Here is a 113,367-nt window from a genome sequence, read left to right as displayed (position 1 = left end):
TTATCATACAGATCAGAAAAAAAGATAGAAATATCTTTTACTGATTGAAGTTGCAGATGGAAATATCTGGGTCGATGGTAACTGTTTAGGCAGAGCCTCGTTACCGCAAAACAGTTACCCGAGAGCCAGATATTTCCATCCGCACCTTCAACTAGTGATAGATTCTTTTTCTTACATGTCTTACTTTTCTTTTATTCTTTTAAGCACTATCATAGTAGCTTATTAATTAACGAATTCATTCATAAATTTCAACACGTGAGTCATCTTACACCACGGGGGTAAGATGAGTTTTTCCAGCACCGGCAAAAACACGTAAAATCCTATCTGGCATGCAAGAAACATTTATATTTGCTCGCGACTATGGATATATTTTGTAATATTTTCATTCAGACAAAATTCAAGTCTTATTTGGGGAACGAAATTTATTTTTACAGAGGTTACAGTTAAGCAAGATAAATATACACAGATACATATTAGTTATATTTATATGTATACACCTTTAAATTATTTATATAATTTTCGTCAGACAGTCACATGATATTCAGTATCAAATACCCCGATTCTTAACAGTCCATATCGTTTTTATTTTATTCTAACTTATGCATATTTATAACTTACCTTCACAATAATTTATCAAAATCAGGATCCAAACGAAATTCGAAAGCTCCGTAAATGTTTCCCTCGCTCTTGCCTTCATTGCCGTATTTCAGTTATAATGAAATTTTGATGATTGTTTGCAGTATTTATAAGCATGAATGTTATTTTTTCCAAAGCTTGACCGAGCAATTTGAAGTCAATTATATTATCAAGGTCAACGAAGGTTAAGTGGTTCCAAGTGTTTTACGTTTCATAACATGACGCACAAATATCTGATCATAAACGTAATTGTTTATAAAGCAAGGATTAAAGACTTCAATAAAAAAAAAACAATCAGGCTTAAAATACCATGCTTTTCGGTAGATTATTGGATTATAGCTGTTTGTTTTTCCACAGTATGAAATATCAATCATATTTTTCACTAATACGGAACTTCTCTTGAATGTGGATAAATAAGTGAGAATTCTAATTTGTAAAATATGGTCTGCTGCAATAAAGAAAATGACGTACAATAATTGCTGCTTGAAAATAAATTATACGCATCTTCGTAGAAAGCAAAGTTATAAATGTATGGCAAAATATATGTGTCTGTCACCTATAAGTTATTGAAACACCAAATACGTTTGATTGGATAGTCAACAACCATACGAGAATTGTTGATTTTGCGATCATTTATTTAAAATTTACGTTCGGAACTGTGTGACGTTATACAAAATGATTCTTAGCTCCCTTGACGGGATTTGAAATTCATCTACAGGCAGTCTTAGTATGAAATAGACAAAAATAATACACCTGCCCCTAAGACTTTTGTTAGCGGTATAAATTTGTTAACCGAAAGAACAGAACTCATCAATTTTGACATTCCAGTGCTTTAGATATCAAAGAATATGGAGTAATATATCTACAACTTGGTTCACCCATTAAGGGTTTAAAGTTGGATGTCACCAAAAAACAAACGTTTTTGGCTGACCTCAGTATCATATACACATTAGTTATATTTTTACAAAGCGATTAACCATCAAACACCTTCGTTTTTTTTTTTGTCATTATTGCAGAAATAATTCATTTAAACATTGTTTCGCTCTTGGGAAAACAACCGAAGTAGGCAACTTGTTTCAAAATACGAAAAAGTAAACACTGAGGTTTTAGGGAAAGAGAGGTTTAGATAACAAAACACGATATCACTACTTTATACTAATCAGTTACATAAAGATATGAATGACCTTAAAACATGGAATAATTCAGTTCAGAAATGTTTATCTTCTTATACCAATAGAGGCAAGGAAGACAATATGTTATTTTCTCTCATTATATGTAAGTACTTTAAATTATGATCTTAAAAATACACATTATTAATTAACAAATAATCAAGGTATTTGAGTGGTTTGTCGCCAGATTTATCTCAATTCAGAGTTCATATGCGCAGGCATTGAGCCACGAGGACGTTAGTCCGAGTTATTAATTATCTGAGCATCTGAACGACGAACCGTGGTAAATAAAACGTCAAACAAGAAAAAGAACATGACTGTTTTCATTCTTACATGATCCTCGAACTATCTGATAAAGATTGCCTGGCCTAATTTATCCAAGTAGTAATAAAGAGGACGCCAAGTGGATATCTGATGCCATGATTAACGTCAAAATGCTCTCTTACTGGTCTGCGCGTCAACCGTTGTTTATCGCAGAATATATCGATCTTGATTTTCGTAACTTGCAATCAAATCCAGTCATCTTAGAATTGTAAATAATATTATAATGAATTATGAGCTCCAGGAACTCTTGTCCTAGTTTTCCGATAACGCTCATTTCATATCGACGTTTCCGCCCGAATTCATGTGCAACTTCCGTAGCAGCCGTCGGGTAAAGCAATAAATACACCATAGGACTTGATAGCTCACCCGAACACATGTTTTGTGTGATGTATTGTGTCCACTCACCGTCTATTAAACGTCAGTACAGACTTATTCATACAGCATCTCCTTTAAAATCACTAAACCAGAGTTCAAAGTAATGGTCCATGTGTGCTCCCAATCGAACTGGACCATTCGAATCCTTCCCGTTCAGAATTCTGGTTGTCGTGACAAATTAAGACACATTTTCTGTAAGGACCAAAATAAATTGGAAACACAAAGTCACAGATTTCCCTCAAACGGACTTTTTCTTGAAGAGCATGCAAATTTAGGATAATCTTTTTTTTTTCATTCTTTCAATTTATATTCCAGTTACCATGGAAACGAGGAGACAATTTTCGAACTGCCTTAATCTAAACCAAATCAAGGGTGTGTCCTTTATTTTTGTACTTGTATTTTTTGTAGGCAAATGAACAAGGTTTCATACCATACTAGTATGATCTAGAGTTTCAAATGCAAGGAAAATTATATTTATGGAGCAAAGCACAAGTCTTAGTAGTAAATTCTATTTATTTGTATAAAGGGAAGATGGTATATTAAAAAATAATTATAAAAACTTAGTGGGACATTCAGACACATTTTTGTAGTTGATGATTTGGGATGTTTTTCCAAATTTTACTACCTCCCCTTGATGTTTTTCCTTTAGAAAAACTCAAAAAGCTTAACTAAATTTACTTCCTGGATTTTCCTGAAATCGATTTCCTACTCGGATTTTGCAAGATTTTAGTATATGCTATCAGAAATGGCCATTTTTCACAATAAGTAGAATATTCCCGTTACCGTGGTAACCAAAGCTGATTCATATATTTTCACCCCTAAATTCTTCATATATTCATATATGGCTTGAATGCTAAAAAGGTTGCAAATATGAAGTAATTCTGAGATTATGAGTTTACGGCCCCTTCTTTTTTTTACTTACAGAGTATTGATCTTGATTGCATTCCGATATTCATCAGAAAGTGGAAGTTGACAACACACAATTTAACTGGATCTTCCTATGAAATGGGGTGTACAATTTTGTAATTGATATTCATTAACCAATACATAATGCAATGTCCGAGAGTCTGAATTTCACCTGGTGTTCGAATATCTTCGCACTTCTACATTGCTTGGTCTTTTCATTCAAGCATGTCAATTTTCCATATCAACAGAAAACAGTTCATAAATAATTGTTCACTTTTCAGCAACTTTACTTTGCGGAAGCATCGTGCCAGCGCGGGGATGCAAGGATATTGACACGGCGGCCTGTATACAGATGTCTAAACAAAGACCGGACCTCTGCTCAGACCAAACAATCGCCAAAAATGCATGTCCTGCGTTCTGTAAACTATGCCGTACGTATTTGTATTGAATAAATACTCATTTTAACCTATAGTCAAAAACCAGTACGTCGCAACTTATAGGAAGGAAGACTTAAACATTTGTTTGAAGGTTTTTGCTCCGGAGAGGTTTATTAAATAAAAAAAACTAGCTGAAATGGAATAATTAGTGTTTGTCACATCGTTAATGCTGTGTATAATCATAATTTTCCAGCCAGTAAGGCCTACCGTGCACCTACCCCGCCTCCCCCCCTTCCTACACACACACACACACACACACACACACACCCACAACTAGAAATGTAACTTCCAAATTGTATTGCAGTGTATATGCCAAAAGATATGTTAAGTTAGAAATGTTTAGTTTATACATTTTTATCACTTTCAGCGCCGGTATGCTATCACTGCAATACGACAGTACAGGACTATCATCTATGTACTAACACTATGACCTGTCCAAACGGATCAGTATGTCTTCGTTATTTCACTTTTTTTTTTTCAAAATACACATGCTTTGAATGAAGGTAAAGGACCCATAATGAAGTCGGCAATTTCCGTGCGTTTACGTATTCTCACCGAATTCTATTTCGGCATCATTCGGCCCGGATGATACATAAGCGGAGAATGCCGAAATCGTATACGGAGAATATGAATACGTGAACGTTAAGGCTGAGCCGAAAAAATTAACCTGTTTGTGACTCTGACCTTTGGCACGAACTCAAAGGTTAAAATCTTTTCCCTCCAGTTGTGTGGCCGACTTTTGATCCGAAATAAGACACAACCTTGATTATTCTACTTTATTTTGCCACGTTGCATGAAAATTCCATACGGAGATAGTGGAAGAAGGAATGACCTCAATATCTGAAATGACATTAATATTTAATTCCGTGGTGACCGTCCGACAGAAGAGTCGGTGACTATATTAAAACGAATTTTGTCCCTCGAAGAACGTCGTGATTGTAATATTAATTAAGATTAAGGTACACACGCTGTATGAAGAATTACATCACAAAATGATAGTAACTTAATGTGGAATAGCCCCATTCTTATCTTATATTTTTATCTTAATGTTCTAAACAGTTTCATATATTTTAAACTTTGAATTAATTTTGTCAAGTTTGTCACACGAAAAAGGTAATACCGCGTTTTCCCGAGCGTGTTTTTTTTTTCAAGTATGTATTAACCATTAATAGGTATTCATTTGCTTGTTTTTAAAGGTATGTATGAGAAAGGAGCTGAAATCTATATATGATGGACACCACGAGTATGAATTGACTTGTGCACAAAAACAGGTAACACATTTATTTCAAGGTGTGCACAGTCTGACAGTACTTATTTTAGACATACCAATATTCGTAGCATACCCACTCTTACCGTGTATAACCGGTTACGCTAATTAGCGGTTGAAACTCCGATTCATTGCAAATGTTACGTTTATATGTGGTTACTTAAAAGGCAGATTACAAACCAAGGTTGAAGATAAATATTTAGATATCAGCTCAAATTTGTAGATCTGAAACAAAACCCGTAAGGTAATGCTACCGTGAAAGTGTTACGACCAATGACCGATTTGGCACAGTGACACATACCTTTAATGAAATACAAAATAAATTATTTTGTTAAGTCATGCATGTATCATAAATTGTTCAAGCTAGTAGACAACTGTGTTTTTCTTAATAGTTTCCAAAGCGTTAATTTTAATATTGATATTCGCATTGTTGTTTAAGGAATGTGATAATCCGTGGAATGGTTCGGGACCTTTTGGCAAAAGGGACATAATGTCACGTGACCTTTCTGTGACATGCTGTATAGAAGATCTTTGCAATTACCATATGCCGTCACTAACAACTCCAAAATCAAGTACAGTCTTAATTCCACTCCACTAAATTGCTTAATTTAGAAAATTACGTTTTGGGAAGAAAACATTTTACCCATTAAATAAAACTTGCTTCAATATCAATATAACCATAAATCAAACTGCGTTATTGATATTTTTCATTTAATTAAAAATAACATGATTTTGGCATAAATTTGGAGGCCAGAATTCACCAAAAATCTTTATTTTCCCTGATAATCAATTTTAAAGGGACATTTTTGTTTTTTCCAAACACAGTTTGAAGTAAAGAGAAAACGATGAGTTTAAATGCAGGTTAGTTTATACATAATTTATTTTAGGTCGATTGTGAAGGAAGTTCTACAACTTATATTAATCACTCTCGACACCTCATTCCTGATGGAATCCATCGCCACGAGGGTATGAGAGAAGAGGCCAGTTTCTGCCCTTTTAATGCTGAGCGCCAAGCAAGGGAGACACTGGTACCATTTTTTACGTCTTTGGTATGACGCGGCCGGGGATCGAACCCACGACCTCCCGCACTCGAAGCGGACGCTCTACCACTAGGCTATCGAGGCGGTAAATGCAGGTTGTATAACCATCTTCTTTATATCATGTGATCTTTAGTACCGATTTCACCGCACCTATAATTATGTTCAATTTTGTTTTGCAGATTGTGTGAAAGATTTGATTTAAGTCGTTGACGAAACGGACAGGATTCAACCGTATGAAAATACATTGATTTCGTTTTTAAATAATGTCGTTTCGGGTCTGCCAGTGAACGAAGCGGAGATCCACGTGGCCCTTGGCTTGTTTTCTAATAACTTCAGACCTATATTCGACCTAAATGAACTCCACTCAAAGTCCGAAATACTAAATGCTCTAACTAGCCAGACGCTTTCAGGTGAACATCGTGGGGATTCAGAATGGGCTTTAAGCTACATTCTTGAACATGCACTCACACCAGCTTCCGGTGACAGACCGGAAGCCCCAAATGTTGTGCTCATGGTAACAACTCATAGTGCGGCTAGAGCGACGCACATGCTATTGAAAGAAAACCAAGTGCATATTAAGGCAGAGGTCATCTTAGTGCAATTTGGACATGCAGACTTTCAGCAACTGGCCTCCGGCACCAGCCACGACTTCCATCTGTCGTCAGGAAACCAGCTGCCCCATATAGTACAAAATGTGACAAGTTTAATTTGTTGATATTTTCAATTTGATGTAGAATAAAATAAATCTCATCATTAATATTACATTTTCGTCTGTGTGCTTAAGCACCAAGCCGGTTACTCACTTGTCAGCAAGTTTGTTTTTTAGTACTTAACAAAACCCCTTCGTCACGGTAAACTTAATGGCAAGTAGACGTTGAAATATGATTATTTCTACAAAAATCTTACAATATAAAAGTATTTATCATCAATTTGTAAGAATATGCTGAAATTTGGTATGACATAAAGCCTGTCAAAAAGCGTTTGGATTTGATTACCTTATTATGTTATGCCCTTAGTATGATAAGCAAAGTTTGTAAATGTATGACGAAAGATGTGTCTGTCAACTCTAAACTGGCGTTTTAGTTAATTGTCAATGACCATACAAAAATTGTTGATTTTGCGATCATTTTATTTATAATTTGAAATTTACGTTTGGAACTGTTTGGTTTTATACAAACTGATTCGGTTTGTCAAGTATTAGTTCCATGATTGGGATTGGAAATTCATCAACAGGCAGTTTAAGCATGAAATAGGAAAAATAGCGCTACTGTCGCTTAGAGAGTGTTGTTGGCGGATGGTCCATGCTGCTTAATTATATGAATTAAACGATACACCGTCTCTTGACATTACACTCTTTCTGTTAAGTCTATATTATGAAAATACAACCAATTTAAACAAAAAGGAGAATCGTTTAAAGTAGAAAATTAGTAAGGAACGAGCACATCTATCAAGGGTTTAAAGTTGGACGTTCATTTTTATTTAGATCATCAAGAAAAAATGAACATTTTTAGATCTACTGACCTCTTTGTCATATACACGTGAGATATATTTTTATAAAGCGTTGGTAAACACCTTCGTTTTTTGTCATTATTGTAGAAATAATTCATTTAAACAGTATAACAATTTACTTTATTTTGTTCTGAGAAAATGATCGAGGTGGGCAACTAATTTCGAAATAGAGTCCAAAACCGTTTTCTCGACTTCAGTAATTTCGATATTTCGATATCTCCCGATTTTCTTCCTTCTTATTTCATATAAATCAACTACGAATATCTCGATTTGGTTATTTCGATTTTTTTTTCGATATTTCGACTAAATTTCAATCTTCCCAACTTTGAACTTTACTCTATTTCGACTGTGGACATAAATCGTCTGCCAAACGAAAAGCTGCACGCGCTTGTATTCGCTCCATTGTCGTCTGCCGCTGTGTATGGAAAAGTAAACGCAGCTGTATTTAAAGACCTACCACGACCTAGTGACCTATTTTTTCCTCCTACATGAACATCGTAAAAATCCTTCTAATAATACTGGTTTAATACAGCTATATTACAAAATTTCAGGTGGACAATTTAGGCCCTCCCTGAATTAATTTAACCCTTTCGCTGCCGAGGAACCAATAACGTCATGTACACTTATTTGCCAAGGCACTTTCCTGGAAATCACCTTTGTTTTGACAGAATAGTTTAGAGGCTTTATTGTTCACAGAATGTATACAAAACCTATTATTTTTAGAAAGAAAAATAATAAATGCGTACAAATGAACAAATTTATTCTACAAAAAGTCTTGTTTTACTTTGAAATATGCTGACGTAAATGTGGGACGGGTATACCCGTCCTACATGTAGACAGCGAAGGGGCTAGATGGGGAAGAATATCACCGTAAACAGCTATAAATTTTTGAAGAATCTGCTTAGTTTGTAAACCAATATTTAGAAAACAAAGCAATATGAAGTACCTAATTTCCTTATCGAATCTTCGACCTTTAGATGAAATATTGGAGTTGTTTTCTCTACTTTACCCAGCAGTTGAATCGCCGTCCGCCATTTTGAAATGTGGAAATACAAGTCACTTAGGTCATTATGGGCTTTCCTATGTACAGTATTCTAAAACTACAATAGCAAACACAGACGGGAAACCTTCTTTTGATATGATTGGTTGCTCTGGGATAAATTCATTTGACGTCATTTGCATCGTCTTGTAGGCAAATAGGCTGACATAGTAGTGGGACGGGTATACCCGTCTTGTAGGCAGCGAAAGGGTTGTGTTTTTACAACTTCATCTGCAAAGTTATTCAGTCAATCTCCTTACAGTATAGTTTAAAAAACATAGATAAATAACAATCTTACCTTGTAGAAACAAAGTTTGGTCTAAACTCAACTTAATACAGCAGATACTATGCATACTGTCGTATTCATTCAATACAACGATTAGACATTAAACACCATGATTGTCTTGGCCTAATAAATGTCACTCTCAATTTGCAACGAGATACTTGTACTTTTGAATTTATTCATGCAAATCGTGTATAATGGAAATACAAAAAAAAAAAATAGTAGTTCTGTGGCCCGTCTTTAATTGAGATTTTAGGGAAAGAGAGTTTTAGATAACAAGACACGATATCGTCTCTTCAGTTACATAAAGACACGGATGACCTTGAAGAAAATTAAATAGTTTAATTCAGAAAATTTCAAATGTTTATCTACTTGTACTAATAAAGGCATGGAAGACAGTATGTTATTTTCTCTCATTATAAGTAAGTACTTTATGTTATGATCTTAGAAATACACATTGTTAATTAACAAATAATCAAGGTATTTGAGTGGTTTGTCGCCAGATTTATCTCAATTTAGAGTTCAGATGCGCAGGCATTGAACAACGGGAACGTTAGTCCGATTGGTAATTATCTGAGCATCTTAACGACGAACCGCGGTAAATAAGACGTCAAACCAGAAAAAGACCATGACTGTTTTCATTCTTACATGATCATTGAATTTTCTGATAAAAATTGCTTGGCTTCATTTATACAAGTAGTAGCCTAATAAAGCGGACGCCATGTGGAAATCTGACGTCATGATTGGCGTCATAATGCTCTCTTACTGGTCTGCACGTCAACCGTTGTCTATGGCAGAATAATATAGATCTTGATTTGCTTCTTTGTTTAACTTCCAATCAAATCCAGCCGTCTTAGAATAGTAAATAATATCATAATGAATTACATGGAACTCTTGTTCTGTTTTTCGATATCGACTTTTTTCCCGAATCCACGTGCAACTTCCATGGCAGCCGTTAGGTAAAGCAATGAATTACCTTACCTACTTTACCTTACTTGATAGTTCACCCGAGCATCAAGTGCTTTGTGTGATGTATTGTGTCCACTCACCGTCTGTTAAACGTCAGCACAGAATTATTCATACAGCATCTCCTTTTAAATCACTAAACCAGAGTTCACAGGAATGGTCCATGTGTGTTCCCATTCGAACTGGACCATTCGAATCCATCCCGTTCAGAATTCTGGTTGTCGTGGTACATTAAGGCCAATTCTTTGTAAGGACCAAAATAAATTGGAAACTCAAAGTCACAGATATCCCTCAAACTGATTTTTTCTTGAAGATCATGCAAATTTAGGATAATCCTGTTTTTCATTCTTACGATTAATACTCCGGTTACCATGGAAACGAGGGGCTGCCTAAATCTAAAAAAATCAGGGGTGTATCCTTTATTTTTGTACTTGCATTTTTTAAAGGCAAATAAACACGGTTTCATACCAAACTAGTATGATCTAGATGCAAGAAAAAATATATTTATGGAGCAAAGCGCACGTTTATATTGTGCTAACATCTTGAAAAGTTCACAGATCTCAATAGTTGTATAAAGGGAAGATGCATGATATTTTAAAACGAAATATAAAGCGTAGTGGGACATTGAGACACATTTTTGTAGATTTAGGCCAAAATTTCACAAAATGTAGAATATTCCCTTTACCATGGTAACCAGAGCTGATTCATATATTTTCACCCCTAAATTCTTCATATATGGCTTGAATACTAAAAAGGGTACAAAATATGAAGTAATTCTGAGACTATGAGTTTCCTGCCCCTTCTTTATTATTTTTTTTGGTACTTACAGAGACTGAACCTTAATTGCGTTCCGATACCAATCAGAATGTGGAAGACCGAGGCAGTCAGTTGACTACACACAATCTTCCTTTGAAATGGGGTGTATACTTTTGTTAATACTCATTAACAAATACATATTGCAATGACCGAGCCTGGTATTCGAATATCTTCGCACTTCTACATTGATTTGTTATTTCATTCAAGCATGTCGGTGAAAACAGTTTATAAACAATTGTTCACTTTTCAGCAACTTTACTTTGCGGAGGTATCGTGCCAGCGCAGGGATGCAAGGCTATTGACACGGCGGCATGTGTACAGATGTCTAAACAAAGACCGAACCTCTGCTCAGACCAAACAATCGCGAAAAATACATGTCCTGCGTTCTGTAAACTATGCCGTACGTATTCGTATTGAATAAATATTCCTTTCAACCTATAATTTTTGAAAAGCCAGTACGTCGCAACTTATACAGAATATATAATGTCATTTGTAAGACTAAAACTTTTTGTTTGAAGGGTTTTGCTTTGGAGCGGTGTATTAAGTACAAAACTAGCCTGAAATGGAATAATTAGTCTTTGTCACACCGTTAATGCAGTGTATAAACATAATTTTCCAGCCAGTAAGGTCTAACGTACACCTACACCCCCCCCCCCCACACACACACAACTAGAAATGTATCTACCAAATTGTTTTGCAGAACCTACTGTGTGGAAATTAAAAAAAACTGTTCCCCTCAAAAAATCTTTTGAATTATAATATTATAATATTATATGATTTCTATGGCAACCGTATCTAAGCTCCTTAGTCGTCATCATCGGAGTATCATCCACATATAGTTGTCATTTCTAAAAATCAACGGTTGCCATGGAAACAACGAAATCATATATGTTTAAAAATATGCATTTCATGGGATTCGTTCTATTATCACACAGTTAAAAATGCCAAACAATTTGGAACTTATGGAAAATTGTCTCTTGTGTATGTGTGTGTTTGGGATGGTAGGTAGACCTTACATCCCGACCTACATATGAGCCGCGCCATGGGAAAATCAACATAGTGGCTTTGCGACCAGCATTGATCCAGACCAGCCTGCGCATCCGCGCAGTCTGGTCAGGATCCATGCTGTTCGCTAACGGTTTCTCTAATTGTTATAGGCTTTGAAAGCGAACAGCATGGATCCTGACCAGACTGCGCGGATGCGCAGGCTGGTCTGGATCCATGCTGGTCGCAAACCCACTATGTTGGTTTTCTCATGGCGCGGCTCAATTATATTTATCATAACGTTCCATTCGTACACTTGGTAATCCGGTCCGTGACAACTCAAATGTTTACAACACTTGTTGTTCGCTGTGTATATGCCAAAAGATATATTAAGAACTATCATAGTATAAGAAATGTATAGTTTATATATTTTTCATTATCACTTTTAGCGCCGACATGCTATCACTGTAACACGACAGTACAGGACTATCATCTATGTACTAACACTATGACCTGTCCAGGCGGATCAGTATGTCATCGTTATATTCCTTTTTTTAAAAAAAAAATACACACATTTTCATAAGCTTTTCCGTACGTTTAAGGACGGATTACACCAAACCGGAAGTGACTACTCAGTGTTACATGTGAAGTAGTCCAAAATGTAGTTCCATGCTATGGATGAAATCTGGTATAATGAGTGACATGAGGAGGTGACAGTTAAATTTTTGGCTTCTGTTTATTGCTTATAGTATTGAGAATAGATCTAGACCATTTTCATTGTAAATTTCTTGGAATAAGTTTTATTCTTTGCGAAAAATGTCTACCTACGCGTAACTGCTAAACGGCTGTTTTAGAGGGTGATGTTTCTCAGAACAGATTATTTTTCTTATATTCAACATAACATGTCAATATTTTTCTATTTTTGATAAGAACACATGTTATACTAAATGATCATATATGGTTTTCATATCATTGAAATGCTCTAAAGTGCTGAAAATGAGGTCTGAATATTTTGTTATTAATATGAAATAAATAAGGAATTGAACTGGTAGAATGTAACCTTTACGTATTCACCGAATTCGATTTCGGCATCCTTCGGCCATAGCAGAAACTTATTTTTCAGAACAAGCGGAGAATTCCGAAATCGTCTACGGAGAAAACGTAAACATACGGAAATTGCCGAGTGTTGTTACGGGTTTACTACCAAGGTCACAAAAGTCACGTATGTGACCTGTCAATAAATGCGTTATATTAATTTATATGGATATTATGTAGTAAATTGATTACTGAAGTAAAACACGTAAATAATTGTTGTTTTAGTTCTTTTACACAGTATTTTTAAGAATGTTAAAATAAATGCCAACTTGGCCGCCACCGAAACACAAGAAAATTCCTCGGTGTTTTTGTATATTCCGTCAAAATTTCATAAAAGTGCCGCAGTTTACAGAGATATGGGCCGGATTTAAACTTCAAGGCTCAAATAATTTACCTTTTTTGTAACTCTGACCTTTGGCTCGAACTCAGAGGCTAAAATCTTTTGCCTCCAGTTGTGAGATTGACTTTTGATAGGAAATAAGACATTTATTTTGTACACCACCTTGGTTATTTTACTTTATTTTACAAGTTGCATGAAATACATTCCATACAGGGATAGTGGTATAAGGGATGACCTCAAAATATGAGCTTGCATTTATATTTTTTCCCGTTGTGATCGTCCGACAGAAGAGTAGGTGACTATCAACTAGACCAATAGAGATATCAATATTTTGTCAATATCAATTAATGTACACATGCTGTATGAAGAATAACATCACACAGTGACGGTAACTTAATGTGGAATAGCCCCATTCTTATCTTATATTTTTATCTTAATATTCTAAACATTTTCATATATCTAAAACTTTGAATTAAGTTTGTCAAGTTTGTCACACGGAAAAGGTAATACCGCGTTTTCCAGACTGATTTTTTCCAGTATGTATTAACCATTAACAGGTATTCATTTGCTTGTTTTTAAAGGTATGTATGAGAAAGGAGCTGAAATCTATATATGATGGACACCACGAATATGAATTGACTTGTGCACAAAAACAGGTAACACATTTAGTTCATGGTTTGCATAGTCTGACAATACTTAATTTAGACATACCAATATTCGTACCATTCCCACTCGTACCGTGTATAACCGGTTACATTAATTAGCGGTTGAAACTCCAAGTAACCTTTATATGTGGTTACTTTAACGGCAAGTTCACAACCAAGGATGAAGATAAATATTCAGATATCAACTCAAACTTATAGATCTGAAACAAAAATCTTATGGTAATGCGGCCTAGAAGGTGTTACGACCAATGACAGGCTAGACACTGTGACACAGATTGCTATAACGAAATAGAAAATAAATGATTTTGTTAAAGGCTCATAATGCTTTGTTTTCATATTGAGTATAAAGTATATTGATTTTTTGTTAAATCCTATTTCTGATAACTATTTCCTCTAATATTTTTAAAGATTCAACCATTGTTGATCATGGAAGGAACTTTGAAGCTATTTGTTTTTGATTAACTTCTTCTATGGCTCTTACTGTAAAAGTTCATGTGTAGTATTAAAAGTAGTGCTTTTCTAACAATGTAATCATGCATAACATCTATTTGGGTAGCTGTTTCATCTGAATTTAACATAGAATTTAAAGCCTTTTGGGACTTTAAGTTGTATATGTATCATAAACTGTTCAAGCTAGCAATCAGCTATGTTTTTTCTGAATAGTTTCCACATCGTTTTATTCTTTATATTATTATTCGCTTTTTTGTTCAAGGAATGTGATAATCCGTGGAATGGTTCGGGCCCTTTTGGCAAAAGGGACATAATGCCACGTGACCTTTCTGTGACATGCTGTATGGAAGACCTGTGCAATTACTATATACCAACTCAAAAACCAAGTAAGGCTTTAATTCCTCTCTTTAAAATGTTATGCTTTGGGTAGAAAATACTTTGCCCCTTTAAAGAAACCTGCATCCATATTAAAATATTAATCAAACTGCATTATTATCTTTTTTAAAAATGAAATCAACATAATTTGGGCATAAATTTGGGGACAAGAATTCACGAGGAGCCTCCGTTGCCAAGTGGTTAAGGTCACTGACTTCAAATTTCTTGCCCCCCCCCCCCCCCCCCCCCACCCCCACCGATGTGGGTTCGAGCCTCATTCGAAGCGTTAAATGACCTATAATTTTGTACTTTTGTCGGTGCGACGTTAAACCAAACAAAACCAGAATTCATGAAAAATCTTTATTTTTCTTGATAATCAATGTTGAAGGGACATTTTCGGTTTGTTCAAGCACAATGAAAAGTTTTCCATAATTACCAGCCATGTAAAATGAAATTTAATCTAATTATTTTAAGTTAAAAGTAAGTTTAAATGCAGGTTATATAACCGTGTTCATCAGTCGCGTGTGACTTTTATAGTACCGATTTCACCGCACCCTATAATTATGTTCAATTTTGTTTTGCAGATTGTGTGAAAGATTTGATTTTAGTCGTTGACGAAACGGACAGGATTCAACCATATGAAAATACTTTGATTTCGTTTTTAAACAATGTCGTTTCGAGTCTGCCAGTGAATGAAGCGGAAATCCACGTGGCATTAGGCCTGTTTTCTAATAGCTTCAGACCTATATTCGACCTTAATGAACTCCACTCTAAGTCCGAAACACTAAATGCTCTAAATAGCCAGACGCTTTCAGGTGCAGATCGTGGAGATACACAAGAAGCCTTAAACTACATTCTTGAACATGCGCTCACACCAGCTTCCGGTGACAGACCGGCAGTCTAAAATGTTGTACTCATAGTAACAACTCACGGTGCGGCAAGATCGGCAAAGGTGTTAATTAAAGAAAACCAAGTACATATTAGGGCAGAGGTCATATTAGTGCAATTTGGACATGCAGACTTCCAGAACCTGGCATCCGGCACCAGCCACGACTTCCATCTGTCGTCAGGAAACCAGCTGCACCAAATAGTACAAAATGTGACAAGTTTAATATGCTGACATTTTCAATTTGATGTAGAATAAACTTAATCGCATCATAAATATCGTATTTTCGTTAATGTGCTTCAACGCTAAGAGTTACTCACTTAGATTGAATAAACCTAGTCTTTAATGGAACACCGAACTGAGGGTTTACCGACATTGCCATAACTTTTAGCCATATATCGCTATTATCTTTGAGCAAGACTGGAAGCAATTTTCTCGGCGAAGCCTAAATTGCTCATCATATATTCTCCAAGCGAAGTCTTGTCTACGAAAGGCTGAGATATATGACAGAAGTTCAGAGCACGCTTGAGGGTATCAAACTAAATAGATATCCATGAATATAAGAAAGGCATCTGTCCATTGCTCAATATTTTTAATTTGTCAAAACTGCCCTTTTCTCGAGTTTCTAAAAAGCCTTCTGATGACAAAACTGTGCGCTTTTCATTCTGAGCAGCCAGATCAGAAGCAAACTTTAACAACATAGCAATATTGATATACTTTCCCGCCCAAATCTTTTTCTTTTAAATGTAATGGAATTTGGGCGCCCTAGCTATCATTTACGGTAGACAGAACTGAAACATTTACTTCTGATGCAAGGTACGGAAAGTTCTGTCTTAAATTTTGTTGGCTGCTGAAAACATTGCTCTGAATTTTGAATTCCGTTATTATGAAAGTTTCTGTTACTGTCTGGATTCAGACTAAATGCATGCACAAGTGACTCACCATGGTTAGGCAAGAAGTCTTGGTCTTGATGATCTGCATTTTTTTGTCTGCATACCGGACGAGACAAGCTGGGGCTGGGAGTCAGCTGGTGCTTGACGTGGCAAATTGCTTTCTTCCTCACGATTCCGTTGTTGCTGAAGAGCGTTCTACACTTCCACCCTACGTGCGGCTCCCCTCACTGGCACTCTATTCCTATCACTCATACCGGCCGCAAGGTCGACTCTTCTATACCTCCTTCTCGCGCGTGGTTACCTCGGCATGTTAAATTGCTATGAGAAAACTTAAGTGGTAGCAAATGAACTGCTGAAAAGAAACTTAAGAAATAAAATTAAAAAAGCTAATATTCAACAGATCAATTACCTGAACGCAAATTATACCACGCGGCTATTATTTAGAACGAATTCTTTAAAATTCAAAACGATATTCTTTCAACTGATGTATAACAGAAAAGTATCGATCCCATGAAAAGCACGGGGAATTTTCGTTGAGTTATATACAATGAAAATCATTAAAATGCGTACTATCCCGGTTAGTTACATTTTGGACAAAAATTCTAGTATCCGGTCACCATAAATGAATAAAACTGGTCACAAAAAATAACTGACATTTATTTCTATGAGAACATAAATAAATTTGTAGTGAATATCTAATTACAGAGAGCGAAGCAACGGTTAAACAATAACTGTTGTACAACACTTTTGCCACTCAACCACTCCCCTAATGATGGGTTGTCCCAGTTTTCAGTACCGTGATCATTATGACATTGACCTACATACCCATAAAACCAATCATGCTATCAAGTTTGAAAATTCTGGGTCAAGTGGTTCTCAAATTATTGAGCGGAGACCATTTTAAAGGGTAAGGCCCCCGCGACTTTGACCTTTGAACTATTGAATTCCAAAACAATAACGGTTATCTACGTTTTAAGCCTAAATATGATAGCAAGTTTGAATGTTCTGTGTCAAGTGCTTCTTGTGTAACCATTCGTTCTGCCGACAAATGGACGGACCGACTCGACCCACTAGTGCAAAGCAATATAACGCTGCTTCTTCGAAGTAGAGTGGGGACATAATTAAGGTACTGAGGCTTCAATTAAAAGGAAACATTGCATAAACACATTAATATTCATTCTAATGCACACTGGTAAAATAGTTATTTTCAGTCTCGTGAAATGGCTTATCCGGTTGAATAAAATTGCTATGTTCTGTATGGACTAATTGATATTTGAACTACAGGCTATGGAATGCCAGAGCTGTCTTATGTTATATGTATACGAGGTATCTTCTCAAGATCTTGTTATGTCTTGTTAATTACTGTATTATCATGTTGACTTGCAATGCTATCATGTCTAACATACGTACTATTTTGTCAGACTTACGTACAATTTTGTTAAGCGACCATCTCATTTTCTTAAAGCAACACGCTATCATGTCCAGTGAACATACTATCTTGTCAGAGTGACATACTATTTTGATAAACGATCATCCAATTTTCTAAAAGTAACTTGCTGTCATTTTCAGTGTGTATACTCTCTTTTCAAAGTGACGTACTATTTTGTTAAACGACCATTCTATTTCCTAAAAGTAACATGGACATAATAGCATGTTATTTTGAGAAAACAGGATGGTTGTTTAACAAAAATAGTACATGTACGTCACTCGGACAAGATAATATATATCCTGGCCATGATAGCATAGGATGGTCGTTTAACAACATAGTACGAAAATTGTCCTTCTTCCAAGTGAGATACTATAAACTAATACAAAAAACAAACATGTTATATTGAACAATCTTCACCATGTTAAAAATGAAGAGGAATGGCGTTTTAAGTTAAATAGAATTTTAACTCTCCGATACGTTCTGGGTTCAATGTTCAAATAAAACAAATCCTAAATATGCGCTATTGTTTTACATTTTCTAGAACAGACATCTCCATCTTTGTTCCGCACAGAAATAAATATTTTACCCACACCTTTACTTCATAGAATCAATAGAAAGTAGAAGCATGTGTGATGATTCACAGATAAGTTTAAAACAAGCTTGCCTTGGTTATACTAATTTTATGTAGTATAGCAATTTTAACACGTTGACACTGTATAAAATGTTATCTTAAGCATGTCAATGCCGTCATAATGCCCCCATTAATTCCGTATTTTGTTGCATGGTGTTTGAAACAGAAATTAAAACTTGGTGTACACTGCTTTGTCAAATATATAAACTGCAAATCGCCAAATTTTATTTTATGATACATGAAGCCTGACCGTTGCAACTTGTGCAAGTAGAACTGGTTTTGAAATTAAGTCACACAAAATATCTAGCATGTGTTTACAAAAAGCAATTGTTATCAAATTTTGAAGTGGATTTCAAACTCATGACCCAGTATTACTATTTTTGAAAGGTATACAGTCACACGGATACAATTTAGGCCACATGTCGTCCTTTCCAAACTTTTTGTGTTAGCAGAAGACCTAAGCTGCCCTTCCTGGCATTATTTCAGGGGAGGAGCACCTGGGTAGAATCAATGACCTTCTGTAAGCCGTCCGGTTTGCATTCTCACATGGAGAGTTATGCGCACCAAGAGAGGTTTCGAACGGAAGCGTGTTACTCCTGCATAAGACCAGACCAATCACCATTAAGCATTCCGACACGCTGAAGTCACCGAAAGTATAAAAGGCAGACAGCGATATAGGAAACCTAACAGTCTTCTGGAGGAGTCGCCCATATGGGTTACCTGTGGCGACTATAATAAGCTTATAATTATACAAACAAACAGGAAACCTAATGTGATATCAACAGGTCAACGTTTTTATTTCGCCAACTTAACATAAGTAAGCATTCTGCAACGTAAAAAACAGCTCAGATTTTTATAATTGAACATCTTGACCTATTATCATTTAACGGTGTCATGAATATTTACAGAAATTCAATATTCCTTACAAACGATTGAATATCGATATAAACCGTCGGAAAAAATAACTAAACTAAACAAGAGTTTTAGGGCGGTAGTCACGCTTCAAGTAGCACAGAAAATTTACCATGTATATTATTAATTATATCTGTCATGTGTTTACGAATCGGACAGAAACACAGTGCATATCCATATCGGCGAAATCTGCTATATCGGCGGTTTCTTTGCGTCGGCACCGGCTATTATTTGCTATAAACAATGTCCAGATCGGTAGAGGAGGCAAAAAATTCGAATTGCCATCAATGATAATAGGTATGGTGCTCAAAAATAACTAGAGCATGGAACATTAGAATGTCTTTATTATGCATTGTAGTGTTTACTTTTTAATTTTCACCGAGTTTGCTTGCAAACTCGATGAAATTAGTTGATGATGTACTGACATGGAACACTAGCCCGACCTTTTCCACAGTCTTTAACGAGTTTTTGCTTTGATACTATACATAAGCGCACTATTTGTAATCATTGTTCAATATTCTTCCAAAGAATTCTGTCAAATAGGCCGAAATTTAAATTGAATTATTCAAAACCACTTACTTTTGGTTTTGTCAGGGCACCGGCGGTCTCTCTGCACACCAGTTCTTTTATGCACAGACAGCCTATCTGCATTACGCACACGCAGGTTCTATTCTACTGACTATTTGGACACGTTATAGCTTAATAAATTTGGTGAGTGGATCTGACTTCTCATAACTGTCAACCTTCACACCTTATTTCAAAACGTCAAAAACCAAACTGAAAATGAGTTTACTATCGACCCACAAATTACTATATTAAAATATGTAAAAGATTTATGTTAAAGTGACAGTTTTTCTATTTAGATGTCAGATTTTGTTTATTTAACTAGGAATCCTGAAGACGTCTGAAAAGTCACAGGGCATATTTAAATTTCGGATGTTCAAGCCTTTACACGCACGCTTTTTCCGCAATATCTACTAAATATTTGTTTGTGTAGTGCTATGAACTGCCAATTTACACCAAGAAAAGCTATTTTAAAAAGTTGTTTCTTTCACAAATGTCTGTTTCAATTGTTCTACGACTGTAAAATTAAAGCTGATTTCTTTTTTGTTTAGTAATTTTTATCTTTCTTGTGTGTGTTTTTTTTTTAGATTAAAGAGACTGTGCAGGTTTTTGAAAATGATACAGTATGTTGTTTTATTGTTAATAGGGTTGATATCAATATTTTCTTACTTGTACGAACTTCAAGATTTTATACGTTTAGACTTATCAATATAAAATCGTGATTCGTACAAGTAAGAAAATATTTATATCGACCATATTAACAATAAAACAACTTACCATTTTCAAAAACATGCACCGTCTGAAAAACACAAGAAAGATGAAAATAACTAAACAAAACAGCAGCTTTAATTTTACACTCGTAGAACAATTGAAACCGACACGTGTGAAAGAAATTTAAGAGGAGAAACAACTTTTCAAAATAGCTTTTACAAATCGGCAGTTCATAGCACTACACAGATATTTAGTATATATTGTGAAAAAGCGTGTACATCCAAATTTAAATCTGCCCTGTGACTTTTCAGACGTCTTTAGGATTCCTGGTTAAATAGAAAATATTCTTGCATCTAAATAGAAAAAAATGACACTTTAACGTAAATCTTTTACTTATTTCAGTATAGTAATATTATGTGGGTCGATAGTAAACTAACTTTCAGCTTGGTTTATGGGGGTGAAGGTTGACAGTTAGAAAAAGTCACATACCAAATTAATTAAGCTATAATGTGTCAAAAAGCCTGCCTGTGCATCAAAAACTGGTGTGCAGAGAGACCGCCGGTGCCCCGACAAAACCGAAAGTAAGGGATTTTGAATAATTTCATTTACATTTCGCGTATTTGTCAGTTTTTTATGCAAGAATATTGAAAAATGAATACAAATAGTGCGCTTGATATGTATGGTATCAAAGCAAAAACTCGTTAAAAACTTTGGAAAAGGTCGGGCTAGTGTTCCATGTCAGTACACCATCAACTAATTTCATCGAGTTTGCGAGCAAACTCGGCGATAATTAAAAAGTAAACACTACAATGCATAGTAAAGACATTCTAATGTTCCGTGCTCTACTTAATTTTGAGCAGCATACCTATAATCATGGATGGCAGTTCGATTTTTCGCCTCCTCTACCGAACTGGACATTGTTTATATAGCAAAGAATAGCCGGTGCCAACGTAAAGAAACCGCCAATATAGCAGAATTCGTAAAGAGTCCGCCGATACGGATATGCACCGTGAGAAATATCCGTCCTGAGGGCACCTGCGCATTGGGCTCTAACGAGACTTGTAAGGGGCAGTTGATTCGAAGTCAGCGACCTTATCCACTCGGTCACAGAGTCCCCTTTTGTACCGCTCTGCGTACGCCATATGATGAAATAGGAAACAAATGTATCCGAATTACGTGGTTGGATTTTGGAAGCTTTAATCAATAAAGTAGCGTCTTCTCAGAACTTAGATCATTTTGATAATATTGGAAAAACGCTTGATTGTCATCCTCGGAAGTTTCACAAGGACAATTTCTGAATAACTTGGAACTGTAGTATGACCCTGTTACCGTGAAGTGTAACTGTATTTGATACTTTTAACTGTGAAATCATATGAAATGCTTTCACATTGTATTGCAATAACTCTCTTAAACAAGTACATATTTATTCTTCATAACGAATTTTATTGTTACAGTTTCATGTTTTTTTCCAATTAAAAGACTTATAATTTTACAGATGGTACCTGGATTTGTAATAGCTATGATAGTCAATAACATAATTGTAAAATGTAGCTTTTGAATACATGTTGTGAAAGTATCAAGTACCAAAAGAAAAAAATATTTCGTAATAATAAAAATTCATTATCGTTTATTTAATTTATGTACAAAAATAAGAGTAGACGTGTTTCGAAAAGAGTGAAACAGGGTCAGCGATAACAAAGCGGTCAAACATTGATGTCAGTAGATCCTATTTTTAACTTAATTCTATCTGCTAAAATGGGACATGTCGCAGTATTTATTTTATGTAAGTAACTAAAATTATTAGCATCTGTTGAAACAATTTGCGCTTCAACATTGAAATGGAATTGATTTTCCGAACAATGCAATATATTCTTGTTCACTTCATGTGAAATAATTTCAATTTAAATATTGAAATTGAAATGATTGCCTGAACAATTAAATACCATATTCTTGTTATCTGCATGTGCAATGTTCTTGAAAATTAAAATAGAATTGATTGCCCGAACAATTATATACCATATTCTTGTAATCTGTATGTGCAATGTTCTTGAAAATTAAAACAGAATTGATTGCTCGAACAATTAAATACCATGTTCTTGTTACGCGATTATATTTGCGTATGATCCATTTTCTCTTCAGTCAATGTTAAATGACATTGAAAATTACAGTAATGCATGGGGATTACGTTTAAATGTAAACAAAACAAAAGTTATGATTTTCGAAAACGGGCGTCATACCTCCCATGATTTTTATCTTTATGATTCACGTATAGAAGTTGTTACAACGTTTAAATATCTAGGCATTCATCTATTTAAAAACGGAAATTGGAATCGCACGCAAAAATTAGTTGCGCAACATGCTTCGTTTTCCATGCATAACTTGTTTATTGTGAATAATCAGTTAGAACTGCCAGTGTCACAGAAATTAGGTTTATTTGACACACTTGTAGCTCCTATATTAAATTATGCCGCAGAAATTTGGGGCTATCATAAGAGCCCGGATGTCGAATCTGTGCACTCTAAATTCTGTCGAAAACTACTGTGTGTGAGAAATTCCACCAATCTGGATGCTGTTTACGGGGAATTAGGAAGATTCCCGATGTATATTTATAGGAAACTAATAATTATAAAATACTGGCATAAAGTTTTACAACAGAAAGATACTTCTTTATTGTTTAAAACGTATTGTATGTTAAAGACTGATGTTGATAATGGCGTTACGTATAACCAAACCAATTGGGCGTATCAAGTAAAATGTATATTAGATCAAGCAGGGTTAGCGTATTTGTGGCAAAATCAATTTACTGTGTTGTTAAATTATAATATCATTAGACAAAGAATTATAGACATATATCATCAAACCTGGTATGCGGCAATTAATAATTCACCTCGTTTAGAAACATATTTTTTATTCAAACATTCATTTGCTTTTGAGTCGTACTTAGACAAAATACAAGAGAAAAAATACAGAATAGCCTTAACTAAATTTCGAACTTCTTCCCATAATCTTTTTATAGAAACAGGTAGACATGTTAATGTTCCAAGAAATAATAGAATATGTGTTCAATGTATATCAAATATGGTTGAAAATGAATTTCATCATCTTTTAATATGTACTAAATACAAAGATCTCAGACAAAAATACCTAAAAAAATATTATTATACATGGCCTACGCTTCAAAAACTATCTAACCTTTTGTCAATAAAATCTAGAAATGTGTTAATAAATTTGTCCAAATTTTTATACCATGCAAGTAAAATCAGAAACTAAGTACATGTAAGATCTTCAGAAAAGCTATGTTCGTGTTGGAGTTGTCAGTTTGCTATAGACATTGTAAAATGTTTAATGCAATAAATTTATTGTTGTTGTGTTGTTGTTGTTGTTGTTATCTGCATGTGCAATGTTCTTGAAAATTAAAATAGAATTGATTGCTCGAACAATTAAATACCATATTCTTGTAATATGTATGTGCAATGTTCTTGAAAATTAAAATAGAATTGATTGCTCGAACAATTAAGTACCATGTTCTTGTTATCTGCATGTGCAATGTTCTTGAAAATCAAAATAGAATTGATTGCTCGAACAATTAAATACCATATTCTTGTTTATCTGCATGTGCAATGTTGAAATCACTACCATTTGAACATTAAAATAGAATTGATTGCCCGAACAATTAAATACCATATTCTTGTTATCTGCATGTGCAATGTTCTTGAAAATTAAAATAGAATTGATTGCTCGAACAATTAAATACTATATTCTTGTTATCTGCATGTGCAATGTTCTTGAAAATTAAAATAGAATTGATTGCTCGAACAATTAAATACTACATTCTTATTATCTGCATGTGCAATGTTGAAATCACTACCACTTGAACATAAATCAAGAATTGATTGCCCGAACAAATAAATACTATTTTCTTGTTCTCTGCATTTGCAATGTTGAAATAATTTCCTCTTCATCTTGAAATAGAATTGATTGCCTAAACAATTAAATACTATTTTCTTGTTCTCCGCATTTGCAATGTTGAAATAACCTCCACTTTATAATTGAAATAGAAATGATTGCCCGCGAACAATTTTTTGTCATATTCTTGCTCTATGCAAGTGCAATTTACATTATCGGCTCTTTGCAAAACACTTTCATATCGTTTCAAATACCCCTTGTTAGTACCAGATCATTGTTGCCAGAATGATTGAACTATACACGGAATGCACCTTTCAGAGTGGAATATACATAGATTTACACGTCAAAAAGAAATGGACCTGCTTAATTTCTTAAAAGTTTCTAAACTATAGAAATTAATTTATTCAATGTGCCAAATGAATAATTCCTAAACGAAATAAATATTATACTGGAAAACATCATCTCAACAATAAACTTAATATATCCTCTCCTCTTGTGAATCTATTCTACTTCCGCACCGGTTCCTACCCTATCCAAACCGTTTTCTTAGAAAGTACCAAAAAAAAAACCCATTTTAAAAGGAGAAAACTGAAATGAGCTTCTCCGCTGAAAGTATGGCCATACACTCATAGACTTTTATAATCGGTCACTTTATAAAGCGGTAACTTGGATAATATTTAAATTACACGACTGAAATTTTCTCGATTACCTTTGTTCCCATATGCTATTTTTTCGTGAGGGTAATTTTCCATTAAAATGGCTTAATGGTATACTTTATTGTTTTATTTTCAGCTTAGTCTTAACGAAATATATGAAAATCATAGGTGACCGATTATAAATGTCTGGGGGCCTCCGTGGCCGAGTGGTTAGAGTCGTTGACTTCAAACCATTTGCCCTTCATCGATGTGGGTTCGAAACCTCATTTGGGGCGTAGAATTCTTCACGTGAGGAAGCCATCCAGCTGGCTTACGGAAGGTCGGTGGTTCTACCCAGGTGCCCGCTCGTGATGAAATTGTGCACGGAGGGGCACCTGGGGTCTTCCTCCACCATTAAAGCTGGAAAGTCGCCATATGACCTAAAATTGTGTCGGTGCGACAATAAACCCAATAAAATAAATAAATATAAATGTCTGAATGTACAAAAATGGATTTACCCTTCCGAAAGGCAGCGCCTAATTCCATATTATAAGATATGTTAATGTCAAGTTTTCACTAACTGGTTGAATATATTTCAGTTGTAACTGTCACCACAGTGACGTCACAAACATCACCGCAGTGTGACGACATTGACACGTCCGCATGCAAACTATTGCAGGCTCAAAGACCGAACCTATGTTCTGACCAAACTTTGGCAAAAACTACATGCCCCAGGTTCTGTAAATTATGTCGTGAGTATGTCTTTTACTAGGAAATATCTTTATATATTCACTGAAATATTGTATATTTATTTTATACTGTAGATAAGTGTATATCATATAAATATATCATTGTTTAGTTCACGAAATTCATACCTGTGAACTTCTGTTTTTACGCAAAAAAAAACATATTCTCTATAATATTATTTGCTATTCAAAACTTTAATTTCTTCTTTTTAGATTCTATGACTAGAACTATTTTATATAAAAAATATGTATAACATTTTAACACTGCCAGCAAATGTTGGCGTACATAGGTTAAAACGTTACCGATTTTTGAATGTGACTAATACTAGTATCAAACTGATATTAATCTGATTTCGTCAATATATAGACTTATCCGAAGCTTTCGAATATGCTCATTTACACTTAATTATGTTCACTGAGTGCTTAGTATGTGTTACATTTTCACTTGAGGCAGATTTAAAATATGGTTTCCGAACTCTGTGTTATAAACATGTTTATACTCAAATAAGTTTCTAAAAGAAGATATGGAAAGTGAATAATGATATGAAATTTCGACAAAATTTCGATAAAATTTCGATTAGGTAGGACTGACCACCTTTGATGAACGTACTCCTGTTATTGAACCGTTAGATGTTAAGATATGTTATCGTTTTCCTATTATTTTAGCGGTCGAATGCTACCATTGTAATGCTACAGTACTGGACTATCATCTCTGTAATACTACAAAGCTCTGTGGAAAAAACGAGGTAACATAATACCTTATCTAGTAACGGCACAGCTGATATAAAAGCGGATTTTAAACCGAATCTGTCTGCAAGATACATATGGTTTGTTAAAGAAACATGATTTCAGTTACTCCACTAAACATATCAAGTATGTATTAGTTCTTAAACGCAAATATTCTACTAAATATGTCAAATATATGATTGTTACTATACTAAACATGTCAAATACATATCATTTCCTTAACCGACATACTTTACTAAACATGTCAAATATATATTAGTGCTTAAACCCAGATACAATACTATATATGTCAAATACATATTAGTTCTAAAACTCCGACATTGTACTAAACATTCCAGATACTTAATGTTTTTAAGTTCTCTTTCTTTCCATACACCGTTACCCAGTGGAATCTACTGCCACCCCTGATCGTTAATTAGCCTGATCCAGAACATTTCAGACATGCTGTTAACGCATCCCACTACTATTAAGTGACTACACCCTGTTTTTATCTTGATTTTACTCTTGTTAATACAGTTTTATCTTGCACTATCTTCCTTTTGACATCTTACTGTCATTCTTTTAACTTTTATTCTGGCACAGACGCGCACCTGCTAGTTATACCCGAAAGGGGCGTCAAGCAGTATACATACATACATACATACATACATACATACATACATACATAGTTACTCTACTAAACACGTCAAAACATATATTAGTTCTTAAACCCAGATGTCAAATATATATTAGTTCTTAAACCCAGATACACTTGCACATATCAAATATATGTTAGTTCTTAAACCCAAATACACTGCCCCACATGTCAATTATTTATTAGTGACTCTACTGAACATGTCAAATATATATTTGTTCACTACTACACATGTCAAATACATATCAGTTACTTCTTGCTCGTAATAGTAGATATTGCATTACATTATAGGTGTGTATGAGAAAAGAACTAAAGTCATTTGTTGATGGACATCATGAATATGAAATGACGTGTGCAGGAAGAGAGGTAAAACTACACTAACGTTTAACTTTGTGAGAATAGCTCGTTAATTGTATAGACAAGAGTCTGATTGGTGTTCCAAACGAACAATTACATTGTAATATATTAATGTATAATGCTGAATAAAATCTATAAGAAGATTTATTAGAAGCATAGAAACAAGCAAAAACATAGCAGACTCGGTTTTACTGAGCAAGTTTATGAGAGTTAATGAAATGCGCAACACTCCTCATGCACACAACTTTAAAAATTAAGTAAGCAATCGTTTCAAGGGTTAAAAAAATTTCCATAACACGTAATATATAAAGATAACACGTTTCTTTTATATAATGCAGATGTGTGACGGTGGCAACGACTTAGTAATTCCATTTGGTAAACGTGCCGTTGAATCGCGTGATATATCTGTAACATGTTGTGCGGATGATCTTTGTAACTATCCGGGAGGCACCCAAACTACGTCACATGGTACGTAGCAGACAGTCAGTCATTTTCATTTTGTGCATTTTGATTACCAAAACTATACATTATTGAAAAATATACATTTGTTTAAACATTAGGTAGACACATATAAGATTAGTGTTTTATAATGACATTCACTCAGGATTAACATACCATTGCATTTTTGTTTGTACATATTTAATGCTCATATCGGGATCAAAATGATTCCGTGTACTGCACAACCTCTTAAGAATAACTGCTACTGGGAAGATTAGAATATGGTTGCTGTACAGATCTAGGTTGTTGCTATGGAGGCATTTAATGATCAAGATAATATAGGCCTTGTTGTGAGACGGTTGGTTTTCAGAGATGCCGTTCACGGAGGGAATACAATATTTAATATCTTATCTATCAGTAATCATAACATATATGGTAGATTGAAAAGTAAATAATTTTGCTTAAGAAAAAATACTGATATTACTGCTTGTATGTACCGTCAGGTTGTGCTAAAGACATCGTATTTCTTGTCGATGAAACGTCCAATGTGGCAAGAACCCAACAAGCTGCAGTGATTAAAACCATCATGGATGTCGTCAAAAGATTGAACATCGGCGAGACTGACAACTTGGTTGCCCTCTACGGTTACGCTGATGATCTTGAAGAAAAGTTCAGTCTTCATCAGAACACTGACCAAACAAGTCTTCTGGCGGCGCTTCAGTCGCACAATCTTAACACACATGACCGCCACTCCGATCCTCATGATGCCATTAAAGCTCTCACTCGCCATGTACTGCAACCAGGAGCCGGCGACCGCACTACCTATCCTGACGCCGTTGTTCTTATCTCGGACTCCTTCCTCGCCCATAATGTTCAGCTTGGACTCCATGATAGCGCAGATCTGCAGAGAGCCAGCCAGGATGTGATTCTGGTTAGTGTTGGCACCCAGCTTAATTTTCTTGGTCTCAACAACCTTGACGGACTTGCGACAGATAAAAACCACATTTTGCACGTTAGCGATATGTACACTCCGACAGATCTCGTGGATTCAATTGTTGCCTTATTGCAAAAATGTTAAAGCTGATAAAAAACTAAATAAAGCAGCATAAAATATGTTTTACCTTGATGATTATACGTTTTTATTACCTCCCTACTTTCTTTAACCATGATTTAGTCTTACTGTATGTTTCATTTCCGATGGATTACTTCGTTCCATATTCGTACTTGTGAATTCTTAAACCTCTGGAAGAAAAAAATCTTTCACTGAATTTGGTTTTTGTAGTAGCGAACGTTCTTACATAAAATTTGAAATGATCGTTTGGAAACATAAAACCCAGTCAAGCAAATGAATGGCAGACTCTGTTTGACCAAGTCTACTCATGAGGGGTGGTCTGTTGTGCCTTTGCATTGAACAGACTCTATGAGTCCAAGAGACCAGAAAAATCATGACGCCGAGTCCAAGTACGGGGAGACCAGAACGCAATCTTCATAGTAATGAGCAAGATTCTTAATTGTAATCAGAAAAGAAAATCGACTACTGTATAAGGGGTTATCGAAAACGCAGCTGACCTGTAAAAGACCTATAGCTGGTCATTTTAACTTTTGGGGTTGAACTAATTCCAATATAAACTTTTTAGTGTGGACTAAGTAGTATGTACAGAAATGAAACACAGAAAAGAATCCTCAAAACTATCTTGGCACATTTTTGAGATATTGCATTTGGAATTCTGTAGTAATGTCTAATACGTATTGTTGCCGTTTCTGTGGACATATGTTGTATTGTTCAACTGTTGGTATACTATAGCACAAATGTTTGCTTTGAATATCAGAAAAAAAAGATATTTTATAATTTCTAGCAAGTACTTGTAGGCTTCGTTTAGTATTTTACCATCTTTGTAAAAATGTCTAGAGGTATCAAAATTCAGAACATAGATGTCAAACTTCAAAACATAGAATTGTGTTTGTTTGTTTTGGGTTTAACGTCATTTTTCAACAGTAGTTCAGTTATGTAACGACGGGCAGTTAACATAACATATGTTCCTGGATTCTGTACCAGTAGAAACCTGTTCTCCGCAAGTAACTGCCAACTTCCCCACAAGAATCAGAGGTGGAGGACGAATGATATCAGACACGATGTCATTTTTAAAATCGTCACGGAGAACATACGCCCCGCCCGGAGATCGAACTCGCGATCCATCCCGAGATCCGTATATATGTACTCTCCCTATTGGGCTAAGTGGGCGGGCGAACATGGAATTTCTAAACTACCCAAATCTATACATACATAGTTCTAAAACAAACTCGTCGGCATTTGAGTTAAAGGGGGATGAACATTAGATATTCTATGATCTATTTAGACCTTTTGGTAAATTATTAGAATAAGCAACAATATATACAGCGAGATAATATGAAACAATCTTTTAGATATATATGGAATATATCGTGGTTAGTGAAAGTTCATTATGCTCTATCTATACATGCAAGTATTATTCGAACGATTATTATAAATAGGTTAATGTCAAACGTCCTTATCTTGATAACCAAATGTACAAATGTATATAAAATTCACTTATTTAGAGATGCGGCCGATTGTAACATATTTTGTCTTATGTAAGTAGCTTTTATAATTGAGGAGCCGCCCTTTGCTTTTGAAAGCACCGGTTGTGCACTCTGTTAAAGTTTATTTAAGAGCTTATTTTAAAGAACAGATTTCTTTTACAAACATGACTGCTGGAAAGTTCAGAAAATGAGTATGAAGTATAGTCAAAACTGAGTCGACAACGTACATAATTTCTTTTTTAAAAGCATTTATGATCAATTAACGAGGCGCCACAATATTTTTCAAAGTTAAAACTAAAGATGAAAAGTGCAATGAAACTATATTTATGATAAACGAAAGTCTAAGTAACATTAAAACAGCTGCCGTAATAACATTTGCAATCAGACTGCATAGCTACATAGTTAGCTATATATTGAGATATTTGGTTGTTACGAACAATTGTAAAAATAAGCGAACTTCTTATATAAACTCAACTTACTTACCAGGTATAACCGTTGCGGTTACATTGGCACAGACGGTACCGCCAGCGTGTGATGACATAGATACATCAGCATGTCAACTAATGGTTGCTCAGAAACCGGATCTTTGTTCTGACCCATCCTTGGCAAAACCAGTCTGCCCAAGATACTGTAAACTATGTCGTAAGTATCAAGACTTGACATTTGACATTTCAAGCTAGAGAGGTCTTGCCCATGCAACATGCTCAACAATTTGTTTTAATTAATATGAAGTTGCGCATGCGCATCATTTCATTTTGTTGATATCAATATCAATTGGGGCTCATTTACATCACCTTAGATTAATAGCAATTAACGACATATGGGAGAAATATTACTGTTCGTAATACATGCATTATGGACTAACTGTTATATCACTATCAAAAAGATGGTTAAGACATCTGCAATATTTGCATGTGTTCAGGTTGTTTGTAGTTAACCTTTTAAATGACTTTAATGAAAGTCTTTTGTAACTTTATTTATAAAAATAAATTGCTAAGGTCAGCTTATACAACAGAATTCATTAGACATGCCCACACATTTCCATCACATATATACAGTACTGCATAAGTTGTTAAATGCAGCTTAATACCTCAGCATACAGGGTGAATCTGGAATTATATCATGCAGTTCGGTCCGAGAAAATCATATACACATCCATACAACATGTTAATAAATCATTATAATGTTCTTGAAGTAACTCGGGAGTGACCTGAAAGGCTAAATACAATATTTTTTACGTTGGCGTATATATTTCAGCGGTTGAGTGTTACCACTGTAATGCGACAGTGTTGGACTACCATCTCTGCAACACGACAATGCTTTGTGCGGAAGGAGAGGTCAGTTTTGATATTCTTTCAATCTTTTAAGTTGTCCAGCAATGAACCGCTCTTTGTTCGGTAATGACGTTCTGCTGTTTCCTTGATTTACCACATAGACTTTCGTGCCGACAAGGCGCTAGCTTGTCGTCATATGATAAATGATTACATTATGATACAGAAATACAATGACTGAAACACTCACAGAGCATGTGTATAATGGTTGTCGTTATGTTGTAGGTGTGTATGAGAAAGGAGCTCAAGTCTTTTGTTGATGGTCACCACGAATATCAAATGACATGTGAAGCTAGACAGGTAAAATGAACAAAGATATTTTCTTGCTGAATAACCAGTTAAAAAATTTATATAATTCAGATAAAACAACATTCAGCTTTTGGAATATATATATATATATATAAGTAATCACAGCTTAAATAACGGGCGATTCAAAATAGGAAAGGTCAATATATCCATCAGTATGCTTCAGAATAGTTTACGAAATTTTAGTTTCATTGAAGAACTTTTCATATATGTGCTAGTAACAGATTGTTTTGTCACATTTTAAGGCATATTGTCTATGGTCGACTAAATCAGTAGGGCACCTTAGAAAGATCAGCAAATAAAAACATTAGGGTGTTTAAACCAGTTTATGGCTCATAAACTATTGATCCCCTCCATTTCCCTAAGTTAGACGACAAGTTAGTCGTGTCTAATTAATACCTAACACACGCAATTGTTATAGTAGACATGGTATGTAAATTGTAAATTGATATAAAAAGCAAATATAAAGAACGGTAAACGCATGTACACAATACATTTTATTTACAAAGAAAGATCATCAAGAGAACTATCATTAAGTGCCCGAAGAATTAGTAGTCACATTAGACTTCATACTGAAGTTTTACTTAAAAAATCATACTGATTTCTTCAGCCATTCTAAACAAGAAGAAAATACATGAACCAACGAATGTATCTTTTTTTTTCTTCAGATTTGTGATGGAGGTAGTGATCTTTCTATTCCGTTCGGGAAGCGTGATATCGAGCAACGCGACATCTCTATAACATGTTGTGCCGATGACCTTTGCAATTATCCCGGGGGCCAGGTTCCATCACCAACATCTTCAGGTAGGTCAAAGATTAAAGAAAAATTAGAAAGAAGTCAGTTAAAATGGTGTACATGTATAACGCTTTTCTACATTTTGTTCACTAAATCTTCAAATATTTGTATATTTTAACATACCTATAAAGAACATACACCTGTATAGTTTTGAAAGTTCTTTTATTAAATAAAATTCACCGTATGGCTTATTACCGAAAATATATAGTGCACTTAAGGGAACAAAAAAGAAACTTTTGAACATTTTATGAAGCCAAATTTCATAAAAGGTAATGCACAAAGTCAAGACGGAGTCATTATGCCGCCGATTAAGAAATTTTAAATGTGTGTAAACTTCATCCCTTCGGAAAGAATTGTGTATTTATTAAGAGTTACAAAGGAGGTATTCATCATTAGTTGTATGTTAAAGTTACAATGGGGTTATCTATCATTCATTGTATGTATATACGTGTTCATGGTATCTTTTTTCATATTTCATACAGGTTGTCCAAAGGATATTTATTTTCTTGTGGACGGAGCATCCCATGTTGTGAAAACTGAACACTTGGCTGTACTCAACACCTTGATGGCAGTAGCAAAAAGTCTCGATATCGGCATGACTGACAATCTCATCGCCCTCTACACATATGACCAGAGTTTGCACGAGAAAATCGAGCTTCAGCAAAACACTGACGTGGCCAGTTTGGTAGCATCATTGCAGTACCAGAATCTACATGGACAAAATCGCAATTCCGATACAGAAGAGGCAATTCAAAACTTGGTGCAGCATGTAATGACACCAAGAGCTGGTGATCGAAGTGGATACCCGGATGCTGTCGTTCTTGTAACCGATACAATAACAGCGCAAAGAGTTCATCTTGGAATCCGTGATAAAGTTCAACTCAAAGGAGCAAGTCATGACGTCATTCTCCTGAGCGTGGGTCTTGATTATTCCAGTCTGTTCGGTATTTCTGGTGATGGTGGGAACACTATTGCAACAGATAAAACACACATTCTGCATGTTAGTAATTTGAATGCACTTATGAATGTAGTCGATTCGCTTGTTGCTTTACTGAATAAATGTTGAATGTGTTCAGTGATGAAATGTATGGTTTATTTTTAAAATTCAATAGTAATTTAAAGACACTTCTGCGAGAAGGTATTTCTAAACCCGTTTTTTATGGGGATGTGGTTTACAAACTTCGTAAGATCTTGGGTCATGGTAATTTTCCAAATGTATTTGAAAAGATTATCAAACGTTTTATTAAAAGAGGTTACGACCCAACTGTTTTGAGACATACCGCATGTTTAGTGTTCAACCCGTTTACAGTTGGACACTACGCTTCCCTCTTTGATTGCGTCTGACGGAAGAGGGGGAGGACTCTATGATGAGCAGTTTTTAAATCCTACCAGGACTAAACTGTTTTGATATTTGTCTTCTGGCCTGTTTCGTCGGGCCCTTAAGGGTGTTTCTCTTGTTGCTCTGTATTCTGAAAAGGCATTGAGTACATACGTTTTTGGTTCTTAAGGTTTGCTTTTTATATATTTATACACGAGCATTTTTCTGTTTTACATGCCATGGCTTTTTGTTTCCATTACGTGTGTTAGAGATTCACCTGGAGGGGATTACTTTTATTTACACTGTCCCATGTCTTTGGAACATGGTGGGGGTAAGAGTGAGGTTGGGTGCGCACCATAAACCGGTTTAAGCTCCCCAGCGGTGTTTTTGCCACTGACCGTTCCAAGGCGGTTCCCCACTGTGTTCCTTTGTTTGTTCGTTTTGTCCTTGTGTGTTGACTTTGTGTGCGCGCGTGTGTGTATGCTTATTGTTCGTCTTGTCCTTATGTGTTGGCTTTGAGTGTGTGTGTGTGTGTGTTGTTCGTTTTGTCCTGATGTGTAGGCTTTGAGTGTGTGTGTGGTGCACGCGTTTGCGTGCTGGGGGGTTCGTTTTGAGGAGGCTGCACTTTTGGTGCGTGGCACTCCCTGTTTGATATTTTTCTTTGTTTTTATTGTTTGAAAAAAATACCATATATTTACCTTTGAAAACCTGGCAGCCATTTCGGAGTCAAGGTTGTAGATACCTAACAAGAGGCAGTTTACAAAACATGCAAGAAATAGGAAAGGTGTAAGGACACATGTCCCAGTCCTTCACATTTGTGAATATTAAATGCAGTAAACCGAATTCACAGCATTGTGAGAAATTCTTTTCTAATCTGTAGCAGATTTTATTTGAGAATGGCCCTTAAATGGCGACAACAGGAGATAATCTGTGCTATGAGAACATCATCAATAATAACATCTGTTTAAATGACGTCAAATCAACCTTAGGTTGCATCAATGAAATCCTTTTCATAAAATATCTTAATGAAAACCAGCTGGTCATCTTTCAAATGAAATTTGAGCATGCTGCCTGGGGCTAGTTATCCATTATTAGACACACATTATGTAGCAAGAGGTGGACAAACTGGAAATTTCTCAAACAGCAAAATGAGTAGGAAGGTGAGCGGCAGTAAATAGCAAAATAGGATTATAAGAACGCTTGTTTGTTTTGGGTTTAACGGCGTTTTTCAACAGTATTTCAGTCATGTAACGGCGGACAGTTAACCTAACCAGTGTTCCTGGATTCTGTACCAGTACAAACCTGTTCTCCGCAAGTAACTGCCAACTTCCCCACATGAATCAGAGGCGGAGGACTAATGATTTCAGACACAATGTCGTTTATCAAATAGTCACGGAGAACATACGCCCCGCCCGAGGATCGAACTCGCGACCACGCGATCCGTAGACCGATGCTCTATTACTGAGCGTGGCTATTACCTTTTCATCTGTATTCTTGCTTTAGAAAAAAAAACGGTTCGCAAAACAGCAGCGATCTTAAGACACATTTTTATCAGGTTTAATATTGATTTTTCCAGTACAACAGGACAAGAGAACAAGACAAGGCGTGTTTGGTGAAAATACATTGTATTTAGTATCAAAACTGTATGCTAGTAACAGTTTTAAAATATACATGTTAAGAATTTGGTTGTAAGTTTGATAGAGACAATTTAAAACATGTTTATGGATCTCTTAACGTACTAGAAAAAGATGTACACTTTATAATTAATTGACATTTTCCCTTTCGGTGACAGTGACCAAACAAATATATAGGTCAAATTAAACCATTAGTATGTGCATAGTGCGCTGTAAAAAATTTATTAGAATTACATATAACACTTGGATTTGTAAAAACGGAATAATTGTACAACAAACAAATCTGCCTAATATAAATAACAAAAAAGATAAATACAAAAGTGCTTCGTAAGGTGCATCACCAGTAAAAAAACAATAAATAATGCATTTATCAGGCTGACACCAGTGCGCCGTGTAAACTTCAGTATTACAAGGTCACTAGAGGATTATTCAGTTATTCAGCTGAACACTTGTTAGTAAACTGGGTCAAGAGTTCGGAGGACGTAACGATCATTCAGCAATTGTACTATACTATTGCAACAATCGCGGTAAAAATTCAAAATTATTCAGCTCTATTCAATCCTACATTATACGAAACTGTATGGTGACGTTTTCTTTAAAACATGTAAGCGGCTCGACACTGAGATTAGGTTTTGAAGTGTTTTTAACATCTTTTAGCCAGTCGTTTATCGTAATTGTTGGGTCAAAGCCATTCATAGTGGAAGGAATTTCAATGAATTCACATCGTACGACGTGGAAGTACGATTGTGAGAGTGCGGAGGGCTTTTGAATTTATCTCAAGCGCGGTTTTGTGCTTTATTATATCCTAGTCACAACCATTTTAATTGTTTCGTTTATGAGTGCCAGCTTAGCATCTATGATAACAGGCAAACTATTAGGTAAGTAATATTTTTGTTGAATTATGTTATAGAGTGATATAGGACTTTACAAATTAGTAAAAATCTGAATTGATTATTTTTGTAATTAAAAGCATTTCTTAAACAAAAAAAAAATGTTTTTGACAAATTTTACTGACTGCAGGATAAACAGAATATTACGTTACCTTCTCTCTTAGCTCAAGTCTATCCGACTTGTCTCCGAAAAGTTTATCCCCCTCGGGAAAGCTTCGGGGTGTGTAAACTTTTCTGTAACTTACCGGATAAACTTAAGTTCAGAAAGAGAGTAACCTAATATTCTTTGTGTATTGCATGGAAGAGAACAATTAAGAACAAATAACATTTGGCAAGAATACAAAATAAAAAATAACACCCGACAACAGGAAGCTAATTCAAACACAAAGGCTAATCAATCTATGATACACACATCTTATAATAACACAAAAACATGGACTATAAGAAAAAACAGCAATCCGGCTATCAAAATACTTTAAAACAAAACATATAAACAAACAAACCAACAAGTCACTACTGCTACGAAACGACTACAAGAATGTCCTTGTCCTATTTATTCGGGCATTTTCTGTAACATGAATAAATCTATTTGGTTAAGAAATTAGAACAAATGTATAACCTACACTGTATTCTAGTTAATATGAAAGAGAGGACTAGGTATACTCATCTGAAGTCTTCAAAGAAAAGTATAATTTTAGTTACAAATATTGGTCGATCATTCAAGGTAAACTTAAAAAGCTATATATTTTGACTCTTTTTCTCTGATTTTTTTTTACAAACATGACTTATCAGCGTTCAACTATAGAACCCACTCATACTGATAAGGACTGCTGCATATATTCTCATTTTTTTTTCAATCATCAGTCCTATAATAGAACGGTATCAAGTTTTACATCAGTCTTACGTAATGGTATGGTATTTTAGTCAAGATTCATACCTTGAATATGACATAAAAATGATATTAAAAATATAAATTTATAAAATTACTAATTTCTGATAAAAGGAAAAAATGTGATATGTGTAAAATGAAACTGTAGGTTCCGGCCCTGACTAAAACTATGAAAAAATATTAGAACTGAAGAGTAAAATCCATGATGCCTTATACAAAATAAATAAAATACAAACTATCTTAGACATGATCTAGAAAAACGAAATGACCCTGCACATTGTCTTCGAAATCAAAATACAAAAACACGAAGTCAATATGGAAACGAATTTTTCGTACATTCAAATACCCTCTCACTTGCTTTTAATTTATTTTTAAAAATGAACAAACACGCATACAACACACAAACAACAGAATCAACCATTTAGTTGTACTTAGGCTTACTTCACATACATACACTCAAAGTTGCATTTAGGCTAGCATCATATATAATTTGATCAGAAATAGTCATAGGCATTCTTGCTTTGCCGCTTGGATGTCCGCCGAGCTTCTTCCAATTCTTGGCTGTGAAGAAACGACGGATTTTCCTGTCCAGTCTCAGATGTTTCTTTAGTTGTCTGAGTTAGTGGTTTCTTTGGTTCTTCCATCTATAATAAACAAATTGCAAACACATTGCTTTTTCAGATGTATTAGCTACTTTTATTCTAGTAACACGTACGTTTCACCAAGAATATTTTTTTTTTAAAAGCGTTATCTAAATACTTAGAAAAACTTTCAAAATGTAAGTAAAACACCGATGACAATTACAAATGATTAAAAAAAACACACACACAGTTTTCAACTGAAATATATTATGCGGCTTTAAGGCACGTCAAAAACGATTGAGGTCATATAACATTATTATTTCTTGCTTGAAGAATTGGGGACCAGCCAGATATGACTTCTGATAAGCCCTTAGATGTTTGGGACAAATAAATAAAGAGTTAGATTCATCATTTGAAACAATCTACAGACCTTACTCTAAGTAATCTTTATTTCAAAAGACCTATCGTCATAAAAACATAGTTTGGTCAATACCAATCAGAAGAGTGGAAACTAAAAGACATAGCCTAATATATAATAGAATTCTACAGGAATATATCATTAAATACTTATAATAGTAAACAAATAACATAGATAAATACGAAAGGCAAAATGCGTAGTGTTAATATTGAACGTTTCATGTAGATGACAAACACGAATAACGTGCCAAAACAGTAAGATGCCGCTTCCTCTACGTCTATACATATATAGGCGTAATGTGAAATTGTAACCATGTTAACAACTAGAAATGAACAAAGAGCAAAAATAGATTTCTAATGCTTTTTGAATATATTGCTTCTCTCAAACTTGGTAAGCGAGATGTATTTCATTTTTGACACACGATTTAGTATCTTTACTTGAACTGATTCCTTCTTTTTACAACATATTGCTACGTATGTCTTTTAGACGTATGGCATAATGCAGGGAATATTTTTGCTTATGTAGGCCCGAGTGCGAGGTTTGTCTTTAAGTATGATGTAGCATGACGTATGCTCTTTACGTAGGTTTTAGTACAATGTATGCCTTATTGACGTAACGTTTAGTACAGTACATATCTTATTTGGTGCAGGTTTCAGTATGCTTTATGACTTAACTGACGTACCTTTTTACGACTGACTGTTTATGCTGTTTGCCAATATGACGTAGAACGTAGTGTTAAGGCAGTCTTATTTCATGAAAGATTTACTCCAAAGTAGGTTGTATTTAGTAGGACTTTAGAAGAAGAATTTCTGATTAGATGTCAAATACAACACATTTCATGTCTTATTAGACTTATTTGATGAAGGTCTTCAACTGGTACCAATCATCTCTTCAAATCGTTCAACACGACATTTATTGTGTGTTAGTGTACTGTTTAATTTTTCAGCTTGAACATTTCGGCCTGGGTGGTTCAAATACTCCCGCTTTAAGAGCTTTTGGTATTGTTTAATCACCTCTAGGATATGGTGCGTGCTATTTAATTTTGTCTTTTGGCAGTTTCTGTGATATACAGGCTCCATAACCACAGATCCCATCTCTAAATTCCAGTTTGTTTAGTTCTACCCATTGTTTTCTCGTAAAGGGCACAGCCATTATTTCAATTGGGGACCATACGCCGCTTTTTATGGAATTGCACAATGTGCATCACTGAATGTTCCATGTACACCGCCGTATGACTACATTTGCAGATGTCTCTTAATTACATTCTGGTACTAATAACATGTGTAAATGTTGAGTTCTGCTCAACCCGGGACCAGAGGGCGTATAAGGTAGCTTGCACTTTCACTACCGTCCACGAACAGGCTCAATCAAACCGAGCATGCAACATTTTCGTTTATGTCGTGTTGGGCGACCTGTGGTTTTCCACTTTCTTTTTTAATTTTATCTGACATAGAATCTAGCGTGATTTATGTCTTATTTGACGTAGGATTATGTGAAATGTACCAGTATATTTTAATGGACATAGAACATATAACACACGTTAGAAAAGGTTGAAATCTAAACAACACAGCAATAAAAAGCTAAAAGGCGTAATGTTAATACGATTCTAAAGAAGCTATAAAAAACACATGCATATAATTGTCTGCTAAACATGCGTGCATGTGAAGTACATAATACCGTCATAATGTGTTCACCTCATCCTTAGAAAAATGTCCCATTATCATCTAGGAATGCATAGTGATACTGGAATGTGACAGATAAATGTATAAATACGAGATGATAAATACTAGTTGGTAAACATCAGTTTAACTAAAATAGAATGATTTAGTAGCATTTGAATCATAAGAAATATTTCGAAGAAAAACTAGAGCTTTCACTAAAGGTGATGAATGTACCCCCCCCCCCCACACACACACACACACACCACACGCCCCCCTCCACGCACACACTGACACAGTACATTGCAATTTGACGCACACAAGATTGCATAATTATGTGGATTGTATGTATATAGACTGTATGTATATAGTATTGTAACAAAACCAAAGTCCCATAACTCTGCAGAACCCTTATCTAAAAGAACGTAACATGCACCATGCAGAACTAGGGTTGGTACTGATCACTTGTGTGAAGTTCAGGTGATTATGCGCGCACAAGACACTGTCTCGTATGCAGACTCTGTGTATATAGTATAGTAACAAAAAACAAAGTTCCGTAACTCTGCAATTCTTTTCTGAAAGAACCTAGCATACCCCATGCACGACTGCTGTTGAAACTGATCACTTGTGTGAAGTTTCATTAAATTGTGTCAAGGGGATGAGAAGAAATGGTGTGCACAAGATTGTGTCTATATATGTAGTAGAGTAACAAAAACTCTGCAAAATAATTCTGAAAGTACCTAACATGCTGCATGCACAACTGCTGTTGTTATTGATTACTTGTGTGAAGTTTCATTAAATTGTGTCAACGGGATGAGGAGAGATGTTGCGCACAAGATTGTGTCTGTGTAATAAGTAAAGTAACAAAAATAAAGACCCATAACTCTGAAATGCTTTTTTCTGAAAGAATCATACATGCCCAGTGCACAACTACTGTTGTTGTTACTGATCACTTGTGTGAAGTTTCATTAAATTGTGTCAAGGGGATGAAGAGAGATGGTACGCACAAGATTGTATCTACAGACAGACAGACGGACAGACAGACAACCTGAAACCAGACTTCATTGTTCGGGAAGGGGGTACAAAAACAGTATTTGGGGTCGGAAAACTAGACAATAAATGGATCTCAGAGCCTATTATCAAGTTGTGTATTCCAACACAAAAGGGTAATTGTGACAATTCAAATCAACCGGGAAACTGTTAGTCTTGTACATGTTTAGCAAAAGGATGAAAATAATAACGAGTTTATGAAAACAAAGATGGAAATTGGTTTTAGAAGATTAATAAAAGTTTAAGAGATTGTCTTTTCAATTCATATCATATCCACTAACAATCTTGAGTATGTCTGCTTCCACAATTGGAGCCAGAATTAATACTGAATATGTTATTTTTTTAAGTACCTTTCCAGCTTCACTGCCATCAAATCCCTCATTCGAAGCACCGTCATTTTCTTTCATTTCATATCCGTTCCGGTTAACTTTAGGCCGAGGTACACTATATTGTGTATCGGTGTCGTCATCTATTGGAAAGTCTTTTGTTCTGATATTAGAGCTTGCCAAACCAAAGGAACTGTCGTTATCCAGAGATGATAGCGGTCTTCTGTTGTATCTACTGTATCTGTTTCTGTGCCTCCTGGGTGACAGACGACAGAATAAATTGTTGAACAATTACAAATTTGACATATGTCTAGTTTATCTAAGGATATACTATGTTCACCTTTAACTGAACTACTTTTTCACTTAAATCAATTAATATTCTTCAAATATATCTAATGTGGCAAAATATATTAACGAAGTTCAAATTGTATTGCGATTTTCCGATAATAAATGCATTAAACTTGTTTCCCAGTCAGTACACAAAGTTTAAAGAAATTCTGCCCGTAGGAAATGAATTGCCTATACATATAGGCAACTGTGGCATTTCCCCTTAACTTGTTTGCTTCAAATTATGTTTAGAAATGAAATCAAACAAATTTCAATCGCATTTTAGTTATATAATGGTGTTCAAACTGGCTTTATCTCTGAAAGTAACTGACAACATCCCTGACATGATTTCGAGGTGAAGGACGAATGACGCCATAATCATTGTCCTCAAAATGTCACGGCGAGCATACTCCTCAGAAATCGACCTCCTGATTAATAGTCTTGTGGCCTACCTACTTAGCTAACAGGACGAACCAGTGATTGATTTCATTCTGCTGTATATTTAAAGCCCGAATGATACATAAATAAATGTGTATTCGTATACTCAAAAGTTTACACGAAAACTGGCGGTCTCCGTGATCCAGTATCGATACTGATTCTAATAATACTTTCAACTTTTATTAGTGACTAATAAAACGAGCACTGTTAAGATTTTCTATTCATACGCATTATATCGCTAGAAGAGGAGAAAAACTTCACTGTGTTATAAGATGGACGACTTAATACCAGATTTATTTTAGTGTAGATAAGGAAGAGAAACAAAACCATGTAAATCACAAATAGTACATCTGGTGAGGTCCTGAAGAATATCTCTTTTTTTATATAATAATACATATATGGTCATTGTTCAATATGTTCCGGATACTTGAACAGTTAAAGCTGAGGCGATAGCACTAAAAGAAAGAATAAAGAATTCGTGTAAATATTTTTAATTATATATACAATGCGTTTTTAAAGAGTGCGTTTGAAAACAGACTGGTTACCTGTACATTCCAAACAGCGCAAATAAAAGGATTAGACAGATGCCACCAATACTGGCTCCTACAGCTATTGCAATAGTCTTTAACTCTGGAACAAACATAAATATCTCATGAATATTTTGATATGGACAAAATCCCACAGATAGAATCTCCTGGGGAAAAAAATCCTTAGTTTTACCAGGGCGGACAAAATCCAACTGTTTTTTGTTCAATAAGATCCAAACACTTCACTTTATTCCACTTAAGAATTAAAAAGTATCATCCTAAATTTGTATTTTTCTAAGTTTTCTTTTTTTTTTTCGTTTTTAATCTTATAGTTTTTATTTAACAAAATCGTGGGGGAGGCACTTTGTCCGCCTTGGTAAAATTCAGCAGATGGAATTTTTGTCCGGTGGGATTTTGTCCTACATACTTTCATTTCATATTATGTTTTGTTTATGTAGTATTAAGGGAAGTCCAAACAGTAACCACCAGAAAGTAATAATTTCATCGATATGTAAAACTAAAACGTGTAATCATTGAAAACGAAGTAGCGACAAAGGCATCATTATTTATGCAATATTTAAGTCATACTTTCTGCTTCTGCATTTTTGTCTTCGCACTTTGGTCCTGTCCACTTGTCGTCACATCTGGAACGAGACAAGAAAACATGCGCAGCTAGAGTTTATATAAATAAATCTTTACTCCCAAAGTTGCATAATACCCAAAATAAAACGTTTCTCTAATATCGAATAATTTCTATCTTTTCAAATGTTAGAGAAAAAATTTCGAAGTACAGCACAGAGTACAGAATGACTTACTTGCACAAGAACTGTCCCTGCAGCTCCCCGTGTATACAAAGACCATCGTTTTGACAAGGATTAGGTGAACACATATCTACACATATACAGAAATATACAACGTACTGTTTAGTATCAAATTGTGTATTTTGGAAATAATAAAAATATGAATAGTTATATCATCAATTTGTAACATGTTCCTATAAATATAACGATAAAAAAATTAACTCGGTTACTTGTTAGTACTCATTGTATTTACAAGCACTTTTAATTGTATATTTATCAAAAGATGTATTAAGCTTATCCCAATTATATATGCATACCTGTGCAAGCGGCTTTACCGTCGTATATGTACCCAGCTGAGCAGCTGCATATATAGCTACCAGGCGTATTGGTACAATTCCCACCTTGGCAAATTTCGTCTTTTTTTAGGCATTCGTCCACATCTGCGTGAAATATTTTGTATTATATACGCGTTAGAACTAACTTGAAATTTTGATCTCTGGATGGAATTTTTTAATATGACGTTAAAATGTCAAAACAACGTTATAAAAGACGGCATTTTAGGTGACTACGAAACATACACGAAACAATAAAAGCATTTCATATAGACATTAAGTGCTCTAAAGCTTGTGACCGTCACACATATGCAATAGTACTTAGGTCGGTACTATTTATTTCTTCTAGGTCAAGCAACTTATCTACACACTAGAAGGTGGAAAAAGCTCAAAAGCGCAATTACAAATAGTAAAATACACATAACTCAACGCTTCATATACTTAGCAGAAATATCAAGAACGCAAAAAGGTTTCACTTTCACCTTTACAGCTTGTGTGAGGATTGACCCATCCGTCGAAAAATGGCCGCTTGCAACGGCAAACTGCTGTCCCGTTTTCAGAGTGGCAAGTTGTTGATATAGGATCACATTTTGTTTTTCCTTCAATGTTGCATACCCCTCCTTCCTCATCTTCGATAAAGAATACAACATGATTATAACGAATTGTATTATTAAGGGAAACGAGACATACACGACAGGCTATGTCCTATTATAATTGTGTTTATGTTTTTTAATAAGAAGTGGATGATAAGTGTGTTAACACCTGTATGATCAAAGGCCATTTTGCATGCACATCGTACCGAAAACGAGTCCAAACTATAGACGTTTTCATCGTTACAGGTGTACCAGTATACTGGTAGAATATGGTAATAGAAATACATGTGAGACCACCTTAATCCAGGCTGTGATAATACGTTAATGCTTGAATATTTAATCAAGTAAAGTCGGCGTCGCCTTTGATAATGGCATCCAAACTTAAACACAGACAAATAAAAAAAACTGCAAATTTGTTAAGGAACTATCTAAAGATCTTAAACATTTTATTCTATTTTCGCATTTGGTAAGAAAAATCGTCGAATTTGTCAAGAAAGGTTACCCTTTTCACCTTTTTTTCAGACCGAATTCGATAACCCAACCAGGAATGCAATTTTTCCATGTTTTTGTTTCAGATAAGTCACCATTTCAGGCGTATTCGTGAAAACTCTCGATTGGTTTTCATTCTAATTTTGTAATGTCTTTAACGCTGTTGAAACCGTTTTTGTCGTTTCGGAATCGGCTATTATTTTGAAGTAAATAATCCGAATTTCAGGGTGAAAATGTGTAGTATTGGAAAAAGACATCATAGGAATTATACAGGCAATGACCTTTTATGGGTGATAATGTTGATACTGGTATGTTTAGACATTAATCGTACACGCCGACGTTGCCATCGAAGTAGTGAGTGCATGCAGATTTTAGAGAATACCACAACATTTTTGTGTATCTCTGTGATTCTCCTGAACGAATTTGGCATTTTACATGAATAAATGCAATTGCAACAAACTTGTTAAAAACTAAACCATTTCAAGTGCAAATTCGTCCAAACTATTAAAATACGGATAGAGAACGTACACTGAATATAGCCCTAAAAGAGAAAGTTAAAATCGCAAACTTGCCATTTTTTACATCCCAATAGTAAGATTTTGCTGAATCAACCCTTACTTACGACATCCAAAAATGAAACTATTGTTTTAATTTGTAACTGAATGCTAATTTTTTATATGGCGTGTTTTTATGCTATATGATATACGCTTATATAATTAAGGATCATTTCTCTTTTACACAAATAATTACTGGCTCAGTCCAAACCGAAGCAGTTGCGCCTTAATTCGGCTACATCTCTGACTACATACACAGCACAGCTCCACCCCTAGTCACAAAGACAACCATCCTACTGATCTTTAATACCCATTTAAAAACAAACATGGTAGCTGTTGTAGTACGTAAAAGAAGAAATAGCCATGGTAGCTTTAAGTAGGGAATGAATTTTTCTTGGTTCAGCATTGTTTTGCAATACTTAAGATTCAATAAATATAAGGTTTTTTCTACCATACAGTTTTCCCAGTATTTTTTAAATAATCTGTATTGATATTTTACTTTAATCTTATTCTGTAATTTATATACACCTGAGTATCTTTCTAATTTTAGTGTGTACGTTTTATCAACAATATATAAGAAAGAGTCCAGTATAGTACAGTGAATATCCATGAATAAGGCTGAGTTTATTATTTTCAAATTCAATACCGAGGGATTTATTTCGATTTCAATAATAGGCGGGCTGTATCAAATCAAGATGTCAACACTCAACAAACAATAAAAAAACGAGACAAAAAAAAACAACAACTGACAGGCACAAAAATAAAGATTCAGAATAAAACTCAGTTTCTCAGATTGTTTACTAGCTGTTTGTTTTCTCAGAGGAGCACTGTAGCTAATTTCTACTAACATTTTCCTAGCATTTTCAAAATGAAAAATGCAAATGAAATGTTCATACACTATAACTACAATATGTGGCTTGAATTTTAAGCCAATGATTCAGTCTGTAGTTTTCTTGCCGAAAAATATTTTCTTGAATCAAACATGATTCCATTTTTTTCAAAATCAGCATTGACATAAATTACAGTGCAAAAATTCATTTGTAGGCAATGTTATCAAATCAATTCTGTGTGTCCGATTATAACAGAGATACTGCTCCAGTAGAACGGAAGAAAACATACAAACGAAAAGAAGCATGTACAACGCTAGAAGAAATCCATCAGGATAATTGTCCGTATAAAATGGGTAAATATTACCACAGTCTCACTGTTTTGAATACATCGTTACTATCCCCAGTACACATTTTAGCTATTCCCTGTGCAGTAAGCTACTTGAAGTGCGTCATCCGTACACCTTTAGATCAAGTATGGATATCTCCGACAAAACAAAATAAATCGTATTCATACCTTACGCAAGTATCAAGGGTTTTATTATTTTCAAACAAAGATACAAAAATGACCTTTAGATGGCAATAACATCGTGAAAATAATCCAAGTAGGACATGCTAACGACATGCGCAACTATGTTTCATGCCAATCGCTCATTCGAAATTTCACTGGCATGCAGTATATCCTAAATATTTTAAGTTTTGTGTCGTTTTGATTTTTGTGTAAATGTGAAACTGCCTTAAAACTGCCTTGAAAACTAGCACTGGAACCTCTGTCTACATCTCCGAAATACCATATACAAGAGGATAAGAAACTACATACCTGTATATACACCTGAATCCCCTATAGACAGCAGTATTGGGAAAGGCCCATCTATCGCACCATATCCATCGTTGTTTGAAGTTATTTTTTTTAATTTGGTAGTTAGAACTTCGCGAACGTTTTCTGTTGAATTCTGATATTGTGTGTGAAGAACAAAATGTGCGTTCCATTTTTGTCCGCTGGTTACCTCTCTTCTTTTCCTGAAGTAAAAAATTAACTGTGTCGACAGAGTCAGTAGATTATCTTAGCTGCTGTTTTTTCTAGATAGTACAAGTGAAAGCTTGCTACTTATTCAAAATTTACTTTCCTTGCTAAATCGATATATCGATTCATTTTTTAAGCTTTGTAATCCGTTAACAAACTCTCAATGGAGATAAAACACCAACAAATGTGAATCTTACTGAATTTTTTTGAAACTTAAAGATATGCTCTTGACCATGAAGAAAATACTACAAGAAGACTATTTTATAATTAAGCATACATGTACTTCCGTCAACAGCTCTTTTTCAATCAAATTCAAAGCAATGTGCTGATTATACTTCTGCTATATATAAATAATAAACGCTCTGCCTCAAGTGAACAATATTTATTTAATTCTGGTGCAAGAAGCCACCGCTCTGAACCTACATCTACATGAACTTGAGTTAATGTCTGGTACATATCTGGTTATTGTAATTATAAATAATTGCAATGAAATAGTTATTGTGATGATATGATAATTTTGATGGTATAGACGTTGTGATGATATAGTCAATGTGATGGTATAGTAGTTGTAATTACATAGCCAATGTGATGATATAGTAATTGTGATTACATATTCAGTGTAATGATATGATAATTGTAATGACAAAGTAATTGTGATGATATAGTCAATGTGATGATATAGTCAATGTGATGATATACTAATTGTGACATCCGATGATATAGATGATATAGTAGTTGTGATGATATAGTCAATGTGATGATATAATGAAAGTGATGATGTAGTCAATGTGATGATATAGTAAAAGTGATGATGTAGTCAATGTGATGATATAGTAAAATAAATGATAAAGTCAATGTGATGATATAGTAATTGTGATTACATAGTGAATGTGACGATATGATAATTATAATCATATATTAATTGTGATGATATAGTCATTGTGATACCTAAATAAAGTTAATACAAAACTATATCTTTTACAAACTTACTCGAATTCAAAAATTTCATTATTTCTTTTAAGCGAGTATTTTACAAGAGCATAATTTAACTATATGCCTTGGAAAGTGCGATAATTAAATTATATAGACACCAATTTTTCACTTTTCAGGCGATACGTTACATATTCAAAGCGTGGACAACTAAGTACTTTTGATCTTACTTAAGTAGGACTGTTGAACTTCCAGAAATCTGTAACATGTGCAATTGACGATAGGACAATAAAGACAGAACCTTTAACAAAAAAGATACGAAGAGGTTGACACATACCTTGTTGCATCACTTATTTCTTCTAGTGTTATTTCTATATCCACGATGTCTATTCCGCCATCTTTGTATGTCTTCATTAACTAAAACGAAAAACAGAATAACTGTTAGTTAAGCCATATATTGCACATTAGACATTCAATTGTCATTCAACGAGTTATGTAATTGTTAGAATTCTTACACATATATGGCGATAAATAAAAGGACTTCCCCGACCAAGGCAATGTTTTCAGTGACGACTTAAGGGAGGAAGCTTAGTCTGAAGCCATTTGTTCTCCACTGTTCGTTCATGTATGTTGACTTTACTGGTGAAGAAAAAGCCAGTACAGTGCATGATCAATGTTTGAAGCTGTCTGAAACTTGGACTTGCACGCTTAAATTAAATGCTAAATTTCCATTTTGCTCTGGCATTGTCAAACATGTATAAACTGCATGTAAACTTTGCAAGAATTTTCATTCTGCTGCTAATGATGATTCAGCAAAATTTCAGCAGTAAGAATTTGTTATAGACAAAATGAATACTTGTCTATTTAAATCTTGTTTTCAGACTTTAAACGTTAACATCGATGAATACGGGTCTGGGAGAATTGGCACGCAGTGTTCAAAAACAGTAAAACCCTTTCAGAATCAAAACATGAAGACCACGAACAGCACGAACATGTTTATATTCACTTACAAACATTTTAATCTCTGCCTTTAACTTTTCTTCATTCTGAACGATAGTTTTAAATACCAAAATTCCACCATAAGATGCCTTTCCTGAAGAAGAACATACTGTTCAAGAACCATCTGCTAATAAATGATACAATATAAACAAGAAGAAGATTCTTACAATGTAGCCGGCTATCAAATCAAAATTTCTATTTTTTTTCTGTGCCAAGCATTGTTCCTTTAATTGTGTATTTCGCTAAAAGAAATCAATTTTTTTTTTATTTAAATAGCATTTAACATTAATTACATTCGTAGAAGATCATTCTCATCCATCAGATGTTCGTCAAAATCCCGAGACGAATCCGGGGAACCACGGTAGACCTCTGGTATGCGAGAATGTAGAAGATAGGTAACTGTTTAGATTATTTTAAACAAAATGTGTTATTCGCTCAACGCTTCACAATATATATATATAGTGTTTAACAAATTAAACAACTGGAACAATACTACAGCACAGACTTGGCAGATTTTAAGACGTATATTTAACTAGTAAATGAGAACCTATTGAAATAATTTATGTTTTCCAAAAACGTGAAATGCTTACCTTCTACACACCCCTTTCCTGTACCTTTCAAATAACCTGGATTGCATTTGCAGTCATAACCTCCAATTGTATTCTCACAATACATATTGCTCTCGCAGGTAAAATCCTGGAGTTCACATTCATTTATATCTGAAACATAAGGCCGACGTTTTAGGAGTTGGAACCTGTTGGCAACACAGTTCTGACAACTGATATTTTCATAGCGTTTTAAACATTGAATAACAAGGATGGAGTGGATATTTTATTATAAGCAAACAATGGTGACATACGTAAAATAATAGTGCATTCATATTGAAAAATAATATTTGCACCAGCTATGTTAATCCTGTACTGATGTTCAAAATTAATTTACTACCATTGCAAGAGTAACCATCCGCATCAAGCTCATATCCCTGGTTGCATTTACATATGTACGATCCGTCCGTGTTCTCACATATCTGGCCACACTGTGAAATTCCAAGGTAACATTCGTTTTTGTCTGTATAAATAAACAGAAAATATATTACAGAGTTTTGAAATATAGTTTTAAAACCAAATGTTCTAATTCAATATTCCCGCTTAATTTATTTTACGATTTAACATATTCGTCGAATTCATAACCCAGTGGTAGAAAAGTGTCGATAATGTTTCGAGTCTCTAATATAGAAGTTGAGAAATATTTCAGTTCATTGTAATTCTCACCAAAATGCCGCGACCAATCGCCTTCAAAACCATAGTTCGCATGGGTTATTAAGTGCTGTTCATGGATCGTTTACATGACAGAGGTAAACTAATACTTCAGTGTAATGAACTCACCGAAACACCGTAATCCATCCCCTTCAAGACCTGCCGGACATGGTCCACATGGATTATTGGGTGCAGATACATTACTGTTGCAAGTAACGTTTGTATAACACGAGGTACCAGCACATCTGTCCACCTTCTGTTCACAGTAACCACCTTCGGTATCTTCAGAGCAGTTGCATCTTGCACGGAAGAACTTCCCTTCTGTAAAAGAAGACAGATTTATCAAAAGAAACCTTTCGGCGGCTTGCCACTTGGTACATGAATGACACATTTTCCAGCTGAACACTAGGAGTACGGACGTTAATTCTATAAGTGTAAAACTACTCTACAGACATAATTTGAAGAACCAAAATAATTACACGCATAAGCAAAGTACAATATATTATATGTAAAACCAAAAAAGCGATGTTATGTTACCACACTCAAATTATTTTTAATATTAAACTGGATGGTCAATGGTATTTTGGAAAATGTGGAAAGCGTGACATTGTATAATGTAGACATATTATAATATATATATCCAGTCAATCCTGTGTTACAGAATACACACAAAAAGTGGAAGGTATCTCACATATATATCACATCCTGCTTATAGCTAACAACATTTAACAAAGGTACTCTGATTCAACAAGACAGGAGTATATTTCAAACAATGCACAATACACAGTATATTTCATGTTTGGTACCTCATTTAATATATTTACTACGCCTTACCTGAGCCTCCAACAGGCCCATCTTGAACTATGAGTGAATAGTCACATTGAGATTCTTTCATGCATCCACAATAATAGATATCCGGCCGGTATTCCGAAGTGGCATTCATGTTGTCTTTTGCTGTTATATTTAGATACGCTGGTAACTTTCTCAATACACCAGAAACATTCAATGAAAACGAAGTACAATCTGCAAGACAGACAGCAAATGTTTCATCTGCAAGCTGCAAATTGTGTCATTTAGGTTTTGACTAATACAAAAATGAAAATATTTAAGATTTAAAGTCTGTATTTAATGTATTTTTTGTTTTCTTCTTATCATAATAACGGAGCATGTGATTTGTCTTAAAAAAGCTAAAAACAAGAGCTGTCTCCACAGGATGACACATGCCCCGATGGCACTTTGAATGAATAGTTATGGCCGATGTTAGAGTTTAGGACCTTTGACCTACGGACCTGGGTCTTGCGCGCGACTCGTCGTCTTACTGTGGCACACATTCATGCGTAGTTATTTTAAAATCCACGCACGAATGACAAAGATATGGACCGGACACGAATGCACTATCATGAAAAATGACCTTTTACGTCTAAGTGTGACCTTGACCTTTGAGTTACGGACCTGGGTCTTGCGCGCGGCACGTCGTCTTACTGTGGTACACATTCATGCCAAGTTATTTGAAAATCCATCCATCGATGACAAAGATATGGACCGGACACGAAAATTGCGGACAGACTGACAGACCGACAGACGGTTCAAAAACTATATGCCTCCCTTCGGGGGCATAAAAATCATTCATACTTATATGAACTCTATCGGTTTGAATTCCATGTGTTTCTCTGCTAAAAATACTGAGAAACAAAATGAAATTGCACGATAATAAAATTTAACTTATAACATTTCCTGCCATGTTCACTGGGAGTAAGAAAGCAATCACTTTTACATTTTTGGTAGTTAAAAACATTACGTATGAAAAAGCCAGAGTACATAGATAATTACAGTACTGAAATGTAACAATAGATCCTAATACAGTACTAGACAGTACTAGTAACAACATATTCTCTGCAAGACCTAAATACATTCGCCATATGAATCAGAGTTGAGAACGATGACTTCAAACGTAATTTTGTCTGTCAATAGGACCATTATCTAGCCCGTAGATCAAGCTCTTGGACTCCTGTAGCTTCTAATATAACCGATATTGTCTAACAGAAACTTTAGAATATAACCGAAATTGTCTAACAGACACACTAGAATATAACCGGATTTGTCCGACAGAAACACTAGAATATATGTGGATTTGTCTGACAAATATACTTATATTATATAACCGAAAAAAAAACACACACAAGAATCTAATCGGAATTGTCGAACAGAAATGGTAAAATAAAAGCAGATTTGTCTAATAAAACACTAGAATAACGTTTGTCGGAACAAAAGACTCACACTTTATTTACTTACTTTCACAAGTGTAGTCCGGTACTGAGATATTTGTTTGAACGTCTACAGGAAATTCAAATGTAAAGTTCATTATATGATTCTGAGTGTATTTGATGTATAGCGGATCTGGTTGGGTAATATTTGGCGGCTTGTGATCTAAAATAGAAGAAATGTGTATCTACTTAAACAATGAGCAGAATAAACATTTTTTTTTCACGAAAAGCATACTGTTACAACACTAAAAATATGTACAAACTAGAATGTGTCTGTAGGACACAGGGTGTGGCCCCTCCCCATTGGTACATTTGTCACAAATAAGGGGCAATAATTCAAAAGTTTGCAGTGTTAATGGGGTTTAGCCTAAACAAACATTTTATGGAAAGGATTCATTATTCTAGGCCATATATTTTTGAGCTATGAGCATCACAAACTAAAAATCCACTATTTTGGCTATTTCAAGGGCCATAACTCTGTAATAAGCGCAAAGATTCTCAAGAAGAATGCCAAGTGTGAAAGGTCACATCATGATAAAGACTCAAGCAGGGTTTCGTGAATTAACATTAAATGCTTTTTGGGCTAAGCACATAATTAGGTGAAAATGTGCATTGTTTTACTATTTCAGGGACCATAACTTTAAACATAGGGGGTGGAGCCAGCCAAAAAATAAGAGGTGTGCAAGTTTATATCATCAACCATTTATATTAAATACTTTTTGAGCTGGGTGCGTCAAAGGGTGAAAATGTGCATTTTTGACTATTTTAGGGGCCATAATTCTGAAAATAGGGGGCGAAGTCAGACAAAAAATAGGAGGTGCGCAGGTTCATATCATGACAAAGACTCATACAAGGTTTAATCAATTTGTATGAAATACTTTTTGAGCTAGGTACGTCACAAAGTGAAAATGTGCATTTTTGACTATTTCAGGGGCCATAACTCTAAAACTAGGGGTGGAGCCAGACGAAAAATAGGAGGTGCGCAAGTTCATATCATGATAAAGACTCATGCAAGGTTTCATCAATTTATATCAAATACTTTTTGAGCTAGGCGCGTAACGAACTTCGGACGGACGGACGGACAAGACCAAATCTACATGCCCCCACCACTCATGGGGGCACAAAAAATTAAGATCATTTTGCAATTATAATTACACCCAGGGACACGAGATTTGCTGTAAAAGTTGGACCATAACTTTAAAGTTTACGTCTGGATATTCAACGTTATCATACCCGCCAAAATTCTTCTGTTCTGAAGTAAGATACATAGTGCAAGTGTTGTCAATTTGACTGCTATACAATGTCCCAGAACAATATATATTTGATCTATCTAAACCGAGCTAAAAATATATAGTCTGTTTTTGGGTACGTTTAATTGTTTGACAAAATGGGTCATAAACTCCTGAAACAAAGCTTTTCGTTTATCCACAATGTGTCATATATTATCTGGTTTCACAGTTCAACTTTTGTTACTCGTCAAACCCATAGATACATTTATACTAACGAGTGTATTCGAATGGTATCTTCTTCAACCTTTTGGAATTTGTTGATATTTAACCAAAGATCTGCTGTAAGGCCAAAGAACATATATTTTGGAAAGGGGCTGGGGTTTATACGATTGGGAAAAATGTGCGGTACAGCAACAAAAATTAGGATTACTTTTCTGTATCAAAGGCTAGTGAAATAAATAAACTATTACTGCCAATTTGTAGCTAGTTTCATAACAACAAATTCACTAATTCTATTCACTCTCAGACTTGCATTTTCAAGTTTTTTGTCATTCTTTAACTTTGAATTTAAAATTTTAAATTTGGAAAAACAAATTTGTTATTAAGATTTAGGCCCATTTGTGGTCCCAAATTGACATAAATACACCACTGGTGTCTATTTTATGTCTGACCGCGTCCAATGCTTTTACAAACTAACAGTGACACTACTTGCATAAGGTAGGATATTCCTACTAATCATTTACCAGTTGTAAATGACCTTCGTATCAATTGTGACCTTAGACCAAAGCATTCTCTAGTTATTTGGCAAAAAATGTTCTACTGTTCCGGGTCAATGTGACCTTGACTTTTGACCTACTGACCCTCAAAACCAATAGCGGTCATTCCCATGTCAAGTTTGAAGATCCTGGGCCAAAACATTCTTTTGTCCGTTTTATTTTTCAAGTCATCGTCCATAAAAGGTTTAACTGTGACTTTGACCTTTGACCTACTGATCCCAATAGAGGTCATTTGCTGGTCGTGATCGACATCCCTTTAAGTTCCGTGATCCTATGCCCAAGCATTCTCGAGTTATCATTCGGAAACCGATTGGTCTACGGGCCGACCGACCGACCGACCGACCAACCTACATCAGCAAAACAAAATATCCTCTTCACCAACCTCCCTATTAAGTTTCGTGATCCTAGGTCCAAGTGTTCTCGAGTTATCGTCCAGAAACAGATTAACTGTTCCAGGTCACTGTGACCTTTACCTTTGACCTAATGATCTCAAAATCAATAGGGGTCATTTGCTGGTCATGACCAACCTCCTCAAGTTTCAGGATCCTAGACTCGAGCATTCTCGAGTTTTCATCCAGAAACCGATTTGTCTATGGACCGACCGACCGACCGACCGACAAACGGACAGACAGACCGACCGACCGACCGACCGACTGACATCAGCCAAACAATATACCCTTCATCCTTCGAAGGGAGGGGGGGGTGGGGGCGTGGGGGCGGGCATAATGAATTTGAACATGCAATTTCATTACTATCACGAACTTTTTCTTGCAGGATTCGAAATAGTACAAAGTCCTTCTGTGTCACTTCGCTTACAGATCCTTTACTGAGGATTGTCAGGAATCATCTTTTCGTATGATCGACATCACGAAGCGTTAGATAAAACTGATCACAAAATCAACTCAAATGCAATAATTACCACCTGTTTCAAACTAAGATACGGTAAACGAGTGTGTGAAGATTCAAGCATTCCTATTAGTGGATACTGCAATACCAGTTTACATACAAAACTATACAAAAATTGCAAAGTCGAAAAGGAGCATTCGTTTGTAAGATATGAAGCCTATGAAACGAATGACAGATCGTTATAGTAAACAAAATTGTGAAGATTCAATCCATTCCTGCGAATGGTGTCTGAGGTATCAGATTACATAATCGGTGAAAATCATCTAAGAATGGTCATGCAGAAAGTTCTGTCTTTTTGGTAGGTTTTCTGAAGTTCTGCGTTTTATTAAAAGAATATTGCGAAGTAGTCTGCCTTTAGCAAAACATATTTTATATTTGATTTTACCCTGTTTTTTTGCGAACCCATAATATTTTCTTATTTACAATATCATGACAAAATGAAATGTACCTTACTAATGTACTATGAACTTTCACCATATATGAATTTATTTCGAATTTAAGATACCTACCCAATGTTTTCTTCTCTTTATTCACGGTATCTTCGGTGGCTTTAGAATGAAGACCAAAGGCTTCGTTACATGTGGCTGCAGCATCAACCATACATGCCAAATTGTCTCCACAATGTGTTATATTTATATTTCCAAAGCCACATGTTTTGTTTATGTAACTTCCAATTGTATTTCGATTAATCTCATCGCTGATAAATGCATTTGGCCTTATACTCTCATCGTTGTATGATAAATAGCTTCCTCCCGAGATGTTGTAACTGAACAGAGACTCCTCTTTGCTTACTCGCCCTTCCGATATAAAAACAAAATTCAGTAATAGTGGTAACCTCACTTAAAACAAAACAATGCATTAGTGAAACTAAACATCGTTTCATCATATTTGAAACCTAAACTAGAGCTATCACTGAATGTGGTGAATGTACCCCCTCACGCACTGACACTACATTGCAATTTGACGCACACAAGATTGCATAATTATGTTGACTGTATGTGTATAGACTCTATGTATATAGTACAGTAACAAAAATCAAAGTCCCCTAACTCTGCAGAATATTTTTGTGAAAGAACTAACATACACCATGCAGAATTAAGGTTGATACTGATCACTTGTGTGAAGTTTCATTCAGTTGTGTGCAATGGTTTGGGAGATTAGGCGCGCGCAAGATTGCATAAGCAGACTCTATGTATATAGTATAGTAACAAAAAACAAAAAACATAGTCCCATAACTCTGCAGAATATGTATCTAAATGATCGTAAAATGCACAACTATGGTTGGTACTGATCACTTGTTTGAAGTTTCATTCAATTTTGTACAAGGGTTCAGGAGAATAGGCGCGCACAATATTGCATATGCAGACTGTATGTATATAGTATATTAACAAAAACCAAAGTCCCATAACTGTGCAGAATGTTTTTCTGAAAGAACCTAAAATACACCATGCACAACTAGGGTTACTACAGATCACTTGTGTGAAGTTTTATTAAATTGTGTGCATGGGTTCAGGAGATTTAGCGCGCACAAGATTGCATATGCAGACTCTATGTATATAGTATAGGTATATAGTATAGTAACAAAAACAAAGTCCCGTAACCCTGCATTTTTTTCTGAAAGAACCTAACACGCACCATGCACAACTACTGTTGTTACTGACCACTTGTATGAAGATTCATTAAATTGTGTCAAGGGGATGAGGAGAGATGGTGCGCACAAGATTGTGTCTACGGACAGACAGACGGACAGACGGACAGACAACCTGAAACCAGTATACCCCCCCCCCCCCCCCCCCCCTTACAACTTCGTTGTTCAGGGGGTACAAGTATGGTAGTCAAACGAAAAAATGAAATATTCGACGTGGTCGTTTGTGTTGTATATCGTAAGAAATTCAAAACAGAATATTACCTGAACATAACCATAATCAATTAGATTTAGAAATACAAACGGCTTACAAGTTATTCCAAATTTGTAGAGATCTTCTTCACTTGAATTCTTGCTCAGTGGATTGCTCGAATCATTCCTAGGCCTGAAATCATCTGTATCATTATCATTATTGTTACCTAACAGCCCCGTTGTTTTTCCATGGAATGGTGCGTCTCGTGGAACAGAAGCCACGATATTAAGTATATCAGAAAAATGGATCTGAAAGAAATTACATTCGTATGTTACTACCATCTTCTATCTATTTCTCATAATAAATGAAGTAAAAGGCTTTTGGCATAGTGATTTTAGATGACTTTTTGCCGCTGCGCAAAATATGAATATCATGGTGTATGCAGTGCATAGCTCGTAAAATTTCTAATTTTTTGTCAGTTTTATTCTATTACCCAACATTTCAATTTACCTATTTTCCAACATTTCAATTTACCTGTATGGATATTCTAGCACTAAATGTTATTATGATAGTTTTATTAGCATCGTCATTCGGATCAGAAAATATCTCCAGTCCACCGAGATTGATATGATTCAACTTCTTTGTCGGCAAAGCGGTTTCTTTAAAGACACCATTAGCATAAATTCTGCACGACTGGGAAGTCCTGTTCAATATAAGCTCCACCTTGTCTCCATTTTCTGTTTCTCCAACCTGAAAGGAAAATGTTAATGTGAAATAAGCTGCAAAACAACAGCATTGTTTTCTAATGTTTTTATATTGAAAAGTCTTTACGTATTTTTCTATTAAACTTACTTTCATGGATCAATAGAATGCTTAAATCATCAACATTTTCATAATTCAGTACTTGATTCCGTAAAATTTGATGGAAAATAAACATGATTTGTTTCGTTCTTTTAATAGAGCATTACTGAATTAACAAAGAGAGTTTTACATTTTGCAAATGTTACAGAGGAAACTAACCTGTGCTGCTAAGCCGACAAAAACAGTAGCGTCTTTGTTAGTTGTACTCGCTAGTTCAGTCCTGACTTGAACATTTGCCATTCTAGAAAACAGAATATGAAGAGAAAATATACAAGATCATTTTAGTTAACTTTTACTTTCCTTTGATTTTATATAACACTACCTCTATCTTTTAAATCCTTAACAATTTAATCATTCCACAGAATTAAACAAAAGAGATAATACATAAGAGATAAAATGTCTTTGATGAACATTTTGGTCAGTCAGCATTGTATTGGTGACACAATATGTATCCCTTACTTCTTTATTTCTTATGTTTGACCGAATAGTTTTTGTAACGGAAACTCACGCGTCCTTTTCTTCGATCTTTAGCAATGTGAATTCTCCTCTACCATTGAATGTGTATCTCGCACCATCAAGCGTTGTTATGTGAGGATCTCCCCAAGAAGACGCTAAAAATAGAAAATACCTGAAGTTTAAAGTGTCCATTGTGGCATTTTAGATACAGTCAAACTTCGTTCGCCCCAACTCGGATAATTCGTACACCGCCCTTCGCTTGGAGTCGCCTCAGATGCTGACAAAGTCCCTGTTTGATGTATTTTTTTCGATTGCTCGAAATACCGATAACTCGAGCCATTTTTTTTTTCTGGTCTTGACGAGTTTAAGCAAGCAAAGTTAGACTGTAAAAAAATCAATAGTTCGGGATGCGAGCCCATAGGTTTTGATTATACCGAATTGTGGTTACAATAATATACATTATATGTAAGTAATTTCTTTTCGATAGCAACTAGAAAGAATTGGCATACTGTTAATGAACTACAACAATGCTATTCAACACCACAATAATAACCAAACCAATTGTTAATGCCCATCTTAATCCCGTTATTTATATAGCATTTCATAATTATGTTCTTGTAAATGATATACTTACACAAAGATGGTGGATTGTAACCAGCGCATGTATCAGATGGATTGATATGGTAGAATAAGTCGCATCTGGATGAATTAATACAGCATTTCTTGTGTACTTCCTTTATTTGACCTGTTTCTAAATACCCACCACCAGGATATCCTCGTAGTAAGCTTCCAGTAACGCTGTCAATTTGAAACGGACGGGTTACCTTACATGCTATTTAAAACATATACAAAAGGTACCATGATTTATATCACCTTTACCAAAACTATTACTTAAATAGATCAATTTTTTTTTCATAATCTGAAAAAAAAAATCAAACAAAATTAAGAAAAGAAACATTATTTTTATCGATCGTTACTGCTTTTGATCATATATTATCATTGTTAAACTTGTGCAATTGAACAGGAAGCATGTAATAAAGAAATTATAATAATTCTTCAGAAAACATTGTTTCAAAAAAAGATTTACCTGTAGTGACATCTCTGTCTGACACTGTCTGTGCCGCGTGAAAACCTCGATACGTATTCATTGGATACATCACGTTTAAATCGTCTGTCCCTCTTTATTTGTTCAATACTGCACGGACAAGGATCGGCAAGTGACCGTGCACTCTCAATTATCGCTGCTGTGCTATCGTTGGAAACAGCAGAAAGGCAAAGTGATTCTGTTCCCCAGTTAGATGTTGACGAAGTAACATTAAAGACCCAGCTGCCGTTCACACCTACAATAAAAAGGAAAATGATACCTTAACTTTTCTTTTTTTTAGTATATGTATACAACAGAAATAATATCATTGAAAAAAAATGGTATGACTCGGGATAATTACAGATATATACCTTTCACCTGTGAACAAAGGTAAAAATCTTTAAGTTTTGATTCATTTAGTTATACAAATACAAACGTTGATATATAGTGTATCTGCAAAATACCATCTGATCCCTGCATATTTGTTTGTGTGAAAGTGTCCTCTTCAAATTTAATGGTCCCGTCATGTTTGTTGTTAGAGTACCCGACTGAAACTAATTTATCGCCTGTACTCTTCCATGTGAAGAATTCTTGATCATAGTTAAACATCAAAATTGTGTCGACTCCAACTTTGCTAATGATTACTTGGAAGTCAGCTGCCTGAAAAAGATAAATTGTGTCAATACAACTTAACAAACTTAACAAGGTTATATAGACCTACATTTACTTAACGAAGTGCTTTTGATCAGTACATCTATTTTTAATGCTTTGTCGTATCATTGTTTATGTTCGTTTAATTTAGTTTCTACGTATGTTTAAATTATTCTTGAATGCAAAATAAACTTAAATATATATTTAATGTTCTTTTTTGTTGTGTTCTAAGAAAAACTGACACATTTTAGATCATATGATGATTTTCAAGTTTTCATACTCTGTGATCTTACTCAGCCCTTCTGATATTTTGATCATAACAGCACCACAGAATACCTTGGTAGAACAACCACCCTTTTCCATAACCTAGCTTTATAGCTATATTTCATGAAAAAACTTCTCTATCTCGTGTTTCAAACGTGTACGTAATTTAAAGCCTGTGATATTTCAAACTTGTCAAATTGTAAAATATCTTACCTCATGTTCATTATTCTGATCAAATGGGTAAGGCACTGCCGTTTTCCATGTTGCAGTTATACTAAAGCTGAAATTTGCCAAGCATTAAGACGCTTATTAGTTTTGTACTGAACTGAAATTTCTGTAAAATGTACACAAGTCAGTGCTGCACGCATATTTGATACGACCATTAATGCTGAAAAATTTAATTTAGTAAAGGCATTCCATTATTGTACATTAAAATGAAAGTATGCCGACACATAATTCTAAATACGACAAAAAATGTTAAACAAACTTCGCTTTTTAATATATATGTCGCTCTCAATGCAGAGTATGTATGTATATTATCCCTCTATTCAGAGATCTCCTATTCATTTCTTTTAAAAATGAACTCTTTGGTCCCAACTTAAAACATTGAAAAATATACTTTTCTTAAAAGTGTTCATAGACTTGTCATTTTTATCTGTTAACCTAGGTCTAGGCGTATTCATTGCATGTCCTATCTGTTCAAGTGTCGTGCTATCTCTAGCCACATCAAAACTAACTCCCGAGTTCTGTCCTTCTGTAACAATGTCAGACCACAAAGGAGCAATGATTGGAAAGTCATAAATGCTCCAAGCAGATGTATCCTCTGGAGGGTATCTTTGGTCCAAATACTGTCCGAGTGTTACATAGCCATTCATGCTCACCTGGACAAAAATAAATTTAAGATTATATATATATGATAAGAAGTGGATTGGAAACACTCACAAATGGGAAAAGGGTTCAGTTGTTATTTAACTGCCTTAAATATGAGGTTGAAACAAGTAGTTTTACTTAAATAGACGCATTAATTTATTTGAGGTAAGAAATTTGGTATCAGATATCAAGAAAGGAAAAAAGTCTTTTAAACACAACTTACATAGAAAGTATTGTAGGGTTTTCCAAAATAGTACATGACCTCTGGAAGTGTCACAGGACCAAATACGTTGTCATCTCCGCTATGCCATGTATTAGACGACATGGGTATCAAAGTTTTCCCTTTAATGACATAAAATAGATACGCAAATAAATTGCATTAGCTGAAACAACAAAAATGTGTGTGTCAGTTTAGAAATAGCAGTTTTTGTATAGTACGACTTTAATTACTTCGACTATGGAGAATTGCCTTAAGACAGCTTTTTTCCAACAGTTTTCATACAAATGAATAAAATTAGTTGTACTTACGGAAACATTTTTTGTGTCCATCTCCTCGATAGCCTTCGTTACAGATACAATTATAACCGTCGTTAGTATTGTTGCAAAAAGCGTTATCAGCACATTTTGATGTATTGCATTCATCAATATCTAAAAATATTAGCAGTGGTCATTGGTTTAATAGAATAAAACAGTTATTATTATCATAATAAAATCCATCACGTGACCTAAGTCTCTAGCAGAAAAGTATAATTTTCATGCGTATTTATCAAGCATGTTTTTTGTACATGAATTTTGCATAACGTTAATACATATGATTTATATGTCATTCATACAGATTATAAAACATCCGAATGTGTCAAAAGGAGTTGGAATACGTCAAAGATATTTGTGAGGAAGTAGATATTTACGTCAAATTAGAGTGCAAATCGTGTAACATACTAAAATATTTTAACCTATTCGCCTTAAATGCATAGAAATATAGAATATTTTGAATATGGCAGTTATATGATTTGCATCACAATTATTTTATCATACGTATAGAAATGCGTTAGTATTTGAATGCTTTTACTTGGTCTCTTTTACTTTACCAGTAAAGCAATTGGCTTATAATAGTATCACTATTTTAGCACAAACAAGAGCGCCGCCAAGCGGGGCAATATACGCCCGAAGGCTTACATCATAGGATGGGAGCAAAATTTTAAGAACTTGACTGTTGTAGCCACAAAGGACTGGAACAACAAAACGAAAACTTCAAAAAACAAATCTAAGTCCACAAAAAATATTCGAAGTCTACAAAAAAATCCTTATCAGGTACAGGTATGTAAAAATACACCTTAAAATTGGAGGTACCATCCATGTTGTACCACAGAAAAGTAGTCTCGGTTTTTCCCTACGGCCAATAATAAAAAAGTTTCAAAATAAGCTATTTATAGTAACATAAAAGGGAAGTAATTAAAAAAAAATATTGTAAGTACAAAAAAGAGACCTGCCAAATAAAAACAAGAGCACTGCAATGCAGAGCAATATACACAAAGCAAAGTCATATATGACCTTTGACCCTTAAGTGTGACCTTGACCTTGAAGCGAGTCATCCGGAACATGCGCTCTGCACATTGTTATAATGTGGTGAACATTTCTGCCAAGTTTCTTTAAAATCCTTCCAGCAGTTCAAGAGTTACAGAGCGGACACGAATCAAACTGATATGACTTTTGACCCCTAAGTGTGACCTTGACCTTGAAGCAAGTCATCCGGAACATGCGCTCTGCACGTCGTCTTGGTGTGGTGAACATTTGTGTCAAATTTCTTTGAAATCCTTCAAGGGGTTCAAGAGTTACAGAGCGGACACGAAACAAAATGATATGACCTTTGACTCCTAAGTGTGACCTTGACCTTGAAGCGAGACATCCGGAACATGCGCTCTGCACGTCGTCTTGGTGTGGTGAACATTTGTGTAAACTTTCCTTGCAATCCTTCAAGGTGTTCAAGAGTTACAGAGCGGACACAAAATTGCTAACGGACAGACGGACGGACAGACGGACAGACAGACACCAGCGTCATAACATAATACGTCCCTTCGGGCGTATAAAAATGCGATCTAAATAGTTTGAGAAATGAATGAGTTTGCAGTGAATTCCAGCAGCTGGAAGCTAAACTTCGAAGAGAATATTTCTATGGCGTTTACCTGTTTGACACTGAATCCCAGTCCAGTACTCTGTGCAATAACATACGAAACTTCCCGGTGTATTAAAGCATGTCGCTCCATTTTGACACAGTGTTGTGTTGGAACATTCATTGATATCTAAAATGAATAAAATATATACTATCAATTATATTCAGGTATCAATAATGCATACGGTTGTAAGTTTACTTTTTAGTGCTGCATGTTGCTTCTGAACAATCAAAATGAGATAACATATTTTACTCGCCATTTTCCACATTCCCAATAGACACAAATTGTGTCCCTTACCTTTTAGTAACATCTGTTTATTTCCCTAGTACATACATAATAGTTGCTTCAGTTTTGTGCAATTGTCTTAATTAGCAATTAGATTTGATGTGTTTGGCTTAGATGAAAATGCTATTTCTACCTTGGAATCTCTCTTAGAACTAAATTAGGAAAATTTGACCAAAACCAGAGTCTTACTGCTTCATTATTTGCTCCATACAATTTGCCTTATGTTATATATAAACGTAGGTGACTAAAACAGTCCTGTCGTATCCTTGATTGTGAATATGTATACAAAGTTGAATGTAACTGTTGATGTTTTATAGCAATTACGGTTGAAACTCGATATCTAATCTCAAAATTACGACTATCATGAAGACATTTTCAACTCCCGTACCGAAAACACGAGCACAAAATATCATCTTAACTTAAATTTCGGTTATCTCGAAGTAAACACTCGATTCCTTGGAATTCGAGATACCAAGTTTCAACTTGAAGTGTACACTAATAGCTGAATTTAAGTTTTTACTAAGAGAAAGATAAAATACGTATACTACCTTGACAACTAAATCCGTCGCCTGTAAATCCAGACTTGCATGTACAATTGTAACTGCCCTCTGTGTTCGTGCAGTTTGCATTCTTATCACACTTGTGAGTTTTTCTGCTACATTCATCCACATCTATAATATAAATTTCACTGCCTCTCATAGAAAAAAGAATTTAAAATATTTAACTGTGACATATAGTGGTCAGTGTCTAAATGTTTGACATTATGGTCAAGAAACCGCACGAAGTGCATAAAGTTGTTAAATAAATGCCTATGTTTGAGGGGTAAAAGGTAAGATTTAGACATCTTATCAAGTGATGTTAATGCTTAGGTTCTATAGTCAACACTGTTATCGTGGTGCCATAAACTGAACTGCTGGATACTGAGGTCATGCCTGCAAGCATGCAATCCTGTGCAGATACCATGCCAACGTGTATGGTTTAATGCGTATGTTGGTAAGCATAAACGAAATCCAAATTAAACACCAAGACATGAAAACATTTTATTCAAAATACCTATTTTACAATGCGTGCCTTCCCATTCCGCTGCACAGTTACATGTGTAGCTATTGATACCGTCCTCACAAGTACCGCCGTTATTGCAGACCACACCAACACAATCGTCGATATCTGTTCGTCAAAACAGAATTTTAATATAAGCGAACATGTCTTAAACTGAAATAGCCATTTGCCTTTCGGGCTATATAGAATGGGGTGGTCCAGTGGTAACACTATCCGGACTACGAAACCAGGGATCATGAGTTTGATCCCCCGCTCCTCCAACTGAAAATACTAACATTAGGATAGGATCATCTTCCGTATCTTGCACTATCACCTAACTATCATTAATAACAGTTTTCTAGAGGAGTCGCCCATATGTGTTACCGGTAGAGACTATAAATAAATTTTTATACAAACAAATAGGGTTATAGAAATTGAAAGAAAACGTTTGTGAATTGGTTCAGAAGATATTGAGATTGATTACATGTATCTTAAAAAAAATGTATCTTTTGTAGATTGGAAAGAAGTAGTCGCAAGTAATACCAGATACTGGAACAGATAACTGAGAGAATAAACGAATTAAAATTGAACTGAAATACAGCAGAGAGTATGCCCGAAATAACTGCTTAAATACAACTTACTACTGTTTATGTGGTGTTTACACTACCAAAATACATCATAAGATTCTGTTTGTTTTGTTTTGGGTTTAACGCCGTTTTTTCAACAGTATTTCAGTTATGTAACGGCGGACAAATACATCATAGAATAATGATATTACATGTACTTACCATGATCACAGTTTGTACCATTAAAGCCGGTAACACACGTGCACGTATACATATTGTCACCATCCGTACAATTTCCTCCATTCTGGCACGGGTTGCTCTGGCATTCGTCTATATCTGTAATCAAAATTCCACTAGATTTAAATATGTACTCGTATTGTTTAAATTTAAAAATGCTGTAATGGTAAAGTTAGTGTAGAATAATTGTAAGATTGTTAAAAATAAAAAATAATAGCATGGCGCTGACCGAAATGTAGCCGCCATGTGCTTCGGATTCAAACAAGAAGCAGAAGTTGTCACTAGAGAGTATTTCATATTTAATTCAGTATTCAAAAGTTCTATAATGTAAGATTTTCAAATAATTTTGACGTCTGCCTTGCAATGGAATTGTCGAGAGAAAAAAGAAAGCTCCAGAAACCGATTTTCTTATGTAGTTAATGAATTGTCTCCCTTGAAAACTTTCTTATACAAAAAAGTAATCTAAGGAGGCCCTAATAAGATATTTGGTTCCGGTGATATGTCAAACAAATTATAAATAGAGTATTGTCCAATAAACATTCTATTTAAAGTGAACTATAGACACAGCGACAGCACGAGATTGAAAAACATCAGACTGATGCCGCCTTCACAAATGCCAAGGTGATTGCAGACAACACCAATACAATCGTCAATATATGTTTATCAAAACAAGAAGTATCAACAAGAGGGCCATGATGGCCCTATATCGCTCACCTGTTATCATTGCACTTGAGGACAAGAAGGTCCTCAAAAAAATTATCTTAGTCCAAAGGACAGGAACAACAAAGCGAAGAAATTTAACCAAAAAGAAAAAAAAATTCTTACAAGGTATAGATATGTCAAAATACACCTAAAAATTGGAGGTACCATCCATGTTGTACCACAGAAAAGTGGTCTCGGTTTTTCCCTACGGCCAATAATAAAAAAGTTACTAAAAATAAGCTATTTATAGTAACGTAAAAGGGAAGTAATTAAAAAAAATTGTAAGTGAACAAAAGAAAGATCTGCCAAATAAATCTGTTGACATAAATGAAATTTCAGATCAGTATCTTCATTAGTTATGGAGATATACCCATTTTAATTTGAAATAAAGGGAGGTAATTTGACATAAAATCAGTTCATAGTTATCTACCCTGATTGTCTCAGTCCAACTAATAACAACAAGTGAATGAAGTATTGCCATGCAATACAAAGTCCCCTACTGGAGGGCACCTAATTTTCTCTACTGCAGTATAACATAATGAACTGATATCTGTCAATGATGTATAAACAATATTGTACTATATATACAATATGTTATAACAAAACACTTGGATTAAAATTTATATATATAAAAACCTATAGTTGTTTTCATATTGAATTTTTTTGGCTGATTATAAAAATGTTATCATGTAAGTTATTTATAGTAACAACAAACGGAAATTAATCTTTGAAAAAAAAAAAAAAAAAAAAAAAAAAAATCTATATAATATAAGTCCACAAGAAACTCTTTACCAGGTAGAGATAGGTCAAAATACACCTAAAAATTGGATGTAACATGCATGCTGTACCACAGAAAAGTGGTCACGATTTTTCTCTACCGCCAGTAATAAAAAAGTTACAATAAAATCTATTTATAGTAACAACAAAGGGACGTAATTCTAAAAACAAGGGTGCCTCATGATGGTGAACGTTTGGTCCAAGTTACATCAAAATCCCTCCATGCATGAAGAAGAAATGTTCCGTACAAAGTCATTCTTGAATTTGACCTTTGACCTCTAAATATGACCTTGACCTTAGACCTAGGGACCTGGTTCTTGCGCATGACATGTTGTCTCATCCAGGGGAATATTTGTGCCAACTGATATCTAAATCCTGCTTTGCATGACAAAGTTATAGACCGGACAGGAAAAAAATCCTCTTGACCTTTGATTTCAAAGTGTGACCTTGACCTTTAAGCTAGGGTACTGGGTGTTGCGCATGACACGTCGTCTCATCATGGGAAACATTTATGCCAAGTAATATTGTAATCCCTTGATGGATGACAGAGTTCTGGATCGGACAGGGAAAAAACCTTATTGACCTTTGACCCCCAATTGTGACCTTGACCTTTGAGCTAGGGGTCTGGGATTTGCGCACAACACGTCGTCTCATCATGGGGAACACTTGTGCTAAGTGATATTAAAATTCCTTAATGAATGTCAGAGTTATGGACCGGACACGAAACAGACCCTGTTCATGCTATGTTAACATTTGACTGCTAAGTGTGACCTTGACCTTTGAGCTAGGGGTTTGAAAGTTGTGCATGACACATCGTCTTATTATGAGGTACATTTGTGCCAAGTAATATTAAAATCCCTTCATGGATGGGAGAGTTATGGACCGGACAGGAAAAAAGCCCTGTTGACCTTTGACCTCCAACTGTGACCTTGACCTTTGAGCTAGGGGTCCGGGTTTTGCGCATGACACGTCGTCTCATCATGGGGAACATTTATGCCAAGTAATATTAAAATCCCTTCATGGATGGGAGAGTTATGGACCGGACAGGAAAAAAGCCCTGTTGACCTTTGACCTCCAATTGTGACCTTGACCTTTGAGCTAGGGGTCCGGGTTTTGCGCATGACACGTCGTCTCATCATGGGGAACATTTGTGCCAAGTAATATTAAAATCCCTTCATGGATGACAGAGTTATGGACCGGACACGAAATTGCGGACGGACGGACGGACGGACAGACGGACGGACGGACAGACGGACGGACGGAATGACGGAAAAGCGCATTCCTATAGTCCCCGAAACTGGTTTTCAACCAGTAGGGGACTAATAATGAAATTTCAAATAAGTCCTATAAGTACTTACTGATATAAATCCATTTTGATTACAATCAGGGGAGGTAATCAGATATAAAATAACTCTGGAACCTACGATTGGATCTGATTTGTCATAGAATCCAAGATTTATTGTTGTTGAAGATATTTTGGAAGTTTGTATCAAATAAAACCATAAATGAAGTATCTATATGGCTGCAAAAGCCAAAATAGCCAATTTTGGACCTTTAAGGGGCCATAACTCTGGAACCCATGATGGAATCTGGCCAGTTGAAGAAAGGAAGCAAGATCTTGTGGTGATACAAGTTGTGTGCAACTTTGGTTAAAATCAAATCATAAATGAAGCTGCTATTGTGCAGACAAGGTCAAAATAGCAAATTTTGGCCCTTTCAGGGGCCATAACTCTGGAACCCATTATGGGATCTGGCCGGTTCAAGAAAGAAACCGAGATCTTATGGTGACACAAGTTTTGTGCACGTTTGATTAAATTAAATCCAAATCATAAATGAAGCTTCTATTGTGCAGATAAGGTCAAAATAGCTACTAGTAATTCTGGCCTTTTCAGGGGCCATCACTCTGGAACCCATAATGGAATCTCGCCAGTTCAAGAAAGGAACCAAGATCTTATGGTGATACAAGTTGTGTGCAAGTTTGGTTAAAATAAAATCATAAATGAAGCTGCTATTGTGCAGACAATGTCAAAATAGCTAATTCTGGCCTTTTCAGGAGTAATAACTCTGGAACCCATAATGGAATCTGGCCAGTTCAAGAAAAGAACCAAGATCTTATGGTGATACAAGTTGTGTGCCAGTTTGGTAAAAATCAAATCATAAATAAAGCTGCTATTGTGCAGACAAGGTCAAAATAGCTAATGTTGGCCCTTTCAGGGGCCATAACTCTGGAACCCATAATGGGATCTGGCCAGTTCAAGAAAGGAACCGTGACCTTATGGTGATACAAGTTGTGTGCAAGTTTGGTTAAAATAAAATCATAAATGAAACCACTATCGTGCAGACAAGAAATTGTTGACGCACGCACGCACGCACGCACGAACGCACGGACTGACGACGGACGAAGGGTGATCGCAAAAGCTCACCTTGTCACTATGTGACAGGTGAGCTAAAATATAAGCGAATATATCTTAAAATGAAATAGTTACAAAAAATATTGACAGGAAACTTTTGTGAATTTATGCAGACATGGTACTGAAATTGATTAGCTTAAACAAACATTTTTTATAAACTGGAGTGAAGTAGCAGTAAGTAATACTAGATACTGATACTTCATAAGTAAATGCTCGAAATAACTGCTTAAATACGACAGTCTGTTGTTGTTTACAGTGGTGTTCATGTAAACCCAGAGCATCAAAGAATAATGATATTACATGTACTTACTATTACCACAGTTTGTACCATTAAAGCCTGCAGCACACGAGCACGTATACATATTAACACCATCCTTACAAGTTCCTCCATTCTGGCACGGGTTACTCTGGCATTCGTTTATATCTGAAATTTAAATTCCGCTCTAAATTTAAATATGCATTGTATAAATTTAAAGCTAGTAATATGGTAAATGTAGTATAGAAAAATTGCCTAATAACCATTCAAACTAATATTGGCCATTTAAAATGAATTGAAGACGAGGCTACACCATGAGACTGATAAATATTAAATATTGATTGCCGTTTTTAACCATCAAAATTTGAACAGAGATAATTATTCTTTAGATTCCTGTTAATGTTTTTTTTAAATATTTGAAGTTTTAAGTTATATCTTATCAGCAGAAAACATTATATAAACTATACTTTTACATTAGATGTGCTGTTGTTTTTAACGAATATATTGGTGGACAAGAACCGTCTTATAAACGGACTTTCAATGGAGACAATATGCAACATATATGATGTATATGATGTATATTACAAAAATGAACCAAATATGACATCATTCTGAAATGAATTGTTTCACATAAACTCAAGACGTATATGTACAGTCTTTCTAAATAATCATCTATCTTTCACTAGCAGCCCCATGTGGTTCTGGGACGATCTATGTATAAAAAAGAATTGGAACCACTGCCTTACCCTTGTATCATCGTAAAAGGCGACTTATAGGGTCTTAAAACTTGGTTTTGCAGTAACTCTGTGATTCCAGCAGGTATGCAAATTTTGATTCCATACCTCATGTTTTTATTTCGATGTAAATGAGATGTGAAACCAAAATTTGTAGTCCTGTTTGGCGCCATATAACCTATACTGTGTTGGTACGCCGTAAACCCCAAATAAATAAATAAATAAATCTTTAACTAGCAAACGTTCTACAGATATGAAACATAAATATTTGAGCCGCACCATGAGAAAACCAACATAGTGGGTTTGCGACCAGCATGGATCCAGACCAGCCTGCGCATCCGCGCAGTCTGGTCAGGATCCATGCTGTTCGCTTTAAAAGCCTACTGGAATTGGAGAAACTGTTAGCGAACAGCATGGATCCTGACCAGACTGCGCGGATGGGTCGTAAACCCATTATGTTGGTTTTCTCATGGCACGGCAATTTCGACCATCGTAGCCTGCAGCACAATGACATGTATAGTTGTTGACACCATCAATACAATTCCCATTTTGACATGGATTGAGTTTGCAATCATCTATGTCTGAATTACAATTTATCAAATTTTCTTTAATGTGCTTGTTTCCAAGACAAGATTAATTAAAGAAGAATATTTCTAAAATAATTAAGACGATCCCAAAATAATGCTTTAGAGTTATTCGTCTAAATGTTGAAACCTGCTACTTTATTACAAATAAATGTAAACAGTAAATAAAATGGGGAGGTTAGGAGACATAAAGCCATGCCACTAGAAAAATCAGAGATGCAATGTTGAACAACATGTTCCTGTATCTAGAGAGGTAAGTGTCTGACATGTTCTTGTACTTTAATGGCGAAAGAACAACACGTAAAAGCAAGCAGTAACACAATTTAAGCAAACTACCTTAGAATTAATTCGATTTCTACTTGACATGATAGAAAAAAGGGACGTAATCGTTATTTAAGGAAGTTGTATTTTTGCAAATGTATGTATGAAATTTCATTCAAAACTTCCTGACTTACTATTGGAACAATTTCGACCATCGTAGCCTGCAGCACATTGACATGTAAAGGTGTTGACACCATCTGTACAATTCCCGCCATTTTGACATGGATTGGGTTTGCAGTCATCTATGTCTGAATTACAATTTATCACATTTGTTCATAATTTTCTTTAATGTGCTTGTTTTCCAAGACCAGATTAATTTGAGAAGTAGAATTTCTAAAAGAATTCCAAGATAATGCTTTAGGGTTATTCGTCTAAATGTTGAAACCTGCTACTTAAAAACAAATAAATGTAAATAATGTAAATAAAATGGGGAGGTTAGGAGACATAAAGCCATGCCACTAGAAAAATCAGAGATGCAATGTTGAACAACATGTTCCTGTGTGTCTGACATGTTCTTGTACTTTAATGGCGAAAGAACAACACGTAAAAGCAAGCAGTAACACAATTTAAGCAAACTACCTTAGAATTAATTCGATTTCTACTTGTCATGATAGAAAAAGGGACGTAATCGTTATTTAAGGAAGTTGTATTTTTGCAAATGTATGTATGAAATTTCATTCAAAACTTCCTGACTTACTGTTGGAACAATTTCTACCATCGTAGCCTGCAGCACAATGACATGTATAGGTGTTCACACCATCTGTACAATTCCCGCCATATAGACATGGATTGGGTGTGCAGTCATCTATGTCTGAATTATCAATTTAGCGTTTCATTATGCAACTACCAACATTGAACATTTCCACTATATTTGTTCATGTTTTAAAAAGAATTCGTTTTTACTGAAAAGATCCAATGCCAATATTAGTATCATCAATATGACTTTCGTGATTCCAAAAGTAAAAATTAGTAAAAGCACAGTTTAGTTATATTTTAATCATTTGTGTTTTCACAACTTCGATAAGCATTTCCCTTTTTCTTTTAAGGGTCAAGGGTTAAACAAATCGTTCATACCAAAAGTACTAGATTAAAAAGAAAATCAAGTACAGTTTTTGATAAATGTGACCAACGCATTGATACGAAAAATATGAAGCATCTGATGGGTACCAGTACAAATACAGAATTAATTACGGATAGATCTAGCCAAATGTTTTCACAAATTGATAAGAATTTTAAAAATCAACGTGCAGCTGATGCGATTAAATAAATAATGAATAAAATACATTTATTCGGATCTAAAATTAAGAAAAAAGTCAAATAAAAATCTTCTGCGAACACCCTTTTGCGAACACTGATTTTACTCTTGATTCATATGTTAAACACACCTAATCTATCGATATTTAGACACAAAGTGGAAGGATGTACTATCTTTAAATGCCTAAAACAATATCAACTAACAATGTTATGATATCCTATTTTGATTTTAAAAAGTCCATAACAGCGTATGAAAGATTGAAACCACGTACTTTGATTACAATTCCTGCCTTCAAAGCCTGCTGGACACGTGCACGTGTAGTTGTTGATACCATCTACGCACGTGGCGCCATTCTTACAAGGATTGCTATCACATTCATTTATATCTATATACAATATATTATCATAAAACAACTGCATATGTTTGGACATGCATGACAATGTAGACGAACAGAAAAAATGCAAATGTACAGCAATAGATAAGAAAAAAAAATGTACATTACGCCTTACAAATTAAATAAGTGGGGTACAAAAAGGCGTAAGCGAAGAATACACAATGCTACATATCTATATAAGAAATAATTGCAGAAGAGTATTTACAGTAAGCTACTGGTTATATAAACTTGGCCAGCAGCTGGTGTTAACTTTTGCAGATTTATTAATGTTCAAAGCAAAGTAGATTAGATAATGACACATTCATTGAAAACACACATTTTATTATCAGAAACATTTGTCCTCCAAATACGATTTGGGGTAATATTTAACAGTAAAGTGATTTTAGACAGTAAAATAACTAGCTTCGACGCTAAATAGGAATTGGTACATTTTTATCATAAATTCAACTCGAAATACTTAAAACTCATTATATGCTCTATATAAACTACCCAAAGAAAGCTTAAATGAATATGTTAATGACAAAATTATACGTACTAGTATCACAGTTAAGTCCGGTGTATCCAGGTTTGCAAAGACAAGCTGCACTTCCGTTTGAAACACTGCATGTTCCATTGCCACATGGGAAGGATTCACAAGGGTCTTAAAAGTATAAGCAAATAATTTATCTAAAATTCTTTGCATATGACAATTACTTATATGACTCATTACTGGTAAATCTCGTATTAAAAAGTTCCAAATTCTAAACGTCTGACTGAAACTCTATATTATTTGTCAATAAAGAACTTATAGATTAAACATCTAGGGAATGATAACTACATACATTGCAAACTTATTCTGATAATTAAAAGCACTTTTGACTAAAGGTTTTCTGCTGATGTACGTCAATAACATTCAAAGTACATGTATACGGTATTCTGAAAAATCCACATGTGAAAATATTGTTTTACTTAATTTTCAAAATATGTTAATTACTTTTGAGCCTTATGTTACCCTATTTTAATTCACATTTTACGATTCGATAGAGTAACAGCCAATTCTTTTAAAAATACACATAATAATTGAACGAAGGGAGCATATGTTGCTACGCTGCTGTCGATGAGATGTTGTAACATGTTATCGTCGAGATTTTACTTAGGTTCTAACGTATCCTCATAATTATATTTAATTCCCATTGTTATGCTTTGTTATGAGCATCAATCATATGTGTCCAAACGTCACTGAAATTAGTCGATATTTGGCAGAGATACAACAATGAAAAACAAACCAATTATAATACTCCAACAGAACGCTTCAAAGACCGTAGTAGACTGTTGATACAAGAGTATCAACTCTTCTTCACACACATAAGATTATGACTGGAAACTAGCATGTTTTCAAAATGTGACAAAAATAAAAGATACACAAAAAATGTCATTTTACGACAAAACATACATGTTTATTTACAATCTGCAGTATCACTTATTGTTTTCAAAAGATATGCTACAAGGTGACTGTGTGTTCTTAAACGGGAGGATTCAATAAACTTTGAGCCAAAATACGGGAGAAAAACCACTTCATCTCATTATGACGAATGAGTTTTCGATTTGCCCAAAAGAATTTTGGTGTTTTGCAAATTATTTTGCTTTTAATAAAATATTTTAGAAATACTCGTTCTCCATGTTAACAATAAAAATGTATAATAAGGATGGGATGTGCTCGTTGACAAAATATGGCATTAAAGTTGCTTTTATTTATCGTAAGAAATAATCATCAACTGTTAAGCTTTGAAACTAAGTCTATTATACCTGGTGTTGTTTGCTGGGTTGGCTGTGTGCTCGCTCCTCCCGCAGTTGGTGTGCTTTCTGGTGTTATTGTGGTGGAACTGGGAGCTGTGCTGGTGGTAGACGAGGGCAAAGATGTGGTAGCATTTAAGTCAGATGTGCCATTTGTTGTTGAAGCAGATGTGGATAAATTCATGGTAACGGGTATTGAGGATGTAAGCGGATTACCTGGTGTTGTGTTTGTTGTACTTTTCTCAGAAGTTGTAGTGCTACTAGTTGCTGGAGGCATCGTTGTTGTTGGTGCGGTTTGATTTGTTGAAGCTGTGCTTGTACTATCTGAAGAAGTATTTGTTTCCTTAGTAAAAACAAAAATTACTTGTTTCTTATTGTTTTCTTTTTTTTTTGTTTGGCGTTTGTTTTGTTTTTTCTGTCTAGAAATTGAATTTTCCTACTGTAATAAAAAATATACGAAAAAAAGAGTGTGTAGGGGTTGGTGGGGGTGGGGGGGGAGGGGAGGGGGTGCAAGCGTGCGTGCGAGCATGTGTTTTCCCGAAGGATACCTAGTAAATTAATTAATTACAAAGATCTCATTACACAGTAACATGAAAGTAAAGTTCTTCACTCGTGCTTACATGAATATTTTCATAATCCACTAAAAGAACTGCTAATGTCTTAACATTGTAACGTTTTTTCAACATGTTTATGACCAGAAAGAAATTTTCAATAAAGGACTTCGGACACTTTCTATATGAATTTGCCTACTCCAAGAGTGAAAAATAAACCACTAAGAAATAAGTATTTAATTACATACACCATCAAAATACATATTTGAGATTATTTCTTAAAGTCAAATTTTCAATATTTGTTTCAAAAAACGGTGATCTTTGCTCTAAATAGAATTACGTACCCTGTTATTATACATATAAAAGCTATTTTGCTTTATACAACATTGTTCCCACCCGTGCATCAAAACCATATTTGGCCAGCACATGAAGATATTAATTATACACATTTTCCGTGACTATTGTTTTGATGCAAGGGGTAGAACAGTACTTTTAAACAAAAAATATAACTACAGGGTGTTCCTAGATGTAAAGTAACCAATACTTTTTACATTCATGTTTAATAATTAGATTGTCACATATTTTTACATCTGTTTGTAACTCAAATACTATGTAAATGTTTGAAAGGGTACACATAGGCATTTTATACATGTATAGTAGTGAGAGAAGCAACTACTGTGAATATTATTCGTTGGGTTAAATTTTCATTGGCTTATCCTGGTTGTTTGTTGCAGTAGATTGGCAAATGTGTGCTGTAAAACACTAGCAACGCACCAGCTAATCGTCTGCATGCCCTCCTCGCGACGCGCACGCCAGCCATTTGCGGTGAGGATATTATTTGTTTTCCATTTTGTTTTTATTATTTTTTGTATTTTTATATATTTTTCATTTCTTATTTTTTTTTCATCTTCTTCTGTGCGTTTATATTTATTTCCTTTAGACACGAACTAAATGTCACACGGATTCATTACTTCATGTTCTTCCTTCTGTGAAAACTGAATTGAGTATTGTTCTTTGCGACGGACTAAACACCACAAAAAAGAGTCAATATGTGCACAACAGATAATCTGATCCTGACTATAGTCCATCAAACAGAAATAACGCTTGTTATTGATATGCCTGTGATGCATAGGTCCAGAACAGTCGAGTTTCAGGTGGAATTTTTATGCATCGACCTGCTTCTACTTTAGCCCTACAAATGATACATTTCGAATGTGTTTTGCTCACAACTTCTGCCCTGATTAGACAACATTATCTTTAAATGGGCTGTTGTCAGACTTATCCCGATTTAACTTTTTCCAATACAGCTTCCTTAGGCAATCCCCACAAAGAACTGTCATTTCGGATACATTTTTATTAAATGTTTAAGCCAAATGAGCAGTGCCATGAGAAAACCAACATAGTGTTTTGCGATCAGCATGGATCCAGACCAGCCTGCGCATCTGCGCACTCTGGTCAGGATCCATGCTTTTCGGTTTCAAAGCCTATTGGAATTAGAGAAACCGTTAGCGGACAGCATAGATCCGTGACTAGACTGCACAGATGCACAGGCTGGTCTGGATCCATGCTGGTCGCAATTGCACTATGTTGGTTTTCTCATGGCGCGGCTAAAATATTATCTGTGCCACTGGTACTTATTCCAAGCAAGAACCAACCCTAAGGCTTGATAAGATGACTGCCTTTTCGTAGTATTAATGTTATACAGCACACAAATACCTGCCTTCACTTATAACACAGCTATACAGACATGTACATGTATTTAAATAACTACCTGAACCACTGTAATAAAACTGACTGGTCACTTACATGTATATCTATTCATACATGTAATGCATCAATAACTTTACATTACGAACAGTGTATAGATAAATCAAGTACAGGTTGTTTGCAAAAATATCGCTCGCTTTTTATTTATTTTTAGGATTTTAATTTTAAAATGTTATTTTTTCCTAAAATAAACAGATTTGTCACTTTTTTCGACTGGAATTCATATAAGTAAAACTTCCGTAAAGTGATGACATTATATTTTTACGGAAATTTAACATTTTATTTTTTCAAAAAAATATATCCTGGCTAAGATAAAATAAGAAAAACATCTTGATAGGAACAGATAAAAAACAGTTTTTTGCTGTAATAAGTTAACTAACACATTGGTTTATCATTGACTCGGAACGATTTGGGTATTGTTTAAATACTTATGGAGAATTTTGCATTCAAAATGTAGGCTAGAAGCATATGATAGTGTCCGAAGTCCTTTTATTTGACATGTACGCTCAAATTCACAAACCTCAGTTTAATCAGCTGCTTGCCAACCATACTGAACAAAACAGCTTGCCCTCCATTTGCTATTTAACCATTATCTTAAAAATTACTTAAAGCAGTACTTTGAAATTTATGAAACTGATATATATCGACATGTTGTAAATTACCTATCTAAATTTCAAAAATATGGCATTTCGCAAGGATATTTCTACACTTCCCATTCTTTAAAATTTAAAAATGAAATACGCATAAAAGAAGCCTTTTTAGAAAACGAATGATTACACTAACGCAGAATAAACAAGTGCAGACTTTTGATCTTTTCACACGAATATCAAATGTTCTTTTTCGTTAGTGCACGACAACGACGTATTTATCCTTTTTATTGCATTTTCTTCCCTCATATAGTTTAACGCTAGTTTTTGAGTTATATATACTTATTCAATTCAAACTTCTAACGCCCCTCCCCAACCCCCTCTCCACCAGATATTTGTGCACCATCTTTCTAATTCTGAAAGTACAGTTATTAGATTTCTTACACATTTAGCTAATACGTTGTTGATAACATGTGAGATATCAGCAAAATCGAGTATTGCAAAGACATCATTTCATTTATTTCATGACCTATTTTTGAAAAGTCACAAAAATGCACATACATCATTTATCAGGGTACAGTAGTGTAGATATGCTAACTTTTCACTGATATATGAGCCGCGCCATGAGAAAACCAACATAGTGCCTTTGCGACCAGCATGGATCCAGACAAGCCTGCGCATCTGCGTAGTCTGGTCAGGACCAATGCTGTTCGCGTTCAAAGCCTATTGCAATTAGAGAAACTGTTAGCGAACAGTATGGATCCTGAACAGACTGCGCAGATGCGCAGGCTGGTCTGGATCCATGCTGGTCGCAAATGCACTATGTTGGTTTTCCCATGGTGCGGCTCATATATAGTTAAATATCAAACCAACTTAAATTTGTTTCCTGGATGTGACAAGATAAGGAAGACATTTATTTTTTGTCATGATTTTTCTGCCTTACAACGAAATTCGCGCGTTAAATTCTAGATATTTATGTGTTTTTGTGTGACTTTTTAAAATTGGGTTGAGTCAGTAGAAGAAATTAAACGATACCAGAGCATCGTTCGACATTGTTGGACATTTACATATATCATTTATTATATTTTTTCTAAATGTGTGAACAATTTTTTTTTTAAAAATGTACCATTAGAAATATGGTAGATATTGTCAAATATATCAAGTGGGCGTTAAAAGTCTTGTTAAGTGTACATTTAAGCCACTTTTTCAAAAATGGGCTAAAGACGTAGTAATATAGGTAAATTTAACATCATTGATTTATTTTCTTGAATTCTTTAAATCTTATCGTCAACATATGCTAAATTTCAAGAACTTCTTAAGATATTAGTAAAATAGCAAATGGCGGGTTAGCTGTTTTGATCAGTATACATTTGTATAAATGTTACCGGCATGGTAGCATATCTTGAGTCATCTAATTATTTGTAGTCAGTAAGGATTTTGCCCTTTATAAGTACCAGACAGGTATCAAAAACGTAAGTATGTTCTGTTTCAGTCAGCAGATCATGATAATGACTTACATAGATAACTATTTCACTAGACAGTCTAAAACGTTCCACTTTGCAAAGTTTCAATGACATCAATATTTTATTACTGCATATAAACAGATAAGATATTTTATGATCTTTTTTTATAAAATACTTGCATAATACTTACGGTAGTGTTAATATGTGAATAATACAGGCCAGTAACGGATATATGACGAATATTGTCAACCTAAAAAAAGTTTATCAAATCTGTTTAAGTCCTTATGAAATATAAAAGGTAAGGGTCGACTTCCCGGAAGCACAGAGCATCCAAAACACAGCCATAGAGCCATGTATCCCAAAGTCGGCCCGCAACAAAACGAAACTGTAACGGGAAAATATTGTAGACGGGTTGCTTCAAAAGTCCAACAGCAAGTACTTCTTAATTATATGCAAAATACAAAAAGTGGGTGATGGGGGAGGGTTTTGGGTTGGGGTAAGGGGTAGACAAAAGAGTGTGGTGTTGGGGGGAAAGGGTTTTGGCGAGATTCATGTTTTTAGTATTTATAAGCGTCTATTCAAATCACTGGAACATTTATCAGTAAGGTGTTTGGGGTCACGAAATTTATACACAAGAGTAATTTTCAGAATAAATCCCTGTTGGTTAATGAGCATTTTTAATTGAGCGTTTTACTTGAAGTATAACAATTAGAACTATTTTCTAAGAACCGATGTCATACTACCTTCTGTGGATGTACTTTGGTTAATTGTTGTAGTTGTTGTTGTGATTGTTTTCAAACTTGTTCCTGACACTGTTGGTGGAGGTGATGATGTCGAATTTGATGTAGTATTGTCTGACACAGCAGTACTTGCTTCTGTAGTCGGAGGTGCATTTGTTGTAGCTGGTGTTGACGATGTAGTTGTTAGCGCCGAAGTTGAAGTAGGAGGTTTAGTTATTGTTGTTGTTGTTTGGTTTGGAGTTGTAGTATTAGTAGTTGTAGAAGAATTATTTTTATTAGTAAGCGTTGTTGTTACTGTTGGTGTTGTTGATGATGACGCTATTATTGACGAAGATGCTGATGCTTCTGTTGTTGATTTTGGTTCTGTCGCATCGGTTGCAGATGATTCATTGTTGGCTTTTGATGTCCCACTTGAAGCAGTCGAAGAATGAGTTGTAGTTCCATGCGTGACACTTACACTAATGACTAAATATATCAACACCATATACACTAGGGAAACAATATTTCTTCCTTTCATTTTACCGGAGTTCCTTGCAAACTATTAATGTGATTAGTTTTATAAGCACAAGCTCAAAAATAAAAGTATCTGTTTTTATAGTAGCGGCACAGTTATAACGTTTAATTGACAAATTATACCCGAGTTATGGTAGGTTTCAGTAAATTCTTTCGGTGTTCATACGTTTTCCTTAATTAATTTCCGTCCGATCTATTGTTTACCTTTAATATCATGCATAAATCCGCTTGTGTAAACAATGTGTGATGTCTTATCGCTATAAAGTATAACTAATTAAATCAACTGCATATTCCGGTACCACACCCTTTTTTGTGAGTTAGCCATTTATTATCTCGTATTGCACAATGCAAGATTTTGTCAATTTTATGACTTATTTGAGGTCCTTCAAAGTATCACGGGTTCAACGTACAGTATTTGCGTGTTCCAAAAAAATACCTAGGGGTTTGAATTACGGAAGTTATTTCATTAACACAGGAAATATGATGAACAAAATTACGTAATGTCAAATAAAATATTTCTATTTCTTCCCAAAATCACGTATCAATGCGAATTTATATCTCGATATCAAAACAAAGCAAAAAACACACACGCAATTTAACCTGACAAAAATATTTTATTTAAATTTCCCCCTTACTGATTAAAATGGTGCGTTCCTGATAAGGGCAATAGCTCTTCGCTAGATTTAATAGCTGCTGATATCTATAAATCGATCCTTGACTTGCGTTATCAGTTGTGGTGTTATAGTACGTTCGAAATTAGCCGAGCCGGTTTCTGAACGGCAAAAAAAACGGTCATTATCAAGACAAATGATTTTTTTTTTTTCATAAAAAATCACCCCCTGATCTTCCTTACGCGCGACACAATATTTGTTATACCAAGAAAGACTTCAGTATGAGGGAAACTGACGTGACAAGATTAGTCATAAAACACATTTATATGACTTTCCCGGACAATTCTCTTTACTTACGCGTGACAAAATAGTTCTCACATCGACTGCCGTTACAGTATATAAAAAATCTGGCTAGCCTGTTTACACCTGTCCACGAATGTGCATCCACAAGTATCAGTCTTGAAAAAAAACAACATCCGCTTAGTCTTCTTATGTATTCCTACGCACGACAAATTACTTATGACGCATGGATAGTTTTTTTTTTCATTGAAATACTTTTCATAAATATGATAAGCATAATACTTGCTTGAATATCATCATTTCAGCACCAGACATTTCTGCGTCACTGAAAGACAACGGAAATTAAAAAAAGCAAATGAGAGAAAACTAAAGTGTATGAAAAGAAAAGAACGATTTCTGCAGCTTATAATTTTTGAAATGTAAATTTAAACATATCATTTTAATATATATGCACAGTTCAATAAAATGTCTGTATTTTTTGTTAGAAAAAAACGTGCCATTAAATTCCAGAGATTGCACAATGAATGTATATTATTCCTTATTACTTGTCATATAACCCTTACCATTCTGTGCCTTTGCGACCAGTGTAGATCATGATCAGCCTGCACATCCTTGCAGTCTAACCATAACTGCAGTGTTCGCTATTCAGCCAGTATCTTTTTGGTAAGCACCACTTTTAACAGTTAATGGTACTGTCCAAATTGAAAGGTGGACAAGTTAATTATAGAAATTTAGCAAGGTAAGGGTTAAAGCAGTTATCTTAACAAGATGCATCATAAATGCGTTAAGAATTGTGTTCAGTTCTGACTGATAACAAAAGGTAAAACTTCAAATATACAATGAACAAACATTATATTACGTGCAACATTTCATGCAGAAATAAAATCACAACAAAATGTCGGATGAAACTGTTACAATATTTATTAAATGAACAATAGCCTATCTAATCTCGGCACCACGTGGTGGTCTGGAATGGGGTGTGTCAGTCTAACAGATAAATTCACAAATAAGGTCGATTTAGGCAGGATCATATAAATTCTCAATTGACCCATTCATAACCTAATACTGGCTATTTTACAGCATTATGGCGATTCATTGAATAAACATTTAAACCCTTATCTCATCTAATTGATACTTCATTTGTTTGAGGTTTCATGTACATAAAAGTGTACAATTGTTCAAATAAACGGAAAAGTCGTAATATAAGTTGGTTTCATTTAGGTTGAAATAAATTGAAAGAAAATAACTTGTAACTATCAAGGATTGCTACATTTGCATCCCATGCCCGACATAAGTAGAATATACCGGATGGATCTGTCATCTAAATATAAATTTTCATGTGAAAAAAAGAATTTGACAGATTCGCATCCCATGCCCGACATAAGTATTATTCATGAAAGCTCCTACATCTTGGGGTATACACTTATGAGATTTGTTTGATGGTCTCTTCTTAGTGGCCATTTATTCATGAATTTATGTAATAATGTTGACTACAACATTTGCTAAATATTCTATAACAATTTAAAGGTAATATAACTTGTGACTAGATTTGAAACATATCTACAACTATTCTAACATATTATACATCATCAAAGGTGGGGATCTAATCATCATTATCTGCATGGTTGTTATCACACTATAAGTACTGATGAAATATCTTATAAAGTCACTTATCTATGTAAGTTAAATAGTTATAGTGATACTAAAACTTAATAATTATACGAATAATACTCGAATCATGAAGTAAAATAATAATACTTCCATAGTCAAAAATTAAATAACTGCTGGTAAGAGTTAATTTTCCGCATTTAGCAGGACATTCGATGGTAAAGAAACACTTCCTACATGACACATGCGATACTTGAAAATCCCGTTCACATGACAACATGGCCGATATTTTTAATATGATTTGGTAATGGAAGGGGTTGGGGCGTTGAAAATGTTGTATTACAAGGATACATAACGTGAGAAAATAAAAGTCAGCAGTATATATTCCCAGTTACTTTGATCGTCGCGTTTATTTTCATTTTCATGATGCTTAATAAACCCATTTTTTTCTAATTCAGAATATCTTTGTTTTACATTTTTACATTTTTCTTTTGTACAAGAAAAGTTTATAATGAAACTTTTATATTGCGAAATAACGTCTGATTGTTTTTGTTTTATCAAACGGATCTGGTTTAATATTCTCGTAAAAATATTGTTATCAAAAAACTTGAAAAAAAAAAACAGCTATGAATGGTCACGAACCACTCCACATGAGTGTACCATATGTCATTGTATTTTCAAACGAACTGATAACGGTGGCATTTTTCTCTGGTCTTATATAGCGTTCTTAAAATAGAGGAGCCAATCACAGTACGGATTTGATTTATTTATTGTACTTTACAATCCCACTGGGCTCTGTATCTTAAATTGGTTTTCGTTATCATAAAATATTTCACCGAAAGCGAGTAATATATATTTCATACGTGTCATACAGAGGATCGGTCATAAAGATCTTACGCAGATATCAAATTACTCATAAAAATGTTATTTTGTTTTGTTTCTGTTTCATCGGCAGTTATCAAAGATACCACGTAAACTTTTGAAATTTAACGATGACCGAGACCCCAGGGGACCCTCAAGGTACTATTCAAGGTAATGTTGGGTACATGGAATGGCCCATCCATCTTCCACAAACCTGTTTGCCAGTGTTGCTTTTAGGTAAGAGTGGATACATTGGAGGACCCTTTGAACTTTCGCAATCCAGCAGGCTCATTCTTCTGCTTAAGCGTGTGCTAAAGGCGAGCGAGAGAGATGTTCTTTATTCTATTACCAGCAGGTTCTATGTTTCCATAGGCTCTATTAGATCTGATTGACATTTACAACAGCAGAATGTATTAATTGTGTGGTGGTCGTAAAATGTCGCTCCGTACTTGAACTTGGTGTTATTGTCCGTAAAAAAAATTCCGCTTAAACCTTTGGACGTAAGAGCTGGTGAATATTTCATTACCTCTCATGAACAGACTCAATCCAGCCGAGTTGCGTTCTCTGATTCCAAAAGGATTTTCTTACGGATTTGATTCGTCACATGAAACAAAAGCTTGGGCTCTCTTAGCCATGGTTGTGAACTAACAACGGTATGGAGAAGTGATTCGAGACTATGGATTTCCATTCCCCAACTCCAGTCGTCATTCTGAATGAATGCGCGTTTGAAATACGCAATATTACCAACAAATCCCGCCCGCTTAGCTCAGTAGGTAAGATCGTTGATCTACGGATTGCGGGGTCGTGAGTTCGATCCTCGGGCGGGACGTATGTTCTCCGTGACTATTTGATAAACGACATTGTGTCTGAAATCATTGGTCCTCCACCTCTGACTCATGTGGGGAAGTTGGCAGTTACTTCAGAGAACAGGTTTGTACTGGTACAGAATCCAGGAAGACTGGTTAGGTTAACTGCCCGCCGTTACATGACTGAAATACTGTTGAAAAACGGCGTTAAACCCAAAACAAACAAACAAACAATATTACCAACAAAGTATTTGTTTGTAAAATTGTATAAACCTCTTTCAAAAAGGTTATACTTCAACTGAAGAAATACTTTTAAGTTTTTAAATGTTTGAAATACATTGTTCATGTAATATTCAAAATAATAACGTATCATTCAAAACAGGCACCTGGTTCATCTGCAAGTAAAATATCCCTATGCGTCCTCATGTTTGTTTTGTTTGTTTATTTTCTTTGCTTTGAGTTTAAACTGACACACACAATTCATATCATATGGTGACTGTTTCATCCTATGATATACTTGGCCTTTCGGACATTATTTCCGGCACGGGCGGGGCAGTTGAGTAGAAACGTCGGCTTTATGTAAGCTAGCTTGATGGCTTCCTAACACTGAAGTTTTATATGCACCAGGGGAGGTTTCGAACAGACACTTGTGAGTGGCAAGTTATTCGAAACCATAGGCCACGGATTCCTTTGTGTCCTCATGTAAGTCATGAAAACAGGACTGCAGATGACCGTTTCGTGTGCGATATAGTGTGCAAAGCATTGTTGAAAAGACGCGCTTTGCCCTTCCACCATAAAAGAATGCGGCTTTTGAAATCACAATTTCAGACTGCACTCTAGTTAAAAGCGTCTCACTTCGTTAGTATTACAATACTTTTCTTTTTAACAATATGACATGTATTTATTTTATAGGTATATCTTTTGGTGCAAAACTTGTGTGGCATTCATTTCACACCAATATTTCTGATGTTCTCCACAGTTTGATATAGAAGAAAACCTTTTCATTGATATATCAAATGATGAAGACCTGCTTTCTTTCTTGAATTCAGTCCGCCAACCTTTCAGTACTGAGCCCGCCAACCTTTCAGTACTGATGCACTGAGTTCAGTAGCCCACCCGCTTAGTTCAATAGGAAGAGCGCAGACCCTACGGACCGCCGGGGGAAATGAGTTCGAGCTCTGCACGATAGGGTATGTTCTCCGTGACGATTTGATAAAAGACATTGTGTCTGAAATTCATGTGGGGAAGTTAGCAGTTACTTTCGGAGAACAGGTTTATAGTGGTACAGAATCCAGGAACACTGGTTTAGTTAACTGCCCGCCGTTACATAACTGAAATACTGTAAACCCAAAACAAACAAAATCTGTGTTCAGTACTTCAGTACTTTGATTATTTAAGTAAAGATTAAGTGTATTATGAGTACTAAGCTAGAGATAAGCGGCTGCCTGTAGCGAACATGATTTATATACAGGCTAGGAAGCGTTTTGAATTCGTGACACAGAAATTGCTTTAGCATGCTTAAAATACACGTCACAGTAATCGTGACAGATTTATACGACCACAAGTATCTTAGCTGGATTACTTAAATTTTGTGTCAATATTTTGTACCACTGACAATCTGCAACGCGGATATCATAAACCAATGTGATGTCAAATTAGAAAGACGGATTCCCCACTTAATTCCCCATTATAATTTACCCCCCCCCCCCCCCCCCCCCCCCCCCCCCCCCCCCCATTACACTTACCTGTCTGATTCAGTAAAATTAACAAAAAAAAAATGATATTTTGATATTACATCTGTGCACATTTTCTTTTTATTTCATATGTTTTTGATGGCTTTAACAAGATACATGTAGAGGATATTTGTTTAGTGTAAAATCAAAATACATTTATTTCACCGGTTGATAACCAGACTTCCACAATGGCACAGCAACGAGTGGAAATGTAAAATATGGTGTTCACGAGTGGAAAATAGTTCTCTCTTATATGTAGAAAATCATGCATTTTCAAGGGTTTTAGTCAAATCAATCTATCTTTTATCCACGCATCGCCACGTGCATTGGGTCATACTTGGGTCAAAAATATCTATGTTGAGAAAAAAGTAAAATAGTTCTTTGAGATTTCTAGGTTTCTTTTACAGTTATAAACGGTGAAGCGTGTATCTTTATACTGGTGCAGGTATTAAGATAAGTCATTAGATACCCACGCGTTTCTAGGTTCTGCGAGACGTTTTAATTACTTTCCCGTATTTTAACACTGTTAAAACATGCTTACGCGTTGACGTCGACGTATTGTAATTGGCTTCTAACATGTGGCATAAAATAGTGCTTCCATATTTCATCTTCTTATTAACATAATAGACAAATTTGAATGCAGAACCATTTTTAAAATGTCTTAACAACACGAATTGCTTTTTCGCCTCGTTTATAATTCACTCGGGCTAACGGCCCTCGTGAAATTGTTCCGCAGGTGTATAACCTCTTCGTACTTTTTCCGTATACTAAAATCTGGTTCTGCTGTATATTATTTCTTAATTCTATTCTTGCTTATTCCCCTTTATGGTATTTAAGACGTATCTATGGCAGCGTCCCGGTGTCAGCAGAGAGATTTAAATTTGTCTTACGTACGGCTCACTATCTCCTACGTAGGAGTTAGTATCTCCTACGTAGGACCTAGTATCTCCTTCGTAGGACATACTATTTCCTACGTAGGACGTAGGACTTATATCTCCTACGTAGGACATAGTGATACTAAGTCTTACGAAGGAGATACTAAGTCCTACGTAGGAGATACTATGTTCTACGTAGGAGATACTAACTCCTGCGTAGGAGATACTAAGTCCTGCGTAGGAGATACTAAGTCGTACGTAAGAAAAAAAATCTCTCTGCTGGCACCAGGACGCTGCGATACGTATCCATATTGTAGAGTTATTTGTGTCTTTATTTTATTTCAAAGAACTGAGAGCAAACATCTTTTATTTAGTATTGCTGCCATTCAAACTCCTATCCTCTGCTGTAAAAAGTCATCATATTGCCTTCAAGTGTTTTCATTTTGTATAGTTTATTGCTCATTTGAAATACACCGAGGAGACGTGAGAGATTGAGAATTTGTTTAACCTTTACCCTGCTAAATTTCTAAAATTGACTGGTCCATCATTTAATTTAGGCAGTACCACTTGTTTATCAATGGGGTGTTCACTAAATAATTACTGACTAAATTGCGAACAGGACAGACCCTGATCTTGTCTGCACTGGTCGCAAAGGCAGAATCACTTGCTGCCCTGCAGTTTTTGTTTAAGTAAAGATTATGCATATTACAGGCAACTTGTTGTGATGAACAATGTTGAGTTTTGTCACTTGAACATGTTTTAAATTTGTGATAATAAAATACTTGAGAATATCTTCATGACAGATTTACAAGTAAGGCAAGAAACTTCACTTGTTTGTAAATTTTATAATCTTTAAGATCCTAAAGCGGATATGTGGCAGTCTATTTTGCCATGTAATTCTCTTCCTTAACGTAGGTTTTTTGTACAATGTTGTTGTCTGATATTTTAAAATTAATACACAGAAAAACATCTGTTATTTTGTCCCTGAAATACCTTTTATGTTATATCGGTGCTGAGATACCATTAATGGATTAATGGACATCACAGTTTATATAAAATTGATTATGGAAGTGATAAAATAAAACAACCTGTAAATGTAATTGTTTTATTGTGGCATAGAAAATCTCGAAAAAAGTTGAAATGTATTAGGATTACTTTCGTGTGCAAGTTCTATAGAGATCTAATAAAAAAGAATGTCAATTTTAAAAAAAAAGTTGCGTAACTCCTAAATAATACATTTGGATCTTTTCTTCAGTTTTTATTGGTAGTAACCGAACTGTTTAAACGAGTTCCTGTTGCTGGCTCGCCTCAGCAAGCCAGTATTACGATAGGATTTTACTATGAAAACTACCTAAAACGTCGAACATCTCCAGTTCCTGGCTCCAAGCTTTTTCCTTCAATTACAAACATCTTAGATTTCTGGCTCCCAGCATTTTCCTTCTATTACTTTATATTACAACATTACAGTACGCACAATCAATAGTACTAGAAAGGTAATCAAGCAGCACTTCCGTGATAATGGCGGGGGAAAAATCCCCATTTTTTCCGTGTTAAAGTGGCATTTTCATGTTTTATGTAAGCCAGTTCCTGATTTTTTATTTCATTGTGGACCTAAACTTGACATTTTGGTAGCATCTTTAAGGAGATTTTTTGCCATTTATAGAATGTAAAGAAACCTTATTATTCATGTGTTCATACCCAAACTTTAGCTGCCAGTTTGGAAGATATTCCATAGTGTTGACATGTCAGACAAAAAAAAACTCTATTAGAAGATACATGACCCCTACTTTTCAGGGTGTTTTTTTGCGGTTCATAGGTTATGTAAGAACATAAGGCTAGTAATTCATTTTGAAAAATGGGCCTGGCTATGTGTTACAACTTTCACAAGATTGTTAATTTTATATAGAACATATAGAAAATTTATTTACTACTGTACAGCTTATCAAAGCTAAAACAAAATGGCGGTTCGTTTATGAAAAGTGAGCAATCGAAAGCTATCCCTAAGACCTCGGCCATCTTTCATGAACAAAAATAGCTCAATGACACGCAAAGGACCAATCTATCGCAAGTAGAATATTGCATAAACAATCGTTTCTACCAAACTGCAGAAATGAGCTTACAGTTAGAGAAACCTTGGGTAAATGAGACACCTGAGCATTTAGAATATTGCGTATTTGAAACAAATGCCATTAGAATCTCACCACAGAAAATATTTCGGGACTAGATTCAAGTTTATATTCAGTTTTAGACAGAAAGATTCAGATTGCTTCTTTGGTAGTAATAATGAGTGATGACAAAATTTGCAACTGGACTATTGAAATGAAATTTCAGACTGCACTCTAGTTAAAAGCGTCTCACTTCGTTAATATTACAGCACCTTTCTTTTAAACAATATGACATGTATTTATTTTATAGGCATATCTATTGGTGTAAAACGTTTGTGGCTTTCATTTCACACCAATATTCATCATGCTCTCCACAGTTTGATATAGAAAAAAATCTTTTCAATGATATTTCACATGCTGCAGATCTGCTTTTTTTTCTTGAATTGAGCCCGCCAACCTTTCAGTACTTAAGCACTGAGTTAAGTACTTCAGTACTTTGATTGTTTAAGCAAAGATTGAGAGTAGTATGAGTAATAAGCTAGAGATAAGCAGCTGCCTGTAGCGAACACATTTTATATACACAATTAATATCTTATAACTAGGAAGTGTTTTTAAATTCGTTCCATATAAATGCTTTAAAATGCTTTAAAATACCCGACAGATTTATACGGGCGCTACAAGTATCTTAGATTGTTTACTTAAAGTTTGTGTCAATATTTTATACCACTGCCAATACTGCAAAGCGGACATTATATACCAATGTCATATCTTATACCATTATCAATTGGAAAGACGGATTCCCCACCTCTTTCCCCATTACAAGTACGTTCCTGCAGTTTCATTTCAGATAAAATATCTGATTCAGCAAACTTAACATAACTGAAAACGGGGATATTTTGATATCACATCTTTACATATCTTTTTATTTACGGTTTGTTTCAATGGTTTTACAAAAATACATTTAGAGGATATTTGTTTAGTGTAAATCGCCGTTATGTATTATTTCTGTCATTCAAACTCCTATCTTCTGCTGTAAAAAGTCACCATATGGCTTTCAAATGTTTTCTTTTTGTTTAGTTTATTGCCCATTTGAAACACATCGACCAACAGTGATGAGGAGAAGTGAGAGATGGAGAAGAAAGCGCAACGGCAATAGATCCCCATTCACCGCAAAACTCTTTGATTATTATAGCCCGACAGTTTTTGTTTAACCTTTACCCTGCTAAATTTCTAAAATGGACTGGTCCATCATTCAGTTTAGGCAGGACCACTTGTTTATCAAAGAGATGTTCGCTAAAATTTACTGACTGAATTGCGAACAGCGCAGACCATGATCAGCCTACGTGGACGTGCAGGCTAATCTTTGTCTGCACTGGTCGCAAAGACAGAATCACTTGCCGCCTTGCATTTTTTTTGTATAAGCAAAGATTATGCATATTATAGGTAACTGGTTGCCGTGAAGAAAGACGATGAAAAAGATAGATTTTTGTCACTTGAACATGTTTTAAATTTGTGGTAATAAAATACTTGAATATATCTTCATGACAGATTTACAACACCGTGCTATCAAATAGGGCAAGAAACTTCACATATTTGTCAAGTTTATCATTTTTAAGATCATAAAGCGGATGTATAACTTTCTGCCATCTAATTCTCTTCCTCATCCCTAGCATTCACGCAGGTTTTTCAATTGTTATATAATTTTTTAAAAGTAATTCACAGAAAAACGTCTGCTATTTTTTCCAAACCTTTTATGCTATAACGCTGTTCAGATACCATTAATGGACATCACAGTGCTTAAATTGATAATGCAGTGATAGAATAAAACAACCTGTAATTGTAGTTAGTATAGGAAAATCATTGTATCCTAAAATATCTCGAAAAAAAAATCAAAATGTATCCGGATTTCTTTCTAAAAAAACACTTTACATTCTGTTTTCTGATCCTTACGTCCTTTGCTAACCTTATTATCTTATATCACTAGGACGCCGGGCATACGTGTGTTTTTGACAACACAGAAACTGACATCAGACGACCTTCAACTTTTTCCGGAAGTAAAAAAAAATGAAACTAAACAGGCTAAACTTGAAAACGAAAGTCGCATTTGCATTGGTCTATAGTCAGGGGTCACGCGCAGGGTTCATTCCGTCTAAATGTTAGCGCATGGACTTGGGTCCGTAACGGAGCAAGGGTTATGGAGATTTTTGGAACCTCGTCAAATCGTTCAAAAGGTCCTTGCTGTCTGAAAATGTCATTATATGCCTTGGATGTAAGATATTTCCGTATTTGAGAGCTGCAGATCTAGACATTTCAGAAATATTTTCAGAATGAATTTCGTATAATAAATGTTGATTCTACAGAAGCGTGAAAGAGTTATCAGATGCTAATACGTTTTATTACATTACGGCCGCGGGAAGGATATGTCCAATACAAACTGTACTATGCTCTGTAGTTTGGTTCATATGACACATGGAAGCCGAATTTTGTCTTGAGGTCGGTCATTATATCTTATGTGAGTCTCTTATGATATATTTTTCGGTATGTCCCGTAAAATCTGCATTATCCTCTACTGTATCCGCAAACTTCATAATGCGATGTCATTTAGTCCTTATGTCCTATAACACTGCATATTGTTTGGTGATTTGATCCTGTGAATACTTCAGTATGCTCTAGGTGTAAATTTAATTATGGTCTGTGCCTTGGTCCATATGCCTTGCGCAAGCCTCATTATAATGCAGTTATAATTTTATGGGGGCTTCTGTAGCCAAGTGGTTAAGGTCGTTGACTTTGAATCACTTGCCCCTGACATATGCTGGTTCGAGCCTCAATCCGGGCGCTGAATTCTTCATGTCAGGAAGCCATTCAGCTGGCTTACGCAAGGTCAGTGGTTCAACCAAGGTGCCCGCCCGTGATGAAATAATGCACGGAGGGGCTTCTGGGGTCTCCCTGCATCAACAAAGCTGGAAAGTTGCTATATGACAGTAATAATGACCTACAACTTTGACGATGCGACGTTAAACCCAGCAAAAATATTTTTCATGTCAGCTTCATTTCATGTCAAGTCTGTAAGCTCAAGTCTAACAGAATTATTCTATGGCATAAGACTGTATGGCGTAAAAGTGTCAACGGCAGTTACTCGATGTTTAACGATGTCAAGGTATAAATTGCATCAGCATAACGAAATGGTGACGTGACAAAGGATACTGCATTTTTTATAAAACTTAACCAAACCACAAAGCAGAAAGAGGTTTGTCAACAACATAACGAACAAACCAGAGGTCATGTTTAATTTCGCAAACGATTTAACAATCATATCACATTATACAATAAACACCGTACAAATAACAATTGAAAGCAGAATGGTTTTTGCCAAAGAATTAAGCACAAGAAATAACGATCAAAGTACAGAATACAATAAAGTTTGTACAGAGCGTAACAACTAAATCACAGATCATAATGAATTTTACCTAAGAAATAATGATCAAATCACAAAATATGTTTTTCACTGACAGCTATGACGTTCCATAGTATTATTGTTTAATGCGGTTGTAAACTAAATAGCATTCTGAACTGTAAAGAATTGTAGAATTTAACATAAATGTTTAGACACATGGTTCTACATAAGCCGGATGATGACAAAATAAGCAAATATATTTGAACACGTGTTTCGTTTGCTCGGAGTAAAGCCTTTGAATATACTCGTACAATTCTTATTTTGCAGTTCACAAATTACCCCAGTCTTCCTGCCTTTCGACTTAAAGTTTCATTTGTCACTGGTGGTCTTCAGTCTCACTCACAGTTGCATTAATTAATAAACATACACCAATTAATGCACACCACGCCCATTTTCTAAAAGCGAGAACATGACAGACCGAAAAAGCATATTTTTTAAACGAATTATTCATATACAACTATGATACAATATAAAGGTATCTATCATCCTTTTATAGAAAATTTATTTATATTTATATGGCATTATAGCCAGTCAAAGGGTTTGTTTTTGATGACTTCAAATAAAGTCAATATCCTACTTTACCCCCTTGTTGGGGTGAGCCAAACAGAAGGTTTATTACAAGCGGTATATATCCATATTATTTATTACCTAAACGATTGAAAAATCTATTTTTGATTTTATTTTCTATATATCATGTACCTAACAAATTTTGCACCAGAAAATAGTGTTTTTCGGCGACGCCGTCTAAATTGGTTTTCGTTACCTATGTCACGCGACTTCAGTTTGCAAATCAAACTACTTGATAACGCATTATAGATAATTTATCAAAATGGAAGATTTATGTTTCAGTTTCAGTTTTATTTTATTTATTCCATAAGGCTATTAGCCCATCATGGCATAACAAGCATACATACAGATATGACGAACAGTGAAAACATATATATAATTACATACACTTCAATGTGGAGAAGGTCTGACAAATATTTTTTGCAACCTTTTCATTTAACATAAATGATTTAGATTATGTTAATACAATATTTCTTTTAATGTATCAACTACACTTGTATATAAAATAATGATATAGTAGACACATTCATTCTGATAAAATTTCAGGAATTATACAATGTATAAATTCTGCATTTCTTAGTGAGAATTGACAGTTATGCAGTTGCATAACATTTATATTGTCAAACGATAAACACATTAATATACATATGCACACACAAAAATACTAACTGCGGCTAAGCGACCGATCTTACCGAAACGAAAAGTAAGAAAGGCTACTTATTTTAACATCAATATACTATATCCACAAATTTATCAATCTTACAAAAACATACATGCAAGACAGATACCATGGATAAATTTCTTCAAAACACATAAAGTAAAGATAATGAAGTAGCCTCAGAATTATTGACTTAAAGATGGTTATTTTCTTTTATACAAAAACGTGATTGTAGTGATATCTTATTCATGTCTAAAAACATTTATTCACGTGTACCATATAACCTGTCGTTTCTTCTTTGAAATGCTTTATATACATAAATTCCTAGTTTTCTTATATATATGGTATTCTCTAGCGTTAACAACTCAATAAATTTGAACATATTTGGATGTTTCCAATACCTTTTATGTATGTAAAGTTTTCTTAAATCAGAGTACATTGAACATTCAAGTATGAAATGATATTCATCTTCTAGCTTATTACATATTACACATTTTCTATCAATCACTGGGATTCTTACTGGTCTTGCCCATCGACCTGCTTCTATTTGTAACCTATGAGATGACACTCTTAATCTTACAAAAGATTGACAAAGTTTATTAACCGTGAAATAATCTAAATAATCTTGAAATTTAAAATTTGCAATAGTTCTATAAAATAATGCTCGAGTCGATTCTTGTAACCTTTCATGCCAATTCTGTACAAAATTATCTTTTAATCTTTGCTTAACTATTTCTAAAAACATATCTGCATTACCTACGCTTTGTTGTAGCCAAACTTCGTAAAAGCCAAGAGAACATAAAAGTCCTTTTAATTGAGAACACCAGTTCTGTCTTCCTGGGTTAGTTTCAAAATCATTTTTCAATACCTGATAAATTCTACTTATATACTTGTTCTCTTTACTACCTAAGATTTTTATCCAGTATTTAATAACATTAAATAAGTGTCTACAGTGTAAGGATATTCTACCTAGTTCTCCATATATAAAATCATTCTGTGTTGTTTTTTTAACACCTAAGACTTTTTTACAATATTGCATATGTACACGTTCCATGGATTGACTAGAACTAAAACCCATAACTTCACTTCCATAATTCAGTATTGGGGCAATTAAAGTATCAAATAAATCCATCTTATGTCTAGGTTTAATATACGTAAATTTATATAGGTATTTCTCTAAACTAAAAATTGCTTTCTGCGCTTGACCTGCTAACGTTGTTTGCGCAGTGCTAAAAGAGCCTCCACATGTAAAAACAATACCTAGGTATGTAAATTTCGTAACAATTTCAATTAAGTTTCCGTTATAATAAAACGCCAGATCCCTGGCCAATCTACCACCCCTTTTGAATATCATCACTTTAGTTTTGGATACATTTACTTTTAATTTCCAAGTATTACAATAATCATTTAACAAATGTATACATTGTTGCAATTCTTCAGCAGAATTGGCGAAAATGGCAATGTCATCGGCGTACAAAAGCAGAAAAAGTTTAAACATATGAATATCAAGACCCTCAATACCACTATGTATAAATGTTTCTTCCAGATCATTCAGCAGCATAGAAAAAAGAAAGGGAGATAAGCACTCCCCCTGTCTGACACCGAGTGAACATGTAAACTCTTCGCTCAAGTTGTTCAAGTATTTTACCTTTGATTTCACACAATCATACATCGATTGAATTATATTTAAAATGTTTCCACGTAATCCTAATCTAATAAGTTTGTACCAGAGATTTTCTCTAACAACATAATCAAATGCTTTACTATAATCAACAAATAGACAGAAAAGTTGCTTCCCTTGATTTAAAAAATTGGAAATTAAACCATTTAATACAAACACATTATCTATAGTACTCATGTTTGATCTAAAGCCAGCTTGAGCCTCAACATATACATTATAAGATTCAGCCCAGTTTTTCAATCTAGTATTTATGACACTTGTAAATAATTTACCTAGACTACTCAATAGTGTAATTCCTCTGTAGTTTTCAACATTATTAATACTTCCTTTCTTATGTAAAGGAATGACGTAACCTTCTGACCATCTGTCAGGGAAGTATCCTATTTCAAAAATTTTGTTAAACAGAATATACAATTACGATACAAAAATGTCCTTTCCTGCAATGAAAAATTCATTAAGTAATAAATCCGGACCTGCAGAACGATTGTGTTTTAATTGGTTTATTGCTATTCTAATTTCATTTTCAGATATAATAGTATTCAACTCTTCAAACATAACTTTAAATTCATTTTCCCTATATCTATTGTTAAATTCTAATACATCTTCGTCAGGTACAAAAAATCTATCTTCTGGGTTATTCACTGCTCTAAAATATTGCTCAAACGTTGATAGAGGGATACTTGTTGGTTTAACGCCAGCAGCTTCTTTCAACATTTTCCAGTATCTACGTGCATTTCTAAACCTACAGTTTTCAAGATGGGAAGTTTTCTGCTTATCGTATTATGCAACACTCTGCCTGATTGGACGAGAGTGTCAATTTCTTTCACTCTGTTGATTGTGCTACACTGAGTGAAATGTAGACAAAGCGTTTATCCTAAACGACGCTGTTCACAGTTTTAAAGCTAACTTTGGCTCAGTATATTTAGCAAGAATATTGATATATCTCAAAATGATAAGTAAGTTTAATAAATATGATAAAAACCTGTTCAAATACCAACAAATATCAAATTAAAGAAAGAGCTGAATACGGTCTACGTATCACATGAATAAGGGTGTGATAAAAGTCTTTTATGTAGAGAAGTGCTTTTTAAAAGATTTTCCTTGTTACAATTGTCGTCTGTATATGAAAAGGTTTCTTGCTTTTGTGACTTATTCAGATTGCATATTAAAATGAGTACTTGTTTGCTTTGATATATTTGTAATAAATTATTTAACTGATTTATTATATATGAACATTTTTCTTTAATATGGTATGCAAATATTGAACTCAGTTGAAATCTGCTTCATTATATATATGCTATATAATGACTGAATCTCATTACACTGAAATGAACGGTCTATACTCTACGGGGCATTTATATGCTTCATTGTGTCTGAAAGGGCGGATGGACCGTAATTAAACTTAAATAACTGAACTACACTGAAATGAAGGTACGCTGCATACAGTTTATCTATGCGATATGACTACCGTCAAACTTTGCTTATGAAACAGAAATATTGAAATAATTACAATTGTATGTTTTGCTTGACTTTCACTTTTTTATAGGTGTGACGTCATTGTCCAAAGATTCATGAATAGCGAATATGCATTTGTTAAAGCGGAATCAGTTGGCATATTTTAGAAATAAATAAAAATAATAAATAAAAAATGCTTTAATTGATTTTTTTCTCATGTATTCTAATCAAACTTGATTTGTAGCATCTTTATTAGGCCCACAGCAAACTTTGTTCAGCTGGGACATTTGATCCCTTTTAGGGGCTGCTAGAGCTAAAACTAGAAATGCCTTTATACAGAGTCTCATGAACAGCTTGGTGGATCTTTGTCATACTTGGTCTGGAGCATCATTATAAGGTCCTCTTCCAAATTTATTTATATAGGAACTTGGGCCCTATAAGGGACCACTATAGCTAAAAGTAGATATGCCTTTCTTCACATTAACCACTAAAATGTAATGGATTTTTATCAAACTTGATGTGTAACAATATCGTAAGGTCTCCTGCTATTTTGTTACAAATGGGGATAGGGACCAATTTAGCTAAAAATATAAACACGTTTAATGACCTCTTCTCATGAACCGCTTCATGAATCTTCATCAAACTACTGCTGTAATTATTCGTCTAAGGATAAACGAAACAAAATTGCAACCCTACGAAACCTTTGCGAAAAATTAAATGAGAACCATTGAAATTGTTAAAGTGCGGTGTTTAGTTTTGCAGTTTGAAAAATGTTAGATGAAAGATGAATGTTAGATGAAAAATTCATAAACTTCTTTCCTTATTACAATTCGCCGACCATCATTTTTAAAGATATTTCTAGTTGCGTATAAACTAATTATGTTTGCCTAAATGTGGCTTAACAAACAAACTGTAACGCTATGAGACGATGCGGCGTTCAAATCAATCGTTTAAGCGGCACGAGGGTTCCGTTTACAGACAATTTCTGAGAGGCATGTCCAATATATTTCTATATCGTACTAGAATTACTTCACAGAGCCAGCCGGTAGATGAATTTCCAGTCTAGATCATTTGAATATTTAGGACGTCCCATTAAGTGGAACTGTCCGAGAAGTAATATTTAAACGGGTGAAATTGCTGTATATCAATCCACACTACTTTTAATCAGAAGGTAGACAGATTTTGAAATTTATGATTCTTGTTTGTAAATATAATTACAATTAAACATCAATTATTGGTCTTTCAACAATTAAGACACAATTTAAATACAGGCATGCATCTTTTACCATATATTTACGGCTTGGCTCAAAGGCGTAAAGTTAAATTTTCTTGACATTTAAAGTAATCAAAAAAAAATTACTGGCCTTATTATCTTATCAACATTCATCATATTATCATAAAAAATATGCAAATACTTTAATATTGTACTATTCTTGCAGATATTTTCAAATCTGAACATATACCACTTCTCGTTGTGAAGTTAACACTCCTAGAAAATGTCTAGTGGTCTGCATTTTTTTTTAAATATAACGAGGTTATATTAATAAGTTAACGCTGTTGTAACTGAACAAGCTATAAAAACCTGAGACAACTAATTACATTTTCAACAAAAATACTTTATCCTTAGTAAAGATTAACATTCTGTAGTTTTTGTTTAAGTAAAGATTAAGTAAAAATTGTGCATATTACGGGTTGTAGTGAACAAAGTTGATGAAAAGGCGAGAATGTTTGACACTTGTTTTAACATGTTTTAAATTCGTGACAATTAAATACTTGAGAATATCTTCATGACAGATTTACAGCACCATGCTATAAAGTAAGGCAAGAAACTTCACTTGTTTGTCAATTTAAAAAATTTAAGATCCTATAGAGTGACAGTCTTGTTTGCCATCTAATTCTCTTCCTCGTGCCTTGCCTTAACGTAGTTTGTTTTACAATACATTGTATTCTTATCTGATATTTTAAAATTAATGCACAGAAAAAACATTTGTTATTTTGTCCAGGCAATCAGATGAATAGTTTCTGAAATACCTTTTATGCTATATCGGTGCTGAGATACCATTAATGGATTAATGGACATCACAGTTTATGTAAAATTGATTATGGAAGTGATAAAATAAAACAACCTGTAAATGTAGTTGTTTCATTGTGGCCTAGAAAATCTCGAAAAAAGTCGAAATGTATTAGGATTACTTTCGTGTGCAAGTTCTATAGAGAACTAATAAAAAAAGAATGTCAATTTTAAAAAAGTTGTGTAACTCCTAAATAATGCATATGGATCTTTTCTTCAATTTTTATCGGTAGTAAACGAACTGTTTAAACGAGTTCCTATTGCTGACTCGCCTCGGCAAGCCAGTGTTACGATAGGACTTTACTATGAAAACTACCTAAAACGCCAAACATCTCCAATTCCTGGCTCCCAGCATTTTCCTTCTATTACTTTATATTACAACATTACAATACGCACAATAGTACTAAATAGGTAATCAAGCTTCACTTCCGGTATAATGGCGGGAAAAATCCTCATTTTTTCCCAGTAAAAGTGGCATATTCATGTTTTATGTAAGCCAGTTTCTGGTTTTATTTCATTGGGGACCTATGCTTGATATTTTGAGAATTGTAAACAAACCTTATTACTCATGGGTTCATACCCACATTTTAGCTGTCAGTTTGGAAGATATTCCATAGTGTTGACATGTCAGACAAAAAATCTCTCTTAGAAGACACATGGCCCCTACTTTTCATGGTGCTTTTGTTTTTGATGGTTTATAGGTAGGCCTTACGGCTAGTAATTCTTTTTTTAAAAAGGGCCTGGCTATGTGGTACATCTCTCAGAAGACTGTTAATTTTATATAGAACAAATAGTATATTTATTTACTACTGTACAGCCTATCTAAGCTAAAACCAAATGGTGGTTCGTTTATGAAAAGTGACCAATCGATCGAAAGCTACCCCATAAGACCTTGGCTATCTTTGATGGACAAAAAGAGCTCAATGACAGCAAAGTACCAGTCTATCGCCAGTAGACTATTGCATCAACAATCTCTTCTCACAAACTATAGAAATGAACTTACAGTTAGAGGTACTTTGGATAAATGAGCCACTTAAGCATTTAGAATACTGCATATTTGAAACAAATGCCATTAGGATCTCACCACGGACTGGATTCAAGTTTATCATTGCCAGCTTTCATAGCCAAATCGCTGAATTATCGATGAAATTGTCTCCCTTGAAAATACGTTACCGGCGTTATCCATTTCTCGATCCGATTGATTTTGCTACTATAGATATATATATGTAGGAAATGATTTTTTAATTTGTGATATCTTTTTTATTTTTTATGCCACATAATTTATCCACATATATGAGCACAAACTTTCATCTTTCATGAATGGTTCATTTTAGGCAGAATGATCCAGATTGTTTCTTTAGTGGTTATATTGAGTGATGACAAAATTTGCAACGGAACTATTGAAATGACTATTTCAGACTGCACTCAAGTTAAAAGCGTCTCACTCTGTTAATATTACAATACTTTTCTTTTTTAAACAATATGACATGCATTTATTTTACAGGCTTTCATTTCACATTAGTATTTACGATGTTCTCCACAGTTTGATATAGAAGAACTTTGAACTTCAAATGCTGTCGGTCTGTTTGATTATTTAAGTAAAGATTAAGAATATTATGAGTAATAAACTAGAGATAAGCAGCTGCTTATAGCGAACACAATCAATATGTTATAAATTTTTAAATTCGTTACATAGCAATACTTTAAAATGGTTAAAAACACTCGTCACAGTCGTCATGACAGATTTATACAACCACAAGTATCTTAGCTGGAAATGTAAAATATGGCGTTCACGAGTGGAAAATATTTCCCTCTTACATGTCAAACAAACATCTTTCCTTTTTAATTCATGTGTTTTCAACGGTTTTAGTCAAATCTATTTTATCCGGGCATCGATATTTATTATCCATGCGGGCTGATCATGATCTGCACTGTTCGCTATTCAGTCAATAAATTTTCAGCGAACACCCCTTCGAATAATAAATTGTACTTCCCAAATTGGAGGATGAGTCAGTCAGTTTTAGATATTTAGCAGGGTAAACGCTAAATGAACGGATCAGACATTTGTCAATCATTATTTCTGTCATTTAAACTTCTATCGTCTGCTATAGGTCACCATATTGCTTTCAAATGTTTTCTTTTTGTATAGTTTATTGCTCATTTGATTTACACCGACCCCTAACCTACAGTGATGAGGAGACGTGAGACGTGAGAGATGGTGAAGAAAACGCAACGGCAATGGATCTCAATTCACCGCTTAACTCTTTGATTGTTATAGACCTGCACTTTTTGTTTAACCTTTACACTGCTAAATTTCTAAAAGGGACTGGTCCATCATTCAATTCAGGCAGTACCACTTATTTATCAAAGGGGTGTTCACTAAACATTTACTGACTTAAAGGCCTAGATTCACTACTATATAAGTGTCCCCCCCAAATCCAATATACAACTACCATCTTATCTGCTGCTTATCAGTGATTATGTAATAGTAACTGATTAGAGGGCAATTAGCACAGCAGGGACCCCAACCAGACCATGAAGATGTGTGCAGTGGAGTTGAAAGAAATTAATTTTTCTCCAGTAAATGTGGAATGATAATAATAAAAATTATTATTTTGATATTATGTAGATGATAATAACTATTACTTTAATGTTATAATAATGATAATAATAATAATAGAAATAATCATAATTATTATTATATCATCATTGGTATATTATTATCAGTATTATTATTATATTACATATAGGATGATAAAAGATAAAGTAATAATATTGAAAATAATAATGATAATAAAACACAAGTATAGTGAAAACTTCCAGAGTTCTTTGTGCTGACAAACAATACTTTTCAATTTGGAAATTGATTTTCATGTATTCATGTAATCAACATTATTTGAATATAAAATTATTGTGTTCCATCTATATTCAATTTTCATTTTCAGTATGTTGCCAAAAGGGACTTTTTTCATGCTTTGCTTTGTAACTTTGAAATTCACATTCTGTTTTAATTTAGACAAAGGTTATTTAAAGTATTCTGCAAGCTTTAGAAGAGTGAAAGTCACATTTTTCAGAAATATCACAATTCACTAGACAGAATTTGAAAAAATAAAACCTTGCATGTTTCTTTAAGTAAGTTTCTCAAAAAAACTAGCATAACTTTAAAAATTATCAATTATTCATTAATTTAAAATAAATTACATTGTTTCCCCTTCTCACTTATAGATACACTTGTAAGGTAGACTGACTCTCCAATAAACAATGACCCTTGTTTATTGGAGCCATACTGTGATGGTCATTAGCCCCCAACTGTGCTGGTGAAGACAAAAATCCCTTGGCCCACTGCCAAAATCTAGGCCTTTAAATGCAAACAGCACAGACCATGATCAGCCTGCATGGTCATGCAGGCTTATCTTGGTCTGCACTGGTCGCAAAGACAGAATCACTTGCCGCCTTGAGCAAAGATTATGCATACTACAGGTAATTGGTTGTAGTGAACAAAGTTGGTGAAAAGGGGGAATTTTTGTCACTTGAACATGTTTTAACTTTGTGAAAATAAAATACTTGAGAATATCTTCATGACAGATTTACAGCACCATGCTATCAAGTAAGGCAAGAAACTTCACATATTTGTCAATTTTATAATTTTTAAGATCCTAATGCGGATCTTTGACAGTCTTGTTTGCTATCTAATTCTCTTCCTCATGCATTGCCTTTACGTATATTTTTACAATGTCGTTATCTGATATTTTAAAATTAATGCACAGAAAAACATTTGTTATTTTGTCCAGGCAATCAGATTAATAGTTACAGACATACCTTATATGCTGTGTCGGTGCTGAGATACATGTATCAGTTTATAAAAATCGATTATGGCAGTGTTAAAATGAAACAACTTGTAAACCAGAACATCACAGACACACACAAAATAATATTTTTAAACGAATTATTGACAAAATTGTAAAACAAAGGTTATCCTTTTATAAAAATATAACAAATATTTATATGGCATTAAAACCAGTCAAAAAGTTTGTTCTTGATGACCATAAATAAATTGAATATTCTACTTTACGCCCCTTGGTGGGGTGAGCCAAGCTGTATATATCCATATTATTTATTACCTGAACGATTGAAAAATCAATTTGATTTGATTTTCTATATAGGAATTATTTTGATTGATTTATCTACCATGTACCTAAAGAATTTTGCATCAGAAATAGGGTTTTATACTGCCAAAGCATTCTTCTTATAAATTAATTATGTTTTCAAAAAGTGGCTTGACTGACAAAATATAACTTTATAAGACGTCGTGTCGTCTCAGCGGCACAGGATTCTATTTACACGCATGTCCATTACATTCCTTTATCGTACTAAAACTGCTTCACGGAGCCGACCGGTAGAGGAATTACTGTCACAGTGTACGAGAAGTAATATTTAAACGCGTGAAATTACTGTATATCAATCCGCATTACTTTTAACCAGAAGGTAGACAGATTTTGAAATTTATGATTCTTGTTTGTTAATATAATTACACTCAAACATCAATTATTGGTCTTTCAAAAGTTAAAACACAATAAAATATCGGCATGCATCTTTTACCATATATTTACGACTTGGCCCAAAGGCGTAAAGTGAAATTTCGTAACATTTAAAGTAACCAAAGCCAAACATTTTACCATATATTTACAACTTGGCTCAAAGGCGTAAAGTTTAATTTTCGTAACATTTAAAGTTACCAAGACCAGACAGTTTACCATATATTTACAACTTGGCTCAAAGTTTAATTTTCGTGACATTTAAAATAACTAAACATTTCACTTGCCTCATTGTCTTATCGACATTCGGTATATCATCACAAAAATATGCAAATACTTTTATATTGTACTATTCTTATCTTAACATTTACCACTTCTCGTTGTGAATTTAACACTCCTAGAAAATGGCTGTGGTCTGCAATTTATTTCGAAATATAACAAGGGCATATTAATAAGTTTACGCTGATGTAATTGAACACGCTGTACAAACCTTAGACAACTAACTAGATTTTCAACAAAAATAGTACACCCTTTGTTAAGATTAACATAATTTTGTGGCTGATGGTAGAATGTTCCGACTCAGAACTTAGTAAATAGGGTATAACCTTGCCAAAAATTGTGAAATGTGTCCTGGCTTATGATTACTGAAATCAAATATTCGTATTTATTATTTTCAGTAAGCAAATTGATGTGTTTGGTACTTAACTTCACCCTGCTAAATTTCTAAGATGGACTGGTCCGGCATTCAGTTTCAACTTCTTATTCAAAGGGGTGTTCACTGAAAATTTACTGACTGAATAGCGAACAGTGAAGACCATGGTCCGCCTGCACAGAAGTGCAGGCTGATCTAGGTCTACACTGGACGCAAAGGCAAACCACTTGCCACCAGCAGGCTAAAGGTTAATAAATATGTTTTAATATATAAGTGGATGCATTAGCGGGCTAAAACGTTCGCAAATTCCGAGTCCAGACGTTTCGCGAGCAGAAATATTTAGTAGTACCCATCCCCACACATCTGTTTACCCGTTCTAAAGCTCTTAAGAGTATTATATGATATCAATATAACAATAAGATATTTAAAAAGTATTTGACAAATGATAGGTTTTACAGGATATGTGGATCAGACATTCGCTGTTTTATCATCACCATCCTCGTCCATCACATTCATTATAGTTTCATTCAAGCACAACATGACGCGGTAATTGTGGTTTGGTATTTGTGAAGGACCCTAAAACTACTTAAAGTATGGTGAAATTTAGAATATAAATCATAACACTCCACAAGACTGCGGCAAAAACGAGATAAGATACGATACGACAAATACCAGTGTTAAGCCTGGGATCCAATCTGTCGCTTTTTATCTGTCTTTATTCAATTATGTTCTTTTCTTTTGTACGACATTTAAATTGTTTACTATATTGAAGACGTATTTTTTGTCCTGAACGCAAGGAACATTCGTTATTTAAGAAATAATATATCCCAAACAGTGATTTGTCGTTGAATAAAATCATTGTTTGGAGTTTAGATGCGAAGGAATTATATTACGAGGGCGCAACCCGTGTGATATAATAATACGCATCTAAACGACAAACAAAATAAACAATGATTTTATTCACGCGCAAATCACTGTTTGAGATGTATTATTTCGATTCTAACACGTTATCAAGGATTGTTATGTACATCCTTGCCGATATCCATCAAATATTTGCCTGATTTATGTTGATTTCTTTTCCAGCGCGTCGCTATGCCGTTTAATGCCATGAAGTAATAATCGTGACGTCAGAAAAATGAATTGTTGAATATTATTCTAACATGACTCGATTTGATTTCCAGTTAAGCAAAGAAGGAAATCAAACTCTGTATATTCTGCGATAATAACGGTTGACGCGCGAACCGGTAAGAGAGCATTATGACATCAATTATGATGTCAAATTGCCGCATGACGTACGATACATTACTCCTCGGGTAAATGAAGTCCAGCATAATATTCATTAAAATATGTCAATTAGCATGTCAGAATGAAAACAATCAAGGCCTTCTTGTGGTTTATCGTCTAATTTACCACGGTTCATCGTTCAGATGTTTCAGTATTTAAACACTCGGGCTTACGCCCCCGTGGTTCAATTCTTACGCATCTAAACTCTAAACCGTGGTAAATTAGACGATAAACCACTCGAAAGCTTTGATTATTTGTTAAATAGCACACAGTTTTCAGCCTTCTTTGTTCAATAGGAAATATATCAGGTCGTGTTAGAATTGTTATTTTTCTTCGCCGTTCCAATTCCTGCTGTGATTATACTGTCAATCTATTTCTTCCCAGAAAAGGAACTTCCTATAATTTTTATTCTCGTTGGAAAAACGTCTATTGCTTCTCAGAAAAGGAACTTCCTATAATTTTTATTCTCGCAGGAAAAAAGTATATTGCTCCTCAGTAAAGGAACTTCCTATAATTTTTATTCTCGCAGGAAAAAAAGTATATCGCTTCCCAGAAAAGGAACTTCCTATAATTTTTATTCTTCACAGAGAAGAAAAGTCTCCTTGCTATAGATACGAACTGACATATTGGTGGAGAGAAGAGAAACGTTGAAAAGTCTATGACATGGATCCCTATTATTCTACCAGCCTCCTCTATTGCAATAACGCTGCCGTTTCTGTTTTAGTGTTTTATATGAGTAATTAACCTTTAGCCTGCTGACGGCAAATGATTGTGCCTTTGCGACCAGCACAGACCAAGATCACCTGTCCATCCGTGCAGGCTGATCATGGTCTGCACTGTTCTCTATTCAGTCAGTAAATTTTCAGTGAACACCCCTTCTATCAATTAATGGTACTGTCAAAATTGAAGGATGGACCAGTCCATTTTATAAATTTAGTAGTGTAATGGTTAATAAAAAGGTATCAAACCAACAAAGATGATAAAAATCGACAGAACGTGTTACATTCGTGCCATATGTACTCTCTAGAATATCATCTACAGTTTGATGGCGGATTTATTACATCATGTTATAGTGTGAAAAGTAACGTGTTTTTATTCTTATGTCTATTTTGCCATCTAATTCTCCTTCTAAAGGCGGATATTCACGTTCGTCTTTTGATTCTATATCTTTCTAATTGCTTGAGCTAAATTTTACCCATTTTATTATTCCGCAGATATCAGGAATTTTCAATAAATCATTGAAAAACAAGCTATAAAGTCTGTTATTTCGTGCTTGCAAGAAGTGAGAGGAATAACTATTGAAATACCTTTTAAGTTACAATGGTGTTGAAATATGATGAATGGAAGTCACAGTAATACCAGTCTTTGGAGATTTACATTGTTAGATGTAAATCTGATCTAGATGAAAATATTTTTTCCTAGAGTTGTCTATTCAAATTGAGTCTTTTGGTGCTACAATTTGCACTAAACAATGGAATATGAGACACTACATTTCCACTGAAATTGTATTAACAGTATAGTTCGCTAAACTGTATCTAAATGTCTCATACTGACAAGCCTCTGATTCAGGTCATAATGAAAGGATGGGAATTAATAATTTCATCTAGAAGTACAAAGGGTAAATTTGGATTTAACATTAAGCTTACCCAGAAAATTTTCAGACTAATACCTCCTGTATGATAATCAAAGAGATCTTAAATTTATAGCTCCAATTACAGCAATCGTGGTGTTATGGGTTAAAATAGCTTTTCCATTACTATTAAAACTCATCTACCTTTGATCCTTGGAAAGGTAATTATTTGCGACTGATTGCAAGCTTTTCTTGCGTGAGGATGTAAATACGCAGTCGTGTTTTCAGTCAAATCATTCATAAGCGAATCAGGAAGATGACGGTGGAAAGTATATATGTGATTATTATGTGAAATATTCTTTCAAGCACAGATTTGGAAAAAAATCCGTACTATGGAATTATTTATATTAATAATTCAAAGAAAAAATGCATTAATAAGTATGATATTGCGTGTAAATATTACTTGAACTATATTAGCGGAAACTTTTATATGTTTTAGCTCCTCCGGAAAGAGTGTTAGACATTTAAGCTGGAGATAGTGGAAGATACAACAAACGTTCTAATTCTTGAAGCTTGCCTTACTCATTGGGTTGCCAGGGGTAACGGCTTGTATTTTTTGCTTGAGGATAATGGAAGATACCGGAAATCTCTCCCAGTTCCAGAAGCTTCCCTGGCTCATTTGCGTGACAGATGTAAAGGCTTGCACTTTGAATTAAAGGAAGTTGGGCTAGCCCGCTTTTCTTCTGATTTCATAGTCCGGCATCTTATCACCAGACCACTGTGTCACTACTGTACGTACTGACAGTGCCATTTAGCCTTTCATGGACAACCATGTCGTAATATCATTATACTAAGATATTTTTGGAAGATGTACATATAGGCGAAGGGAAGTCGGTTTGCAAAACGCACAGAATCAGTGTGTGAAAAGTATCATTTAACGTGGAATGAAATTAATTCGTGCAACAACATAAATTTGTGTCATATTAATACGCGCAACAAAAGTTTTGTTTTGTTTTCAGAATATTGCAATGTGCAACAACAGTGTATTTATCAATATCAGTACATGTTACAACAGTATATGTAACAATTTTATTATGTGCAATAACAGTGTATTTACCAATGTGAATGCGTGCAACAACAGTGTATGTAGTAATATCACTATGTGCAACAATAGTGTATGTGACAGTATCACTATGTGCAACAACAGTATATGCAACAATATCACTTTGTGCAACAACAGTGTATGTAACAACATCACTGTGTGCAACAATCAAACTCAGTGTAACAACATAAGTGACGTGTTTAGTGGTAAAACCTCAGAAAACGCCATTATACGAATGATACTGATGACAGTAGCGACCCTTTTGTCCTTGACATTCATGATAATATCATTGGTCGCTTTTACAAGAACAAAACGTACGCCTAGGGTTGGTCGCTTTCTTTCCTCATGGCTCATCACCTTTCATGCATTCCGGCAGACGGTAGTCCTTTTACGAAACTTCACAGCGTTTTCAAATGTACAATATCATTTCCGTATACTAAATGTTTTTGCCGCGTATCTGACATACGTCACAATTACAATGATGTCATTTGAAAGAGCGCTATATTTTCAATGGCCACATTTTTATTTGCGTCATTTAACGTATTCTCTTGCGAAAAGAATATCATTTACGACGTGGATTACGTTTAGCATTGTTTCTTTGACAATAACGTACACCAGATGCCCTTTCAGCTTAAATCTTAACAATTTCATGTTTTCAAAGTGCTTCATGAAAGACATTTCAAAATTCGGTCAAATAGCAACTACGTTTTGTTTGTTTATTTGTTTTGTCAGTTTTTTCATAGTATTCAAGGTCATAAGAACACAAAGGACCAGGTCAAATTCGGAAATTGGATTTAAAAGTACGTTAAAAATGTACAAAGCTACTCTTATTGTATTCATACATTTAGTGGTGTTTGGGGTATTTTCTATCTCTTTACTCATTAATTCCATTTTCTTGTTGTCTTTATCTCGTGAGTATATTTTACTCAGTAATGACTTGAGTAGTTTGATTCGCGGAGTACTTGACACTCTTTTGTACGTACTTTGGTTTTCAGAATGTCGCATGGAACTAATGAAGATGTTTGTTTGTATATTTCCATCACTTCAGCAAAATGTTGAAAACATGAAAATGAAAATCTTCTCTATTCAAATCTCAGATCAAAGAAATACTGTATACCCAATTTGAATATGTGTACAAATAACAATAACAATAAATTTACAGGAAGCTCATCATGTACAATATACAAGACTTTCAAACAGGAAGTCTAATATTCGAATCCCGAAAAAGACTTACGTTATCCGTAACGTAGGTGATACTATAGCTAACATCATTTGTAACTCACTTCTGATTTATCTGAGGAAAACATAAATGTTCAATCTGATAATGTGATATTTCCTAATAAGCATAATATTTGGTTCATTGAACACTATTTTGGAAAGAAAACATTCTTTATCGGATGTAGAATAGTCACAGAGTAAGCAAACGTGACTAAAACTGAATAAAATGGAACGTGCAAGATCAGGGCTGGTATTCATAAAGTTCCTAAGGGAAAATTTTCCCTGGCGGACTAACTAAGAGAAAAGTTCCAAAACATTTTTCTCCTTAGGAGCTTTATGAATACGGGCCCATAAATCATGTGTAAGAATGTAGATTTGAACAAGATACAGTTCAATCGTTAAAACTTGTTCAAGACTCAAAATACAAATCTCCATTGGAATACTTTTAACGATCAAATGTACATAGAGTGTATTGAAACTTTTAAAAAAACATTTTAAAGCTGTCAATAACTCACACATTTATTTTTACTCGCCCGATGAGAATATTACATTAAATATGTAAAATAAAATTGAACGTTACGAAAATTAAGCCTGATCAATTAAATATCCCAATTAATGACTTTGGTTTTACAATGGCTATAAAGCAACTTTTATTCATGGGAAACATGTATTCATGCTATCATTAATATTTTTTAATTGCACAATTTTCGAAAAGTGTTATTTCACTGAAAAATGGTCTGAAGGATTTGTAATTCCATTTCAAAGAACGGGCTTAAATGAGATAAGGTGTGCATCCGCATTCCAAATAAAAGGTTGTCTGAAACTTGGCCGAAACATATTGTTTATATGTTGAAGCAGAAATCAGTTTTAGACCGAATATGGGAAGCACGGATAATATTTTTGTATTACACGCTTAATCAGAGCTGGCAACTATTTGTTTCCTTTATTGATTTTGCTAAAGATTTTGTTTATATTATGAATGATAATTTATGATTAAAAACGATAGCATCCTGGATATTTTACGTTCTGCTTACGTAACAGTGAAAGAAAGTGTATTTGAGTGATGGATATGAGTTTGTACTTGGTGTTAAACCAGGGGGACAACTTATCTTCCTGTCTCTTTCCAATGTAGATGACATAGAATACTCTTATGTCATGTAAAACGAAGACTGAAAGATCAGTTTGTACAAAATTGGTCAAGCATATTAGATAATTCGAACAGGGCTCTGTTTCATATAAATATTTTTTGTTTTAGGTTTCAACCATATCTCAATTGTATTAGTATTAAATGGTTTTGTAAAGACCTTAGCAAGTTAAAGGTATCTTATCACAGACATAAAAGTGTCACATATTAATTTTATTAACTAAAATACACTGTTTCCCCTTCTCACTAATTGACACACTTGACTTTCCAATAAACAATGGAATATCGATTTTCACAAGGTAGCAGATAACCGAAATACGTTAATCCTGTGGTCTTGCCTAAGGGAAACAATCCAAATATGCACGAATTGCCATGTAATCAAGGGAGGCTACAATGTAAAATTGGCTATGAAAGCTGGCAATGTTTTCGAGAAGAAGATAGATTAAAATAACCAATATACCTTTAAATGAGAGGAAAAGCTCTTTTCTTGTGACATCATAGAAGACGAATCTCATTTTTATTGGAATGTAGTGTATAAAATAATTTGATAAAATGTCTTATTCGTAAGTATTACGATATTTGCTTTGCCTCAACACCATCACTCATACAACCATTCTCTTTGTGGTGTAAGGCTATTTTGTTATGAGAGCACTGAGGTGGTAGATGCTGAAATCCCATCTACTACATATAATAAGATATACATGGAATACAGGCATAGTGTTTAGTACATATGAAACATTTTTGTATGTTATTGAATGAATTTACAATGTCTTCGTCTTGTCAAAATGGACCATCAGTGTATATTGCAGAAAAAAGAGACATTTGAAGCACGTTATCTGCTTAATTATTTATACACATGTAATAGAATTTTAATTTTCAATAAATTTTCTCCACATTTATAAAGGTTTTCCATTTTGATTATAAAATAAAAAAAACGTAGATTTATGTTGTACCAAATCAATGGTTTACGGATTTCTTTCAGTAGTATACGACGGAGAAAAAAATAATACAAAACAAAATACAACAAACATTAAAATGAATAAAAGTTATTTCCAGGAAAGCAAATTTTGACTCGAAATTTCGAATAATGTCTTCGAATTTCATGAGAGACAGTTTTTACCTACTTCTGTTCGTTCATCTGTCTGTCTGTCCGCCAACGTTTTCGTCTTAGGCCGGAATTCAATGAAACTTTGTAAAAGCCTCGTTGTGCATATCGTAGGCACACCCCTCTGGAACCCCGATAAAAAATAATACCAATGATAATGATTTGGAAATGTAAATTAACTACAGAAACAAGCCCAGTAACAACATGTCCTCCATATTAAGTGGCTGTCAACCTTCTTCAAATGAGCCAGAAATGAAAGAAAAATTACTTCAGACATTGCTACTTTCCACCATGACAAATAAGCGTTGCGAATAGTGTCTTTGTCAAAGAATGAAACTTACAACTTCTTAACTCACAGCCTATCGTTTTTATTGCGCTGAACGTGGAACTTGCCCAACTGGTAAGTTTTAGTAAATAAAATCCTTTGCAGGGTGAAATCAAACTTAACAAGAGGATGAGTATCTTCTGTATGGTATATTGATTCAGCAATAAAATGGTAACTGAAATTTCCATTCTTGAGCAGAGATAAATCCCTTTGATGGTTACTAGAGAAATGGGAAATTTCACGAAGAGATGGTCTCAAAAGGAAAATTACAATGGAAAAGAACATTATAGCATTCAACAATATGTG

General features: G+C 34.6%; 4 protein-coding genes across 7 annotated transcripts; 3 read left to right on the top strand and 1 right to left on the bottom strand.

Annotated features, from left to right (window-relative positions):
- The first annotated feature begins 1,816 nt into the window (after positions 1-1,816).
- Positions 1,817-15,859, top strand: LOC123560417 (uncharacterized). 4 transcript variants are annotated; one of them, XM_053552723.1, is made up of 6 exons: positions 1,817-1,911; positions 3,692-3,841; positions 12,201-12,280; positions 13,768-13,842; positions 14,564-14,687; positions 15,261-15,859. In XM_053552723.1, the coding sequence occupies exons 1-6, from the start codon at positions 1,890-1,892 to the stop codon at positions 15,578-15,580; spliced, it is 771 nt and encodes a 256-aa protein (XP_053408698.1). In that variant the 5' UTR covers positions 1,817-1,889; the 3' UTR covers positions 15,581-15,859. The 4 variants fall into 4 exon arrangements, with proteins under 4 accessions (XP_053408698.1, XP_053408696.1, XP_053408699.1 ...); XM_053552721.1 differs by lacking the exons at positions 12,201-12,280; positions 13,768-13,842; positions 14,564-14,687 and adding exons at positions 4,215-4,294; positions 5,044-5,118; positions 5,554-5,686; XM_053552724.1 differs by lacking the exons at positions 12,201-12,280; positions 13,768-13,842; positions 14,564-14,687; positions 15,261-15,859 and adding exons at positions 4,215-4,294; positions 5,044-5,118; positions 5,554-5,686; positions 6,334-6,915.
- A 6,527-nt stretch (positions 15,860-22,386) lies between these two features.
- On the top strand, positions 22,387-29,291 carry LOC123559409 (uncharacterized). Its single transcript, XM_045351184.2, has 6 exons — positions 22,387-22,485; positions 25,843-25,995; positions 26,656-26,735; positions 27,662-27,736; positions 28,066-28,195; positions 28,669-29,291. Exons 1-6 carry the CDS (start codon positions 22,416-22,418, stop codon positions 29,241-29,243), a joined length of 1,083 nt encoding a protein of 360 aa, XP_045207119.2. The 5' UTR covers positions 22,387-22,415; the 3' UTR covers positions 29,244-29,291.
- A 1,344-nt stretch (positions 29,292-30,635) lies between these two features.
- Positions 30,636-34,228, top strand: LOC123560418 (collagen alpha-3(VI) chain-like). Its single transcript, XM_045352613.2, has 6 exons — positions 30,636-30,775; positions 31,211-31,366; positions 31,982-32,061; positions 32,281-32,355; positions 33,030-33,165; positions 33,640-34,228. The coding sequence occupies exons 1-6, from the start codon at positions 30,718-30,720 to the stop codon at positions 34,221-34,223; spliced, it is 1,089 nt and encodes a 362-aa protein (XP_045208548.2). The 5' UTR covers positions 30,636-30,717; the 3' UTR covers positions 34,224-34,228.
- A 1,855-nt stretch (positions 34,229-36,083) lies between these two features.
- LOC123559410 (uncharacterized) lies at positions 36,084-82,046 on the bottom strand. Its single transcript, XM_053516862.1, has 38 exons — positions 80,832-82,046; positions 75,733-76,044; positions 74,483-74,587; positions 73,825-73,938; positions 72,996-73,109; positions 72,433-72,546; positions 70,714-70,827; positions 66,499-66,612; positions 65,726-65,839; positions 65,221-65,343; positions 64,400-64,516; positions 62,745-62,864; positions 62,440-62,558; positions 62,010-62,227; positions 61,560-61,626; positions 60,896-61,091; positions 60,435-60,687; positions 59,982-60,145; positions 59,400-59,502; positions 59,051-59,132; positions 58,565-58,780; positions 58,149-58,338; positions 56,702-56,989; positions 53,310-53,444; positions 51,852-52,040; positions 51,147-51,338; positions 50,707-50,829; positions 50,352-50,480; positions 49,773-49,855; positions 49,100-49,179; positions 47,629-47,828; positions 44,828-44,974; positions 44,331-44,453; positions 44,029-44,104; positions 43,802-43,857; positions 43,232-43,316; positions 41,946-42,177; positions 36,084-38,532 (listed from the first exon to the last, which is right to left on the bottom strand). The coding sequence occupies exons 1-38, from the start codon at positions 81,343-81,345 to the stop codon at positions 38,383-38,385; spliced, it is 5,871 nt and encodes a 1,956-aa protein (XP_053372837.1). The 5' UTR covers positions 81,346-82,046; the 3' UTR covers positions 36,084-38,382.
- Between the last annotated feature and the right edge of the window lie 31,321 nt (positions 82,047-113,367).

Source organism: Mercenaria mercenaria, chromosome 10 (genome assembly GCF_021730395.1).
Source record: "Mercenaria mercenaria strain notata chromosome 10, MADL_Memer_1, whole genome shotgun sequence".
Taxonomy (NCBI): Eukaryota; Metazoa; Mollusca; class Bivalvia; order Venerida; family Veneridae; genus Mercenaria; species Mercenaria mercenaria.
This window is presented reverse-complemented; position numbering and strand designations above follow the sequence as displayed.

Excerpts from the sequence above, each read along its gene's own strand:
- LOC123560417 (XM_045352611.2), top strand. The coding sequence starts at position 9,374 with ATGGAAGACAGTATGTTATTTTCTCTCATTATAA. Across the intron at positions 9,408-11,017 it reads GTTATTTTCTCTCATTATAA|CAACTTTACTTTGCGGAGGT; the intron begins GTAAGTACTTTA and ends TTCACTTTTCAG. Across the intron at positions 12,281-13,767 it reads TGACCTGTCCAGGCGGATCA|GTATGTATGAGAAAGGAGCT; the intron begins GTATGTCATCGT and ends TTGTTTTTAAAG.
- LOC123559409 (XM_045351184.2), top strand. The coding sequence starts at position 22,416 with ATGTCAGTAGATCCTATTTTTAACTTAATTCTATCTGCTAAAATGGGA. Across the intron at positions 25,996-26,655 it reads CAGGTTCTGTAAATTATGTC|CGGTCGAATGCTACCATTGT; the intron begins GTGAGTATGTCT and ends CTATTATTTTAG. Across the intron at positions 26,736-27,661 it reads AGCTCTGTGGAAAAAACGAG|GTGTGTATGAGAAAAGAACT; the intron begins GTAACATAATAC and ends ATTACATTATAG.
- LOC123560418 (XM_045352613.2), top strand. The coding sequence starts at position 30,718 with ATGTATATAAAATTCACTTATTTAGAGATGCGGCCGATTGTAACATAT. Across the intron at positions 30,776-31,210 it reads TGTAACATATTTTGTCTTAT|GTATAACCGTTGCGGTTACA; the intron begins GTAAGTAGCTTT and ends CTTACTTACCAG. Across the intron at positions 31,367-31,981 it reads AAGATACTGTAAACTATGTC|CGGTTGAGTGTTACCACTGT; the intron begins GTAAGTATCAAG and ends TATATATTTCAG.
- LOC123559410 (XM_053516862.1), bottom strand. The coding sequence starts at position 81,345 with ATGAAAGGAAGAAATATTGTTTCCCTAGTGTATATGGTGTTGATATAT. Across the intron at positions 53,445-56,701 it reads TAAAGAGAAGAAAACATTGG|ATCACAAGCCGCCAAATATT; the intron begins GTAGGTATCTTA and ends CTTCTATTTTAG. Across the intron at positions 43,858-44,028 it reads CAGGGACAGTTCTTGTGCAA|ATGTGACGACAAGTGGACAG; the intron begins GTAAGTCATTCT and ends GTCTCGTTCCAG.